The sequence below is a fragment of the Diceros bicornis genome, chromosome 10, assembly GCF_020826845.1.
Source record: "Diceros bicornis minor isolate mBicDic1 chromosome 10, mDicBic1.mat.cur, whole genome shotgun sequence".
NCBI lineage: Eukaryota > Metazoa > Chordata > Mammalia > Perissodactyla > Rhinocerotidae > Diceros > Diceros bicornis.
The window spans coordinates 65201491-65345669 of NC_080749.1; the positions used below are offsets into that span (position 1 = coordinate 65201491).

The following is a 144179-nucleotide window of genomic DNA, read 5'->3' on the forward strand; positions in this document are numbered from 1 at the left end:
TACAGTATAATCTCAATTAATAAGTTCTACATAAATAACAGGAATGAAAATGGAAAAAAATGAGATTAGAAAAAATTAAAATTAGGTAAACATCATAGTTATATATTTTTAGGCAACTACTGTCAGTGGATACTAACATTCATGGATGAATATGTGTTGAGAAACAGATAGTTAGTCTCACAGTATCTCCCACAAGATATGTGTTAATTACAACAGGAAAAATAGTGCCTTTACAGAAGAGAAACCTGAAAAACGTCACCTTCAGCCAGTGAACAAAGTTAAGAGCACAAGCAGTGAGACAAATTAACTTCATCTCCTGATAAGATATATTGAGGAAAATGCAATGCAGCATCTGTGGTATTCTAGTCCAATATGCTTAAACTTAATCTAATCACAATGAAATAATACACACAAAAAAATGAGGAAAATTCTACAAAATAACTGGCCTCAGCCTAAAATTATATCAAGAACACAAAAGACAAGAAAAGACTACGAAATTGTTCCATATTGAAGGAGTTTAAGTAGACATGACTTCTCTAACACATAATCCCAGATTGAGTCCTAGACTAGATGCCACGATGGATATCATTGGGCAGTTGGTAAAATTTGAATGGGATCTTTGGATTAGATGGTAATATTAGTGTTAAATTTCTGATTTTGATTAATGTCAAAAAACTTTAACACTTTATAAAAGAGGATATACAAATGGCCAATAGCATATGAAAAAATGTGCAACATCGTTAGTCATCAGAGAGATGAAAATTAGATATCACTGCATGTCTACCAGAGAGTTAAATAAAATAACAACAAGTGATTTTACCAATTTTTGGTGAGGATGTGGAGAACTAGAACTTTTCTATGCTGTTGGTGAGAGTGCAAGTTAGAAACCCACTTTGGAAAATAGTTTGCAGTATGTACTAAAGCTGAAAATATTCATGGTATCACTTATCAATTCTGTTCCAGAAATACATATATATGTGCATCATAGAGTATGTACAAGAATTTTTGTATCATCATTATTTGTAATATCTTCAAACTGGAAAGAACCCAAATGTCCATCAGTAATGAAATGGAAAGGCACAGTTTGCTATATCCATACAGTGAAATACCATTCAATGAACTACTTCTACATATAACAACAGGGGTGAATCTCACAGACATAATATTGAATAAAATAAGCCAAGCACAATTGATACATACTGTTAGATTTCATTTACGTAATATACAAAACATTCAAATTTCATCTATAGCGATAGATGTCAGAATATTTTGTTTGGAGATATCATTGATAGACAGACTTTTGGTGTGCCAATAATGTTGTAGATCTCGATCTAGGTGATAGTTACACAGGTGAGTTCATTTTGTAAAACTCATAGAGATATACGATTAATATTTATGCATTTTACTGGATGTAGAGTATGCTTCAATAGAAAAGGTTAAATAAACAACAAGAAATCAAGCCCCAACTGATGCAGTTTGATCAGCTTCATTGCAATTTCTGGCTCAGAGAAGATGGACAGCTCTAAGCCAGCAGAAATCTCCTATTTATTTTAATAAGTTAAAGAAGCTGTTATAATACTTTTGAAAACAAATATTAAAAATGTGAAATGCAAACTCATGGCAATGTGTGATGCTCAACATTTAACTAAGAAGACTTCTTTTAATTTTATGTCTCGTAATTTTAAGATTAGTGTATTCATACTCAAAGAGAGATTGCAACTTGGACTGACTTTTTATACTCAAGATACAAATCCAGGGAGAAAATTTGGAAAGGAACTACATATTAAAGTTCTGATCACTTACTGTTTGACTATTTATATTTCATCTTATTATAATATAAATACATATGGCATCGTTTGTTCTAGAAATAAGATAAAATGCTTATGTTATTAAATATAAAGAAAATATTATAACTGTGCTAGATTATCTCTTATGTACTCGTCTCTACCATAAATCTTGATAAAGATAAAAATTACTATTTCTGGAATCTTCTTCCCTGTGTGGCTCTAGGTTAGAATTTGCCAATGAAAGTAATTTGTGTGAGATAAGGAAGGCAGAAGTGAAGCAAAAGCCACTATTTTCAGAGATCGGTCATGGGGCCTTAATCAGAGCGACCTTGCAGATGACTTTACAAGCTCACACTGTCCCATTGGGGCAGACTTTGCAGAACTCTCCGTGAGCTCCCTCTCCATGTTCCCATCTTTGGCTGGACACATCCCATAACTGGACTTCCCTTTGAACACCAGCTTTTAATCTTGCTCCTATGCTTTAGGCTGAAGTTGTTGGTTATCATTTCACTGATTATCCAGCTGCAGCATTCTAGATGTTCATACTATTTCTTCCTGCTTTTGTGTAAGCTCTAATTCCTTCTATTAAACCTCTTACTCCTGTAAAATTTTAATGGCTCAGTTTTTCTGACCGAGAAGCCACTGTGACATGTCACATACTGATGTTTTCCAACTTTACTGCCACATTCACATATTTCTTTATTAAAAAAAGATAACATTGACAGAATATTTAAGTACTTCAAAATAATTTAAAAAGATATAATTTGTAATAATAAGCACAATATATGCATGTTAGCAGGGAAAGAATATTTTCTATATTCTATATGTCAACTTTAGATTTCACTAATGGATACACATTTAATAATGCAACAATCTTCTTACTTTTAAAGGTTAGTCTGCTTCCTTTATCACTCTAAAATAGTCTTGGCAAACTTCACCAGGTAGTTAACAAACTTGAATTACTTGTTACAAGAAAGATTTTTTTTAAATTCCTGCACTATACGAAGATTACAGGAATAGTTACTCTCAATAATTTTGGTTTTGAAATACATTTTATGAAGCATAATAGCTATAGATATTAAGATTTTGCAAAGTTAGCATTATGCAATGTTAGAACGATGTCAATTAGCAAAGGTCAAAAAGTATCCTTATTTCTGATTAGCTGCAAATAAATTAGGAATTTAAATGTACTATCTGAACATCTTTGGCCAACCAGATACTCATTGGTAAGAGTTTCATCCTTAGTAGTAAAATAGTCTCCAAATAAATGTGATGAAAATACTATCTTTCAAGTAATTTTTAATAAAATTTGATAAAACTCACAGAAAACTACATTAAGTAAAAAATTAATGAGGAAAGTGAAAGTTTCCCAAAAAGACTGAATATGCATTTGAATCATATAGCCCTGGCAGGCATTATATACCCAAGTTCTCACAATAGTTCTTGCTTCCATAGAGGAAAGAGGAAAAAACTATATAAAGAAGAAGAGAAGAAAATAATGTTTATTGTGGGCTCTCTATAAACCATTGCACAACTCCTCCCCATATACTATTTCATCTTTTTAATACTACAGTTATTTAAATTAGGTATTATTATTATTGCCATTTTATGAATTAAAAAGCTGAGGTCCATAGCTCAACCAGTTAAGAGTGGGCAGAGTAAAGGTGAATTTAAGATTATCTTGTACAAAAGTCAGTTGGGATTTTTTTATTAGTGTGACAAAGTAAATTATTTTTATGAACACACTAATATATAAGAACTCTGGAGTGAGGTAGGAATAAACTTCTAATTCTCTAAACTTGAACAAGTTATTAACCCTGAGATGACACAAAGTATTCCATTTTCAAATCAGACTTACATGATTCGAAGATATTATCCAGTATAAAGCTCTCCTAATAGTTTCAAGGATACAATCAGTTGAGAAGCACAGGCAAAGCAGGGAGAGGTCTCAGATCCCATGTGTATCCACCATGGCCTTTTCTTTTCAAATTATATACATTATGTAATATATTAAAATATAAATTATATTTATGTATATGAAATATATATCATTACTGTATGTTTATACATCATATCAATGTAATATACATTGATATATAGCACACATCTATATATGAATATAATATATATTATATATTACATACATATATCAGAGTGATGGATGAGGTAATTAAGTAAGATGTGCAGGTTACCACACAGATCAGGTAGCATTTGGGTATGGAAATCTCCATTTTATACCCAGAAAGTTACATACCTTATGTGACATTTTCCAAGGAGCCATGACAAATAAATCCATAGATGCTAGGTTTGTTTACCACAAGCAATTCTAAACCAAAGACATCCTGCTCAGAGCATTCTATACATAAGAACTCTTCTCCAGGCAAACACCATCAATTTATTCTTCAGGGGGCCAGTTATTAGCATGTTTCCCATAAAATTTTACGAAATCACCTGTCCTATTCTCTCCCAGGAGGACCCTCCTCTCCTACTATGGGAGAGAAATAGATTGCCGGTTATCCACTTTTGTAAGGATCCAACGAGCTAAACCATGTAAAGCACTTAGTACAATGCTGTTAAAATATTAACATGCCAATAGCAATTATTATTATCAGTATTGGCTACACTATTTATATTGGGAGATTACAAATGATTGGCAATAATGTAATAAGAGCTAAGATGTACTTAGTTTTGAAAAATGCAAAACTGTTGGTATCCTCTTACTTTCATTTTTGGTCTAATCACCTAGTGGAAAATATCTTCTTAGGAAGCATATTTTAACAAAAACATTACAAATCACAAATTACTATCCAAGTATTCAACAACAATGGAAACAATAGAAGGAAAAAATAAAGAAAGAGAACAGTGGAAGAGGGAGGAGAGAGGAAAGGAGAGAATGAAAGAATGAAAAAAATAATATAAAAGATTTAGATAATTCAATTTATGGTAACATTGCTGTGCTGAAGTAATACACAAAATTTTGCCAGTAATTTGACACTAACTTTTTTCTAAATGTTTAATTCAAAAGTACAACATTAATAGTTCGTTTTTATTTAACAAAATAAACGATATATAGATTTCCCTCGTTTTACACCACTTCGGTTTTACAAAAGATCTACATTAGTACTACTCGTTTTCGCTAACCACTAACCAAAAGAAATTCAAAAAGATGATTTTCGCTTTGACAAAAAAGGCAAAAAGCAAGAATAGCGTTCTGCATTTGTTTTGCAGCCAGCCATTATAGAGGCTAAGCAGTCATACATACTGTGGTTATTTCAAGCTGCCACATCAGCCACAGCAGACGAGGAATCTCAACCTTCAACATCTAGGCAGACAGACAACAGAAGAAGGTGTAGACCTTAGTGAACTGCCTGCCCTTATGGATTCAGATGATGATGAGATGTTCGTATATGACCCTGTTCCTCTCTCTCCTACACCCCAGTCTCTGTACCTCCCAGCACCCCCAGCTTCCATGACTCAGCCTAACACCCCATCTTCACTACCACCACCTCTCAGCCTTCCAGTGTGCTCACTTCTTCCCGATTCTGGTAAGGGAACCTACATTGCACATATATTATTTCTACTTTATATAGGCTGTGTATTTATCTTATCATTCTTGCTTTTACTATATGTTAGTGTTCTTTTAGCTTTTATGTGTTATGTGGTATGATTTGGTAGGTGATTTTGGGGATCTGGGAAGCTCAAAAATTTTTCCCATGTAAGTTAATGGTAATTGCTTCTTCACTTTCCGCCACTGGCTTAGGAAAGGTTTCATAGGAATGCTCTACTTTCGGATAATAGAGGAAACCTATTAAGCATATTTCCTTCACATTTCAATCACGTTGTTTAATATTACCAGTTTGGAGAAGTTAAAAAATAATTATTACTCTTTTTGTAATACCAATAATCATCATACAAAGATGTATTTACAAGTCTATATTCTCGTAGCAAAGCAAATACATTTTATTACAAAACTTAACTGTTTGTGAGATGAAATTAGGTTTAAAGAAAATTTTTAAATTGCACACTTTTGATAAAACATGGTGCAAGCATCTAAACATTAAAAGCTAATTTGGACCAATCACTTGCTTTATTCTTCCTACTACTAAAGAAAAAATTCTGGGAAAATAAGTTTAGTCAGCTATTCTCCAACACCCTAAATCTTCCATTATAAGGATTGTTTTTCAAGACGTAATTGTTTTTACATAATTAAGTACCTACAAAAATAATGGTTTCAGTGATTACCAAGGTTACCCAAGCCAAGCACGATAAATTCAAAATGAGAACACATCTAAACCGTGTTTCCAATATTCAGACCCATCAGAGACTAAGAAGATCAAATTTGAAATGAAGCACCTATGTAAATGAGGACACATAGAATGTTAAATCCTTAAATGACAAACTTTCTCTGACTTTTCTTTTTTTTCACTTAAAGAAAACATTTTAATTTTTGTATCTTCAAGATCTCAGCAAGAAATAATGGCTCTGATGGTCTCTTAAATTTGGCCAGAATTTTGAAAGACTTTTCAATATGCACTCCCTAGGTCAAAATAAAAATATTAAGAGCACATCCTTCTGAGACCGCAATTGAAAATAATTATTATTACTTTTTGTGTAAAGATATCAAGGAAATTTAGAAGCAATATTTACAAGGCAGTTAAGACCTTTAATAAAATTAAACAGAGAGAGAAAAAGTCACCTAAAGGGCCAGCCCCTTAGCGTAGCGTTAAGTGCGCATGCTCCGCTGCTGGCGGCCCAGGTTCGGATCCCAGGCATGCACAAGGCACTGCTTGTCAGGCCATGCTGTGGCAGCATCCCATATAAAGTGGAGGAAGATAGGCACAGATGTTAGCCCAGGGCCAGTCTTTCTCAGCTAAAAGAGGAGGATTGACATGGATGTTAGCTCAGGGCTGATCTTCCACACCAAAAAAAAAAAAAAATCACCTAAAGAATCTTAGTAAATATAGGATAAAACAATTTGAGTAGAACATACATATTTTATTTATGAGTTAATCTATTAAATGGATTAATCTAGTAAATGTTTATAAAGAAAGTTTCAAATTGTTCCACAAAACAAAACCCCACTGTTTTCTGTATGTAGGAGATATATCCAAAACAAAGTGATTCTGAAGGATTTAAAATAAAGGGATAAGATGGTATGACAAGCACACACAAACACTAACACAACAGGAGTGAGTTCTGATATCAGACAAAGCAGAATTCAGACAGAAAAGCCTCAAATAAGGGAGAGAAGAATTGAGAGGGTTTTTTTCCTGCAGAATGTCTGCTAAAGCCTTTACCTTACTAAAGATAAAACTTTTCTCAGACTGTTCACTAATTAGGTGAAAAAATTAACCAATGAAACAAAAAAACAAAAGCCCCATAACTGATAAGCTGCTTCCTGAAATAACCCTGTGATCTCCTGCAATGCTAATATAAACTTCCAGCTGGCAGAAGATGATAAGGATGTAGTAATATTTTTAATTGGTGCTTATTCAGAACACTTATGTTAGAATAGTTATAATATCAACTACATGAAAAGGTGATAATTACTCCATGTTAACAAAAAACAAATTTCTCTTAATTCAATATTAGAAGGATAAAAAAGTAAAGATATTATATAACTACAATTAGAGGCACTTTATTTAAGTAAATGTTTATTCTTTAAAGAAATTGAAAAGAATAACCACATTTCTATGGTAATTGCACTTACTGTAAACAAATGTGTTTATTGAAAAAAAAGTCTTAATTTGATGCCAGTTTCAGTGGAATGAGTAGAACAGATCCAAAGTTACATGCTTGGACAGCATAAAGCATTATATTCTCTTAAGCTCTATGATTTGATGGAAAATTGACAGAAGACTTGAGTTACAACCTAAATCCCCCACTAATCTAATTTTTAATTTTGAAAGATTTCATTTTACTGATCCCTTATATCCTTATTTGTAAAATAAAAGTGTTCATTTAAATGATGTCCAATAACATTTTCTGTTCGAATATTTTGAAGGGTGTTCCCTTTTTAGAATCTTTTATAGAAATATAAATGCTCATAATCCGTTATCTCGTGTCACTTTCAAACTTTCCTTCCTTAAACTCAAAATACTCACATTATATATTTTATATATTTACATAAGCAAAATATATAAATTATACATCCATAATTAAAACAAATTTGCATAAAGTAATACTCTTGCTAAATCGGAGAGACACTATATTCTATGCTTTTCTCTTTCGTTTTATCTTTAAAAATATTGTCTTGACCCACTGAGTTAATTTCACAAGTTACTAACAGTTTTGATCCTCCATTTAACAAAATAATTACATCTTTATGCAGATCAATAAGTCCTGTACTTTGTTTAATCTGCAGATATTGATAGGTTTTATAAGCATCAGTGTATGAAGGCTGAACAATCACGATTAAAATATTCTGATGCAGTCAAAGAAAGTATACATCAAAGTTACCAGTACTGATTTAATGATGTACCTATTCATTAAATAAATAAATGAATGAAAGAAAGAGAAGAATGACAAGCTATAACATAGTTTTTAACTCTTCCATAGCTCAAGTTCTTAACATTGTGTAGGGAAACAAAAATTTAGGAGTTAAAAATGTGGGATGCTACCTGAAAAAAGACAGTGTCAATTAGAACGATCACTACTCAGAGAGGAATGACAAAAAAAACCCCACAAAATAACAAAAAAACAGAGATATCCTACAGTAAACATTGGTAATGTCCATTTAAGCAGCAACCAGGAAAAAAAAGACAATTCATTCATTTACTGAAGTGATATTTATTGAATACCTACTATTGAGTCTTTTCTATTTAATAATAATTACTGGGCACTGTTCTAGTTATTGAAGAGTGCATTGAACCAGACAGACAAAAATCTTCCCTAAGGAATTTTCATTTTATTGTGATGAGACTGATTTGTACGTTCACATGGTGTTCCCTCTGTGCCTGTCTGTGTCCTAATCTCTTCTTCTCATAAGGATGCCAGTCAGATTAGATTAAGGCCCATCCTAATGACCTCGTTTTAACTTAATTACCTCTTTAAAGACTCTCTCTCATGATACGGTCACATTCAGAGGTACCAAGGGGTAGGATTTCAGCAAATGAGTTTTAGACAGACACAATTCAGCCCATTACAGAGTCCAACGTTTTTATGGTGGCTGATCATGTAAGCACCTACTGCCTAGCACATATCAAAATTCCAGACTCCCAAACAGAAAGCATGTGTCCAGCATAAATTACATTGTTTTCACAGTCTAAGCACAGTGAACCAGTGTTATCAGTTCATGAATGGTTCAACTGTCAACTTCCCAGATGCTAGTAAAATAGAACCTTGTAAGTAAGCTTTTCTAAAAGACAGCAGTCTCAGGCCTACTATCTTCACTATTTTGTACACAGGCTGGCAAGTTCAAGGTTATTTTTAACTAGTGACATGTTTTAGGCCTAATATGTACAATATTTATTATGATTACTAAACTTTGCTTTGATTTTTAAAGGATATAAAAATTATAATATTTTGAAGGTTAGTCCGTAATAAGCAACTTGGCCACTACTTTCCTTTTACTCATTCTTTAAGCTTATATAATTTTAAAAATCACAGAAACCTATCCAGTGATTTTTCTTGAAGTTAGCAGAATAAAGGTTTCAAAAATACAAAATACAAAAATACAGAGCATAAAAATTGGGGGGAAAGAATCTCTATTGTCTCTGAAACAAAGAAATAAAAAAATTAGGAAAACTATTTTTAGCCATTACTTGAAAACACAACGTATGAGAAAGATCTGTCCAGGACAGAAAGAAGACGTGGACAGGAGGCACATACCTTATCAAATCTCCGTTTGTGGGAGGATAAACTAGTGTAACTGCTTTGAAGGAAACGTGACAATATTCATAAGGAAAAAAAAATAAATAAACATCCACTTTAATCGAGAAATCTATGTAAAAGGAGGCTTATTATAGAATTTTTGTAACAGAAAAAAATCTAAAAATTCATAAATAGAAGACTAGTTAAATAAATTTTGGTAATTACAGCATTAAATACCATATTTGTGTAGTTAAAAACTAAATTAAATCAAAATGTGCTCATATGGAATGATCTTCAAGATACACTGCTCAGTGAAAAATGTAACCTGTGGAACTCTGAACACTAAATGCTTCAAAAGATTTGTTTGCATGTGTATACTGATACACAGACTACTGTTGTTTGCTTTGGGGTTGAGAGTCTTAGGATCTGGGAATAAGAGTGAATTATATTACTTTTTATTGTTTAGATTTTTATCCACACGTTATTACTTTACTAATATAAAATTCTGCCTCCTGTGCCTCTGAGGGACACCAAGATGATTAAATCAATTAATAGAAGGATGAAATTTGAGAAGGGCTATCATAGAAATCAATAGATCTTGGAATTTAAGATAACATAAGGGGTCAGAGTGATAACACAGACTCACAAGACTCAGAGATCTTACCTGGTATCAAGCTTTACTAATAATTTCAAAGATACATGTATTCGTGAGGCACAGGTGAAAGAGAGAGGCTCAGGACCTGTAGGGCAATTCCTCAAGTCCTGTCGGGCAGTTCCTCAAGTCCTGTTGTCCACATCAGATGCACTCGGGCCCAAGTGAACAGATGAGGTTTCTATGAGGTATGCAGTTACCTCATTTCATAGAAGAAGCCAGTTAGGTTATGAGATATTTATATTCTACATTGAGAGGGTTATATAGATTATGTAACATTTCTCAACTAGCCATTATCCAGAAACCCATATATTCCACTTTGTTTACCATAAGCAATTCTAGACAATTAGGCACATCCTGCTTAAGCATTCCATAGAAAGACTCTTTTGCTAGCACAAACCTTCGTTGTCCTTGTTGTTGTGCCAGTAGGGTTGGCCTTGGTATGTTTATAAGGGGATGAGTTCAGGTCACTTGCCTCTTTCTTTCCCTGGAGCACCCCTAGTAAAGGGAGAGACTGTATTGCAGACCTGCAACTTCACTTTTTACTTTCCAGATGACAAGGATGAGCTACCATGGACATATTGATCAAATATACTTACCTTAGAATGAGAGAGGGAGTTAGCTCTTAGGAGTCAAGAGAGAAATTAGTATTTAATTCATAATGTAGTGAATTTATATTTTTCTATATTAAGCACAGAAAATTACTAAAATGGATGAAAATAAAAATAGATTTTGATAAGTAGATGAATGGGATCATAACAAATTATTGAAGTATGTAAAGTAGTTTAGAGATTGTATCTTTAACCTTTGAGATAGAATCAAGGAGAGAAATCAGTACATCAATCCTTTTATAACCTCCCCTTCATGCCTCTTTCAGGCTCTGTGAGGGTCATAACGGTGCACAGTATAGATGATGAAGCTACATCCACGTGGTGGTTTTATTGTTGGTTTTCTATTATTCTCTCTAATTTTATACTAATGGTGTACAATATGAGAAGCACATATGTACACAGTTTTTCAAGATTTAAGAGGAGGGAGAATTGTAGGAAGGTGATCACAAGGTACAATATTACCATTATAAGATAAGTAAGTACTAGGGATGTAATGTATAGCATGATGACTATAGTTAACACTGCTATATGATATACATGAAAGTTAAGAGAGTAAATCCTAACAGTTCTCATCACAAGTAATTTTTTTCTTTTTTTGTATTTTCTTTTTGTTGTATCTATATGCGATTATGGATGCTAACTAAACTTATCATGGTAATCGTTTCACAATATATGTAAGTCAAACCATTACGCTGTACACCTTAAACTTGTACAGTAAAGTATGTCAATTGTATATCAATACAACTGGAAAAAACATTTAAGATGCAAGACACAATTTTATTTAAAAAATGATGAGGAGAAAGGATAATTGTTTGCTGGTTAAGAATCTCTTAGATCTGAGCCAATTTCAAAGCTTTATGACAGCGGGCAAATTAATTTCTCAAAGCTCAAATTTCCTCTTTGTGAAATGGAGATTGCAATAACTATCTCACAATGCTAATGAAAGGATTTCATGATATACACCTTGCTAGCTGCCTACCACAATGAATGGTACAGAGTAAGCATTAGTTATCTATTGCTATGTTGCAAATTGTTCCAAAATTTAACAGCTTAAAACAACAAACATTTAGTATCTCACAGTTCCTGAGCTTCAGGCTCTGGGTCCAGCTTAGCCTGTGCATCTGGCTCAAGGTCGCTCACAAGGCTGCAATTAAGCTGTTGGCCAGGGCTGACATTATAAAAACAAACCACAGCTCCTTGACTAATAGAGCAAAACTACTCATTTTGCTGGATAATATTTTCCGACTATTTTTCAAACGTTTTTCCCCAAACATACCAAATGTATACAACATACTCCCATTAATAACAGTGATTGTGACTGTGGGGGCAATGTAGTCAAACAATTAAAATGAAACGAAATAAATCTGTAATAACCAGAAAGTCCAGTCCCTCAATGTTTCAATGATTTTAAGCTAGAAGACATGGTATTGTGGCCAGTACTACACTGACCTGGGGCAGACTGCCTACTATTTAAATTAATCATGTCTCTATTAATGCCACTCAATCAAAGTAATGCTAATAATAAAACTATCATCGATTGGGCATCTCTATGGGCCATGCATTTTGCTAAGTGTTTTATCAATTTAACTCATTGAATAATCCTATGTGATAAGGATTATCATTATGCTAATTTTAGAGATGAGGAAACTAAAGCCAAGAGTGGAAATAAATACAATTTAAACCCTAACTCTGCACTATTAATACTGTACCATATATTCCTAATGCCTCTTGCTACCAAGGAATTTTCCCCACCTGTGATGTGTTGTGTGACTGGCTACCTTAAATTTTATGTTGTCCTCATTTGAAAGCTTAAACTGGAAATATGTTTGACATTACTTTTCATATAATATTTCACTATGATTTGTTTGCGCTATCACCTAAAATATATATTGAATATATATGAATAAAGTTCCCAAGCAATATTTAATTTGTTCCCCTTCTTTTTGCAAGGTCTGAACAACTTAACATCAGGAATCAGTATTCAGTATCAGCTTTTCATCACCATTAACATAAATATATTTTTTTAAAAACAATGCACGTATAATGCAAAGTGTCTAAAAAGGTGGGATATTGGCAAAGAGATATACCTCATATTATGAAAGGATACTGTATGGTTCTTCCAAGATTGTGTGTGTGTGTATGCGTGTGCTATTTAGCAGTGACTAAAGGGTCATCAAGAAATACTGAGCCGCCTGAGTGCTAGCACAGCCCTGGGCACCACTGACCCAGGAGCTTCAAGCAATGTAACTCTCATCAGAGGCACCAAGAATCTTACTGGGGACATAAGACTCACAGAGAGTCATCAAGCAATGAGAGATAAGGGTCAGGCAATAAAAATCAGGTGCTAATTTGTTCTGCTATAGATGCAGTGAAGTACTGGTGATAAGGATAAAATTTCTCTTACCAGATTTTTAATATAAATTTTCATTTATATAATAATGATAATTATTGATAATGATAATAATGATAATTATTTGAAAAAATCTAAAACATCAGCAAATAAGTTATTTTACAGAAATATGGAAAAAGTTACTTAACATATGATAAATTACATATCTTCAGAGGATGGTTTACTTCAAAATTTGAGTCAGTTTTGTCAGCAATACAAGGAGCAGTGCTTAATCAGAGGCAGTAACTAATCAGAAGCCAAGCTTTTGCCTGGCAGAAATAGACCACTTCAGGGAATATGGGTGGGTGATACTCATTTGTGCTTTTTGCCTACTATTACTGAATGAATTATAGCAGGTTAGATAATTTCATTCTATCCCTGTAGGTTCTGGGATTGTTTAGAAACTCACATACATCATGATGATTCTGATGTCTATATTTTTGTTATTACTAGACAAATTCTTATTTTGAGCCCTCTGTCTAATCAATTTCCTAACAAAGCCTTTTTGACACGTCAATATACCAATCTTACCCTATCAGCAAGCATGTTCCATAACTTTTTAGACTTGGTTGAATGGTGTCCCCCAAAAATGTATGTCCACTCAGAACCACAGACTGTGAAATTATTTAGAAATAGAGTATTTACAGATGTACTCTGGTTAAGATGAGGTCATATTGGATTAATAAGTGGACTTTAATCCAATGATTGGTATTCTTATAAGAAGAGGGAAATCTGGACACAGAGACACACACAGAGGGAAGGCAGCCATGTGAAGGTGGAAGCAAAGACTGGAGTGATAAATCTGTAAGAAAAAGGAAAGCCAAGGAAGCCAGCAAACACCACAGGCTGGGAAGAGGTAAGGAAGGATCCTCCCATAGAGCCTTTGGAGAGAGCATGGCCTTGCCAATACTTGATTTTGGACTTCTAGCCTCCAGAAAGGTGAGAGAGTAAATTTCAGTTATTTTAAGCCACCCAGTTTGTGGTTCTTTGTTACTACAGCCCTAAGAATCTAATACGCCCTTATAGTACTATGTTTTTATTTCTCTGAAGGGATTTATATTACTCTGCCCTTTATTCTATCTACGTATACCTATTTTATACCTTTTAACTGTAACTGAGTTAGTATTTCACCTTAATTACTATATATTTGAATATCTCTATTTCATTTCTTGTTTTATTTCTCAGGCATTTGTGTAGATTTCACATCGCAATTGTTACTATACATTTCTGGAAAGAAGCCTTAAAACTTTTCAAACCTGTTGCATTTTTAAAATGGTTATGTCAGTTCCAGGTTTCTTAGTTTCAGTCTATTCTGTTTCAAGTACAATCAGTCATGCACCACATAAGGACGTTTTGGTCAATGATGGACTGTATATAGGATGGTGGTCCCATAAGATTAGTACCATACAGCCTAGATGTGTGGTAGGCTATACCCTCTAGATTTGTGTAAGTACACTCTTTGATGTTCGCACAATGACAAAATTGCCTAAGGATGCATTTCTCAGAACATATCCCTGTTGTTAAGCGACATGTGACTGTGTTTCTATTAAATTATAATCTAATAGGCCCCTTTTCTAGTAATTTTAGGCAAACTCTATGTGATGACTGCTCTTGTAACTGTTAAATGAGTTACCATCACTGCAATACAATTTTGAGAACATTTTCCGATGAATTTATTAATATCGATGATTACATATTGTAAGGTTCAGTTACCAAATTTGGACAAAATAAATTTAAGAAGGCAAGGAAAATTAATTTTAATAAAATCTTACTTTTTATCTCTAGTAAGAAATGTTGTTTAGGAAGAAGAGATAAGGCTATTGCAAGAATGTTGGTCTACCAAATATTAATAAAAGGGGGTATTATTATAAAGGAAGAGTTATATGTATTAATATCCCCTATTATTATAGAAGATATGTCAAAGACTACATGAAGCACAAATAATTGAATGAACCCTTAAGCATTCAAGAAATTAAGGAGGTAAATATAATTAAATAAAAATTAAAGATAAATACAGTCAGGAAAATTTATAGCTAGATTGAATCCATATAAGACTGCATTAATTGAATACAGTGTTTAAAGAGAATAACTGAAATCAGAATGTTTTTCCCAAACTAAACTGATAAACCTCTATTTTCCAGGTTGAGAATTTAATTTAGCTTAATAAAATAAACAAAGAGTGAGGATCCGTGATGGTTAATTTTATGTGTCTAGTTGGGTGGACCACAGTGCCCAGACATTTGGTCAAACATTATTCTGGAAGTTTCTTTGAGGGTCTATTTTGGATGAGGTTAACATTTAAATAAAGAGACCTTTAAGTAAAGCTGATTGCTCTCCATAATGTGAGTGGGTCTCAGCGCATCAGTTGGAGGCTTTAATAGAACAAAACTGACCTTCACTGAGCAAGAAGGAACTTTGCCAGCAGATCTCTTTGGATTGAAACTGCCAGTCTTCCCTGAGTCTCCAGTGTACTGGCCTATTCCATGACATTTTGGACTTGCCAAGCCTCTACAATTCCATGAACCAACTCCTTAAATCAATCAGTCAATCAATCTCTCTCTCTCTCCACACACATAAACACACACATATAGCCTATTGAGTTGTTTCTCTGGAGAATCCTGACTAATACATGATCAGAAATATCTTAGGTTTCATTTCTTAACCAGACATAAGGAGGCAGTAAATCCCAAGCCTTCAAATCTTCTACTTATAGGTACATTGAGAAATGATAAATAAAAATGAAGAGGAATTGGGAGTACAGTGACTATTACATGAGCTAGGGATTTGAGTTGCAAATAGACAATATATAAGAAGGTTTGGTATTCAAGTTGAGGAAAACGGGACAGGAGCCAGAGAATTCTAGGCAAGCCAGGTGAGGAAATACAATATCAGGCCACAGATGCAGTTGGATTAAAATGTCACTTCTGGTACTGTGACTGGAAATTAGCCACTGCCCTGTCTTCGTGGTCCTTTACGGTCCAAGAATTTTTGTGTTGATTCCTTTTCAGGATACAAAGTCACACGCCTGTGACCTTGCTGCCAGGGCATGCAGGATGGAAATGTGTCCTATCTTTGGTTTCAATTAAAAGTGGGGTTGAATGCCTACCAAGATTCAGATATGTGGAATTTTCCTCAAATTAGAAGAGTGATTTCTAGCTGAATAATTAAACTTTGATTATCAAACTGAAGTTGAGTTCTACTTCCTGTCAAGAGAGAGTAACGGGGACCAGATTTACCCTCCTGAAACCCACCTGATACATCTAAAAAACAGACAAAATGTATGAAGCAACAGTTTCAAGCCACTCGATATTGGGCAATGCAGGACAATAATCTCTGAGAAACAATAAACAAAAGACATGAGGCATACTATTGCCTCTGCTTACCGATTTGAGAGAGTTTCTAGACCACAGCATCTCCCAAAACCCAGGGAGACCAATATGGCTACAGTGTGTGGGACAGAGAACTAGGGAGACGAGAGCTGCACAGGACAAGAACTCGCAAGATGTGCATAGGGTCATCTCTGAGTATTCCCTGCCCATTGATCAGCACGCATGTGTGCGAGAACTAGCAGATGCCATGGAAAGAACCACTCAGAAGGATGTGAGATAGTGCTGGGCACTCACAACAGAGCTGGAAATAATAGTGCCCATTCCCACCAGCCAGACCTAGAAAATCTCCTGCTTGATGGGCATTCCACAGAGTACACAGGAGGGTCTTGCCTCAGGATTGAGCAATAATTAGCCCTAGACTGAGACTATTCTTGTCCTTCCTGACAAATCTCAAAAGTGAGATCCAAAAGGAACAGTTTCCTAATAACTTTAGAAGGAGATGATTCCAGCTCTCAGCCTTCAGTCTTCGCCCTGAAGTTCCAAACATCATAGAGCAGAGACAAGCTGATTCCTGTGCCTCATCTGAATCCCTAAACAACAGAAATCACTAGAGATAATAAGTGATTATTGCTGTTTTAAGCCTAAAGTTTTGGGGAAATTTGTTACTCAGCGATAGATAACTAACACAACTTGGTTTTTAGGTTCATAGATCTCTCAATTAATAAAGGCAGTATCCAAGGAGCTGCTTCTAGACCTGACTATAGATCACAAAATACTGAACTTTAAGCCTGATAACATAAGTGAATGAGAATTTTGGTAGTCTTAGGAGGGGTAGTGTTTTAAATATGGGAGGAACAAAAATCATCATGAACTGTGATGATTTTTGTAGCAATGACTCCCAAGGATGCAAGCCTTACTGTATCCAAACCCTTGGGGAGTTCCCTCCCAAGCTGACTCTGAGTTTAGCTATGTAATTTGCTCTGGCCAATGGGATAATAGAAAATGTGGTGCTAGCAAAGATTTGAAAAGCACAGAAGCACATTAATGTTTATCCTCTCTTGATGCCGGGAACCCTGAGACTTGGATGTAAAAAAGGATGATTTAACCACCCGGAGGATAAAAAGAACATCTGTAGAGAGTGATCCAGCAATCTCAACCATGCCAGCCATCCCAGCTGACACCCCGGACACGTGAGTGAAGCCATCCTAGATAATCCAGCCCTAGCTGAGCTAGCCCAGACCAAAGAAATGCCAGTCAAGCCAGGGAGTTGTGAGAAATAATAAATCATTAAAGTCATTAAATTTAGTAAATGTTTTGTTATGAAGCAAAGGACAATAAATATAGTCTCTGAAAAGACCCCAAAGTTCATAAACCTTCAGAAACATAGTCCTCTAACATCTCCAAGAATGCAACAAATCCAACTTTACATGTAAATATCACAGACTTCCTGCCTCTCTGTTCTTGCTTTCCAATTGCTTTCCTGATAAAAAGAGCTCATCTGTTTGATGTGTTTTTCTAGAGAATTCATTTACTTTTCTGGCTTAACTGTTCCCTCTAGAATCCAAACTCGTCATCTACGCTTGTCAGCTTCACAACAGCAAGAAATCCCTCCAACTCTGTTGTCTTTACAGTAGGTGAGATGAGGAAGAACTCAAAGTGATGACAATGTTGCCTCAAATGTCTCTCAAATCCATTCTCTCCCCTCATTCCTATTGCCTTTGACTCATCATCTCAGGGCTTGATTGTTTCTTGCCTATGAGACAACATATCATGAAGTCTCCCAGGGCTTCATTGTCACCCCTACAAATCCACCCTCCATATTGTCACCAGAATGATCTCCTAAAATGAGAATTTGCTTAAAACTCTTCAATGGGTTCTCATTCAGGTCTGCATAGGTCAGGACAACAAAAATATACTTTGGGCTCACTAAATGTTTGCTAGGCATTATGCTAAGTACTGTGCATATACAGTTGAATAAGCCAATACCTGCTTTCAAGGAGTTTCCATTCTATTAAAGGGATACTGACAGGTAAAGAGATATTTCTGATGTAATGTGAAAGTGCTAAGATGCAGAGAAGCACAGAGGAAGAGAATTTGGCAAAAGCTTAGAACGTCAGAAAGACTTCCTAGAAGTGACAATACTTAAGCAGTCTTAAAGATTCATTGAAATTAGCCAAGCAATGAAGTGCAAAGGGCTGCCAGACAGAGGAAACAGCCTAGCAAAGACACAGAGTCTTGAATCAGCTGGCTCAGTGTAGGTAACTAACTGCAAACAGTTCTACACCATTTGAGGTTCAATTTTGAGAGGTGGTATAGAGGAGTTGTGTCTTAGAAAGGGATAAAAGGGCTGTGGTGGGCAGTATGATATACCCCACAGGTGTCTACATCTTAATTTCCAAGACCTGTGAATATATTATGTTTCATGGCAATGGGAAATTAAGATTGCTGATGGAATTAAGGTTGCTAATCAGCTGACCTTAAAAAAGAAGTTATCCTGGGTCATCTAGATGGGCTGAAGGTAATCAAAAGATTTTTATTTATAGAAGAGGGAGGCAGAGGTCTGAGTCAGAGAGAGATATGAAGATGCTACATGCTGGATTTGAAGTGAGAGGAAAAGGAAGCTTCTAGAAGCCAGAAAGAGCAAGGACATAGATTATGCCCTACAGCATCTAGAAGAATGAAGTCTTGCCAACACTTGATTTCAACACAGTGAGTTTCACTTCAGACTGCTGATCTCAATTATTGTAAGGTAAGACTTCTGTGTTGTTTCAAGCCACTAAAATTGTGGTAATTTGTTACAGCAGAAATAGGAAACTAATAGAAGGACCAAGTCACAGAGGTTGTCACACGCTTGGTGTTAAGTCTTCCTGAGAGCAATTGGAAATTTAATGCAGGGGAGAGAAATGGCATCCAAGGTCAACTTGCTAAAAGATGGACTGTTGGGATGAATGGTGGCAGGGAGATGTTATAAGGCTGTGGCAATGACACAGACAAAAAGTGGCTTAACTGGGGGACTAGTGTAGGGATAGATAGGAGAGGACCAATTAATGTCAGTGATAAAATCACTAGGACTAAGAAATCAACTGAATATGGGCAACAAGGGAAGTATTTAGAGAATTTCTCAGTTTCTGGCTTGGGCAAATACTGGTATTGTCCCTGAAATGGGAAATGCAGGAAGAATAGGGCCTTTGTTTTGTCCTGTTTGGGTGAAGGGGGTGGGCTGAAATTTGAGTTGATTAAATTTGAGATGACTGTGAGACATCCATGTGGAGAGGTGACAGTGACTAGATCCCAAGGTTAGATTTCAAATTTAGGAGTCCGAAGCATATGAGTGGCATTAAAACAAATAGAGCAGATATAAAAGTAGAATATATCGATTAAGAAACTGCCTCTAGGGCCACTGTTTAATAGTAATTATCATTCTTTTTTTTTTTTATTGTGGTAACACTGGTTTATAACATTGTATAAATTTCAGGTGTACATCATTGTACTTCTATTTCTGCATGAATTACATCATGTTCTCATGTTCACCACCCAAATACTAATTACAATCCATCACACATGTGCCTAATTATCCCCTTCGTCCTCCTCCCTCCTTCCTCCCCCTCTGATAACCACCAATCCAATCTCTGTCTAATAGTAATTATCATTCTTCTCTACTCTTTGGAAAAAAGGGGTAATTATTGAAAAGGTTGTTATAAAGATTAGATGTGATGAGTGTTTAGCACAGTATCTGGAGTTAGCAAAGTCTCAATAAATGGTAGGTATTATTAGTAAATGGTCCAGAAACAAGAGAGAACAACACTGGGCTAAGGAATCTAAGAGGCTAAGTCCAAATTCTTGATAAATCAGATACAGACTTGGTCCTCAAAGTACTCAGTCTAGTCAGCTCCTTGAAGAAGGGGCCATATTGTATTCACCGCTGTATCCTCAGTGCCCAGCTCAATGAGTGGCCCAAAGGAATCAGGCACTTTATAAATTTTGTCTGGATGGTTGAGAGAAGGAGAAAAGGGGATGTAGGAGAAAGCCAGGGAGGCAGAGAGGAGTGAGTGGGAGAGAGAGATGAAGAGAGCTAGAAAGGAGAGAGGAAGGCTAGAGGAGGAAGGAAGACAGGAGGAAGGCAATGAGCCCACGAGGAAGCCAAAGTACGTTATGTGGGACCTGGAGTGGGAAGAGGTTGTGGGAGACTGGGGATGGAGTGTGGTCACACTGTCTATAAGGGAGGACACGTGGAAAGCGAGGGCTCTGGCCCTACAAGGGGCCGTACAATCACTCCTCGGATTTTTTTGCCCAGAACCATAGCTCCTTGGAGGCCAAGAGAAATGAGCCAGCTACTGGCCAGCAAAGCCTTGGGCGTTTTGATTCGGGTTTGGTTTGACTGAGGGGTGTTGGTTGGAGACAGAGATGCTGTTTGGACTGTGGACCCCTTTAGGGCAGGCCCCCAGGACGGATTTCCCCACCTGTGAGCGCGGGGCCCCGCGTTCGGAGCCGGAACGCCGCGAGGGCGGGGCCTCGGCGGCGGGTACTGGCCATTCCCGGTCCGGTCGGGACCGAGGGACGACGACGGAGGGGGTGCGAGGGCAGGCGAGAGGCGCGGGCGGCGGGGGCCGGGGGGCCCGGGCCCGCCATGGAGCTGTACCTCAGCGCCTGCTCCAAGGCTGCCAACGTCGCCGCGTCCAAGACGGCCACCAGCAGCCTGGCCGCCGACAGCCAGCAGTGCGGCGACGTGAGTGGCCCGGCGTCGGGGTCGTCCTGCGCCGCCGGCGGCTGGGGAGGGGCGGGGAGGGCCCGGGGGTCGCGCGGGTCCCAACGGGCGGGCTCCTGGCGCCCTCGCGCGGCGCGCCCGGCGGCGGGAGAGAGCTGCTGACGCTGGAAGCGGGGGTCTTCAGGGCTGTGTGGCGGGGCGGGACCCGTCAACCCTAGTTGTCCGGCTGGGGTAGGAGTAGATGGGCCCAAACTAAAGGAGTAGTACCCCAAAGGAAGGACAAGACTCTCCGATTGCATCTGACAGGGCGCGCACAAAACCCACTTGCCCGGGGTCGGAGCGGCTCAGCTGCTGGATCTGCCTCTTGGGGTCAAGCTGCCTGTGATCCCAGGAAGCAATACTTTGTACTACACTACAAAGTTAAGTGAAAAGGTAAAGTAATTTTTCATTGTATTACGTTGGTTTTCTTTGCCCCTTTCCACTTGCTGGTAAATTCAGGCGCTACATCATACAGAGTGCGTTAAGGGAATTGGCGCTAACACTCACAGGAAAAAAATAATCAAACCCACATCTAACGTGAGGTATTGTCTAGGATGCATACCCAGCAACTTCATCTAGTATGGTTTGAACAGAATCATGGGCTAGAAAGTTTAGATTCTTAGTTCTGTCTTAATTTATAATTAATGGATCCATATTAACTTTTCTTTATAATACTTCATATATACCCATTTAGTGAGATTTTTATTTTCTTAGAAACATGCTTGGTTGAAAGGTGGGAGGTTATGGGTGCTGGCTGGCATTTAATTATGTTATGATTTTAACCAATAATAACTTGGACAAAACTCTTTTACAGAACACTTCTCTATGATTTTGTTTTGAGTTGAATTCTGTTTCACACACAAAGTAAGAACAAAGTGAAGTTGAAATGAATTACCATGTTTGGTATTTTAACCTCACTTTAATGGAAGAAGGCTCTGCTTCTCTGAGGAGACTCTGTGATTTGCCACAGCCTCCCCCTCTAGTCTTTTCTTGGATCCAGAGCCTCAGCTCCTTCCAGTTGGGGTCTTACATATCTGCTCACACATACCATGTTCATATTTCTGTGCCTTTGTTCATCTTGCCTCCCAAACCTGGCATACCCTTTCTTCTTCCCCTCAATCTATGAATTTGATTCATATTTCAAGATTCTTTCTGAACTATCACAGCCCCCAATTAGCTTATATTTCCTTAGAAATTTTCTTGCCATTGGTTTATATAATTTTACTCAAGACTGTAATTTTATAATTATAATTTTATAATTTAAACTATACTGGGTTATAGTGTGTACTTCCCTCAAACCCTTGCATGTTTTTAGTCCTCAATGCTACTCCCACCCTCAAACTCCCCAGACCTCGACTCGGTAACTAATGCTGAAGGAGGTTCACTACATTCTTTTGGAGTGGTTGCTTTGATCAAGATGGCAAAAAATTCTACAAGAATGAATTCTGAGTGACCCCCTTATCCTTCTACTGTCTGTGATGTCATCAGAAATGAGTAGGGCCTCTTGGTATTGGGTACTTGCCTAATAAACATGATTTCTTTTTTTTTTTATGTGTTTCTTTTTTTTATTTTTATTTATTTTTTTTATTTTTTTTTGAGGAAGATCAGCCCTGAGCTAACATCCATGCTAATCCTCCTCTTTTTGCTGAGGAAGACCAGCTCTGAGCTAACATCCATTGCCAATCCTCCTCCTTCCCCGCCCCCGCCGCCCAAAGCCCCAGTAGATAGTTGTATGTCATAGTTGCACATCCTTCTAGTTGCTGTATATGGGACGCGGCCTCAGCATGGCCGGAGAAGTGGTGCCTGGGTGCACGTCCAGATCCGAACCTGGGCCGCCAGCAGCGGAGCATGCGCACTCAACCGCTAAGCCACGGGGCCGGCCCTAAACATGATTTCTTAAAGTAAATTTTGTTTCTAGAAAATATGCAACTTCCCTTTTAAAAAAAAATCTGTTCTGCTAGAATAGTGCAAGCTAACTAAAAATACGTTTAACATCACACAATTTGACTGAGTCACATCCACACAAACTAGCTTTCCTAAGGCAGGCTGGAAACCTGTATCCCTCGTTTTTAGTGTGTAGACTTAGCCCTCTCTTTTGTCTGCTTCTTCAGATATATTGTTTGTTGTATTACCGTTTTATCTGTCAAATATTAATTCACTTGTCAACTACTTTTTAAAAAGATGTTCTCTCTATTCTTTATTACATTCATTCCCCCCAAAAACTGTCTTCATTGAATCGTAATTAGGCACCAGACTATTTCCCTAAAGACTGACTTTGTGAGATTTCTTTTTCTTTCAATACAATCTCCTCAATGAAGTAATGCTTTATATTTACACTTTTAGTTGTTTTTTTTTTAAAGGGAAACGAATTATTTTAATTGACAACAGAGGAGTTACCCTGGCTGTAATGAATGCATTTTTTAAAAAGGTGTTCTTTGTTTACAGATCAGTAGCCTTGGTTTGGTCTTGAGAAACATATGCCAACACAGCTAAAAGTCAACAGCTAAAAGAAGTTGACAGCTAAATGTCAGCATCTAAAAGAAATGATCAGTCCACTCCTTGACTCATGATTGTTGATTGTTTCCTTTTCAGGAAAGAGAAAGGCTTCATATCTGGTCTCACTGAATTCAAAACATTGCCCTATAAGATTCTTTTCTTTGCCTTCTCAGGGAAGCATGGGTAATCAGGAAATTCCGCTTTATGATTTAGCCCCCTTGGAAGTGATTGAAGTCTGGTGTTAAGCAAGAGGTCAGAAACTTACCAAGGAAGGCTTTAAATGGAAAAGGAAAGCCAGAATCCTATCAGGTTCCACCAAGTCTGCACCTTTGCCCACAGATGAAGCATCCCCCCACCTGCCTTGAGTTCCTTTTAGGGTCCCACCCAGCCAAGCTTCTTGGTATTCAGAATCTGACTGAGGTGGCTGCTGACGTACTGAACGCAGAGGTCACAAATTGGTACCTGCAGACAGGTCTGGACTGGTGCGCAATGGATGGGGTCTTATAAATTGAACTGGGTGCCTGCAACCCATCAGGTGCTCTCAGGTGTGCCACATCTCCCACACATTCCAGTTGTCTTTCACTTGAGCCAATTCCTGCTTCAGCATTACTTTACACCAAAAATTCTCTTGTTCTGGCCGAGAAAACTTAAAGGAAAGCAAAAAAAGAAGGTAAAGGCTACATTGGGACAACTTCCCCACCTATTTCGATCCTCCACTTTTTCCCTTTCAGAGGTTCTCCCATGACCCATTAGCATTATCCTGCTATTGAAAAGTGGACTAAGAACTCACACGAAAAAAAAACCTCTTTGGGTAATGTTTTAACTTAACAAATGAAATTAAATAATTCAGCTGTTTCTTCTAAAGTAACAGATGTAGAAACATGACTATTAGCTGGTATTTTCCTCCTTTTATATGTTAATGGCTATTGCGTAAGGTTGTATTTGGTCTTTACACATATGGAGAAACCTCAGTCCCTATCAATATCCTTTATAATTGGTTCTTCCATATGTTGACTTCATAGACCTTGAATTTTTTTTCCTGACTGTAGCACTCCGAGATCGTTGGGTTTCATCATCCTTAACATCTGAGTTTTACTTCTGCTATGTTTTGTTAAAGTTGTTTCTATGAATCTTGGTGAAAAAATTTTCTGTTTTTCTTCATTTTCAGATTATTGAGATACAATAATCATAATTAATATTGTCCCTTCATCTTTTGAACACAGTGCCTTGACCTGGAAAAGGGAGGAGGAAAAGGGAGAATCTTAGCATTAGCTTCATACATTAAAACAAATTTTATCCTATTCTTTCTTTTCCTTTGCGCCTTTCTTCTTTGGCTCAGGGCCAAGAACTGATGGCGATCGGGGAGGAATTAATTGAGTGAGGGTGGGTTTTTAGAATAATTCAGGTCAGTGGGAAAAGAGGTAGGGATAAGCAATTAATGTTGCCCAATCCACATCTTTCTGTTGCTAGTTTTTCCCCTCTTCACATTCTTCTTACATGCTTTATTTTCAATGAACAGTCTAGTCATTTCAATAGGGTGATATTTAAAAGTGCCATTCATTAATTTTATATTTATAATATTTTTAAATCTGCGTTTGCAGCTTTTTCGGCCTTCTTATGGCTTTAACCTGACTGATCCTTACTGTCGACTTTTGGAAAACCAGTATAGAAGTCTCCATGATCCACATTTAAGAGGGTACTATAAGCGCAAAGATATCCTGAGGAGATTAAAGAAAGGTGGCTACATCACCAGCAATAATAAAGTGAGTTGAAGATGATTTTTTAATCATTGAAAACCAAGACTGGATATAAGCTTCCTTCTGTACCTCACTAGAGGCGCCTTTAACTTGGCCATGAGAGATACTTAATGGGAAATTCCATAAATTGTTCAGTATTTAGGGCACGAGGAATCAGACGACAGTTGTTTCTATATGCAACAACTTCTTCTTTTAGCAAAATCAGCCTGATAGAATCCTGATAGACTACTGTTCTTTTTGGGGGTTGAACTTTATTATTACATTGGTATTTTATTTTAATAACTTCAATTGTGTGTACCAAATTCCTTATCATGGCATAATTCATATTAATAAAGTAATGTTATTGGGATAAAAATTTCCTGTTGATTAACAATTGTAGAGAGATACTTCTTACAAAATTGTTAACAATTTATTACTCTTGATGCCAAAATGTTACCAAATGGTATATTATTACTATTTTTCCTCTGGGAAGTGATTGCTATGATTTTTAAATATTTGTATTTATATATTTTTGTTGTTGTTATTTTTTTTTAGATTGTATGTACCTTGAAGGAACTGAATAAGTACAGGCAATATCTTACCAGCTTAAAATTAGACTTTGAAAGAAACTATATAAGAGAACAAGTAAGTTACATACTTAAATTTGGTTTCTTTAAATAGGGTTTGGAAGAAAGGTTTGTTTGTATGCAAAGTATTCTCTTATAATATTTTTACCTTTAATTTTGACAAACTAAATAATTTTTCCAAATGAAAATTTAGAGCAGGAATAAATAATATTTTGAGGTTGCTATATTGGGCCAAGAAAGGAAAAGGGACCAGGTCATCTATTAATATGCCAGTGGTAGCTGGTCTAATGTAGTAAATAAATTGCTATTCAGATGTGTCCCTTCTACCTGAGCTAGGGTCAACAGGAAGAGTCTAATTTGGCAGCAAGATTCTTAAGCTGGAACCCAAAACAGCTTGAGTAACAGGAGAGGAAAAGTATGAATAGTTATAATGTCCTGGAGGTGACTCAAAGAACAAGTACACTGTGTGTTTGTACCCACACGCATGCAGCTGTGTTTATCTAGTAAAAAATGTTGTTCTAAAAGGTGAAGTGGAGTGATTTAGTGTAGAGTGAGTGAATACAGATAGTGACTTCCTTTCAGTTTTTAACTCAAAGTTTGTGTGAGAGTGTGTGTGTGTGTGTGTGCGTGCATGCGCTTACATGTGTGTTAATGAATTCGAGTTTTAGGGTCGAGAATTGGATAAAAATGAGAAAGGTATGTGTATGTGTACTTTTACAAATTTATTTCTAAGGTTAAGAGAGTTGTAGAGAAATGAGAATGACTTCCCTATACTTGTTCTGTATTTTCCCCCAGATCCCCCTCTATGCCTCCACTTCTTCCATATTTTCATTTGATTTCTTCAGAATGGGTAGATAAATATTTATTTTTTTGAAATATGTATTTTATGAATATATTATATTCATGAAATATAAAATAAATATTTTATGAAATATTTATATTTTATTTTCAGAGAGAGAAATCTTTATTTTGGTTCATGTCTGTGATGGATTCAAAACAGATTTAAATGCATTTAAACAGAATTAGCTATTTACAAAGTATAGAAATTTTACCAAACACTAAATATAAAAAGGTATATCAAAGGACAGCTTTATTTCTGGGAAATTTAAAAAAACATTGTGTGTGTATATATATATATATATATATATATATATATATATATATATACACACACACATATACATATATATGATACATGCACACTTTTTTTTTAATAGAAAATGCTTGCAAAACAAGTAAATAAACTACAGGAAAATAGTCACATACCTCGACATTGTGATGTTGCACAGTTCCAAAATTGGTTGTTACAGGAGGGCACCCAATCTATTAAGGACCAGGAACGACTAATAAGACACAGGTAAGGTTGAAGGTAATGCATATTTTGTGTATATATTGTAGACTCAAAGAAGATGGAAAATACTGGAAAGAATTGAAGGTAGGATTTTTTAAAAAGTACTAGACACTATTTAACTCCACTATTGCCCTCAGTAAGGAGAGGAAGGGAGAACAAGAGGTACAGGAATTGGGAACTATGGTGCTATGAAGAGGAATTTCTACCAGGGAAGACAGGGTTGCTGGGAGTCCAAGAGGTAATCCAAACTGATGACCAAAGAACAAACCAGATCCAAAATCCTTCCTACAGCAAGAGACAAAGGGAAAGTATCTTTAGCATATCCCTCTCACAGTGGGTTTTTAAATTTATCTTGAAGGGCTGATAGCATTAAGTTTGAGGAAATTAGTGCAAAGTCAAAAAAGGAGGTTCGATATAACTTTATCTACTGCCAATACAAATATACATTATCTCTAAAAAAACTTCATAAGCCCTTCAGATATTACCTGCTTACATTCAATCATGACCATTCTGTGGTCAAGGCCATTACTTAAGAAGTGAAGGGATGTTATAGTCTTTTTCTTCCTCCTTCATTAAGGTGAGGGACTGGTAGTTCCATGATATATATTGACATGCCAGAGACCCAGACTATAGATGGAAGATTTGTTCAAGGCCTTGTAAGTTACAAGGGACTCAGTAGATATATTTTTCTTAGGAGATTCAGATGTGTTTTTTTCCAGATTTGAAGTCAATGTTTCAGTTATTTTAGCCTTTTTTATAATTTCATATTCCTAAACCTACTGAGTTATGAATACTTATTGTGCAAAATGTTTTAATCAGTCTGCTCCATGTTTTACCATTGTCTTGGCCATAAAAACAGATGCTTATATAGTAGGGAGACCTGTATGATGAAAAAAATATGGTGAGTTGGTGGGTCAGGCTGGCTTAAAGGTCCATGAACAGAACTGATAGAAAAACTGTCAAATTCCTGTAGTTCAGGAAATAAAAGGCAAGCAAGGAGGTGGTTTGGGAATGTCAAAGCAGATGATGCCATCAAAAGGGAAACACCCAATTCACCTTTACTTATATTTGCACTTTTACTTAGGTATTTGGATATGATAAGTAGGGAATTAGAACAACTTGAGCACACAGCAGAAGAGCAGCGCCTACTCCGGATGGATAGAGAAGAAAGACAACAGCGGGAACACACAAGAAGAAAACTGATTCTTCGTCGAAAAATTGAAGAGGTGAGAGATAACAAATTGAGAGAAAAATTGTGTACAGTTGATTCACTTGTAAATAATTTTAGCTGTCCATCATGCTTCTTGAAGTCATTTCAGGTCTAAATAATTACCCATATTAGTCCCTCTTCACAGCTGTAATATACAAGTTGCTACATAAAATAATGAAGCTGATACCACAAACTATATGTATGAGCCAATATCTGCTCTTAAAGAGATGATTGTGAAAGACACTACACACTATTTAATTCTCCTATAGTCCTCAGTGTGGGGAGGAAAAAATTTTAAATTTAGGTTTAGTAAAAAATAATCATGCTTGTATTCCTAATAGGAGTGCAGTACAGAAAGCCCATTCTAAAACCAATGTATGACTTGCGTTATGCTTGACCTGATTTCTGTTAGGCCTTAACTTGTTTTAATTTGTTTGTTGGTGGTGGACAAACTACAAAAGTTTATTGTGAACCCATACTGTACAGTAACATTGTGCTCTCTAGGAATGGAAGACAAAAGAGATGTTACTTCTGACAAGGATTGGAGAAGATGTTAGAAGGGAAGCTAGGATAGAGGAACAACGGCGTAGAAGCAGAGAAGAGAGTGACAGGAAGGTAGGGTGAGCTTTAACCTCTAACTTGGGCTGTTTGAGATGAAGCTTTTGCTACTTTTGATTTTTGAAAGTACGCTTTGTGAGGTGATGATGGACTAGTTACCCCAAATGATATGCATTACACAAGACTGAAAGTTATAAAATTTTTTACTGTATTTTGGCCATATTATTTTCTGACTATAATATAGAAAGTGCCTCCCTATTATCTGGTATAACTGCTTTTGACTTTATCTCACACCGTAAATATACTTGTAATTCCTAAACAAAAAATGACATAACTGATTAAATTTTTCTTAGAATCAGATTTATTGGAAAATTTCTCAATTTTCCCCACCAGTTAATTTTTTAGAATAATTGTTTTTAATTTTAAATAATACATATTTTATGATTTAGAGTGTAAATCAGTATAAAGAGAAAGGGAAATAATTTATAATCCCAACACCATCCTGTTAACTTATTGGTACACACGACTACATACACACACACAAACACACACATTTGCATAATATTTCTATGAATATTTATTATGCCAATAAATAAATAAATTCTTGTTTTTATACCTTACAGATTGTTTTGTAAATTGCTTTTTCATGTAATAAAATAACATTGACAACTTTTCATGTCAATAAATGTTGGTCTCATTCTAAATAATCATTTCAGGTGGTGTATTGTTGACAAACCTAGATGTCAGTGTAAGAGTTACATAATTTGGTTATATTGGTGTATACTGCTATATAGCAACTTCTTTTAAATATTGGAAATTTAAATATGCACGATAATCTTTTGTTCTACTTTTGTTACATGTACCTTGTAGTATCATCAGGGACTCACTGGTCATATGGCAAGCTCAGCTTATTCCAATTGACTGTAATTATTATTCTCTAATATTCAATTTGCACTACTCTTTTTCGGTGGGAGTTCTCTGCAAGTTGGCCTCTTTTGCTTTCAGACATCTCTGAAAGTATCTTTGTTTTTGGGGAGCAACACAATGCCCCAAGTTTCCTCTTACTTTTTGCCTGATAACAATTACTCTTCAAGGAGTCCCAGCCAATTTTAGTGGCAACTAGTGCAGTGGATCAAATTCTGGCACTAGGGGTGCCTGTTAGACATGACCACTGATGTAGACGTGTAGGTTGCTTGAGCCATGTTAATGACAGCTGTTCAAATTATTGATATTTCCAATGGAGTTTTTCTAAATTGTCTTTTTTGAATCACGTTCTAATATGAAAGGTTTTCAATTCTTTTGTGTGTTTCTTAATATTTTTATCTTTCTTTCAGATTTGACATTATGCATATTTTTACTCCAAAATATATGCTTAAATTACCGTTATAAAAATCTTTAAAAGATTTTGCCTTTGCATCTTTGTTAAAAATCAGTTGTATCAGTCCATTTTTGGACTCTTTTCTGCTCTTTGACCTATTTATCTATTATAATGTCTTGATTATTGTACTTTTAATAATTTTTTATTTTTTTATTGAGGTAAAATTTGTATATAACATTATAAAAGTTTCAGGTGTGCAACATTATAATTCGACATCTGTATACACTACAAGGTGATCACCACCAAAAGTGTAGCTACCATCCATCACCGTACAATTGACCTCCTTCACTCATTTTGTCCACCCCCCAACCTTGTTCCCCTCTGGTAACTACCAGTCTGTTCTGTTTCTGAGTTTGTTTTTGGTTTTATTTTGTTTGTTTATTGTTTTGTTTGTTTTAGATTCCACATATGAGTGAAATCATATGGTATTTGTCTTTCTCCATCTGACTTATTTCACTTAGCATAATACTCTTAAGGTGCATCCATGTTGTCACAAATGGCAAGATTTCATTCTTTTTTACGACTGAGTACTATTCCATTGTATATATATACCACATCATCTTTATCCGTTCATCCATCAGTGGACACTTAAGTTGTTTCCATATATTGGCTATTGTAAATAATGCTACAGTGAACATAGTGGTGCATATATCTTTTCAAATTAGTGTTTTTGTATTCTTCAGATATATACCCAGAAGTGGGACAGCTGGGTCATATGGTAGCTGTATTCTTAATTTTTTGAGGAATTTCCATACTGTTTCCTATAGTGGCTGCATGAATTTACATTTCCACCAACAGTGTATGAATGTTCCCTTTTGTCTATATCCTCAACAACACTTAATTATTTCTTGTCCTTTCAATAATAGCCATTCTAACAGGTATGAGGTGATACCTCGAGGTTTTGATTTGCATTTCCCTAATAATTCGTGATATTGAACATCTTTTCACATGCCCGCTGACCATCTGTCTGTCTTCTTTGGAAAAATGTCCCTTTAGATCCTATTCCCGTTTTTTAATTGGGTTGTTTGATTTTTTGTTATTGAGTTGTGTGAGTTCTTTATATATTTTGAATATTAACTCCTTGTCATATGTGTGATTTGCAAATAGCTTTTCCCATTCAGTAGGTTGCCTTTTTGTTTTGATGTTGGCTTCCTTCACTGTGCAGAAGCTTTTTAGTTTGTTGTAGGCCCATTTGTTTATTTTTGCTTTTGTTTCTCTTGCCTTTGTCAGATCCACAAAATTATCACTAAGATGGATATCAAGGAGCTTACTGTCTATGTTTTCTTCTAGGAATTTTGTGGTTTCAGGTCTTACATTCGAGTCTTTAATCCATTTTAAATTAATTTTTGTGTATGGTGTAAGACAATGGTCTAATTTCATTCTTTTGCGTGTGGCTGTCAGTTTTCCCAACACCATTTATTGAAGAGACTGTCCTTTGTCCATTGTATGTTCTTGGCTTTTTTGTCATAAATTAATTGTCCATATATGTGTGGGTTTAATTCTGGACTCTCGATTCTGTTCCATCTATCTGTGTGTCTGTTTTCATGCCAATATCATACTGTTTTGATTACTATAGATTTGTAGTATAGTTTGAAATCAGGGAGCTTTATACCTCCAGCTTTGTTCTTCTTTGTCAAGATTGCTTTGGCTATCTGGGCTCTTTTGTGGTTCCATACAAATTTTAGAATTATTTGTTCTAGTTCTGTGAAAAATTCCATTGGAATTTTGATGGAGATTGCATTGAATCTGTAGATTGCTTTTGGTAGTATGGACTTGTTTTTCTGTTTTTTTTTGGTGAGGAAGATTAGCCCAGAGCTAGTGTCCATTGCCAATCCTCCTCTTTTTGCTGAGGATTGGCCCTGAGCTAACATCTGTGCCCATCTTCCTCCATTTTATATGTGGGATGCCACTACAGCATGGCTTGATAAGCAATGCGTAAGTCCGCACCCAGGATCCGAACCTGTGAACCCCAGGCCACTGAAGTGGAGCATGTGAATTTAACTGCTACGCCACTGGGCTGGCCCAGTATGGACATTTTAACATTATTAATTCTTTGAGTCCATGAGCATGGAATATCTTTCCATTTATTTGTGTCTTCAATTTTTTTCATCAGTGTCCTATAGTTTTCAATGTACAGGTCTTTTGCCTCCTTGGTTAAATTTATTCCAAGGTAATTTATTCTTTTTGATGCAATTGTAAATTATTTTCTTAATTTCTCTTTCTGATAGTTTGTTATTAGTGTATAGAAATGCCACAGGTTTCTGTATATTGATTTGTATCCTGATAATTTACTGAATTCATTTATTCTAACAGTTTTTTGGTGAAGTTTTTGGGTTTTCTATGGATAGTTTTATATCATCTGCGAATAGTGCCAGTTTTAGTTCTTCTTTCCTGATTTGGATGACTTTTATTTCTTTTTCTTGCCTAATTGCTGTGGCTAGGACTTCCAATACTATTTTGAATAAAAGTGATGAGAGTGGGCATCTTTGTCTTGTTCTTGATCTTAGAGGAAAAGCTTTCCGCTTTTCACCATTGACTATGATGTTAGCTGTGGGTTTTTCATGTATAGCCTTTATTATGTTTATGTACATTCCTTCTGTATCCACTTTGTTTATGTACATTCCTTCTGTATCCACTGTGTTTTCATCATAAGTGGATGCTTGCATCTTCTCTGATCACAATAGTATGAAACTTTTTAATTATAAGAAGAAAACTGGAAAAGGCACAAAAATGTGGAGATTAAATAATATGCTACTGAACGACCAATGGGTCATTGAAGAAATCAAAAAATACCTAGAGACAAATGAAAACAGAAATATGATGTACCAAAATCTTTGGGATGCAGCAAAAGCAGGTCTAAGAGGGAAGTACTAAATGGAGCTTATTTGGTTTTTTTGAGATCCTCCCAATTGTGGGTCACCATGCCAGGGATGGGACTTTTGGCAAGAGCATGTCTCTGCCTCTCCTACCTGTCTCGATGTGGTCCTTTTATTCTTTGTTGTGGAGCAGGTGTTCAGTTAGTTCTCAGGTTCTTTTCAGAGGGATTTGTTACATTTGTAGCTATATATTTGTTATGTCCACGGGAGGAGGTGTGTTCAGGATCTTCCTACACTACCATCTTGAACCTATCCCAATAATTCCTTAAATCAGTAGTGCTTCCAACTTTCTTCTTCTATTTCAAAGTTGTTTTGGCTAACCTAAGCCCTTTACATTTTCATATGTATTTTAGAATCAGCTTGTTAATTTTTACCAAGAAATCTTACAGAGATTTTGATTGGAATTGTGTTGACTCTATAGGTCAGTTTGGGCACAGTTGATCTCTTGATAATATCGTCATACATTACTTAATGATGGGGATATGTTATGAGAGATGCATCATTAGGCAATTTCATCAGTGTGTGAACATCGTAGAGTGTACTTACACAAACCTGGATAGTATAGCCTACTACACATCTAGGCTATATGGGTTGTAGCATAGTCTAATCTTATAGGACCACTGTCGTATTTGCAGTCTGTCATTGACCGAAACATCCTTTTGTGGTACATGACTGTATTGAGTTTTCCAACTCATGAACCAAATATGTGTTTCTCTTTATTTAGGTTCCTTTAATTTTTCTTATCAATGTTATGTACTTTTGAAGTATACAGGTATTACACATCTTTTGATAGAATCACCCTTAGGTATTTCATAATTTTTATGCTATTATAATTTGCATTTTTTATTTCAAATTTCGATTATTTGATAGTATATAGAAAAGTAATTTTTTATATTCATCATGTACCTTGTATTGTTAAAATCACTTGTTAGTTCTAGTAGTGTTTTTCTAGATGCCAACTGATATTCTACATAAATGATCATATTGTCTGTGAATAAAGGTGGATACTTTTTTATTTCTTTTTCTTTTTCTTGCCTGATTGCACGTAGAATAGAAGCAATGATAGTGGACATTATTATCAAATATTTCTTTTATACCCCCTCTCTCACTACAGATATATTAGACTGCTGGATTTTGTCCCACATCTCGCTGATACTCTTTACATTTTGCAATGTTTTTTTCTCTCAGTGTTTCCTTTTTGATGGTTTCTGTTCCTGAGTAGACGTTAATTAATCTCTTCTTCTGCGATGTCTACTATGCTATTAATGCATCCATTGTATTACTCATCTCACATATTAAAAAAAACTGATTTTGGTCCTTTTCATATCTTTCATGTCTCTTCTTTATGTTGTAAATATATGGAATGCAGTTATGTTATCTTTTTTAATGTTCTTAACTTGAATTCTAACACGTGTCATTTATGGATAAATTTTTTTTTTTTTTTTTTTTTTTTTTTTTTTTTTTTTTTGTGAGGAGATCAGCCCTGAGCTAACATCCGCCAATCCTCCTCCTTTTTTGCTGAGGAAGACGGCCCTGGGCTAACATCCGTGCCCATCCTCCTCCACTTTATATGGGACGCCGCCACAGCATGGCTTACCAAGCAGTGCGTCGGTGCGCGCCCGGGATCCGAACCAGCGAACCCCGGGCCGCCGCAGCGGAGCGCGCGCACTTAACCGCTTGCGCCACCGGGCCGGCCCCTGGATAAATTTTGATTGATTGATTTATTCATTTTTGGGGCCATATTTCTCTGATTCTTTATATACTTGGTATCGTTTGATTGGATGCCAGATATTGTGAATTTTACTTTTTGGGTGCTGAATATTTTCATGTTCTTTACCTTTTCTTCTTGGATGTAGATACTTTATTTGGAAACAGTTTGATTGTTATAAGCCTTGCTTTTTAAGATTTGTTAGATAGGGCTAGAGCTATGTTTAATCTGGGAGTAGTTATTCCCCAATACTGAGGCAAGACTCATTTTTGTACTCTACCCAATGCCCTGTGACTGATGAAATTTTTCTAGAGTGGCTGGTAAGAATAGGCATGATAGGTGGGTGCCAAGCACTGTTCTTGCTAGTCCTTTAGGGTTGTCCTGTCTGTGTCCTTTGGTAGTTTCCTCACACACATCCTACTTATCCATTTTCTTGCTGAATACTGTAGGGAGCCCTCTGAGGATTTCAGGGGTTCTTTTTTGTGCAGTTATCTCGTTTCTAGTATTAGCCCAGAGATTCAAAAGGGAAGTCAATTTCATGTATTATGTTATGTTTCTCTATGGTAGGCTTGAGTGACTTGGTTAAATCACTCAGGAATCCTCCAATTGAAGATGATTTAGAAATTGCCTAAATTTACCAGGATAGCTATGGATTAAGAGACCATATCTGATCTAAAACTAGTTCCCTGAAGGTGTGCAGTGAGGTAAATTGCATCTGTGTTAAATGTATTCTTCATGTTTGACGACAGATGGAAATTTATCCCTTACTACTCTCCCAAATGTGCCCTCAGTGTAACGTTGCAAGTCACAAGACATGAATGACTATTCATTTTCAATACAGTCGTGAGTCGCTTAATGACGGGGATACATTCTGAGAAATATGTTGTTAGGCAATTTTGTTGATGTGTGAATAACATAGAGTGTACCTACACAAACCTAGATGGTATAGCCTACTACACACCTAGGCTATATGGTACTAATCTTAGGGACCACCACTGTATATGCCGTCTGTTGTTGACTGAAATGTTGTCATGCAGTGCATGACTATATGCTGTCACATTTTAAATATTTGTTGTGCTTTCTAAATAGCAAGTTGGTATTAACCAATATATTGTCTTTAATATTTTAGAAACAAGCCCTTCTAGAGAAAAAAATGGCTTATCATTTACAAAAATTGCAAGAAAATGGCTTTAAGAGAGATGATATGAGAAAAAATACATTTGATTACAGAGGACAAGATGGAACACATTTTGAACGTGAGAACATTAAAAGCTGATGTAGCTATGTAGAAAGTTCTTATCTATGTATTTATGTAAAAATATTTTTGTAAACCTCTGTTTGTTTACACTTGCTACCTGCTTTGTACCAGGCCTGGTTCTAAGCATTTCCCTATTACAGTTCAAATTGAAAAGTAGACATATATGTAAAAATTAAAACAAACTAAAATAATCTTATCAAGTGGTTCAGTAGACAAGCTTGCCTATATTGCAGTTCTAACCAACTTCTTTATACTTAAAATAATGTATTTTTTGCTACTGAAGCTTTAAAAACTTATGTGTAAGATAATTATTATTATATATCAACGTGGTGTTCTACTATGTTGCCAGCCACAAAGAATAGAGAGTGCCAGAAAAAAACAAAGGGAAGAAAGGAAGGAAAAAAAGAAGGAAAGGAAGAAAGTTTAAAGGAAGAACATCAAGTCGTGACTTGGCTATGCCCAATGTCTACCAGCTTCCTTTTATTTATGACATTATAAGACTACAGTGAGATTTAATAAATTAAATTAATTAATGACATTAATTAAAATGTCATGGCCAGAACGCAAAAATGTAGACATGTTTTAATTAGCTGTGGCTGTGCAGTATCAGGAAAGAACACGATGATCTTCCATGCAGTTATCATCATAGCATCCCATCAGTCCTATCTGTCTCAATCCCATTTCTAGATGAGAGCCTCCCTGTGTCATTCCAGAATATTACCAACTAGGCTCCATTGGCTCTTATTTTTACCTACCTCAAATCTGTATTTTACACTGCTACATAATTACACTTAAAACTCTGTTCTGATGATTTCTTCTCCTGGCCCCCAAACTTAAAGATCCCCTTAGCTCTTAAACGAAGCTCAGACTTCTTAGGCAACCATTCTTCACCATAGAGAGTCCAACCCAAACCTAACTTTTTGACTTTATTGCACACTACCTCCTTGAGGAAAGCAGCTATGATTGAGGGGTGATGTGTATAGGCTCTGGAGCAAAACTGCCAAAGTCCAAATCCTGCTTTACTCTTTTCTAGCCACATAAACCGCTTGGATACATTACTTAACCTCAGTTAAGCCACAGTTTCATCATTTGAGAACAAAGATAATACTCCTAAATAATTCTCATAAAGAGCCCAAAAGTTCTAGCTCATAGTAAGCACTCCGTTTATTTCATTGTCCAATCATATGAGACTACTGACCATTCCTAAAACACAAGTTACCTTTCGTACTTTTATCCCTCTCTTTATCCAATTTTCTCAGCCTAGAATTATGTGCTCACTGTCCATCTATCCAAAGCCTACCATTCCTTAAGCTCCACTGTAAATGACACTCTATAAAGTCTTTTTTAATAACTCTAACTTGAAGATCCCTCTCCCTTGAATCCCTATAGTACTTCGTATCATTCTTAATATACTTATTACATACTTCCTGCTATCTTAATCACCCATGATATTGTAACTCTCACCTTTTGTGTTCCACAGAGCACCTAGGACTATATGTATGCAGGTGTGTCTGTGTATACACACATACACTCTAAATATATGTTTCCTGAATAGACTAATTCAATCTCTGCAACGCATTAAGATAATGACAGCAATCTTATGCTTCAGAAAAGAAATCACTTTAGTAACTATATATATCCCTACGTTTTCAACTGTTAACTTTCTCACTGAATAGGAAATGACTTTCAAGTAGACAGTTTAAACATTTGTTATCTCAGATCCCCTCTTTTGAAGAAGTAGGATATAAAGGAATTTAATTTATATTATCAAAGTGACAGAAGAATATCCATTTCATAAATGAAATTGAATTATACCTCTACAGTATTGTTGTCATCTTCCACCAAGTAGACGTCCTCCGTAGGGACAGAGAGAATGAGAGATGAAGGGAATATTAGGTGAATCTGCTCCAGTGGAGAGGCAGATCACACTCACATTTTACATCTCTAATGAAAACCCGTTGAGCACACGTGCTGTGAGGATCCTTTGCCCTCCTAGATGGTTAGAAATAGGAACTCGATCACAAAGGAGGGATATATATATATACTTGCTCATGCCAGGCTGTGAGGCACATCCAAGAATTGCAGTTGCAGTAGTCACTGTGGGGAGTGGGTCTCCAGCCAGTAGCTATGTTGGTAGCATCCCCACAGAGAGGAAATGACGTGTTACAGTTGAGCTGGGTGTAGCTTTTCTCTCTGCCAGAAGAAAATTCTGTCCCTACAAGTAGATCTTTTCACTTGAAGGGGTAATATTTCAAGAGTAATTGTCTTTCCTCCCATTTCACCTCTCTCCATCTTCTCCAATACCTCCTCACAATCCCACAATAAATTAGCATGTGGTTCACTTCCTCTTGGGCATGAAAAGATAGTCTTTCTTGGGTAATTCTGTCATCACCATTATTAAAAATAAATGTTTTCTTATATTTCTTTTAGCTTCTTCTCCAAAGAAGAAAAAATTTTCTGAAGATATAAAGTTAATTTATTCTGTTGGTGACCAGAAAGCAAATAAAGGAGGATATGGTAATTGAATATTGTGATAAGGAATACTAAACAGTAATTTGGGGAAAGACTGAGTTTGGATGGCCTCTTTTGCTTAAATGCAGATAAATCCTCTGTTATCAAATGACTAATTTAGAGTGATGCTTACCAAAAATGATACAACCTCTATTGCTTTCAGAATTTGATCTCGTTACTGATTTAGTGTTTTGAGCTTAACATTATATCGTCATTTTAGAAAAATTAAATGAAGGGTCTATTGCTGTTAAATGAACATTACGTGAAACCTAACAAATTGCAAAATAACTTTTATAACGCTCAAAATGTTTTCTTACTGTTGAGTTTTGGGAGTTATTTATATATTCTGAATACAATTCTTTTTCAGATATGTGATTTGAAAATCTTTTATCTTGGTCTGTGACTTGCCTTTTCATTTTCTGTTCCATTGATTTATCTATATGTCTATCCCTTTGCCAATACTGCGCTGTCTTGATTATTGTAGCTTTTTATTGTCTTAAAATCAGGTAGTATAATTCTACCAACTTTATTTTTCTTCTTCAAAATTTTTATGACTATTTTAATTCATTTGCCTTTTCCGTATAAATTTTATAATCAGCTTGTCTACAAAAAATATGCTGGGATTTTTGAATGAAGTACGTTAAATCAATCTATAGATTAATTTAAGGAGAAAAAGAAATCTTGACTATACAGGGTCTTCCAATCCATAAACATGACATCTCTTTCTGTTTGGTTAGCTGGTCCTTGTTTTGTGGTTTTCAGTATAGAGATCTTGTATGTGTTGTGTTAAATTTAGACATAAGTTCTTCATTTTTTTATTACTATTGTACATGGTATTTTTAAAATTTGGTTTCCAATTGTCCATGGCTGTTGTTTTTACTTTGTCTCTTTGTACAGATTTTTTAGTGATTGTTCTAGATAAACAATATATTTACTTAGCTTTTTGCAATCAACTATGAATAAATATTTTACCACTTTAAGTGGAATGTGGAAACCTTATGACTATATATGTCTCCTTATCCCTCTCCCCTTCGCTATAGTTGCCTTATGTATTACATCTACATACATCAAACATCCACTTAGATAATGGAATAAGCATAGTCTATTATATTTACTCAGATAGTTATCATTTTGGTTGCCCTTTAATTCCTGATATCCCAGGTTTCCTTCTGGTATCATTTTCCTTCAGTTCTTCACCAAGGGATAGAACTTCCCTTAGTATCTCTTTTAGAATAGATTTTCTGGAAGTGAATTATTTTAATTTCCCTTATCTAAGAATGTCTTTATTTTACCTTCATTCCTGAATGATACTATTTTCACTTGATATAGACTTGTAAGTTGACAGATCTTTTTTTGCAGAACTTTAAAACTGTTGTTCCACTTTATTGTGTTCTCTATGGTTCTGATGAGATATCTGCAATATTTGAATTGTTGATCCTCTATAAATAATGTGACATTTTCCTCTGGTGGTTAAGATTTTGGGGGGGGATATTTTTCTGCAATTTGATTATGATATGTCTTAGTGTGGATTTCTTTGTTTTTGTGATTTTTTTTCTCCCTTTAGTGTTCACTGAGTTTCTTTAAACTGTCAAGTTTATATTTTTTGCCAAATTTCCCTTAAGCAGACCTCCTTCCCCCACAAAGGGAACTACTATCCAAACCTGTTTATTATCATAACCATTATTTTTATAATATATTTAGTAGATGAGTATCCTTAAACTACATATAGACATATATAGAGATACCATTATTAAGATATTTTAATGTAATTGATATGATATTGTATCCAGTCTTATGTGACTTGCTTTTTACACTCAGAATTATGTTTCAAAAGTTTCATCATGTGTTACCTGACATTTTACTTCATTTCGCTACTAATCCTATCCCATTGTGTGAATATACCACAATTGATACATCTGTTTTTCTGCTGATGGATGTATCTGTTATTTGAACAATATTGCACTGAACATTCTTGTACATATATATCTCCTGGTAATCATGGACAAGAGATTCTCTAGGGATTATATCCCTAGATATGGGATTTCTGGGTCATGTTTCCTCTTCTGAGAAATTATCTTTTCAAATCTCTTGTCCGTTTTCCTACTGGGTTGTTTTTCTTTTTCTTATGGATTTGAAAGATTTTTTAGTCATACTAGAAACTCATCTATTATGTACATATATATGGTATAGCAAATATCTTCTTCCAATTTGTGGTTTGTGTCTATCCTTTCTTTTTATCTTTTGATGTACAGAAGTTCTTAATTCAAGGTAATAAAATTCTACATTTTTTCTACATGGTTTGTTACTTTTTATTTGAAGTCCATTTGTATGAGTTCTCTTTGATATGGCAAAGACATTAATATTTTGTTTTATTTGTGGCAAATATTTCCACAGTTTTGTTAATGACTTTTTTTAGCTTTTCTTATGAAACATTTCAAACAAAAAAACCTGCAGAACCCTTATGTGCCTATCATTCAACTTCACCAACAACTCATGGACAATTTTGTTTTGTCTATACCCTCAACCTCTCCCTGCTGCCATACTGTTTTAAAGCATATCCCACACATAATATCATTTCATCTATCAATATGTCAATATGTATTTAAAAGATAAGGATTATTTTTAATGCATAACCATAATACCATTATCACATTGCACAAATTAATAATTCCTTAATGTATCCAAATATTTAATCACTATTCAACTTTCCAATACTCTCATAAATGTCACAAAAATATTTTGATGTTATTTTGAATCTACATTGACATACCTTGCAACAGTTTGTGTCTTTTGAGTCTTTTCTAATCTATAGGTTCTCTTTCTATATATCCCTCTCCCTCCTTCTCTCCTCTTTTTTTCAGTTATGGTTTATTTGTTAGAGAAACAGTTGCTTGTCACAGGCTGAGCTTTTGCTGATTGCATCTATATGGTGTAGTTATGTATGTAATTTTTTATGTATTTCATGTAAAGTATTAGTTAGATCTATACACTTTCAGGTTCAATTTCCTTAGCAAGGCTGATTCATAGATGGCAGTGTGTCTTTCCATCAGGAAGTATATAATATCTTGTTGTCTTTCTCTTTGAGATGTTAGGAGCCATTTATGTTCAAGGCCTAGATCCACGAATCAATTGGGTTGCAAAATTGGGATATTTTAATTCTATTATTCCTTCTTCATAGATTTGCTGGAATACTGCTATAAAAAGAAACGTCCCCTCGACTACTATTTAGTTACATTGTGGTACAGGATACTTGGGAAAAGCAAACTCATGTTTAATATTTTACCATCATTTATCAGTTTTCAAAGTAATGAATTGTTAAATAGCATCCTCCAAGGGTGAGCAATTAGTTTTTTTGTGTGTCATTATGAATTCACAGATTTAAATAAATTCGATGTGCTTCAATACATTGCTGTTACTGTGTTTATTAATGCTGAGATTGTGACAGCTCTGACCAGTGGGAGCCCCTTCAAGATAACTCTTGAGTCCTTTGTGACATAACCCTAGTAATTTTTTATAGTTTCCTTGCTATCTGGGAAGACAGGATTAACCAAGCTTATCTTGTACACATTTCACTTGCTTTAACACCATTGAGTTTCATTGGCATCTTTGAAAAGATTAAGTTGTCATATATATGGGGACCTATTTCTAGACATTCTCTTCTGTTTTATTGATCTACTTGTTTGTCTCTATATGAATACTGTATTCTCTTAATTACTGTAGCTTTATAATAAGTCTTAAAATTTTGAAGTTTGAGTTCTTCAACATTTGTTGTTTTTCTGGGTTGATTTGGTTATTCTAGGGCCTTTGCGTTTCCACAGAAATTTTAGAATTAGCTTTCCAATTTCTACAACATAGTATGCTGGGATTTTATTTGGGTTCACCTTTAATTTCTTTTTCTTGCTGGCTAGGACCTCCAGGACAGTGTTGAACAAAATGGTGACTGTGTACATCCTAATCTTGTTCCAAAACTTAAAGGAAAGTGATCAATATAAATTAGAATATTAACTCTAGAAATTTGAAGGTAGCTTTTATCGGAGGAAGGACATACCCTCATATTCCTGGTTCACTAAGAAGTTTTATCATGAATAGATGTTGAATGTTTAGTATATTTCCCCCTGCATCTTTGAGGTAATCATCTAAATTTTCTCCTTTTTTCTCTTACTGTGGTGAATTATTTTGACTTATTTTTGAATGTTCAACCAACCCTGCATCCTTGGGATAAATCTCAAATAATTATTATGCATTATCTTTATTATATATTGTTAGATTCAATTTATTTTATTTATAATTTTTGCATCTTTGTTCATGGGGGATATTAACTGAGGTTTTCTTTTCTTGTAACGTCTTGTAATGAGTTTGGTATCAGAGTGATACTGGTCTCAAAGTATGAGTTAAGAGAGGAGTTCACTCCTCTTCAATTTTCTGGAAGAGTTTGTATAGAATTAGTGTAATTTCTTCCTTAGATATTTGGTATAATTCAGAAGTGAAGTCATTTGAGACTAAAGTTTTCTTTGTGAAAATGTTTTCAACTACATATTCAATTTTTTAAATAGATATCAGATTCTTCATATTATCTGTTTATTCATGAATGAGGTTTGGTAGTTTGTGTTTTTCAAGGAGTTTGTCCCTTGCATATAAGTTTTTAAATTTATTCCAACAGATTTTTCATAATATTCCTTTATTATTATTTTTAGTATTATCTGTAGACTGTGTTGTGCTATTATCTCTAATTTTCCTGATGCTATAAATTTGTGTCTTCTCTTATTCCTGATCAATCTGGCTTATCACTTTTATTGAACTTCTCAAAGAGTCAGCTGTTAGTTTCATTATTTTCTCTCTTTTTTTTCCATCTATTTGATTTTCACTTTGATCTTTACTATTTACTTTCTTCTGCTTACTAAGTGGTGACAGGGATGTGGAAGAATTGAAACTCTGGTGCAGTGCTGAATGGTATGTAAAATGGTACAATCACTTTGGAAAACAGTTTGGCATTTCTTAAAAGTTAAACATATACCTACCCTATGACCTCGTCATTCCACTACTAGGTACTTACCCAATATAAAGGAAAAAATACGTCCACACAAAGACTTGTGCATGAAAGTTTATAAAGGTTTATTTGTAAGAGGCCAAAACTGGAAATGAACCAAACAACAGGTGTGTGGATAAAAACATTGTGACATATCCATACAATGGAATACTTCTCAGAAATAAAAAGGAACAAATTATTAAAATATGTGACAACATTATGTTGTGTGAAAGCAGCCAGGAAAAATAAAGAGTATGTACTACATGATTCCATTTATATAAAATTCTAGGAAATTCAAACTAATCTTGTGTGAGAGATACAGAGCAGTGTTGACAGGAGATGGATGTCAGGAGGAGAGAGATGGATGGATTGCAAAGGTAGATGAGAAAACTTTTAGGAGTATTGCGAATGTTATTTTGGTTGCAGTGATGGTTTCACAGTTGTAGATATATTTTAAAATTGATAAAACCATTCTACTTAAATAAGTATAGTTTATTTTACTTCAATTATACTTTAATAACTTGTCAAAAAAAATGTGTTTTTTCTCTTTCATTTACTTTTAGGACCTGCAGCAAATGCCACTCATCGATCTCTAAGTAGTTCAAAGAATGTTGTCAAAAAATCAGCAGCTGCAGTCGTTTATCAGCCAGACATACAAGATAGTGGTACTAAACAAAAGGTATAAAATTATGTCAAAGTTTTGTATGGTGATTATTAATTTATCTGGTTAACTTTCACTTCTATGAACTATCTCCTTCACTAGCATATTACTGATTGGTTAGGGATATCAGGATCTATTCAGGAGACTTGATTCTGTTCTCTGAAAGTGTTGAGGTATATTTGTGCTAAACTTAACTATGTAATTTAGCAGAAACTAATCCAAGCAAACATTTAGCAATTATAATGATAATAATAGCTAATATTTATTGAGCATCTACTGGTGGCCAAGCCTTGTGCTAAGCCAGAAGGAAGGGAAAATGAGGAAGTTCGGTCACATAGGATACAAAGATGAATGACATATAATCACTCCCTTTGAGGAGTCATTGTCGAGGCAAACAGACACAGAAAAATACCATTACAATAAAATGAGAGTCTGAAATGATAAATTTTGAGTCTAAGCAATGTGTTCATTAAACATTAGATTGGATTGGAATAGGTTGGATTATATTTTCCTGAAATTTGACATTGAATGACTTTAAACTTTTTAAAACCAACCATTGAATGGGTCACCATGTCTTTAAACAAAATATGGAATACTAGAAGAGGAGCAAGTTTGTCCATTGCTACATATTGAACTCAATTTTGAGTTAGTTAAATTTGAGACCTCTGTGGAAGGTATCTTAGGAGGTTGGTAATATGTATTCTCCCTGAGACAATTTTCATGAGAGAGTTAAGGGATAAAGGGGGAAAAAATCTGTATTAATTTGGTTGATTGATAGAAGGCAAAATCTCTTTCAGAAGTACAGTTACTAATGAGTGGTTTTCTCTTTAATGTTGTACCATAAAGAAAGATGAAGTGATAACTAAAAAATCAAGTCTTCTTGATGATAGAGGTAAGAGAACGAAAAATATTTATAATTCTTCTGTTATTTGTTAAGTACATAATTATGGTTTCATCATATAGTTTTTCAAGTTATTTGTTTTACCTGATTATAAAAATCATGGTTATTTTGGAAAATAAAGCATGGTATAAAATTGTTTGTGAATACAGATATTATAATTAGCCCCTGTATTTGAATGATTGCCTGATGAGTATGGCTTTTGAAATCTGCAAAGTGAGGAAAAGTTAGGGTCCCTGCTGTGGCTTTTTGTAATCGTAGGTAGAATATGTTACTGGCATACTGTGGTTCAGTAGGTTACAGTACAGAGGACTGTCTCCAGGAAGGTCCCCATACTCTACCGCCATCAGTTTCCCGCAGACAGTACATCCTACTTCCCATCTTACCTTGAGTGCAATATACATTAGCTAAGTTTTTCTGTGCCTTGGTAGATTTCTGAAAGTCACTAAAAATACTCCCATGCATATCCTACATATACACACAGAAAATACTAGACATCTCCATCCAGTGGCCAATGACCACCTCAAATTCAATACAAAATCAAATTCATCTCTTCCTGATCCTTCTGTTTTCACCCAGGGGTAAAACCTGACTCTTCCTCTTGTACTTTGCATCCCAAAGTTGCCACTTTCTGTCTAATCTACCCCTTAATTTCTCTTGCCCTCTCTTCTTTTCCATCCCCACAGCTCCTGCCCTTGTTTTTCTCCATCCTTGACTATTTCAGTAACCTTCCTCCAATCTCCTCTTCCTCTTTTTAACCCACCATACATTTTGTGTGAAAGCAATCTTCCTAAAACACAGCTTTGGTTATTCGCCTATTCAAGTCACAAGGGTTTTACATCGTGGACTGAATGAAATGCAAACAGTTAATTCTGGCAGTGGGCTTTGGTTAGTTATAGGGACTAATCTGGCATAATATTAAATAAATTGGGATCAGAGGTTAAGGGTTACAGACTTGTCCCTGAGGGCAGTAGTGAACCACTGGAAATTTGTAGGCAGTGAACATCAAAAAATGTCGTGTTATTCTTGGAGATACTTCCTTAACTCAAAAAAATCCCTGATTGTGGTAATCCAGTGATTGTGGCAGCTCAGCAGAGGAACATTGGATCAATTCTATTCGTTAACAATTCTATTGCCTTGTTCCGGCAATATTATCTTCTCACAGTTAAAAGTATCTCTTCCTTCTTTAGGAGCTATGTACATCTCAGCTCGAGATTCAATTATTTCAGCTCAAACTTCACCCACAAGAAATTTTCCTAGACCTTCGCAGTCTTATTTGGATCCTCCCAAAGATGAGGTATATAATATTTTTTTTGCCCCAAATGCAAACAGAATAAAGTACAATCTTATGATCACAATTGATATAAAAAAATCTCATTCATAAAGTTACCATACAGAATAACTTTACTCACTGAAATTAATCATACTGTAATTAAATTTTAATAGCCCTAGGATAGTTTTCCTAAATATAGGCTACAATATGGTAGTTCATAGTACATACCTGCAGCCTTCAGAGGGAGTCTCAACTTGGGCTTCTTTGACTGGGCTTTGACTAGTACTGATGAATTGTTCAGAGACAGCCATACTATCTTGCCCCATTCTCTTTTGACCAGTGATCAGTTACCTACTGTTGGAAAGTTACCAGCAAAGGTTCAGGGTATGGCTTCTGGAGATAACATAGATTTTTTTCTCTGTGGGTTGCCAGCTTGTTATCACAGAAGTCATAACTACATTTTTCATGCCATTAGTAGCACAATGTTAACTGGTTCAGCTGTGCTAAAGAGTTAACATAGTTTGAAAGAGATTTCAGTAAACTGGAAACTTACTAAATTCTTTCCAAATGAATTCTACTTGATTAGCGTATAAAGTGGCATCATTTTTCATGTTCTCTAATGCATAATAATTGACAGACTACATTATGCATAACTCCTAAAATGTAATATGTTTACCATAATATGTTTCTCTGTAGTACAGTTATTATAAACATGTTACAGTTCAGTGTTCTATTTTGTCAATATCCACATTAAGTATGCTAACAGTCAGAAAAAGAAATTTCTTAAGAACTCTGACATTTAAAGTCCTCATATTGCCCAGCAGATTTCAAAGACTTTTGTATTTTACTAAAAAACAAAAACCCCTTTAAAAACAGTGTCTAAATTTTATTATTGACCTTTTTTGAGTAATGTATGTGTTATTAAACTTGCCATCCATATTGATCTCAAGTGAGTATCAAATGTCCACAGATATCTAATTTATCATAAGAAATAGCCTGAGCATTTTATTCTGATAAGTATTATATCCTGTTTCCAACATGTTGTACACAGCCTGCCACTGTCAGAAAATGTATTTCTGATGGCCTGTTCCAGCTCTCTGACCTGGGAAAAAAAGAAGTCTGTTGCACTGGATTTGCCTGCCTGAGCAGGTTGAGTTCTTGGACAGGCCTAGAGAGCAGTTTCTTGTGTATTCAGAGAACCTGTTCTCTACATTCAGCTCTACTTAAACTTTTCTCCTATTGTTAGCTTTGTTAAAAAAATACGCCTATTCTTCTGTCCCAATGAGTTGATTAACTTCCTTACTAATTAGTGCACTCCACAGATAGTTAATTTTAGGACACTAGTGAATACTGTTGTGCAGAAAAGAGTTAACATAACAGGCTTGAGACTGCTGTCTTTAGAAGGGCCTGCTTGCAAAGTTGGCCTTTGGCTAGTGTTTGAGAACTTGGCCTTTCTAACATTCCCTAACTGATACGAAAATTTTCCTAACTGAATGGGTGGTGCACTGTACCTAGACTTTGCAAACAATGTGATTTTTGCCGAACATCTGATTTCCTTTTGGGAGGCTAGAATTTTGGTATGCAGTAAGGCAGAGGGTGTCTTCATGACCAGCCTTCAATAGAAACCTTGAGTGCTGAGTTTCTAATGGATTTCCCTGGGCAGAAACATTGCACACATGTTACTGCATTTCTTTTTTGCTGGAGAAAAGGGCATGCTCAAGTGTGTCCTCTCACACGACGGAGAGAGCATAAGGAAGACTGTGCATGGATTTTTCCAGATTCAGCCTGTATCTTTTCCCCTTACTTATCCTATAGTGTATGTATCCTTTTACTGTAGTAAATCTTGAATGTGAATACAACTATATTCTGAGTCCCATGAGTCTTAGCAAATTACCAAATGTGTGGGTGATCTTGTGGAGCTCCTCTGATACAAATATGAATTTTGAATTCTGTAAATAATAGATGTAATATAAACATCACAAAATGTGCACATTTCTTAAAATTGACATCTAAGAGAAGTTCTCAAAATCTCAAATTTCTGTATTTTAAATATATAAATAATACTCGGTGTTCAAATCCTGGGGAAAAAAGTCCTTTCAGAATGTTTGTTTTATTGTTTGGATTATATAGAAGGAGATAAATGCTGATTGGAATGAAAGAGCAAACAGGAGACCAAGCTACCTCTGTGAATCAGGTAAACATCAGCAACAGCTATTGAGTAAATCATGCTATCTATTAATTCATTCTTTCAACTAACATTTATTGCAATTATGAATTTTGTTTTATGAAATGAAATTATGAATTTTAGGTAAAGCCTTTTCTAGCACCTATTGATACAATCATATGATTTTTTTTCTCCTTTAATTTATAAGGATTATGTTGATAGATTCTATCATATACTATCTTCCCATTTAAGAAATAAATCGTGCTTGTCATAGTATACTTTTGTATAATTTTTAAAATTGAAGTAAAACATACAATCAGAAAGACCACAAAATAATATACAGCTAAATGAGTTATTACAAAGCAAAACACCTATGAAACCACTACATCGATCAAGAAATAGAACATTGGAAATCTCACAGAAGCCCTCATTATACCCACTCCCAAGCAATATTCTCTCTCTCCTCCCCAAATACTATCATTATCTTGAAATTTGATATTATAGTTTGGTTTGTATATCCATTTGCATACATTTGTGCAGTTCCTCTTCGTCTTATTTTTAAGCCAGTACTACAGTACTTTTAAGTCAGTACTACTATATAAATTTTAAAATGAGCTTGTTTTGTTCCAAAAAAAATTCTTACTGGGATTTTTTATTGGAATGGCACTAATCTAGAGATCAATTTCAAGAGAATTGACATCTTTAATGTCACCGGCACCGGTCAGATCGGTGCGGTGAGGTCCACAGACACAAAGGAATTTGAGAGCAGAAACACAGCAGAAGTTTTAACAGAGGAGGATTTATTAGCAAAGTGAAAGTGCCCCCCCCAGGGGATGGGCGGGCAGACTTGAGGGGAACAACTGCTCCCAAGTTGTGGTGGTCCATGGCTTTGGAAAATGGGATCCCCTGGGGCAGATGAGGGTCTTGGAAGGTGGACCAATGGGGGCATTGTCTCCACCCCCATGTCAGGAGGGGGAGATTTTTTCCTTATATAGGCATCTCCGGAACTGTCATGGAAGTCATCCTCCACAGCGGAGGTCAAAACCACAATGCAAATGAGGGTATAACGAGGCTTGGGCCTACTCTTGGTCAGGGGCGGGGCAGAGTGTGGTGCTGCACGTTCAAAGAGCCGCTGCATGGTAATTAGGATGCTGCACCTGGTGGAGTGCCCTCGCTCCCAGCTTGTGTCTAGCTTCCTGCCTATCTCATTCAAAGTATTATGTTTTCCAATCCAAGGACATGATATTTAAATTTCCTTTAATTTCTCTCGATATTTATAGTTTTCTGTGTCTTGAATATTTTTCATTAGGTTTATTCCTAGGAACTTGATTTTTTATGATATTTTAAGAATATCTATTAAAATTTCATTTTATATTTATTGATGCTCTAATGAAATACAACTAATTCTTCAGCTGTATGATTTCTGTTTGGTAATTTTTAATATTTTCTCTCTCTATGTTGAAATTCTCACTTCATGCATTGCTCTCCTGACCTTGGTAAGCATCTTTGTGACTGTTATTTTGAACTCTCTATTGGTAAATCACATATCTCTGTTTCATCCTCCAGCGAGATATTGGCAACTTAGTTTTATTGTTTGAATGAGCTGGAGGGAGAAGCCAGGGGAAGTGCCCACTGGCTGCCCCGGGGACTCTGGAGAGGATCTCAACCAGCATCTAGATGGGTGCTATTTACTTATTTATTTTTTTCATCTTTTAATTAATTAATTTATTTTTTTATTGCTGTAATGTTGGTTTGTAACATTGTATAAATAAGATGGGTGCTATTTAGAAGATGGACCCTCAGGCAACAGCTTGTAAAGTATGCTGTCAAATCCCTTCCAGGGAAAGACTGAAAGATGGGTGCTTTTGTCTGCTCCCTCTGCACTGAACCCTGGGGGGATAGCCATGGCAAGTGCTCATGTGCCTGTTGAAAACTACTTCGTTTGCTGTAACCCAGTGGGACTCTTGAATGCAAGCCCTCTTGGCTTTCAGAGCTAGTGTTTTGGGGCCTGTCCCTTAGATGAGATGCTTTATGTGTGATCCAAACCCTTCACTCTTCAGGGACAAGCAGGGAGATGGAGACTTCCTCCCAACTGTATGGCGCTGTGCTGGAGGTGTGGTTTATGTGAAGAATGTGTCTCAGCCTTTCCTAACCATTTTGATGTGGCTATTAGTTTCCTGATGTGATGGTGTCACTCAGCTAGTTTCTGGATTTCTCGTAGAGGAAATTGCTCCATGTATAGCTGTCCATTTAGAGCATCCATGGGAGGAGGAAAATTCAGGAGCCTCCTATGTCACTGTTTCGGTCTGGAGTCTGGCCAATATTTCTTAATATTATCTTCTAGAAGCTTTATCGTCTTGCCTTTCATCCATCTGGAATTGATTTTTATGCATAGACTGTTATAGGACTATTCACATTTTTTATTTCTTTTGTCAGATTTTGTAAGTTATGTTTTTTCTTGGAACTTCATCACAATAAAAAATTTCAAAATTATTTGTATAAACTTTTTCTTAATATTATCTATTTTTTGAAAGATTGGTAGATCTGTAATGATGTCCTCTTTTTCATTCCTGGCATTCCTTATCTGTGCCTTCTCTCTCTCTTTTCCTTGATCACTCTCACAGGGGCTTATCAAGTTCAGTGGTCAAAAAAAACAAAAACGGCTTTTGAATTTGTTGATTCTCTGTTGTGTTTTTATATCGTTTCAATAATTTCCACTTCATCTTTATTCACTTTTTCCTTCTACTTCCTTTTGGTTTATTTTTTGTTTTGTTTTGATTTTAATTCTTTTGTTTTTTCTAGTTTTATGACATGGATGCTAAGCTCTTTGATTTTTAGACATTCTTCTTTCCTAATACATTCACTTAAGGCAGTATTTCTAATTGTGGTTTTAGCTATATACCAGAAGTTTTGATTTTTATATTTTAATTTATAGAAAAATATTAACTAATTTATATTGTGATTTCTGATATGTCTGTGAGTTATTTAGAAATATATTTCTAAGTTTCTAAATATATAGACATTTTCTCCAATTTTTTGGACGTCTGACAATTTCACTCTTGTCAGGAAAATAATCTGTATTTAAAATCATTGAGGCTTGCTCTACTGGCCAGCATATCTGGTCAATTGTTATAAATATTCTGTGTGTCCTTGTAATGAATGTACATTTGGCTGATTTTGGATGCCAGGGTCTGTATATGTCAATTAGTTCCAGTTTGTTAATCATGGTGTTCATGTCATCTACATCCTCGTTACTGACAAGTGTGTTTTCAGCACTCCACTGTGTGATTGTGGATTTGCCTATTGCTCCATCTACTTCTTTCAAGTTTTGCTATATTTTTATTAGGTGGATGCAAATTTACAATTGCTTTGTTTTCTGGACCAAAACCTTTTTGAATATGAAGTGATGGATCTCTAAAAATGCTGTTTTGCCTTGAAATATACTTTGTCAGATATTAATATACCAAACTGATTACTGATTAGTGTTTATATGGTATACCATTTCTCATACTTTTTCAGTCAATTCTATATTTAGATATTTCTTTTAAGTTGCACACAGATTGGTTTTGTTTTTACTTAGTCTGTCTTTAAATGAAGCACTTAATTAAGTATTGAATTTTTTACTTTTGAATAAATGTTTATAAAATGTATAATTTACATATAGAAAAATGCATGATAAATTATCACAAAATGAACACACTGTCTACAATCCAGATCAAGAAATACAACATTGACAGCATGCCAGAAATTCCTGTCCACCTCCCACCTCCCAATCACTAGCCTCTCTATTTTACACAAAGGTAACTACTATCCTGTCTTCTAATTTCATAGATGAGTTTTAGCTATTTTAAATCTCCATATAAATCGTATTTTATAGGTATGCATTTTTTTATTTGTTTCTGACTTCTTTTACTTTTAAATATGTTTTGGAGGTTTAGCCAAGTTGTTGCCTATAGTAATAGTTCATTCACGTCATTCCTGTGTAGTATTCCATTGTATGAATCAGTTATAGTTGATCCTCTGCTGTTGACGCACATTTGATTATTTCCAGTCTTTGGCTGTATATATATATATATATATATATATATATATATATATACACCACATGTTCTTTATCCATTCATCAGTTGATGGGCACTTGAGTTGCTTCCACATCTTGGCTATTGTGAATAATGCTGCAATGAACCTGGGGTGCATAAGTCTCTTTGAATTGTTGATTTCAAGTTCTTTGGATAAATACCCCATAGTGGGATAGCTGGGTCATATGGTACTTCCATTTTTAATTTTTTGAGAAGTCTCCATACTGTTTTCCATAGTGGCTGCACCAGTTTGTATTCCCACCAGCAGTGCATGAAGGTTCCCTTTTAACCACATCCTCTCCAACATTTGTTATTTTTTGTCTAGGTAATTATAGTCATTCTAACAGGTGTAAAGTGATATCTGATTGTACTTTTGATTTGCACTTCCCTAAAGATTAGTGATGTTGAACATCTTTTCATGTTCCTGTTGGCCATCTGTATATCTTCTTTGGAAAAATGTCTGTTCATATCTTCTGCCCATTTTTTGATGGGTTTGGTTTTTTGTTGTTGACTTGTAAGAGTTCTTTATATATTTTGGAGATAAATCCCTTGTCAGATATATGATTTGCAAATATTTTCTTCCATTTGGTGGGTTGTTTTTTTGTTTTATTCCTGATTTCTTTTGCCGTGCATAAGCTCTTTAGTCTGATGTAGTCCCATTTGTTTACTTTTTCTTTTGATTCCCATGCCTGAGTAGACGTGGTATTCAAAAAGATGCTGCTAAGACCATTGTCAAAGGGTGTACTGCCAATATTTTCTTCTAGGATTTTTATAGTTTCAGGTCTTACATTCAAGTCTTTCATCCCTTTTGAGTTAATTTTTGTGTATGGCATAAGATGATGGTCTTCTTTTGTTCTTTTGCATTTGGCTGTCCAGTTTTCCCAACAACATTTGTTGAAGAGACTTTCCTTTCTCTATTGTATGTTCTTGGCTTTTTTGTCAACGATTAGCTGTCCATAGAAGTGTGGGTTTATTTCTGGGCTTTCAGTTCTGTTCCATTGATCTGTGTGTCTGCTTTCGTGCCAGTACCGTGCTGTTTTGATTACTATAGCTTTGTAGTATATTTTGAAGTCTGGGATTGTGATGCCTCCAGCTGTGTTCTTTTTTCTCAGGATTCCTTTGGCTATTCGGGGTCTTTTGTTGTTCCATATAAATTTTAGGATTGTTTGTTCTATTTCTGTGAAGAATGTCATTGGAATTCTAATTGGGATTGCATTGAATCTGTGGAGTGCTTTAGGTAACATAGACATTTTAACTATGTTATTTGTCCAATCCATGAGCATGAAATATCTTTCCATTTCTTTATGTCTTTTTCGATTTCTTTCAATAATGTCTTATAGTTTTCAGTGTATAAGTCTTTCACTTCCTTGGTTAAATTTATTCTTAGATGTTTTATTCTTTTTGTTGTAATTGTAAATGGAATTGTATTCTTGACTTCTCTTTCTGCTAGTTTGTTATTAGCGTATAGAAACGCAACTGATTTTTGTAAGTTGCTTTTGTACCCTGCAACTTTGCTGTAGTTGTTGATTATTTCTAATAGTTTTCTGGTGGATTATTTAGGGTTTTCTGTATATAAAATCCTGTAGTCTGCAAACAGTGAGAGTTTTACCTCTTACTTTCCAACTTGGATACCTTTTATTTCTTTTTCTTGCCTAATTGCTCTGGCCAAAACCTCCAGTATACGTTGAATAATAGTGGTGAGAGTGGGCACCCTTGTCTTGCTCCTGTTCTCAGAGAGATGGCTTTTAGTTTTTCACCATTAGTTACGACGTTGGCTGTGGGTTTGTCATATGTGGCCTTATATTACATTGAAGTTCTTTCCTTCTATACCCATTTTATTGAGAGTTTTTATCATAAATGGATGTTGGATCTTGTCAAATGCTTTCTCTGCACCAATTGAGATGATCATATGATTTTTATTCCTCATTTTATTAATGTGGTGTGTCACATTAATTGATTTGCAGATGTTAAACCATCCCTGCATGCCTCGTATAAATCCCACTTGATCATGATGTATGATTCTTTTTCGTGTGTGTGTGAAGAAGATTAGCCCTGAGCTAACATCCATTGCCAATCCTCTTCTTTTTGCTGAGGAAGATTGGCCCTGGGTTAACATCCATGCCCATTGTCCTCTACTTTATATGAGATGCTGCCACAGCATGGTTTGACAAGTGGTCCATCTGTCCACACCCGGTATCTGAACCTGCAAACCTGGGGCCACCAAAGCAGAGTGTGAAAACTTAACTGCTATGCCACCAGGCCGGCCCCTGGTGTACGATCCTTATAAAGTATTGCTGTATTTGATTTACTAATATTCTGTGAGGATTTTTGCATCTATGTTCATCAGCAGTATGGGCCTGTAATTTTCCTTCTTTGTGTTGTCCTCATCTGGTTTTGGTATCAGAATAATGTTGACCTCATAGAATGAGTTAGGAAGCATTCCATCTTCTTCAGTTTTTTGGAATTTAGTTTGAGAAGCATAGGTATTAAATCTTCTTTAAAAGGTAGAATTCTCCAGAGAACCCATCTGGCCCTGGACTCCTGTTTTTGGGGAGATTTTTGATTACTGTTTCAATCTCTTTACTTGTGATTGGTCTATTTAGATTCTCTATTTCTTCTTGATTCAGTTTTGGGAGGTTGTATGAGTCTAAGAATTTTTCCATTTCTTCTAGGTTATCCAATTTATTGGCATATAGTTTTTCATAGTATTCTCTTATAATCCTTTGTATTCCTCTGGTATCCATTGTAATTTCTCCTCTTTCATTTCTAATTTTATTTACTTGAGCCTTCTCTCTTTTTTTCTTAGTGAATATGGTTAAGGGTTTGTCAATTTTGTTTATCTTCGCAAAGAACTAGCTCTTAGTTTCATTGATCCTTTCTACTGTTTTTTTAGTCTCTATTTCATTTATTTCTGCTCTAATTTTTATTATTTCCCTCCTTCTGCTGACTTTGGGCTTTGTTTCTTCTTTTTTCTAGTTCTGTTAGGTGTAGTTTAAGATTACTTATTTGAGATTTTTCTTATTTGTTAAGGTAGGCCTGACCTGCTACAAATTTCCCTCATAGTACTGCTTTTGCTGCATCACATAAGAGTTGATAAGTCATTTTTTTCATTTTCATTTGTCTCTAGGTATTTTTTTATTTATGCTTTGATTTTTTCATTGATCCAGTTCAATAGTATTTTGTTTAGTCTCCACATATTTGTGGCTTTCCTGGCTTTTTTCTTGTAGTTGATTTCTAGTTACATAGCACTGTGGTGAGAAAAGATGCTTGATATGATTACAGTCTTCTTAAATTTATTAGGCTTGCCTTGCTTCCCAACATATGGTCTATCTTTGAGAATGTTGCATGTGCACTTGAGAAGAATGTGTCTTCTGCTGTTTTTTGATGGAATGTTCTATATATATCTATTAAGTCCATCTGGTCTAGTGTTTCATTTAAGGTCACTATTTCCTTGTTGACTGTCTGTCTGGATGATCTACCCATTGATGTAAGTGGGGTGTTGATGTCCCCTACTTATATTGTGTTGCTGTCAATTTCTCCCTTTAGGTCTATTAATAGTTGGTTTGTATACTTTGGTGCTCCTCTCTTAGGTGAGTATATATTCATAAATGTTATGTCCTCTTGGTGGAATGTCCCTTTTATCATTATATACTGCCCCTCTTTGTCTCTCATTGCCTTTTTTATCTTGAAATCTGCTTTGTCTGATATAAGTATGGCAACACCTGCTTTCTTTTGCTTGCCATTTTCTTGGGGTATCATCTTCCATCCCTTCACTCCTAGCCTGTGTTTGTCTTTAGAGCTGAGATGTGTTTCCTTGAGGCAGCATATTGTTCAGTCTTGTTTTTAAATCCATCCAGCCACTCAGTGTCTTTTGATTGGAGAATTCAATCCATTTACATTTAGAGTGATTATTGATATATGAGGGCTAAATACTGCCATTTCATCTCTTGTTTTCCGGTTATTCTATATTTCCCTTGTTTCTCATCCCATGTATTTCTGACTGCCATTTCAGTTTGGTGATTTTCTATAATGGTTTTCTCTTTATTTATCATTTGTATCTCTGTTCTGATTTTTTGTTTAGTGGTTACTGTGCAGTTTGTATAAAAGATCTCATAGATGAGATAGTCCATTTTCTGATAACCTTTTATCTCCTTAGCCTAAGCATGTACCATCCCTTTCCTCTTCCCCATCTAAGTTATTGTTATCACAATTTATTCTGTTTTATGTGATGAGTTTGTGATTAAAATGAAGTGTTCATAGTTATTTTTGATGCTTTCCTTCCCTTTATCTTTAATGTTATAATTAAGTGTTTGCTATCCTGTTCTGATAGAGAGCTACAATTTTCTGATTTTGTCTATTTATCTCCTTGCTCAAGGCTTTGTAAACCTTTTCTTTTTTGTTTCAGATATGAGGGCCTTCTTGATCAAATATTGTAGGGAGGGTCTTGTAGTGATGAACTCCCTCAGCTTTTGTTCACCTGGGAAAGTTTTTATTTCTCCATCGTATCTGAAGGATAGTTTTTCTGGATAGAGTATTCTTAGCTGAAAGTTTTTATCATTCAGTATTTTGAATATATCATTACACTCTCTCCTAGCCTGTAAGGTTTCTGCTGAGAAATCCACTGAAAGCCTGATACAGGTTCCTTTATAGGTTATTTGCGTCTGTCTTGCTGCCCTTAATATTTTTCTTTGTCATTGACTTCTGCCAGTTTTACTAATATATGCCTTAGAGAAGGTATTTTTACACTGATGTAATTAGGAGTTCTATTGCCTCCATTTACTTGTAGTCTAGATCCTTCCTCAGGTTTGGGAAGTTCTCAATGATTATTTCTTTGAACAAGCTCTCTGCTTCTTTCTCCCTCCCTTCTCCCTCTGGAATACCTTTAATCCTTATGTTGCATTTCCTAATTGAATCAGATATTTCTCAGAGAATTTCTTCATTTCTTTGTAATCTTAGTTCTCTCTCCTCTTCCCATGAAGCATTTCTATATTTCTGCCCTCTAAATTGCTAATTCTGTCCTCTACAATATCAGCTCCATTTTTTAAGGATTCCAGATTGTTTTTTATCTCATTCATTGTATTCTTCATCTCCAGCATTTCTGTTTGGTATTTTTTTTAGAGTTTCAAGTGTTTTGCGAAGAATTTCTTCTGCTCATTAATTTTATTCTTGAGGTCATTGAACTGTCTTTTTGAGTTTTCTTGTAGCTCGTTGAGTTTCTTTATGGTAACTGTTGTCAGTTCTCTGTCATTTAGATTGTAAATTTCTGTGACTTCAGGATTGGTTTCCTGAGATTTTCATTTTCCTTCTGCTCAAGAGTCTTAATGTATTTCTTCATGGTGTTTGATGGAGTGGACCTTTGCCAGTGCATAGTGGTAGTATCTGATCACAGATTCCACCTGCCTCCAATGAGGGGGGAGGGTGGCAGGAGCTGTATTTTCTGAGCCCACCATGTCTGCTGGCAGTTGCGCCTATCTGTTGGAAGTTGTGCCTATAAGGCTTTCTCCATTTGCCCACTGGCTGCTGCTGCTTCACACATACAGGGCCAGGCACTCTGATGTGCATCCGCTGCTCTGGCTGACTGGCTGAGCTGGTGCATCAGCTAAAAGGGGTGCTTTCTTTCCCATTTGCACTCCCACTCTGCACTCATTGGTCACCTGCCTGGGGGCTTGGCTTGGTGGGGGCATCCACACAGTGTCTGAGCCACCTCTGTGTGGATCGTTCCTGCAGGCTGGGAAGCAACTCTGAGAGTGAAAGCATTCCCACGGAGAGCCCCCTGTTTCCCAGTCTCCTCTCAGAGTTGTGCACTGGCTGCTGCTTGAGGTGCCATGCCCTAGAATGCTGCTGCTGGGGAGGAGGAGGAGATCCGCTTACCTCTTTCCACTGCTTCCTGGGGATCCAGTGCCCCCACCTTCAGACATGGCTGCATGGATCACTCAGACGTCCTCTTGTGTTGTGTGGATGTCCTCTGTTGGTTAATTAATGTCCTTTTCATTGTATCTTAGTGAGGAAAGACTAAGGAGACAGCTCACTCTGCCATGATGCTGACATCATCTCTTGATATTTTAAAATGTTCCACAGAGGGGCTGGCCTAGTGTAGTGGTTAAGTTCGCATACTCTGCTTCAGTGACCCAGGGTTCATGGGTTCGGATCCTGGGTGTGGACCTATGCACTACTCATCAAGCCATGCTGTGGTGACATCCCACATACAAAAAAATAGAGGAGGATGGGCATGGATGTTAGCTCCGGGCCAATCTTCCTCAGCAGAAAGAGGAAGATTGGCAACAGACATTAGCTCAGAGCCAATCTTCCTCACCAAAAAAAAATCATAACAATAAATAAATAAATAAAATATTCCGCAAATGTACCAAAAATGTCTATTCTCTATTTGAGAGATGTAAGGTTCTAATTTGTGTTGGCCTGCCATAACAAAGTATTGCAACTACTCAACTCTGCCTTTGTACCTGGAAATCAGCCATAGACAATATGCCATGAATGGCCATAGCTGTGCATCTTCCATCAGTTTTGCTTCTGAGAATGTCAAGTGTAGTCCTCAGCCCTGTGATTCCTGGGTTCCTCTTAAGTGAGTTTTTAATTTTCCCTACTTCGTCGTGCTTTCTGTATAACCTGAGCTGTTAGGTCTACATATTAGCAGAAGTAGAAGAAACCACAGTTATTTTTGCACAAAGGGGACAGGTGACTCAACTAGTAAATATCAAGCCCTCTGCCAAGAAAAAGTGAACCTCTGCTCCTAACCTCCCCATGGTATAATTTGCAGCCCTCTCTTATCATCAAGATCTAGAGTAACACAGTCTACCAGTGGAGCTCCCCTTCAGGTTCTCTCAGTGTAAAATTGTTTCTCAGTCCCCTGCTGTCCTTGCCCTCCTCCCTATGTGAATAACTGTTTGCCCCGGAATAATTCCTTGAACAGTCTGTCCTCACCTACCAATCTGGAATACTAGCTCATTAATATATTTAGATATATATGTGCAGATCTATTTCTTTCTTTATTCTGTTCCAAAAGACCAGCTTGTCTGTCTTTGCACTAGTACCACACTATTGATGATTCATAATGTCTTGACATAAACAAGGGAAAAACACCTCACCCCACTACCCCCACCTGCCACCCCTCCTACCACTTTCTTGTTCTTTTCTGGGAGTGCTTTGGCTAATTCTTATCCTACCTTCCTCCATATAAATTGGAAATAGACCTGCCCATCTCTCTCTCTCTCTCTCACACACACAAACACACACATAATGTTGAGGTGTTGATTGAGATTTCATTAAAACTGTATATCAATAAGGAGAGAATAGATATCTTTACAGTACTGATTATTCTTGTCAATATAAATAGTCTATCACTCCACTATGTGATAATTTCATTTTTTTACTTAAAGTTTACTAATTTTATTCAGGAATATCTTTTGTTAGATTTATTCATAGGTAGTTAATATTCTATTGTTATTAAAAATGGTATATTCTCTAAGTGCTTGTTACTAATATATAGAAATTTGATTGATTTTTGTATGATTATGTGCCCAGCAACCATTGCAGATCCTCTAATTAATTCTTCTTTCTAATCTGTTGATTCTTGTTTTTTAATATAATCATAGTATCTGCAGATAATAAAAGCTTAGTTACATCCCTTGCAGTCTTATATTTTTAAATTATTTCTTGCACTCTTCCCATTCCTAGGGCCTTCAGAGAAATAGTGAATAAAGTGATGAAAGTGGCCTTCTTGTCTTCTTTCTGATTTTAAAGAAAATATTTTTAAGTAATTCACCATTAATTATGATGTCCACTGTAATATTTTGGTAGATAACAATGCCGGGTTAAGAAAATACCCTTCTAATTTGCTAAGTTTTTTAATCAGTGAATGTTGACTTTTTTAAAAATATATTTTATGCATTTGTTGAGACTATCATTTTTTGTTTTATTCTTTGACTAAAGCAATTTTATTCATCATGTATTATCTTCCTTATGTATTTCTATATTATGTTTTCTAGTAATTTTTTAGGATATTAGCATTTAGGTTCTTGAGAGAAGTTGGGCTATAATTTTCCTTTCTCAGAGTTTCTTGGTCTGGTTTTCATATCAAGATTACACTAGCTTCATGAGTTATGTTACCTCTTTTTTATTGTTTTCTGAAAGTTTATAAAGCTGGAATTATATATTCCTTGAATATTTGGTAGAAATCACTGGCAAAATATTTAACCTGGTCCTGGATCTCTTAGTGAGAAACATTTTAAACTATGAGTTCAATTACTTTAGTGATTCAGAACTGTTCATATTTTCTATTTCTTTTCAAGTTCTTTTGGCAACTTATACTTTCTTGGAAATTTATTCAATTCATCTAAATTTTCAAATTTATTGACATAAAGTTATCATATATCCTATCTATACAGATCAGATTTTTGAAAGGAAGTATAGCTTAATGATACATATAGAGAACATATGCTCCGAACCCAGACTACCTAAGTTGAACTCCAACACTTAAAATTTATGTTCGGCCTAGTTATTTATCTTCTGTGTTCTTTAGTTTTCCAACTATAAAATAAGAGAAATAATCATATGTACTTCGTATGATTGCTATGGCAATTCAGTAAGTTAAAGTGCTTACAAAGGTAAAGTGTTTAGAACACTGTGTGGTACTTAGCTGGTGACATGTAAATTAGTGCTTTTGAAATGTGCTGCAAAATTTGATGTGCAATATTTTCATTCTTTTCTAAATCACATCTAAGTTCAAATTTTGTGTATTATTTTGTATTCATGAGTTAGTATTTAAATTCCAAGTATATTCTATTTTTAGTTTTCTTTTTGTTATTGATTTCTAATTTAATTGCTTTGTGGACTGACAGCATGACCTTTATGGTACCAGCCTTTTGAAATATGTGAAGAATTGATTTATTGGCTTAGCAGACATGATTAATTTTTAAATGTTCCATTTGGTTGAAAAGAATGAATATTGTCAGTTTGGGGGTGCAGTGGTCTAAATATTTCCATTCAGTCAAGATGTTTAATTGTGTAATTCAAATATTCTATATATTTTTTTCCTCTTTGTTCTTAAAAGTATTGGAATTAAGATAATTTGTTAGCTTCTTCATGTAGTTCTATTTTTGCTTTTTATTTCTTTATCTAGGTTATTAGGCATACCCAGGGTTATCCTGGTGAATTGAGTCTTTTATTGTTATGCAGTGACCTTTATCATAGGTAATAAGTCTCTTTGTCTTAAGTTCAATATGTTTGATATTAACATAGCTATATCAGCTTTCAATGTAAGTGTCTTTGTATGTTTAGATCTGTTTCTTGCAAACACTCTACCCCTACCCCTGGATTTTGCTTTATTTTCATTCAGTCTTAGAATTTCTGACTTTTAAACTGAATTTGAACCATTTACATTTATGTTTATTACAAATCTTTGGAATATTTTTATTTCCTTATTTGTGCTTTCAATTCATTCTGCTTTTTAGTAATTTTTTAAATTTCTCCTTTCTTGCTTTCTTTTAGAGTATTAAATTTTTTTAATCCAGTTTTACCTCTGTTTGAAATTGTGTGTTATATGTATATTCCTTTTGACAATTACTCTTAAATTTTAACATGTATACTTAAAGTAAAAGTCAAAGTTATAATAATTTTCTTCTAATCACTCTCTTATCATATTTAACCAACAATTTAGTTTTGAATTTTTTACCAGCTAAATTACTTTCCTATTTTTTATACAGTCAGATTTTGTTTATATTTACTCACATATTTACCAGTTTATTTTTTGTTCACCATTCCTTTTTGCATTTCATACTTTATAGAAGCACCCTCAGTCTTTCTAAAGTACATCTATTCCTTAGAAATGTCATTAGTGAATGTATTTTGGGAGTAAACTCTCAGATTTTATTTCATAAAACTGTCTTTGTGTTACCCATGTTCTGGAATATAATTATGGCTGGATATACAAGTTCTTGGGGACAGTTATTTATTCTTAGCACTTTAAAGATATTGTTCTACTTAAATGTTTTACTTTTTGTTTTACTTAATTCCTATGTAAGTGAACCCTCCTCCTCTCTCACCCCCTACACATACCTCAGGCTGCTTTTAAGATCTTTTCTTTGTTTTTCCTTAACATCACTATGATGAACAGTTCTGGACAAGTTTCAGCTATTTTTCTCTCCTATATTGCCTCTCCTCATTTTCTTTATTCTTTTCTTCTGAAACTCCAGTTATATATATCTTAGACTTCCTTTTTTTCTTCTACATCCTTTAAGAACTATCACATTTTCCATTTCTCTCTGCTGCACTCTGGTTAATTTGTCCTCCAATTCAGTAATTCTCTCTTCAGTTGCCTCTAATTTACTATTTTATCAATTCAATGCATTTTTAAATTTCTTGATTATATTAACACTATATATATAAAATAAATTTCTGAATAGTTATTTTTCAAATATGACTGGAATTTTTTGTTAGGTTCTTATTCCATTCCTGTGTTTTCCAGTCCCTTCTTTATATATTTCAACATATAAAATGTACTCATTTTATATTCTATATCTGGTAATTCAAATACCTGAAATCTTTGAAATGTGGCTCTAATGTATGGGTTTTTTTTTCCTGCTAACAGTCATGGTGGTTTGTTTCTTCATATTTGTCTGTGTGTGTAGTATGTGTGTATGTGGAGGGGGTGTTGCTATATATGAGCTACTTTTTGACAGAAATGTATCATTGAGAGTTCTATATTTGCATAGAATGTATTACTCTATAGAAACTCATCAAATTGAACATATTAAATATGTGCAGTTCTTTGAATAGCAATTATACCTCAATAAAGCTTTTAAAAATTTTTCATATGCTTTTTCTGGGCATCTGGGAGAGCTATAAATACAGGTTCATTTTAAATTAATTTCTCACTTTGAGTTTTATGGATAATACAGTGGATTTGACCTTTGAAGTCATATAAGAGATAATATATGATTATGAATTGTTAAGAGATATTTTTATTTTCTCCTCTTCTTTCTCTATCCACAGTTGAAACCAAGACATAATTTATTTGTGCTACTACCTCTGTGGCATGATTTTTGTTTTAAACAACTCTTTCACCAAGGGTGTAGATCTTTGAGATCTACATATTTTTAGGGGCTTTTAGTTTTAATTCCTCATCTTGTTTGAGACTGATGTCTTGTTTTAAATCCTCTGGCCAGCCATTATGTATTTGGATATTGCCAATGCCCATAGGGCAAGCATCAGCTTCAACACTTGCTTACCATTCCAGATTTGTGTTCTCCCCAATTTTTTACTCTATAGGGTTTCTCTTACTTCCTTGAAAGCTCAGCTGTTTTTAAGATGATGGTTTTAATGTTTTATACAGAAATTTAGGCAGAATTTTTTCAGAATATCTACTCCAGAATATTACTGGAAACCACAGTAGAGTTTTTTGTTTGTTTTTTGTTTTGCTTTTAAAAAGTATTGTCTTCACACTGAATTTCTCAGGTCTGTGCACTCTTAATTCCAGTTACTTCTTCTCCAAAACTGAACACACTCAAAAACATAGCTACACAAACTCAAAAAGTTTCATAGGATTTGAGTAAGACATTTTATACATATCATTGGTACCTAATGGTTACTCACTTATTGGAAGAAACAAGAGTTACCATTTAAACTTGCTTTGAACTGGCTCTAATTATTAATACTACTTTCTATAACCAGGGCATTCTTTTTGTCTAAAACTTTTATTCATTTGTTCATTTGCATAATTGACATACACCAATCCAGATGCCTGTAGAGGTGTTCTGCTTACATGTTCCTATGTCATCTGTATCCAGATTCAGTGTTTACTAAAATCCGGTAATGGGATCTTGCTATATTACATACTAAGCAAGCTAGAAATATTTGAGTGAGAAGAGATTAATGGCAGACAAATCAATGAATAAATATTGAGGAAACATATTAATTAAATAATGTATTCAACAAATAAATGTTATTGAATACTTCCTATGCATTAATTAAGTGCTGAGGATATAGTGGTAAATTTATGCCATAGTCAAGGATACAGAAGAGTAAACATTTAATTACAATATAGCATAATGAGTTTTATAATAGAAATGTGTAGAATGCTTTAGAAGCACTAGAGAAGGATATTTATTTACTTAGGCAAGTTTCAAGGAAGGCTTTCTAGAGGAGTTAACACACGCTGAATGAGACCTAAAAGATGAGAAGTTAAAAGAAGGCATGGGGTGCTCCAGACAAAGGAAATGGCAAAAACAAGGGTCCAGAGGCATGGAAAACATGGTACATTTAAGAAATTATAAGTTATTCTATGTCTCTGGACCATAGGATATGGACCAAAATCCATATGGAAGACTAGCCAGAGAAGACACTGGAGAGGTAGGTAAGAACATAAGATCATCTGGTATGTTTTATGCCTTGCTAAGGAATTTGGACTTTATTGTGGAGAGTCTCTGGAGGGTTTTAAACAAGACAGTGACAACAGAAAACAAAGACCTACTAGAGGTTATTAATTACCATTTTACAAGTTGCTGGGGAAGGATACAAACTAATTTTCATTTTCATTTTCTGATAAATAGGAACTCAGGCTCGTGCCAGAGGCCAGAGTATTTTCACTTCTCGTGTTTTCTCAAATACGTAAGTATCTAAGAAAATTAATGGGTAATTATAAATTAATATTTTAATAATTCCATGAGTGCTGTTCAAAAGCATATGATTACATGGAATCCTCCATTCTTGTAGTTCTACTTGGATTCAGTGAAAATTCTGTCTTTTGCAAATTCTCAGCACTAAGCTTAAATTGTAAAAAGACAAAGTGAGTGTTCTTCCTATTCCTTCTGCATTTCCTTATCCCCACTGTGATTCTACTCTTCACTTATATTCAGAGTCTTCATGCCACTTTCAAGGATATCCTACCACGATCTCCTCTTCAGGTAGCTTTCCAGGATCTGGACTTGTCCCTTTGCCTTTCTCCCCTTTGAATATTTACCATTCTTTAGGCCTTTTGAGATTATTGGCTTCCTAAGGATGGTTAGTTTACTGTAAGTATTAATAACTTAATCAGTTATTCTTCTCCTAAAGGATATTTACAATATAATCCAAAAATAATAATCTCTAAAGATGGAAAGTACAGGTCTTTGAAGAAGATATTTTTGGGGCCTGAGGGATTTTCATTCCTCAAACCTTGGGGGCCCCCTATTCTGTTTCTTGATTTTACAGGAGAAAGCCTATTATTTTAGACCCAACATCATCATCTATTTACAAAATCCATAAGCCAAATTAGGTCCAGGATTTTACAAATCCTAAATTCATATGAAAATGGTTGGGTAAAGTTAAGTGGTGTATGGTGGCAGGTGGTGTTGACATATTCAGATCAAGCTTCCTTGGAGGAAGGATCTTGACTTTAGGGCTGATGGATGTCAGTTTGACTGACTTATTGAGAGTTCATAGGATACATATTTAACAGATGCAGAAGGAAGGAAACTGACTAGTCCAGTTTAAAGCAATAGAACAAAGTGGAAGAATTATGATCACACATACGAAATGACCATTTTTATTTTATTTATTGAATAAATGTATTTTATTTATTAAAAATGTAAATACTTGCCTCTTTATAAAAAAGGTTAGAGGAGTCTCATAATAGTCTTAATTCGTGCCTCTTCATTTTCCCCCACCTAAGATTACAGAACTACAAAGTCACTTGAATCTTTTATAGCAAATACTTTGGATACCCTTTCATTAAAAATCTTAGCTCAGCTAAGATGAATAACTTGATGGATGAACTGGAGCTTATTCACCATTCCCAACCAAACTGACAGGAAAATACTTATGGCTGCATCCACCCAGCCTAATATCAGGTCAGAGTACAAACAAAACACAGCTAACAATGCTTTCTAGTCTGATTCTGCCCATGATAACACAGGTCACATTCTTGTTCTGATTTAACTCCAGATTTCATGACTTTTCTATAGAATCATCACATCTGTTCTACCATCCACCTCATCTCTCCTCCCTCTCCTCTATTCCTTAGTTCTGTTTTTTAACACAAAACATATACAGAAAGGTTTATGAAATAGACATGGAAATTCAGGACCAAGAGAATGAAGACAAAGCAAATATGATAGCAGTGAGGGTAAACAGAGTTGCAATAATTAAGAATTGCACTTGGATAATGAATAAATCTGTTTTATTGGGATGGAAGGTGTAAGGAGTAACAGAATGATAAGGCAATATGTCTGCTGCACTGCAGAATGTGATCAGAAATTTTTACTTTATTTATTGGATGACACTCTGATGGTTTGGGGGGGGGGGATGTTATGATCAAATTAGGATACATAATGGATAACTGTGGCAGAAATTTATAAGAAAACTTGAAGCCAAGAAATTAGGAACCAGTTCCAGAAGTCCATTAGTGGACTGCACAAAGGCTTTATTTTGGATTAGAGACTAGGCCCAGGTCCAGAAGACTTAAATGGGAATTTATTTTTCAAACATTTACTGAGAACCTACTACATTCAAAGCATAATGTCATATGTTAGGCTAACATCTGCTCAATGTTAGGCAGATACCACAGTGAACAAAACTGCCTTTGTGATTGTGAGGTGTTGTTTTTCAAGGATACCATGGAGCTGGAGAAAGGGGATGGAAATAGGGCAAGTTAAAACATCACAAAGCTCAATGTTCTTACCTAGATCAGCCATTTTTCTTGAATAAACACTCTCTGTAATACCATTTCATTGATGTCACCCTTTATCTGGTTATTACAATAGTTTTTTAGTGGTCTTTATTGAAGCTGTCTCAGTTATTTGGTTAATTTAATCTTAGATCTTTGCTCTTTGTTTGGATCTGTATACATACCTTTGGGGTAGAAAGCCGGTGGGAGCAGATATCAGTCAACACACTGGACTCCTTGTGTTCTATTTGGTGCCTACAGTATAATGTAAAGAGAACGGAAAAATGAATCTGAGAGAGTTAGGTTGCAGAATATCTAAAAGAAGAAAACTATGCTTAGGTTGACCTAAGAAACCTGATCCTGAAAAAATAAACGAGACCAAAAGATAGAGAACATGTCGCTGATATCAGCTTTCATGCTCCAGGTTCCATATTGCAAAAAGGTACTAGTCTAAGTGTGGACTATTGCTACCAAACCCAATTTCTGAGTGGAAACCAGTGAAGTTTTCTTTTTCTGCCAAGATTTAGTATATAATTCTCAGTATTGTTGTTTCTTATAATTGAACTTTAGACTTTGAGAAAAATTAAATTTTATAAGGTAAAGTACAGACCTAGAAAAAATGAAAAAGGAATGTCAATTTTCTTTCAAGAAAGTAGGAAGAAGTTAAGCAAAGGGCCTATGTTGAAATATATGAGAATAAACATCATATGTCTGAAATATATGAAAATAAATCCAAAGTACAGTCTTAGATTTTATTTTATTAACTATTTGTTTTGTTATTCTATAATTTTTATTATTGAGTTGTTCTTTTATTTGTTACAATTCATAAAACTATGTTTTTGACTTCATTAGTGTGTGATGATAATTGTAATTAGAACACATGATAGAATATTGGTATACACAGAAAAGGGCTACATCTAAATTGGTATTGAATATGGCTAGATACTTATGATTTTAACCCATAGTTATTGAATAATCATCCACATATTCCCTTCCTACTCTTTGATGAGAGTTTGGGTGGGACTATGGGATTTGAAAGGGTAAGTAAGTGAAAGATTATCACAAAGCTCTGCTCAGACGCCTTGCCACCTCATGGTGCCTTTTAGCTCACAGAAGGCACTAGCTCACCCCTCCCCCTCCAATTCCATGCCCTTCCTCAGAGAACCACAAAGCAGGGATGGCTAAAGTGGGTGAGAAGTAGAATTTTCAGATTTATGTATTTTTCATGCTGCAGCTACAATTGTACTCTTCTGAGTAATAAAGCATATGGGCCAATATTGAAGGAGGAGGAGAAATGGTCAGGTGGGTGAGAGGGCGGTGGACAAAAAATAAAGTTTATTCTTCCTTTTGAATTTCTGTAGAAAAACTTTCAGATATAAAGAGAAGAAACTGATTTAATGATTAGAAATTTTGGAAAAAGTTACATAAATTCTTGACACTAGGTAATAACTAAATGATCAACCTCTCTTAATTTTACAGACAACAGAACCTCCTGCAAAATTGTTTTCAAGAAAAAGTATGTATCGTAAAAATCCATTGATACAGTGGCATATTAATGATACTTTCTAATGTATCATAATAGAAAAAAATCTGTGCATCAATAATGAGTAATCATCTGTTGATATTAGTCAGTCTCCCTCTTCGCCCTTTTTTTCTTCTTAAAGTTTACTTTCAGTTAATTCTTAGATTTTGCAATGGTCTTATCAAGAAATAATGTTGGCTTTTCAAGAAGGGGTCTCATGGGGATAGAAGGGGGCAGGGATTAAGGGAACTAGCTATCAAAAGAACAGCATCAAATATCGCAAACCCATTCTACCATGGGAAGCCATTAAGTCACATGGCTTTGCAGACTTGGCTGGTGAGGTAGGATCCCTGGGTCTGTCTCTAGCCATTTTTGTGGGAGGGGACCTGGTCACCTAAGAAGTCATGTAAAAAGGTATGATCTGAGTCTTGGAACAGGCAGACAAGAGAGTATATTCATAAGGCCCAGCTCTGGATCTAGTCAGACCAGTCAGAAAAGAGAAAGGGGTTAGAGAACAACACATACTCAGACTTACTTTTTCATATGGATACCTGCTCAATTCATAGGATATGTAGCAAATACAAAAGCTTTGATTCAAGAGAATATTTCTCAGTTTAATATTATAATGGAAAGCAACTGAAAACTCAGTTCTATTTACCATATTTCACTACATAGAAAACTTTAGGAATACCTATCTTTCATATATCAAGGTTAGAAACTCTCACACCTACCCTAAGAGTCATAATGTAGGTCCATTGTTTATTATTTCTGGTAGTAAGAAAAATAATACATAATGAATGTTTTAGTTTATATGGTTGTAGTTGTAGTGGATTAGAACAATTACTTTCTCTGTTAAAATTTAGGTTTTAGTCTTAAAATACTTGATTTAGGATGTGATTATATAAGGCAAATATTATACAACATACGCTGTCATCAAAATATTTTTTTCAAACTACTGGCCATTGTCTCTACAATAAGTGAAAAAATATATTAGATTTGGAGATTAGAGCAGAATGAAATGGTTTTCCCTGGGGTGCCCCCAAACACTCTCAGATGAGTCAGGAGAGCACACTCCATAGAGGTGTTCATAGAATACAACATAGGTGTTAACTTTTCTTTGAATGTTGGCCTGAAACGTGAATAATTTCATGCTAACTTAAAGCAATATTTTGGGTGTAAACACCCCCATTTGAGGAATCCTATTGTTTACCCTGGTGCCCACATACCAGCATTCCAGGCTTTGATGCCAATTACTTGTGTTTACAGCCTTTATGTCTTAAGAGTAATAACAACTTAAAAACAGGCTACTAGTTGACCATAGGCAGGAGGATTTTTGCAAGCCCAAAATATATTTCCAGTAAGTAGGTAGAGGTGTATAGAATTCTGCAGATGCATTCTGTAGAAATACTTTTGGTCCAGTTTAATCTATGACAACACCATTGACCGCTAAGGAAATGGTCATCCAAATCTGGTCCCTGGATTTTTATTTCCAGCTCAAAATGAGGAATTCTCCAACTTCCCTATCCTTGCTCAGCCCTCCTGCCTCTGTGAGACCCAGTTCTAGCTTGGCCCTTAGTGTCTATCTAAACTGATCTATTCCTTCACTGCATCATCTTTTCTCAGCTTTCCTATCCATGACGGTTTGCACTGATACTCTTTTTTTGGATACAAAGCCATTCAATCTCCATAAAGCATTAACTTTTTTTGTTCCCTATCCAATAATTCTTAACAATTAGCAGTTGTCATTGCCATATATACAGATAGCAGGCTCACCCCTGCAGTAGGAAATGGGCAGAGAGATGGCTTATTTTTTATCCTTACGTCTTAGCGAGATGGATACCTCTGAAGGCACTCAAATGTTTTGACCGCATCTGTTTTAAGAAATACTTTGTTAGAAATAATCTGGCATATTTTAAATAAAATGTAGGATCATAGACACTATGTTTCTTCCTGACAAAATACTTGCATGTTATGTGCTTAGACAGCAATTTGGTGATTTTTTTTCTTTTTTTTACCAGAAAGTAATTTATCCCAGTAATAAATGTTGGGGGGGAAAAAACTTCTCAGGGAATGTGAATCAAATGGAAACATGTAAAAAAAAAATAGTTTACTGTAGTACAGAATAAACAAGCTTGAAATTAATCTGAAATTCTAAATAGAAGCTTTACTATGTTCTCTTTATAACCATGATGATATCCAGCTATGCATTGTTTGATATAAAAAATTAAATGTTACCCTCTGTCCCAGAATAGAGTAAGTTGATACATGATTTTCTTTTCATTCCTGCTTGCCTCTTTTCCAGGTAACTTCTGAAGAACTGAATAGTATAATTCAGAATATAATGACCTGGGTTGTGGCTACAGTGACCAGTATATTATACCCAGCCATCACAAAGTATGAAGAAAGGTTGCGAAATAATGCATACCCAGTATCTGATGACTCCATCCTCTCTTCAGATAGTTCGAGTTTCTGTAGCACATGCAGTGAAGAATTTACATATGGAAGCTACACATCTGCAACAACTAAAACATTTCAGGGAGAGCCCTGTGCATTTTCAGTTGACATATCAGTAAGGCAACCAACGACACCTTTAAAACCACCTGCTGCCCATGTGGAAAAAACAGTTGTGGGAAAAACATATCACGTGGAAGGACAGTCTAGAACATCTAAACTCGAATATAATAAAACCAGCATGACATATGCATACCCTAAGCTCAGAAGCTGTAAATCTGATAGTTACCTTTTAGCATCGTTTGAAACAGGCACAAAACAATCTAAGGATGCTACCACCGAAACAGACGGCTTAGAGAGTCCACAGTTTTCTGATCAAAAAGCAAAAGCGATGAATGAAATGAAGAATTTAAAGAATGTTTTTGTTAACTTTAAGTGCCACTTAAAAGGGGAAACTGAATTGATTTTAGAAAGCATTTTTCAAGAAATAATGTCTGATTTAACACAGGCCATTCCCTCTATTTCTTCGGTTACTGCTGAAGTTTTTGTTGGCCAAAGTGAGCCTGAAAAAGGTGACTTGCTCTCCAATGTTGATATCTGCTCAGTAGCTTCAGAGATTGTGGAAAATATGCTTGAGAAGCTACAGTCTGCTGTTGAGAAAAAATGTGTAGAGATATTTTCACAAGAAGATTTGTCAGTCAATGTTAAACCAAGCTTAACCCCCAGTGGAGGATATCTCACTCCGTCAAATGGAAAACCTTTAAAAGCTTCACTGCCTTTGGACCCCATGTGTGATATTGCAGAGGATATGGTCTGTGCCATTTTGGAAAAGCTTGTGACTCTTGCATCTTGTAAGCAAAATGAACTTCCCCATCTTGAAGATGCAACTAAACCTTCCTATCAGCAACATATGATAGACCCAAAAGCTGACAAAAAGTGTAGTCCTGAACCTGGTACAACTAATTTAATTGTTAAAGAAGAGATACAAAATTTAATATCAAATATTTTTTCCCAGTCCTCTTTGGTTGGCCAAATAGAGGAAGCAATCAGCACTATACTAGGATATGTACAAACTGAACTTGAAAATGAGAGACTTATTGCATCTGAAGAAACAGTAGTACTCCTCCAGCTACTTGATGACATCTTCACTCAGCTACATCAGGAGCCAGTAATAGCAGATGTTCAAAAATGTAAACACTCTAGACTGAGAAATCCTTCTGACACTGAAGAAAAGTACAGACTCACTGGCACTAGATTATCTAATGGTCCTAGGTCTGGAAGACCATTTCCACCTATTAATGTTCCTGGCATGGTCCTTTATTCTGAAGATGACAATGAAGAAATAGACAAAATTGTGGAAAATGTGCTTGATTCATCTTTCAAAGATGAAAAAGTAAAATCACAAGAACAGATTCCTGAGCATTGGTTTACAAAAGGAAACACTTGTTTTCAACACAAAAGAAATAGCAAACCGCCTACAAAGCCTGCTTCTGGAAGAAGCAAAGTTGCATTTCACAATGGGGAATTAAAGACTGAGCTACCACCTTTTGATAATAAAGAAATTTTAAAGGAAAAACCCTGTTTGAATAAAGATATTTTGATTTTCAGCCAAGATCAAAAGCATCAAATACAAAAGGCTTCAGAAAACATAGTTAAAAGTATTTTAACAGAAATGCTCAAGGACATATCTTCTGTTTCTCCTGGTCACTTAGACAGTAAAACTGGCAAGGAAGCTTCAGTTCTTGTTTCAGAAAAACCTCAAGGACTGTCACATCAAGAATGGATGGACCAGATGTTCTCTGTGTCAGAAATTAGTACAGTGGCTCAAGAAATAACAGATGCTGTGTTAAATATACTTCATAAGGCATCAAGCTGCATTTCCCAAACCACCAGAAGTTCCATTTCATCATCAGTTCATCAAACTTCTCTAGATGATAGTTCTGACACTCCCCACCTGGTCAAAGAAGCACCAAATAAAAAGCCATTAAAGTTATGGTTTGACAGTGAAAATAAAATGAAATACTTATCTTCATTCAATGGAGATCCTGCAAAGCCTTCCCTGTTAAAATCAGAAGAAAGTGCACCAAAAGCTATAGATGACATTACCGATAAGATCATTAATACAGTTTTTAAAAGGCTGAAGTTATTCGTTTGTTCAAAATTGCAAATGTGCTTCAAACATTCACCTGCAGAGCAATCGTCATTACAATCTCAACTTAGTACTTATACAACTAAAGTGGTAAACATTGTTTTGCATGCTATTCAAAATGAACTGGAACTCAATAAGAAAAAAATAAATCTTAGAGAAATAGACCACACCAAACCCATTAAACGTAAAGGATTTTTTGCTGACACTGATAACTTAGAATCTCTTGTCCCAAATCTCAATGATGACATTATGGCATCTCCATTATTAACTTGTATTTGTGAAATTTTATCAAGTGGACATTCAGATCAAAGCAATATTTCACTCTCTTCAGATAAGTCAAGGCCCACAATTTCATATGGATCTGACAATGTTGATAAACAAAACATTTTGCCAAGGAGGCAGGATAAAAAATCTTTTTTCCAATATTTAGCTACTCCATGTGCTCTCCATAGTGTCTTTAATGAAAAAGATCTCAAAGAGAATGCCAGACTGCAAGTGTTAGATAGTATTGGGGAAACAGTGTATGAAATGTTATGCAAGCTCATAGGAGCCCACTCTCACTGTCAGCCATCTTTTAGTGAGCTAAACAGAGAGAAGATGAATGACAATCAGCAAACAGCTACTAAATTGCAGTCTAATATTCAGCTCACTTCCAAAACAATTTTGGAATATATCCTGGCAAAATTATGTAGTGTTGACACGGATACCAGTTTTTCAAGTTCTGGATTTAAAGCTGTCTCAGAGTCTCTTGATATTGACAGCCTATCGTTTGCCTCAGTTATTGAGGAAATAGCCAAATGCACTGATATAATCTCCAGCATAGTTTCCAGGATGGTTCAGGAGGATAGTAAAGAGGTGACTAAAAGCAAGGCAAAAACTGTTGCTCGTGTGCCTTCCAAAACAGGGAGCTCAAAAGAAATGCATCCAAATAAACTGAAGGCTGTGGCTTCAGATATTCTCAATATGGTTTTTGCTAAACTGGAAGGGTTTGCCAATGGAAATTTAGAAACTCTGGGTTCTATTAATGATGGAAATAGAAAAAGCAATAAGATGAATTTGGAATGTGAAAGTCCTAGTGTTTTCATAGACACACATGAAGAACTGTTGCAGTCTGCTTTATACATGAATGCAAAGAAGGTATCAAGTTCTATTTTGAAAGCTATTCAAACAGAATTAAATATGAACTCATTAGACTTGAGGACAAATGTAAAACCCCCACCACCTGAGAAACAAATGCTTAAGAATATAGTCAATTTAATTTTAGATGCAGTTTCCTCAGATATATTTAATGAAACTGAATCTGAAGAGAGAGGCATTGAAACTTATCGATACAGGCCGACCTATGGAAATTTTCTTCCTGGAGGAGCTGAGTCAGATTCGTTTCTAGAAGATGCTGCACATACAGAGAAAGAATTCATTGGAGAGAGAACATCACTAAGAGAAGAGACTAAATCAGATTCTCTTAAACAATGGTTTCTAGAAAGAACCTTAAACAAGATTGAAGTGAAACTCAAAGAAACACAGAAATCTCCAATTGTTCCTATTATAAGAAATATTTTGAATGAAATTTTTCAAAGTGCTTTGGTCAATCAATTAAATGTGCTTCCTCTCTCCCACTCTCATTTAAGTGGCATCCCTCACAATGTGGATGAGCCAGTTGCTCAAACATCTGTTCAATTTATAGATAAAATGATGGGTCCTTTAGTGTCTGAAGCAGATGTAACCATAGTGGCAGATGATGTTGTTAGAACTATATTTCATAAACTTTATTCAGCTGCCATAATAGAGAGAAATGCAAGTGGAAATCAATATAAAACTGTCACCTTTTCAGCAAATGTTTCTTTTCATGAACACACCTATGGAGGAAAGTCCTCTGTTACTGTGCTGGGTAAGAATCCATGTACTCTTCAGCCCAGATTCAATGTTGACAAACAGGCCAAAGTAAATGTAGTTGAAGATATTGTGCAGGCAATCTTAACAAATTTAGAAACTTTTGCTACTTCCAAAGTAAAATCTCTCCTTTGTCCCCAAATCGACTTCACCATTCCAATGGCATTACCTGTTCAGCAGGATAAGGGTGCATTAAGCAAAGCATTATCAGCCAAAGATTCATATTCTGTTGATCAATTTTCCTGTTGCTCAGTGGGTCATATTACATCAGAAAAGACCAATTCATTGTGTCAACTCCCTTTGAATAAATTAAATACATATGCAACAGAAGTGGCCAGAAAAATTTTACAAGGAATCAAACATGAGTTAGATAAAGAAAGGGAAAGTCCTTTCTTAACTCATAACGTTGTGGTTTCTGAAAGTATTGCAAGTCAGATTGTTAACACAGTGTTAGATATTGTATCATCTAAAGGCATATGTGACAAAAACAATTCTGACAAAGAGATTGATTCAGATAAGCATGAAGGTATTATTGAAAAGCTGTTTAATAAGACTGAATATCGAAAAGTACTTCAGTTTAAAATACAAGATACCATTGAAGATATCTTATGTGATATTTATGAAAAAACATTGTGTCAGAATAATCTCTCATTTGCCACACCCACTCTGAAATGTAGCATAGCTGGTAAACATTCCCAAGCAAATTCTGAAGTGTTCATTGAGGGTACAAATAAGATTGTTTCAAAACTTTCAGTTCCTAAATCAGATATCAATTTGGTATCCAATGATATAGTGGATATTGTTCTCCGTAATCTCAGTTCTGCTGTCATGCTTGGCATAAACACAAAGGATCCTACTTCTGCAAAATTGCCCCTGATGTTTTGTGATATATTTCCAAAAGCAGAGTGTCAACAGCCTCCTCTTATGGAGTCAAAAAGTGAAGAGAAAACAGAGTGTTTTCCATCTTCAACAAATCTGAAGTTAGTCTATGCTGATGATAGTAAGATAACTGTAGTAGAGAAAGAAGACACCAAGAAATTTGCTCCTGACCCGTGTGAGGAAAATGCTAACTTCATCACTAAAACTATTTGTAATCGGTTAGAATCTTTTGCCAAAGAAAGAATAGATTCGTTAATTACTCTTGCTTTCCAGCCTAAAGAAAAGTCATTTGCTAGCCCGGAACTGGAAAATTGTAAACAAGATGACAGCTTTTTTCATGAATCAAGCCAATTGGAATCAAATGTGGATGTCCTGAAAATATCAACTGAAACTATTCTCAGCCAAGAGCTCACAGATTCCACTTTTGCCAGTTACAGAGAAAAACTTGGATCCACAATTCATCTATCACAAGCTAGTCTTAAGGAATATGCTGACATCATTGCCAGTGCCATTTTGAAGCTTGTTAAAAATGACTTAGACCTAGAAATCCAAAAGACATATCCATATCCAAACAATATTTCATTCCAAGAAAGCATCATTGTGAGTGAAATTGTCAACAGTATCTTAAAGATTTTATATGATAAAAGATCTGTAAAGGAAATTAGTTTTTACTCAAAAGACAATCCTAATTTATTTTCACAACTAGCTGTATCAAATGAAATATTACTGGGACAAAGAGAGCAGGAAAAAAGCACCAAACTATCTCTGTTTCCAAAGTATCCGTTAGAACAAAACCAAACGACATTGGAAAAGGAAAGCCAGAGAATTGTTTTGGAAGAGATATTTATGAGAAATGGAGACTCAAAACAAAAAGAAAAAACTGCATTGCTCAGTGCAGTGGAAGAAGTTTTAAATAAAGTATATCAAAGAATAATGGAAATCATAGGCCATTTGCCTCCATTTAATGAAATCCCTCACTTTAATTCTAAAATTAAAACATCAGACATAACACGATCACATATTAACAGTGCAGCAAAGGATATAGTTGAAAGTGTTTTAGGGAAAATGTACTCTGTAGTTGTGACATCATTATACAAAAGTAATAAAAATGTAGAAGCATCTGACAACAATGATAACTTACCCAAGAAACCATCATGCATCAGAGAAGCTAAACAAGCAGGAAAAGTAAGTAATCCCACTAGCAATGTAATACCACAGGTTTATCCTTATGCAGGCAGTCGAAATGTCTCTCCATTGGAAAACACTTTTTTGCAGTATTCACCATTGCAAGTGGGAAAGGATTTAGTCCAAATGGTTCTCAATAAGATCACAAATTTTGCCTCACTTCATCTAGAAGAGAATTTGTTTCCTGAAGGTTGTTCTAATGAGTTACAACCTCTAAGGCTACACAGTTCTAAAGTGAGCCCTAAAGGCAGCCCTAAGGCAGGTTTTAAAACAAGTTTAAAAGCAAGATCAAAAGTTACTCCTTTGCCTAAATTGAGAACAAAACCACAACTAGGATCTAGTAGTGCTAAGGCCAAAAGCAAGACCAAGTTAGGTCCTGGAGACAAGGCTCCAAAAGACAGCCGATCCAAGACTGCCATGGGGCTACCACATATCCTATCAACAGGAGATGCCAAAAACCTACCGGAAACAAAACTGCCCACTTCAGAACTACAAATATATGCCAAGGATATAGTAATTAATATCCTGGAAACAATTGTGAAAAAATTTGAAAAGGTGAAGCAAACTAGAGCAATGGTAAATGTTAAAGCTTTACCATCTGATCAAATCATTGCAGCAAGTAAAATAGTAAATACAGTTTTACAAGAATTATATGCTATAAATAACCAGAATTTGGCTTATCTGATCAAATCTTCACATCTGGATGATCTCAAACTTTCACAGGGAAATATAGGTGGAGGGTCTATTGCCAGTCCACAGGCATGTTTTTACTTGGAAAATGTTTCTTCACAGCTGGAACAGATTTTTCCAAAAGAAGGTATTTTTAAAAAAATGTTTGACAAATGGCAAGCAGAATCAAGTGACATGGAAAATGAAAAATGTAAGCTGTTGAAGACAGCTGAAAATGTTTTGACTGAAATTTCAATAAAAACGAAGGAATTAGAATATTCTCTTTCACTTTTAAATTTGCCATATCTTGAGGATTGTGAAAGCATGCTCCATAATCGTTTTAAAGGAGCTTCTCCTAGAGCTGAAGATACCAAAGTACAAATTAATATGTTTGGAAGGGAAATTGTTGAAATGCTATTTGAAAAATTACAGCTGTGCTTTTTGTCCCAGATATCCACCCCAGATAGTAAAGAAACTCTAGTAAGTAGGAAGGAACACATTACTACCAAAAGTAAATATGGTTTTCCAGCCAAGGACATCCTCGGCAGTGTACCAATCTATAACACGAAGACAAAAGACCAAATTTCTTTGGGTTCTAGCAACCAAATTGTTCAAAAAATTGTTGAAAGGGTTTTAAACATGTTAGAGTCATTTGTAGACTTGCAGTTTAAACATATCTCTAACTATGAGTTTTCTGAAATAGTGCAAATGCGTATAGAAAACTTTTTTCCTGTCCAACAGAGACTATTAAGCAAAAAAATGTTGCCAAAATTACAACCCCTTAAAAAGTTTTCTGATGAATCCAAGTCAAGTACTATCATTTCCAAGGAAAGTGTACAGAATACCCTTCTACAGTTTCGTTCATTCCAAGCAGAGTTACTTACATACGCTGTTAACATCGTCTGTGACATGCTTGGTATAATTAAGAACAAGCTAGACAAGGAAATAAGCCAAGTGGAACCATCTTCAATTAGCATATTGAAAGAGAACATTGTAGCAAGTGAGATCATTGGCACACTGATGGACCAGTGTACTCATTTCAATGAATCCCTGATCAAAAACCTTCCAAAGAAAAGTTTGTTCCAAGGAGTGGAAAATACCTACGTTGTTAATCAGGCTGAATTAGCAACTAGTATGAAAATGCCCATGTCAAAGTTAAAGGAAGTTAGTTTTGGGAATAATCCTCCACAAATCAGTGTACCCAGTTTGGTGGTTTATTCAGAAGAAGATATGAAACAAAAGTATAGGGCTTCATCAAATTTACCCTCATATGCCAGAGCCTCTGTAGAAGACACAATTAAAAGCTCAGAGCCAATGGACAGGCCTGATTTAGAAAATACACCATCGCACTCTAGCAACAAAGTACAAGAAGACTTCAGCCCAAGGGAATCTAACTTTGGCCATTTTGATCAAGCCATGAAAGGAAATAGCTCTCTCCCTGAAGGCAGTGTCCTACAAAAACTGTTGAAGAAAGCAAATGAATCCACAGAAGCAGCCTTAAATCAAGCCATGTCATTCATAGAACTGGGAAAAGGTGAAAATCCAAGAGTGTTTCATTATGAGACCCTAAAACCAGTTGTTGAGCCAAACCAAATTCAGACAACCGTTTCTCCACTCAAAATATGTTTAGCTGCAGAAAATATCGTCAATACTGTGCTGTCAAGCTATGGCTTTCCAAGTCAACCACACAATAATGAAAGCATGGAAACAATGAAACCATTTTTCATATCAAAGCAAAACCCTTTGACTGTAACTTCTGGAGGACAAAAGAATGAGGAGAAAACTTCGCTTAGAATGTGGAATAAAAGAATCAGCTGTGTATCTGAAGAAGAAAACAAAAAACCTGAAGCCAACAGGGGAGATTTTTCTTTATTGCAAAAATGGGAAAATAAGAGGTACCCCGAGATAAGGACCCTGAAGGAAGTTGAAGTCATTGCTTTTGCTGATCATGAACTGGGTCCAAATGAAATTCATTTGATAGCAAGACATGTCACGACATCTGTGGTCACATATTTCAAGAACTTTGAAACTAGAGGTAAGCAAGAGATAGCCTATTTTAAAAGTTGGCATAATTTAGAAAAAGAAGTCAGATATGTTCAAAAGATCTGCTATCCAACAAGCTGCATTTACTATTTTTTCTAAAAATAGCCTTAGAGGTGGGGTATTTAATTACTTCTTAATAAATCAGGATACTAAAAAAAGAAAAAAAAGTAATACATTCACATGTTTTGAATCTGAAAGGGTCTGCTGTTCAGTTTTCAGTATTTGCAGATCAGAGAAAATAGGATTACTTTAAAGCAGGAGATTTTGGTTGAGCATGAGGTATGAGGTCCGAAGAGTTTTTAAAGTTCTTATGCATGACTTCTTTATAATCATACAAATGTACACTTATTGATTAAAGGTTAGTGATTCATTTTTTCAAGGTGTACAGCTTAAGTCTTTGCCATTATTAGTCACAGTTTATGAGAACAGTCATATTAAACATCTTGTTTTGTTTGCATTCCGGTGTTCTTAAATTCCTTTTAGGTATAATACTCTAAACATATCGGTACAGAGATATTTTTACTCCCTTTCTAAGAATGCTTATCTGTATATATTAGGTTGAACCATATGTAATAGCCACTTTTCTATGTTAAAATCTGTTGATTATTGGCAATTTCATAAAATTCAATCTAATAATACTATAATAGCCCTGAACTGGATCAGTAATTCCAGTTACCAGTAATTAGTTGCCACATTACTAGTCCAGATACATCACTTGCCCATCATTCAAATGAGAGAACACATACTACCAGTCCTACCCACTTGCACTAGGAGGTCATTTCCCATCCTTAAAACTGGTATTCTTTAAAGGTGGACAGTTTGTACCTGCAATTGCAAGCTCATAAATAGACTCTCTTCAAGCATTGCCTAATTTAACTTAGAGAATTAATAAATAAAAACAAAACAAACAAGAGAGGATCCATGATTCCATCCTATTGGTATTTAGCTTTTTCTATCAAATCTATTTTCTATTCTCAGACATGTCCAGGGCCTTCCAGAGATTTCATTCACACTTCTTCCACTTCAAATACTCTTTCCTCCCTCCCTTCATCTCAACATGGCCAAATCCTATCTAACAGTCAAAGCTCAACATAAAGCCTCCCCATCTCCACAGAGTCTTGCCTGATTCCACAGGCAGAGGTCTAATAGACGATCAAGTTCTGAGGAAGTTTTGAGAAAAATAATTGTGTTGCTCTGGCTGCCACTCTAAGAAGTTGGCCATCCCAAGTAGGCATATGATTTGCAATAAATATTCTGTTAAATGTAGAAAGAATAGAGTCCTGTGCCTAGCTGGGCCGGCCCTCCATCTTTGTGGCAAACTGTCATCTAGGGATTGAAATACTACTGACATTGCAGTCTACGCGTAACCTTTTTGGAGTTGCACACTTCTATTTCAGTCAAGTTGTCATTGTAACACAACTGCTTAGCTTCCTAAAAGTAATACATAGCATGAAATTAAATGTTTTGACTAAAAATAGTTTTTAATCATATAAGGTCTTGAGATCACTGCAAACATGCTATGATGTAACAATAAACTTCGAAATCATTTTCTGCCCCAGAATTTCCAGCTTCTTAGAGCCCATAACCATTTAGTGAGATAGATATCAGCACTTGACTTAGAGATTTGAATTCTTTAAGGTTATTTTCTCAACTTTCTGGCTAAAATTAACATTCCACAAGGTGGAAAATAAATATCTGAAGAAAATCCAATTTGTTTCTTAGCTAGGTTTTTCTTTTTCGTTAGTGAGGTGCTCCAAAGGTGAAATTCATATGTAAACAATTACCAATATATTGAATTTTCAATATTTCCCTTAGTGTATGCTAACAATGGTAATGTTTTCTTTTTTTAAGTTTCCAATGAGGAGAAGATATCTATTATTTCTACATTTCCAAGGAAAAAAGATGAATCAAAACAACTTCTAAGAAGCATATACAAGGATTCTTCACTTTATCAATTTTGTGAACATCTCACTGAGTCTGTCATTTGCCATTTAATTTCAAGCATTTCTGATAGCACCAGAGATGGTAGAGAAAAAGAGAAAGCATGGGAAAGCCAAAATGCAGCATTTAACACGATCATTTCAATTGATACTCAAGTGTTTGAGAACAGGTCAATTTCTCTTGGAGAACTTGCTTCAAATATTTCTGAAATCATTATTGAAATCCTTTTTAATAGTAACATTATAGAGGCTGACATTGCACAGCAAACGTTGTCTTTAAAAACAAAGTACATGTACTGCCCAGGAGTAGCTGCTGCTGACTTTGATGATCTCTTTCAGGATCTCTTAATAGGAGTGATTCATGTACTATCCAAAGAAATAGGAGTAAGTCATCACCTTGAAAGCACTGGAAGAAATAAGTCATTTTCCATGCTTAGAAACAATGGTGTGCCCATTTGCGACAAAACAAGTACAATGGAAAGACAAAAAGGCTCCAGAGATTGGGAATCATCTACTCACCACATTGATCATCTCATTCAGAAAAATAAATTAAATTATCTGGCATATAAGTTAGACAGTCTGGTTGGTAGCCTAAAAACTCGTGAATCCAAAGAAGTAGTCAATAAAGTTTTTAATATTGTTTTAGATTTATTTTTACCAGATGAACACCCACATGAGGCTATGGATTCTGATAAAAAAGCAAGAACATTTTTTTCATCCTCAAATGATCAGAAAAGTAATAGCATACTTGGAAATAACTTAGAGATCACTCCAAAATCATTTTTTCTTCTCAATGTTGTGTGTGAAAAACTTATTAGAACACTTTTGGAAAAATGCACAAACCCTGTCTTTGTTGATAATTTAACTCTTTCTGATGAAATATCAGCAGAAGAATGTCAGCTTTTAAAAATACTTCAAAGTGTAGAAGGTGAAGAATTTGATTATTGTAAGGGAGCAGTGGACTGTGAACAATTTCAAGGAGATTATGTGTCACACCTATTGGAAAACCCGGCAGAAATGGATCAGAATTTATTGTCATCAGACTCTATGCTTACTATTATTTCCCACAGCTTGGTTAAATCATTGATGGACAAACTATGTCACAGTATACAACTCCCCAAAAGTCCACCTTGTACAAACAAGCATTTAATGTATAGAACAAGAGAAATACCGTCTAGTTTCATAAAAGCAAAAGTGGCAGAATTAACAGAATTGGGACAAGGTAAAGGCTCTTTAGGATTCATGAGTTATAACAGTAATGCTTTGACAGGATCCTTGAATAATCCCAGTGTGATTAGCTCCAAAATACAAGCACCATTTGGCAAGAAATGTTCAGTAAATTCCTCTTCTGTGTCACTTCTTCTTAAAAGACAGGGAACAAAGGATATGGATACAATAGCCATCCATAATAAGCTGTATCCAGGAGATATGAATACAGGTATTTATTCAGCCACATTTTTGGAGGAAATAATTTCAGAACTGTTTTTTAATCTCTCTACTTCATTGTGGGGCAAAAATGAAAACATCACTGAGGCCCGGCTCAATGAGATGAACACATTATTTGTCTCCAACGTAGTGAATGAGTTTAATAACGCACAAGTCACTGTTTTACGGAATGCTGAAGAAAGGCTGTGTTTTCCACCAATCCATAGAGAAGCTGTTAGTAGGATTGTTGGTTCAGTTTATTGTGATGTTTTACAGCAATATAAATTGATAGTGACCTGTGGTAATAATCTGGCACATGACAATAACTCAATAGCTGAACAAATAACTAATGGCATATTGTTAGAGATTTTAGACTACCAACTCCCATCCTCCTTCAGGGGAAAGCTCATACCTAATTCATATTACCCTCTTGAAGCTGAAATTATACTACAGAAACTTCAAAATAACCTGAGAGAATTTACTTCCCAACACAGATCTTCAAAAGGCTATAGCACCATGTTGTCACACTCACTTTTAGAAGATATTATCAGAAGACTTTTATCTCAACTCATTCCTCTACCCAGTAAGGCTTCTTCTTTGGGAAACAAATATTTCATGAGTTCAGATTTTAATGACATGTCTACCTGTATAATAAATAAGGTTATATCAGCCATTTCAAAACATAGAATTTGGTTCACTATATATAATAATCAATATCTATGCACAGGAAAAAACCTCCAAAAGATGGTGGATTCTGTTTATGGCAATCTTGTACAAATGTCTGACTCTCTTGATTCAATACAGAAAAGTATAATCAGCCAAAGTCCAATTATGCTTGACCGAATAGCCAGTTTTATTATCCAAGAGATTATTGAAAATCATCTTCAACCGTTTTTGTGTGGAGAAGATTTACCTCGTCCAAACACTCCATTGGATGCAATATCAAATATGGTTAAACAGGTTCTCAGTGAAGTCACAGAGTCACACAGACCCCAGACACCCTCACCCTTAGGTATTTACCCTCACACATTTGTAGGGGAAATTGTTGCCAGACTTTTATCAAAGATTTTCAGTCTAAAGCATAACACTGCAATTGAACTAGAAAACATGACCCAAAAAATAGTAAACTCAATAAGTAACCATTTTGCCAAAGCTAAAATTCACATTCTATATGATGACAAAGAACAGTCTTACTCCTCTGTAGATACAGATATTATAGATGAACTTGTCACTTCAGTTTATAGAAACGTTTTAAAACAGCATGGGATAGACCCTGAGGTTGATAAAGAGTCTCAAGACAGTGATATTTTTGTGGAAAATATTACCAATTTAATTGTAGCAGCTATTACAGATTACCTTGTTCATCCACTGTTTTCTGGGGATTTGTCATCTTCCTATTCTATTTCAACAGCTGAGAATATTTTTCAGGACATTCTTAGTAACAGCAGTAAATCTACCAAGCCAAGTCAGTGTTTATCTCCATATAACACCTTGCTGCCATATACATTTTTAGAAGACATGATCAGAGTACTATTATCTAGGATCTTTCCTTCTGCATCTAGCATTGTTCCAAACAGAGAAACTCCAAAAGATAGATCAAGAGTGAATTTCAATGAAATTGCTTCAGAGATAATCAGTGATATTAGGATGAAAATTTCCCAACATGAAATTCGATTTTCAAAAGATGAAGAAGACACCAACTTTGTGTATTCAGAAGATGATGTTCAGCATCTCGTTGACTCAGTATTAAAAAATATTTCACAAAACTCTGAGTCTCAAGAATCAGTTGAGCAAAATATCACAAGCAGTAATGATGTTCTGATTGATAGAATAGCAGGTTTTATCATTAAACATATCTGTCAACAACATCTTCAGCCATTTGTGGATGGGAAGTCATTACCTTCTTCATCATACACATATTTTGATGATGAGAGAAGGCAGTGGTTTTATGCCAGTGTTTATTCCTCAACTTTTTTGGAAGATGTGGTCTCTGGGGTTTTAAGCAAAATATTCCACAGGGTGTTAGGCGTTGTACAAACAAAATCAGTAAGAGACTCAGAAGATGAACTGTTTGATAAAGTTGAAAAACTCATACATTTGATAGCAGAGGAATTTTCAAAAGCCCAAGTTAGCATTCTAGAGAATGCTGAGGAACAATGGTGTTTGCCTCCGGTGGAGAGGGATGTAGTCAAAAACATTATTGACATGGTGTACAGCAAAGTTTTGCAAGAATATGATATGGAAATAATGCCTGATAAACATTTTCTGAATGACACAAAGACACTGGCTGCAAAGATCACTAAAATCATCCTGGCTGAAACTTTTGATTTCCAAATTCCTCCAAATATTATAGGAAAGCTTCCTTATAAGTTGCACTCCAAACTCAGTACTAATGTTTTGATAAAGAGAGTTCAGTGTGACATTACTAAATCAAGGTTCAAAAGACAGGCTTCAACAATGTATACTACTATGTTATCACAGACCCATTTGGAAAAAATCATCACTCAGCTTATATCTCAGATGAGTCCATTGGCCTCCAGTGCAGAACACCCAGATACTTGTCAATTAGGTTTAAGTAATACAGTCATAAAACTGATAAATGAAATCATGTCAATAATTTCAAAACATGCAATATGTATTATTAAACATGGGAATGAAAAACAAAGTATGATTTCAGAAAAAGATATCCAGTCTATGGTTGATTCCATTTATGCTGACCTTTCATGTTCAGATGTATACCAGTCTCTTAAAAAAAATAAAAAATGTATAAGTAACATACCTGTTCCAAAAATAGCAAGTTTTATAATAAAAGAAATCTTTAACCATCATCTTCAGTCATTTTTATCTGGAGATAAAACTCTTCTTTCAGCTGCAGTTGATCATACTTATAAACAAAAAGCAATAGATCATAAACAAAGAGAATTGTCTGTCATTGTGAACTCGGCTGTCTTTTTGGAGGAAGTAATTTCTGAGCTTTTGTGTCAACTCCTTTATGGATTCTCATATAATGTCTTGGCTGCTGAAAACCCAGATACAGTAAAAGCCAAAATTACTGGCATTGTTACAACATTAGTAAAATCAATTGTTCTGGAGTTCACCACATCAGAGATTTTAGTTGCAGATAACTCTGATGACGATATGTGTTTTTCAGAGGGATATAAAGAAATGGTTCAAAAAACAGTCAACCTAATTTATGAAAAAATATTAGATGAATATAAATCTCTGATTCAAGTATTTAGGGCTATACAAAGTGACAGTATTTGTTTTGGAAGGAAAATATATCATTTGCTGTTGGAAGAAATTTATGATTATCAGGTGCAGTCATTGGTTTCAGGAGAATTAGTATCTTCTTCCTATTCTTCCCTTCAAGCTGATAATATCATCAGAAATGTGCTCAATGTCATCATGAAGGATAGCCACTCCTTGCCATCATGTATTACTGTGCTGCCTCGTTCTCTTTTAAAAGATATGATTTACAAGCTTCTAGTGCATATCTTCCCTTCGACTGACACTAAAAGTGAACTAAAAGAGAAAGAGGTTTTACCAGATTATGAGTTTGTGGATGCAGCTTCAAAACTGACTGATGAAATTATTAAAGAAATTTCTGAACACGAGATCCGTCTTGCCACAGCAGAGGAGAATGCAGAAAGTATGCAATTAGAAGTGATTGAGAATTTGGTTGACTCTATATGTAATAATATTTTGAAAAAATCTGAATTTCAAGCTGAAGTACAGAAAGATGCAGACAAAAGAGGAGGCTCATTCCTCGGTAAAATAGCTGGTTTCATTATGAAGGAAATCATGGATCATCATCTGCAGCCATTTTTACATGGTGAAGAATCATCTTCCAGTGACTTATCTGGTTATGACCATGTCTCTGTAGTTACTAAATCTGGTAAAGAAAAGACACAGCCTTCTCTATATTCAGCCACATTTTTGGAAGATGTAATCGTTGACCTTGTTCACAAATTTTATTCTTTTCCAAGTATTACTGAAGATTCTAAGAAAAATGAAATGCCAGAGCCAGACATTGTGGGCTTGGCTATAAAATTTGCAAACTCTCTGATAGGAGAATTTAGGAAAAGTGAAATTAAAGTTCTACCAAATGCTGAAGAAATGTTCTCTTTTCCACCAATTGATAAAGAGACAGTTGATAAAATATCCAATTTTGTATATGATCAGTTCATAGGAAATTATGGATCTAAAAATATTCAGAAGGATGATAAAAGTAACATTGTTATAGAAATGATTGCTGCTTTAGCCCAGAAGGCAATCTCTGCTTTCAAGATTCAACCACTTTTTTCAGGAGACTGGTCTTCCACCTTTTTTTCATTTCTAAATCCAGATAACATCACCCAAAGGGTTCAACACCTACCACAGAAAACCTCTACACAGATAAACAGATGCTTAAAAGGGAACCAACTTACTTTACTCGAACAATTGTATAAATACACTTCTGCAACCTCAGACCAGAAAAATCTGTTGGACACTTCGGAAACAGATAGAGGTGCAATGAGTAGAAAGAAGAGTTTCAAAACTGAGGAGACTTCAACGAAAAAAGGTGACATCCAAGATCCAATGGTTACCTCTATATCTACAATTATGAAAAACAACATGTTTAACCTGTTGTCAGGGTCACCTGCAGGTGTAGCAAATAAAAACAAAGAGAATAAAAATAAAATGGGAATTTCAATTCAAAAACTTAATGAGAATGTATCAAAAGTTACTTCTCCAACTACTAGTGTGAAAAGTAAAGATACTCAGGAGCCAGATTTAAGGATACCACTTAAAAACAAAGAAATAGAGAAGAAAAGCATATCAGCTTCAAAAGATGAGAAGGGGCAAGGTAATGAGGTACATACACAATTTCCAATAGCTACTGATGTTGCAGAATGTGAGAAGGAAATACTTGGACAAGATTTTGAAATAGACAATGAAAAGAAGATTGACAAAACAAGAGAAAATTCATTAAAAAAAGAAGACAAGTTCTTTCAGTTATCTTCTTTGACATCCAAAACAAGAAATACAAGGACTTCAACAGAGAAAACTTTGAAAACAGTTGCTCAAAGGCCAAACAATGAGGGGAGAAAAGACTCTCCAGTTCAAATAGATATAAATGAGGAACAACACTCAGATTATGAGTGTGTTCAAAACGTAATTGAAAATATTTATGATGACGTCTTAGAAATATATTATTCTCCAGAATCAACAGATTATTTAAAACTCCAGAGTCCCCCAAGTGATACAGAATTGGATGTAATTCAAGAGGTCGGCAAAGATTTTGCACAATCTATTTCAGCAAAGGATTTATCCCTCTCAATTAACAAAAATCTCCCTGCCAAAGAGAAAGAAAATGAGACAGAAAGAGAGAAAGAGACAGAAAGAGAGAAAGAGACACAAAGAGAGAAAGAGAGAGAGAGAGAAAGAGAGAGAGAGGGGGGAAAAGAAGAGAAAGAGAGAGAAGAGAAAGTTAAGGAGAATAAAAATGAACCTAGTAAACTGGACAGTCCTCAGTACCCACCAAAAAGTAAACCTGGAATTTTTCCTGCTACATTTTTAGAAGATGTTGTCACTGAAATGGTTAACAAATTGATCTTTTCTTCCTCACCAGAAACACAAACATGTGATAGATGTCAAAATGTAAGCGATGATGAAAATCAAGCTGAACTGTATGACACAGCTATGAAACTTATTGATTCACTATTAAAGGAGTTTTCAAATGCTCAAATTAAGGTATTTAGGCCAGATAAGGAAAATCAGGTTTTTTCACCTGTAGATAAAGTGTCATCAGTTCCTAAAGTACCTCCCAGGTGTAAAGAATCAACTACAGATGAAGCAGCATCTAGCATTAAGAAAATAACTGTGTATAATATGCCACATATACATAAAATGACTAAAAAATCCTCTTTGAATAAGATACCTTTTCTAGATAAAATACCAGCAATTGATAAAACATTAGTCAACAAAGTTGTTCACTCCTCTGTATGCAATATTTTGAAGGAATATAGATCTCAAGACTCCATTTGTAAGAATATAAAGAGTAATGGGGAAAATTTAGCAAGAAGACTAACTAGCACAATAATAAAGGAAATTTTTCAACATCAGCTTAATTTGATATTTTATGATGAGGTTCCAGCTTCAGCATGTTTCCCTCTGGAATCTAAGGATGTTGTTAAAAAGGTCCAAAAGGTGGCTCAAACAGCTAGCAAAGAATGTCAAACATCATCACCATATACCGTCACACTGCCTCATGAATTTTTAGAGAATGTGATTTCTGCTCTTCTGTCTAAAATTTTCTCAACAGTATCCAACACCAAAGCAGAAACATGTGATGGCAGTTGGTTCACAGAACTGGATTTCCTTCAAATGAAATTATTAAGTACAGTTACAACAGAGATCTCCAAGGATGAAGATATGCTTATACAGTATGTGGAATCCTTACATCCCAATGATGATGAAATTATTCAATTAGTGGTTGATTCTATTCATAATAATCTCTTGTCACAGTTTGGATCACAAGAGATTATACAAAATTGTGTAGCCAGTGGATGCAGAATCCTTTCAGAAACCGTAGTTGACCTAGTTCTACGAGAAGTAGCTGGCAATCAGTTACAGAACTATTTTTCTGCAGACCTAACTCCACATCAGTGTGCAGAAGTTGACCATGTTGTTGAAAATATTCTTAAAGATGTTATCCAAACTGCTGATGCTCCCCAGCCTCAACCATCACATGCTCATATACTACCTTATAACATAGTAGAAGAAATTGCTGTAAACTTTTTATCAAAGCTTTTATCTATGTTTCCAAAAGTGGATAAGGAAAGAAACAAATCTCTAGAAGCTGAAATGCAAAAAATAATCTCAAAAATATTAAATTCAATACAAGAATTTATCTCCAAAAGTAAGATTAAACTTGTACCACCAGCCAAGGAATTGCCTATTGTTCCTTTAGCTAACAATGAAACTATTGAAAAAGTAGTTAATTCTGTTTACACCAGTGTTTTAAAGCACTCTGGCTCCCATACTTCTGTATTTAAAGATTTGGTGGGTAACAGCAATATCCTCTCTGATATAATAGGTTTTTTAATGGTGAAGGAAATTTCCAATTCTGAATTTCAGCCTCAAGTAGAGGAAGAAGTATCAAGTTCAGAGTTAGTTCTAGAAGCTGTCAAAATTATGGAAAAAGTGGTCAAAATTGTTGATGAATTTAAGTTCCAGGAAAAGTCTTCATCCAAAAAAGGTTCTCTGTTAGATGCCGTGTTTTTGGAGGAAGCATTGGCCTTGTTCTTGGCTAAAATATTAAGGTTGCCAAGTGCCTCAAGCAAAGATGCCAAAAACTTATCAAAGCCTGAGTTAAATAAAATTGCATCTCAACTGACAAAATCTGTGACAGCTGAAATTTCCAAAAGTAATATTAGTCTTGTTGCTGCTGATCCTGAGGAACACTTTTTAAATCCAGAAAGTATAGAAATTATTTCTCAGGTTATTGATTCTGTTTATAGTAATGTACTGCAACAATCTGGAACCCAGAAAGAACTTTATTTTGATATAAAAGATACAAACAGAGTTTTCCCTAAAAAAGTGGCTAGTTTAATTATTAATGAAGTTTCAAATTTTCCATTAGATATAGTTAACTCAAAGAATTCAAATCCAAATCTCTTTGGAGATCTGGACATTAATAGAATTATTCAAAAGGCACAAAAGTATGCTGTTAAAATGATCCCTGACTTAGAGGAAGAAGAGTCAGCTCAAGATTCAGTTGGAGAGGAATTTCCAATTAAAATAGTTCCACATGTTGGGAATAAACCAATCAAAATAGATCCTCGCATTATCGCAGAACACCTGGCAGTAATTTCTGTAAAAACTCAACCTCTTGAGAAACTTAAAATGGAGTGTTTAAGAAAAACTGGACATAGCATAGAAGAACTGAGAAGAGTGTCAATAAGTGGGAAAGGTTACTCATCAGACACGTCTGATGTAGGAAAGATGAGGAGAGAAAGACGTATCTCATTGGATAAGACCGGACGACTGGATGTAAAACCCTTAGAGGTAAGTGTAAAAGTAATAGCAAAAAAAAAGAATAGTAATACATGGTTGTTCTGTTATTCCCTTCCTCAAATATGTACATGGTAATGCCTTTTTTGTTGTTATTGCCCAGCCCAATAGGAGAATTGGTCACATCAGTTCATCCATATAGTCGTATGATTTACTGGGACTTGCCATATCAGCTCCGTGGCTCACTCTAAAGGTCTCAGGCTAGTTTTCCTAAGACAATCAATTTAAACTGGCATTTTCTTTTTATAGAGTGGGAATACAGGGACATACCTTTAACAGTAAAATAAGGCTGACTGAAATTATAATCTTCATTTGAAGATTCAAAATATAGACTATCTCATGTAGTTCCTGTAGTTCTTCATTGTGGGTATCTAAAGGTGTTTAAAAGGACCAGTTAATAGATTATCAGGATCTATGCAGTTTCTAAAACTATCTAAAATAGTTTTAATTTCTCAAACTTAAGGCTCTATAGCATTAGTACTTTTTAATTTTAGCAACATTCATCAACAAACATTAGACTACAAATTCTTAGATTATACTTATTATTTCACTGTAATTATATTAGCCTTACTCAAGTTCTTCTACACTCTAAAGAAGTACTCAGTTTCTTTCCTCTTCTATCCTTGTTCTAGACCTAGCTGCCCTAATGCTGCCATTTTTATGAATCCATTTTCTCTTACTATAGACCTAGTTCTGCCCTGCAGCTCCATGGTCAAGCCCCAAATATATTAAACTAATTGGGACTTTAAAATGCCAAAATGATGTCCATGTTAAAAGGAGACTATACCACTGAGGACAAAGGGATTGTCTGGCCAATAGAGTTATACTGATCCACTACACATTTTGATTTTTATGAAAGCCCCTCATACTGAGGGTGTTCACTCATAAGAGGACTTAGTGTGCTTAGGGATATAATCTATGGCCTGGAAAATGAGCAAAGTTTCATAGAACCATTCTCTCTGCCCTCCACTAACACAGAAAATCAAATTTGACAGTATTTTAATTTCTTAAGGAGGCTATTTCTATATTTTGTTTTTAAAGAAGATATTCTTTTAGGGTTCCATTATCTGAAAAACGAGCTTATAGTGTTACCAAAGGGATGTTGAGGTGTATCATTGTTAACTCAAATCAATTTAGAGGTTTTGTGGCATCATCAAACACTACAGAATTGGGGAAATTCTATTATTTAATTATAATTGTCTTTCCTTTGATCTGTCTTTAGACATTGAAAATGGAAAGCAAGATTTGACTAGAGAGATGAGATTAAAAAAATGAGGATTTATGTTTTGAAGATTCTTTTGGAAAATGTGTCAAAAGTATCAGAAGTAGGAGGATAGGAATTAGAGACAAAGACCTTCGCAATTTTTGTTATTCATCATTTTTACAAGTCAAGATCAAACAATACCTTGCTTTTTTGTTGAAAATATGTGCATTTAGGTTTATCTATGATTCTCTATATAGAGTTTTAGAAAAAATAGATGATCATATCTACTTGTGCCACAAAACTTTCAAAGTAAATGAAGAAAACAAAAAGTAACTTGTGATTCAGCAAAATATAAAGCTTAAGCAAAAAAAAAAAAAAAAAGAAACCTATGTTAGACCTTCCTCTACACTTTGTAGTAAGTTATAGTAGATTAATATGAGATCTGAATGTAAAAGAAATGATAGACACCAACAGATATTTCTTATAATTTGCATTGGTTTCTTCTTTTTAAAATATTGCTAATATACAAGTGGCATTTGAAGGTAATACTACTTAAATTGAAACCAGAAATCATATTAAAATATCTATATTACAATTGAACCACAGGAAAAGTGATTGAGGCATTTGTTTTTAATATTCATTGTACTTTCAATTCCAGGCTGTTTGCAGAAATTCATTTCGGAATATAAGAAAGCCTGATATCACCACGGTGGAGCTTTTAAAAGATGTTCAGAGCAAAAAAGATCTTATCATTCGGTTAGTAGCTCATGATATTAATCAAGAAGATTCAGAAAGTAACACAGAAGAGGGACTAATGTCTGATGAAGATGAAGTTGTTTTAAGAGAGATTGTACAAGAAGAATGCTTAGGAGAACAATTTGAAGATCAAGTGAAAGAAATCATAAAGCCAGTAGAGAGCAAAGCTGTGTCCCCCAAGACAACACGAAGCACAAGCAGCCTGAAAAAATTTTTGTCATTAAGCAAATGTTGTCAACCCACATCCAGTGCAAATATTGAAAGTATTGAAGCAACCTCAAATCATATAATAGAACCTAAGGAGAGACAAGTTAAAAGAACTGTTGCCGAGCTTGACATGGCCGCTTACTCAACATCCATGACTGAAACATACTCCTCTTGGGAGAAAAAAACACAGCGTAAGGTGAGTGAGAAACATGATTGTCAGTGACCAGATATCTGTGGAAAGAGTAGAGATCTTCAAAAATTCTATCTAGGAATATACCTTAATTAGGCAGAGAAGAATACTAAACTGGTTCCAGACAGTCTCCTCCTAAGCCTGGTAATATTTACAGTAAGAGAGAAATAATTAACAAATGAAGCCATGAAACTCATTTGAGGGAAAGTGGATAATGGAAAGAGATCTAGATTAGTTAGAAACCCAAGGAGAACAGAAAATGAAACCCGTTTAAGAGAAATGCAGGATAATTATTTAAATCCATTATTCAATAGATTCCAGCCCTTTGTATTCTGGCTGGTAAATTCCCACTGAACATTTTGTGTAAAAAAGCCTTACTCAGGTAGGACAGGACCGGAAGGTGGGCCGAGGTAAGAGGAAGTAAAAAAAGATCCACACAAATTCAGATTTGAATCCTGACTCTCACTTAATAGCTATGTGTCCTTTGGGCAACTTACATAGCCAACTTTTTTTAAAGTTACTCGACAACTTGCCCAAAGTTAACAATCAAAATATTTTAAATATCACTCTTGCAATCGGCGCATAAACTCCACTATCATCATGGGGTACAGCTCTTGTCCCTAGTACTATACCCCTCAAATGCTGATCTGGACTTCAATGACCCTTTGGGTTGGCCCTGTCCAAAAATCTGTGCCAAAACATGTTTTTGGAAAATGCATGTGATTTAAGATTTCCTGGTGAGACAATTCTATTGATTATTCACTTGACATGATTCCCAGGTTAACACAAAAGCTGAGATGAACCAGAGAAGAAGAATAGAGATACAACTCCGTTCCATTCAGAAGCTTAACAGGTGAATCACCTTAACACATACTCGTACCTATTTGTTGGGAAGCTACGTGTGATATCATGACCAAATACAGTCTGCAGAATGTTTTCTTGAGCCTCATAGGCTCAAGTCAGAAATTCTGGCTTAATAGATATATAGTATAACATTAGCAAAAGTCAAAATAGATTATATGAACAAGAATAGTGGCCTATTTTTTTTTTAAATTCTAACACATATCACAATAAAGGCATTCTCAGAAAAGCTATGGCCATGAAGTCATACATGACTTCCCAACAAATAGATCAGAGTACAGGTTAAGATGATTGACCCGACAAGCTTCTGAATTAACAGTTATATCTCTGTTCTTTTTCTTTTTAAACTCAGTAAGGTATGATTAAAAATATTTGTAAAGGGGCCGGCCCCGTGGCAGAGTGGTTAAGTGTGCACGCTCCCCTACTGGCGGCCCAGGTTCGGATCCCGGGTGCGCACCAACACACCGCTTGTCTGGCCATGCTGAGACGGCGTCCTACATACAGCAACTAGAAGGATGTGCAACTATGACATACAACTATCTACTGGGGGGCTTGGGGGAGAATAAGGGGGAGAAAAAGGAAGAGGATTGGCAATAGATATTAGCTCAGGGCCAGTCTTCCTCAGCAAAAAGAGGCTGATCTTCCTCACAAAAAATATAGATATATATTTGTAAAGTACAGGAATGGAAAACTATATTCTTCAAACATTGTGCTAGGTTTATCTTTAAAATTTATTCAAACTCCAATATTATAAGTCATCTCTCTGAGCCATTTCCAAAGAATTATATTGGAAAGAGACATTTTAATTAGAATTATAGGGTTCATCCATCTTTTAAGCAATCTCTAAAACTTTTTTTCATTATAGTGTAAATTAGAGTGCAGAATATGCCAATAAGGTGAGAAAGTACATATCAAACTCTACTTTATGTAATACTTGGTTTTCACTCTTTCAGAAAGAAGAAAAGAATCTTATTACTGAACCAACACATTACTTCATACACAGAATTATGAGTTTATCTTCATACAACCAAGAAGACCTCATTTCATATGCCAGGTATGTGAAATTAAAGCAATGTAAAAATAGAAATCTGAGATGAAAGTAATGCTAATGGGAAGAATGGGATCCCTGGTGAAACTATGATTGGGCAAGTATTCAGCCATAGACTTTCCCTCACTCCTTCTCTCCTTTAGCTCCCCACTGTGGACACTGAGGCTTCCCCTTTCTACCTGATCCACCATTTCTAGTTACCTGGCCTTTATATCCATTCTAGTGTAGCAGTGTCTTGGATCAAAAATTTGCCAGTGTGTTTTGTTTCTGTATTTTTGTTTTTAACCTGGGAGATAGGTAATGGGTCACAACAGTATCTGCACTATCAGCCCAAAGGGTTCCTGCTCAACTCTAAGTAGCTAAATGTTCCAGTGTGTGTAACTGCCTGGAAGAAGAATCCAAACAAAGAAGGGGTCAGTGTAAGTTGGAGCATTCAGAGATGAATTCTAGAAAGCAATGGAGTTTTATGTGGACCTGTAAGGATGGACAGCATTTACAGTTCAAGTTTGGATGACTGTAGGAGCAAAGTCTGGACCATGTGGCATTTATAGAGGAAAGAAAGAACAAAGTACACTGCAGACTTGAAATCTAATTAATAACTCTATCTAGAATAGTTAAAACTTGTCTAAAATTGTTCTTAAGTTTATAGAAATATTCATAACTTGGAAGAGGTAACATTTTCTATTGTGGGAGAAGCAATGGGTATAAGGAGAAAAATCTACCTGGTTACATTTATTTTTTCCACACGGCATAATGGAATTGTTTGTTTTTGACAATGACATTGACACTATTTTGGGACATCTCCTCCTGGCGCATCATTGCCTTTTTTCCTGCATAATGGTTATTTTAACGTACATGCTTTGTAATACAGGCACTTCTTTATTGTTTATATCAATGATGAAGGCAGAGAGTACAGATAATACTAAATAGAAGTCAATTTAGAGTAAGATTGCAGACCAGGAAATTGCATGCCTTGTTTCCTCAGGGAAACAGAAAATAAAGAACTGTAGACTGATAAAAACAACTTTATAGGAGCTCTGCCAACCAGTCAGATATCTGCAGCAGCCAAGTAAATGCCCAATCAAGGAAAAACCACATTCAAAATGGTAGGAAATTCCAGATTTTTACTTGCCCTTGCCAAGCCCTCTCTGCAACATGACATGGCACAGTTGGGAAGAAATGGCCCAATTCCCAGTTCCCTCCTTTCAGATGGAAAGAGCAGATTGGAACTTGTTTGCAGTGTTCTCACCTATCTGCTGGCTGCCTGAGGGAATGTTTTCTGTCTCATCTGAATAGCTGCTCAGATTGAGAATTGTGGCATAGTTTGGATCTAAGCTTGGAAACCCACAGAAGGCAGTTGATGGCTGCCACAGTGCATGAAAATCACAGGGGACTGCAGATGCACAAACACATGAGGGCAAGAGATTATAGGCAGAGGAATACAATAGAACATCTAAGGCCCTGAGAAGAAGCATGATGAGATTCTTGGGAAATAAAACATTTAAAAGCAGATCAGGAAAATTGAAGAAGAAAAAAAAAGCACATACATAGGCCCAGAAGAATGTATGCCCAGAAAAGACTTAAGACGTTAAGGCTCTTAAGACCTGAGACCTTAGGCTGTTCCCAAAGCTCAAAGTCCCACTAATTTAGTGAAGGGCTTCCACACCAATCTCCAAAAGCTGGGAGAGGTAGCTGTTTCTTCAAATGTCCAAATTTCAACATAAGATCACAGTACATGCAAAGAAACATGGAAATAGGGCCCATTTAAAGAAAACAAATCTCCAGAAAACGCCCAGGAAGAAGTACACCAATTGGATATACATGGCAAAGACTTTAAAACAAGTCTTAAATATGTTCAAAAGTGGAAAACACAGACAAAAACTAAAGGAAATCAGGGGAAAGTATATGAACAAAATGAGAATAAAAACAAAGAGATATAAATTACAAAAAAGAACCAGACAGTAATTCTGGAGCTGAAAAATATAGCAACTGAATTGAAAAATTCACTAGATGGGTTCACGAGCAGACTCAATAGGGCAGAAGAAAGAATCAATGAACTTGAACGCTAGTCATTTGAAATTATTGAGTCTGAGAAGTAAAAAGAAAAATGACTGAAAATAAAGTGAACAGAGCCTGAGGGACTTATAGGATGCCATCAAGCAAACCAATATATGCATCATAGGAATTCCAGGAGAAAAAAGCAGAGAGATTATTTGAGGAAATAATTGCTAAAACCTCCCCAAATTTGAAAAAATGGCACGAGTATGAAAATATAATAAGCTTAATGAATTCCAAGTAGCATAAACACACAGAGACCACACTGAGACATATTATAATCAAACTGCCAAAAGCCAACGACAAAAAGAGAATCTTGAAAGCAGCAAGAGAGAAATGACTTGTCATGTAAAACAGATCTCTGTAAAACTGTAAGTGAAATTTTCAGAAGAAGCCTACAGGCTGGAAGATAGTGGATGATATATTTAAAGGGCTGAAAGCAAGAAAACTGTTAAGTGAGAACTCTATAATCAGCAAAAATACCTTTCAAAAATAAGAGAGAAATCAAGACATTCTAAGACACAAAAAAACAAAAGATTGAGGAAATTTATTACCACTACACATGGCCTACAAGAAATGCTAAAAGAAGTTCTTTGAGTTGAAACTAAACAATGCAAAACAGTAATTCAAAGTCAAATGAAAATATAAAGTTCTCTAGAAAAGGTAGATAGATACATGGACAAATATAAAAACCTGTATTATCATAATTTTGGTTCAAAACTCTGCTTTTTATTTTCTACAGGATTTAAAAGGCAAATGCATAAAAAATAACTATAAATCTCTGCTGATGGGTACAGAATATATAAAGATGTAATTTGGGACATCAATAACAAAGAGGGGATGGGGGTTGATCTATAAAGGGTAGCGTTTTTGTATGCAATTGAAGTTAAATTATCTGTTTAAGGTAGAATGTCATAACTTTAGGATGTTATATGTGATCCATGTGGTAACAGCAAAGAAAATATCTATAGAATACATGTAAAAGGAAATGAAAAGAGAATCAAAATGTGTCTCTGTAAAACATCAACTAATACAAAGAAAGGCAGTACTGGAGGAAATGAGGGATTAAAAAAGCTATAAGACACACAGAAAACAAATAAAATGGCAAAAGTAGGTGCTTCCCTATCAGTAATTAAGTATAAATGGATTAAACACTTCACTTAAAAGACAAAGATTGTAGAAAGGATTTAAAAAACAGAATGGATTTTAAAAATGGATTTATATAGGATCCAAGTATATATTGTGTATTAGAGACTCACTTTAGATATAAGGACACACACACAGGTTGAAAGTGAAAGGATGGGAAAAGACATCCCATGCAAACAGAAAACAAAAGGGAGCAGAGGTAGCTATACTAATATAAAACAAAATAGACTAAGTGAAAAACTGTTACAAGAGATGAAGAACATTGTATAATGATAAAAGAGTCAATTCACCAAGAAGATATGACAGTTATAAATGTATATGCATCAAACATGAAAGCTCTGGAATATATGAAGCAAACACTGACAAAATTGAAGAGAGAAATAGACATCTCCCGCATAATAGTAGGGGACTTTGGTAGATTACTTTCAATAGTGGATAGAACAACCATACAGAATATCTGGAGGACTTAAACAACACTATAGATCAGTTGGACCTAACAAACATATACAGAACATTCCACACCATAACAGCAGAATACATATTTTTGTTAAGTGCACATGGAACACTGTTCAGGATAAACCATATGTAAACCACAAAACAAATCTTAATAAATTTTAAAAGATTGACATTATACAAAGTATCTTTTCCAATCACAATGGAATGAAATTAGAATTCAACAGCAGAAGGAAAACTGGAAAATTCGCAAATATGTGGAAATTAACAACACATTCTTAAACAACCAGTGAGTCAAAGAATACATCACAAGGGAAATTAGAAAATATTCAAGACAAATAAAAATGAAAACACAATATACTAAAACTTATGGGATGCAGCTAAGTAGTGCTAAGAGGGAAATTTATAGCTGTAAATTTTTCATTTAAAAAGCTCTTATAAAAACAACCTAACTTTACACCTTAAATAACCAGAAAAAGAAAAACAAACTAGCAGAAGGAAGGAAGTAATAAAGATTAGAGCAGAGATAAACAAAATAGAGAACAGAAAACAATGGAAAAAATCAGTGAAACCAACAGTTTGTTCTTCAAAAAGATCAACAAAATTGACAAATTTTTAGCTAGATTACCTAAGGAAAAAAGAGAGAAGACTCAAATAACTAAAATCATGAATGAATGAAAGAACACTGCATCTGATTTTACAGAAATAAAAAGTATTGTAAGAGAGTGTATGAAGAATTGTATGCCAACAGTTGCATAACCTTGATGAAATAAATAAACACACGACCCACCAAGACTGAATCATGAAGAAATAAAAAATCTGAACAGACCTATAACTAGTAAGGAGATTGAATCAGTGATCAAAAACCTCCTAACAAAGAAAAATGACGGCTGCACAACAATGTGAATGTTCTCAAGCATATAACTATATACTTAAAATGGTTAAGATGGTAAATTTTATGTTATGTATATTTAACCAAAATTTTTAAAGTGGGGAAAAAGTCAATTTAGAAATCATTTTCATTCTATCTGGAAACTCAGCGATATACTATTCCAGGTTTACTTCCATATGAAGAATGGTTGACAGATTGTTCTTTTGCTTAACCAGTAATTTCTTCATTCATTAAATACACAGAAAATGAAATGTTCTTTTCTTTCGTTTTAGTGAGACTGAAGATCGTACCCCAGATACAAGTGTGAAAATATTAGAAGGTTGGATTTATTATTTTTCTTAATTTAAGTTAGAAAGTATTCAAAAGGAGACTTTGTTTACTGCTTATCATGATGAATTTTTTAGTTATCAAACCTGAATTTGATACTATTTTTTTTTTCCTGGGAGTTTATCTACTTTTGGAAAACGATCCAGGTGTTAAAATGAGCCAACTAGTTTGCCTTGTCTGAATTGTTATTAAGATTTTATTAACGATTTTGGTCAAAAATATGGTGTGATGTTATGAATTTATATTTACCGTGTTCCTGTACGAAATAACCACAAAATAAGGGTGTATGATAGTTTCCGAGCCAGAAACCATGATACTAGGATTTAACAATTTATCTGAAAGGTTATCTTTCCTTTATGCTTAGCCCTACCAAAATGTACAAAAAAAAGACTTTTAGAGCTATGTTCACATTAAAATCTGGACCTCTCTTTCTTTTTTCTTATCTCTATTAGTACTGACTCCCTAGAACATTTGTGAAGTCTTTTTGGTTCTCTGTTTGTTGAAGCCTCAGAGGATCAATGTCGTTCTCACAATGATAGCGTGTGAAAGAGGTAGAGCGTCGTGTTTACTGTCAAGTAGCCTTGAAACTCAAACCACAGGTTTACCCTGATTATTCCAAACATACAGCCCACTCAAGGAGTAACACACTCGAGAAATACCTTCTCTCAACTTTGAAGTAGAAATCATTTTCATTAAGATGATTCAAAGAATAGGAGTAAGTATGCCAGAGTTTTATGAATATACCATAACCAGAAGGTGTCACGATGATCACTGATATGATACCTATATTATGGAATCATGAGCTGTTAGAGTCAGACAGAAACCACTTAATACAACCTCCCTCATTGTTTACATGAGGAAACTCAAGCTCAGGGTGAGTAAGTGACTTGTCCAAGGTTCTGCTGAATCAGAGGCAGAGCCCATCTTGCAGTGATCGTGCTTAATTCTTATACTCTTCTGCAAAATTGCAGCTATCCAATTCAATCATTTATTCATTCATTCAGAGATTCACTGAGCACCTCCTTTGTGTTCTAAGATCCCATGTGTGAACAAGACTGACAAAGTCCTTTATCTCATAGAATTTACATTGTAACTTGGGGCGGGGCATCAAAGGGTCAGGACATAAATGAAATAATTCCAGATACTGGTAAGTTCTTCCATTTCACCTGGGACAAAAACCAAAGAAATTGGAATAGCTTGCAAAACCCAACATCATCTGGACATCACTCCGGTTCCCTATTACCTCTCTAACCTCCTCCTCTGTTCTCTTTCTGGCTCACTCTGCTCCAGCCTCACTGCCCTCCTTGATGTTCCTTAAACATTCCAGGCATTCAGGGCCTTTGCACTGGCTGACCCTTGTGTAGTGCTTACATCTGTATTGCTTATATCTGCATTGCTCATTCCTCACTGTCAGATCTTTGCTCAAATGTCACCTTCTCAGTGAAGTCTTCTTTGGCCACACTTTGAAATTGTAACTTCATTCCCACCATGGCACTCCCTGTTCCACTGCTTTGCTTGTTCTTCTCCCTGGCACTTATTACTGTCTATTGTTTTTTCACCATCTCCCTCTAGAATGTAAGTTCCCTGAAGATGACAGCCGTATCCCCAAGAACCTAAGACAGGCATATAGCAGGAGGAGGCATTTAGTCAAATAGGAGAGACTATGGGAGTAACTGAGAGGGAGGGAGAGCACAAGAATTCTGTTTTATGGTTATGTTTATTGGCTGTGTTGAGACTGAGGCACCACTAGATATTCAAGTTGAAGTGTCATATAAGCAACAGGATATTTAAGTCTGGAGTTCAATGGAGAGGTCAGAGTTGGACATACACTTTCTTAGTTTCATATAGAATATACAATAAATTCTCAAATAACTTAAATCTGAATATCCAGCATCCTCAACTATCAGGAATTTTTCTGTGACTCTTCATCAAAACAAATTTCTAGTGTATCCTGAAAAGTTGATAGCCATTTAGCCTAGAAACTTAAAAACGATGTTTGGAATGATAACCCTGGGAGTGAATCCAAATGTTCTCGGTCATTTAAAAGCAAAAGTCCATTCAATTATGTGCAATACAGAGTTAGACATCTTAGAAAGACTATCAACCAACCATGAAATCTTATCAGTTTTGTCAGATTATTCAAATAATCAGTCCCTCTCATATTTGTATTAATTGATGTTTTACTAGTACTTTTTTTTTCTGGAACCTACATTGGCCTAAGGGTAATTCAGAAAGTGACCATTTGTGCTGGGTCTTGATGATTACATGCCTATAAAATGCAGAGTTTTTACATATAACATATCTCATTTTGTCCTGTTGTGAGACAGGCAGAAGATAATCTCATTCGCATTCTACATATAAGAGAACTGAGAATCACAGAAGTTAGATTCAATTTGCCAGGGTTTACACAGCTCTTAGTAGTGAAGCTAAGACTCAAAACTCAGGTTTCAGACTCCCTAGCAGGTTAGCTGCCTCTGTAGTGGTGGGTTTTTGTGAAACTTCTCTCACAGTATAATTTCTACCTCCTTGGGCTGATTTTCTTTTATTGGAAATAAATATTGACCTCCCCTGGAACTTAGGTAACTTTTAGTTCTGTAGCAACTCCCCAGATTTCCTCTTGGTATTGCCTCAAAATTCTCCTGATTCTCACCCAAAGTATTTCATAAGACCAGCACCTTCCTTTTTGTTCCAATTATCTATCTAAAATCAAAGAATGTTTGAGCTGGAAAGGCCTTTAGAAATCATCTATAGGGTAACCCCTCATTTTACAGGTAAACAAATAGACCCGTAGAGGTTGAATGGTTGTGCACAGATGTATAGCTGCTAAGTTACAGAGTCTGCTTCTCCTGAATGATGGGCTAAGACATGCCCCAGAATTCTAGGGATCTCACTTATTTCAGTTTTGTTCCCATTGTCTGTACACTAAAATTAATAGTAATAATTTCTTCTGTCTAAATTCTATAACTTTTAGTGAAAGATAATAAGATCAAGTTTGTATCAATACTATTCATGCCTCAGAAAAAATACTATTTTTCCTTCCTCCCACCCAACAGAAAGTTCTCAGGAACAAAAGCCAGAGAGTTCAAGCAGTATTAAGGTAAGCATTTTTCAATAGCCTCTAATTAGTATACATGGGGTCCAGTTGAATATAGCCCAGATTTCAAGGTCAGATCAGGACTCGGTGTTGTGATTTGAGGGACAACAGGAAGTATTCCCTATTCACAATTCCTTCATGCTCAGATCTCTCCCCCTGGCTGTACCTGGTACCTGAGAAATCCCTTAATCAAAATTCTCACCTTAGAGCTATCATTCCTTGCTTAAGTGTACAACATAAGCCACTGTTCCTTCCTAGCACCTAAATACAATTCCATTCCTTAGCTCTATTGCTGCAGTCTCTGGAGAAAACTCTGAAGGGAGTGAGTCACTTGGCCCTGCCCAAGACAGGTGGACCCAAGTGAAGGACTTGGTAGAGGCAGGGAGAAAATAGAAGCTTCAAAAATGGAGGAGAGTGGGGGCTGGCCCCGGTGGCATAGCAGTTAAGTTTGCACATTCCGCCTCAGCAGCCCAGGTTCACCAGTGTGGATCCTGGGCACAGACCTACTCACAGCTCATCAAGCCATGCTGAGGCGGTGTCGAACATAGAAGAACTAGAAGGACCTAAAACTAGGATATACAACTGTGTACTGAGGCTTTGTGGAGAAAAAGAAAAAAAAGAAAGAAAGTAAAAAAGAAATGGAGGAGAGTGGCTTGTAGGAAGTGAGTACTGTTTCCATCTATTTCTCTGTATTCCTAAGGACTGACTTTCAAAGGCAGCTTTCTAAAAGGCCCACCTACCCTCCAGTGTAAACTCAGGAAATTTCCTCTTCCCTGATCCTTTTCAGAAAGTTTCCAACTAGGGCTGAAGCTACAGATTCTCCTCTCTGTTTTTTCACTTTGTTTCTTGGCTCAATTTAATCCCATCTTTAAGCAAGTCTTCTCAATTCCATGCACACACAATCCATCATTTACCCAGTCACTTCTCATTATCAGAGTAATTTTCAGAACCAAGTCTTACAACTCATACTTAAGATAACTTTTGCCAAACCTCCAAACATGCTGGGTTAGTTCCTCACTCAACCTAATCCTCATTTATGAATATACATCTATTTGACCAACCTCAGGCTTCACTTAGGCAGTACTTTCCAAGTACAGTCATATGGCAATAAAGGGAAGATACTGAATCTTTAGTCTGAGGACCTGATGACAGGCCATTCCTTGTGCCAAGCTGAATTCCTGGCTAATCTGGACCCTTGTAGCTCTTTGTCTTTTCCCTCACTTGATGCTTTTTCCATGGTGAAACTATGGCTAAAGTTGTTATCCAATCCAGTTTCAAGTAAGGTGGAGTAAGCACATTCCACTCTGTATCTCTCACTGATTAAAACTAAAAACTGGACAACTACCAAGGATTCTGAAAAATAAATGATAGGAGTTTGAGGAGGGAAATCAAAATTCAAAGAACAACCAATATCATTATGAGTTTTCTCCTCCCATATCTCCTAGCTTAGACTCAGGACAGTTCAAATCCTGGAGTTACAGTCACGTGCCACATGATGTCTCCAGCAATGATGGACCACAAATATGACGGTAGTCCCATAAGATTAGAACCATATAGCCTAGGTGTGTAGTAGGCTATACCATCTAGGTTTGTATAAGTACACTCTATGATGTTCACACAATGACAAAGTTGCCTAATGATGCATTTCTCAGAACATATCCCTGTCATTAAGCAATTGACTGTACATAGAGGAAATGGACAGAATAAAGCTCCAAGAGAAACCATTACTCTCTTACCAGAATGAGAAAGGAGTTCCTGTGGAATGGAAAGTGGAGAAGCCGGCGTTTTTCCCCCGCCTGGTCTTCCGTTGAGGAAAGTTTCAGCCATAAAGCTGCATGGCAATGGCAGCAGAGGCTGCCAAAACACTTAAAAATCTGAGAGAAAATCCCTCTCTCTGACCAGAGGAATTAGGAAAAGGTCTCCAGTAACCTGAAGAATATTAGGGGAAAAGCTGCTACTTTTTTCTGTGCTTTCTCTTGTCACTTTACCCTGGACACGGATGTAGTCGTGGGATGTGTAAGACAGCACACACAGGGAGGCTAGAGCCACAGCACTGTAGCCATAGAACCAGAAAAGGGGACTGCTGAGAGTTGGAGACACTGAAAGAAATTGCAGAGAATAGGGACCTCATAAAAGGACCCCCTACAAATCTGTTTGCAAAGTCTTTCCTGAGTTGTGCACACATGGAACTGACCTGAAGTTATATACACAAAAGACTTTGAGAACTTGAACTATATATAGACTTAATACTGGTGCACACACAGGGATACTAAAAAAATATTGCCAAGATTTTGAAAACTGGATTTACACTGGAACTCCAGCCACAGAAGGTAGGATAGGATGTATGGTGTGAACCTAAGTGGGTTAATTATCCACTTAAGGAAACAAACAAACAAAAATCAATCTTCTCCAGAGGATTTTAACAGTTCTTAGAATCTAATAAATTGTTTTAAATGCCCAGGATACAATCCAAAATTACTCAACATACAGAGAACTAAGATAATATCTATAGCTTTTAAGAGAAAGGACATGAAATGCCAACTCCAACATAGCCAAGATTTTGAAATTTTCAGACAAAAACTTTAAAGCAGTGATTATAACAATTTTCCATGAAGTAATGGCAAATATTCTTGAATCTAATGGAAAGATAGATGTTCTCAGTAGAACTGAAGTATATTTGCTCATCTCAGACACATAGCAGCATCTGCTCTCTTTTAGGTTAGGGGTTCTCAAGTCTAATTTGCACTCATTAGACTCAAGTGGGCATCTGTTTTGAAAAATGTCAATATCTGCCCCAACCTCAGGGATTTCAATTCAATTGGTGTGGGACCCAGTAATTCAAATTTTTTAAAAAATTTCCACAGATACTCTATTGTGCAGCCAATGATGAGAATCAGTTGCTTTAGATAGTTTCTGCTGCATTTTATTCCTCAGGTGTCCTGTCCAAAATATCTTAATACATAAGCTGCCTCAAGTCCTCTTAGACGGACTATGGTGAAACTTTTATAATAATAGCTGGTGGTGTTTACATAATCTATACACAATGCACTTTATGTAGAACTTACTTCATTGATTTTTCACTTCCTTTTTTAATTGCTAGCATTATAGAACAGCGACAATAAAGCCCAGCTACCTGTCCCAGACAATTTTATGCCTTTCTGGGAAAATCGCTCCCTCTGCATTCACAGAGGTGATAATGGCCTACAGACTAAAGCCAGTATTTGAGCCATGTTCCCTAACCTACCAGGTCCACAGCGTTTATTGCTCCAGACTCCAAAATGGCTAAGATTTCCATAAAAGGAAGTTGGAGTTATGTGGTGAACATCCATTTTCCTTCTCTCCTTGTCATTATATCTATTATCAGAAAAGAATTTGTAACTTATTACATATTCCAAGTCAGCCAAAGGAGGGAGGGAGCAGACAGAGCTGATTATTTTTGTCTTAAGAGTCCTGAGGCTTTGATCATAATTTAATGATAGCCTAGGTCCGTATCTATGACAAGGGTCAATCCTTGGTGTCAAAATTGGCAAAAGTTATGAGCCTAAGTCTCAGAATAATTCTTTGAGACTGCAAAGGCCATATATTACTTATGGAAGAAGCTACAACGGTTGTATTACATCACTTGAGGATTTCTAGGTATCCATAGTGTGTAGTGTCCAACAAAAGACTAAGTTAGTACTCTTTGTTTTGTCTTGGCAGTTTATCACCATCTTTGAAGGAAACAAGAATATCCTTGGCAGTGTGCATCCCTCAAAAGAAGTCATTTCAGGTACAAAATGTACTATCCTTTTAACAACTAGTATAATAAATCTCTCAATTACATCATTTTGAACTTAGAATTTTTGACCACTTACCCTCCTGGAACGAGCAGTTACTCCCTTGCAGTATTGACACCTATTATCAATATGAGATTGAAATAATATTCTTACTATTTATATATATAGCAATTTGCAGTTTATTATGCAGTTCTCTTACGTTAACCTCAAACCAAAGAGATAATAGATAATGGAACTAATATTTATTAGGTAGCAGCTATCCTCATTTTATTAAAGAGGAAAGTGAGTCATTGAGGAGGATAGTGAGAGTATGTTACGCAAGGTCATGCCACAGCTAGTAAGCTGCAGAGCTGGGATTTAAACACAGTTCTGCCTGACTTCAAAGTCTAAGCTCATTCAACATGACCATAGTCCACACACTCAAATGTTCACAGAAGACAGGTAGGTAATATAAACAAGAGCAGTAGGTTGAGCAGGGGTCTGTGGTCCACTGGAGAAGGCATGTCTCATCTAAAGGAGCAAGATGCTACTAAGGGCCAATCATTAGTGTACTGGATTGTTGCCAGGTCTTCCAATTCAGGTCTTAACAAAAGCAGCTGGAAATGGAAGTTTTATGTAAAAATTCCTGACTTTTAAATTGTATCAAATAATTCAGAGCTTTTGTGAAACACTTTGTAGACAGAACAAAACTTGTCCACATCCCGTACACCATACTATTCTCCCTCTGCAAATCTTAAAGCCCTAGTTTACAAAAGAGAAAATGGAGAGAAATAACTGCCTGAGGTTACACAGTCAACAAATGGAGAGTTTTTAGGGCTCAAAAACAGGTCTTCTGACTTTGATCTCACATTCTTTCTTCCCTCCACACTGTGGTTCCATATAGTTGCCATTGCATCCCAGAATGAGGTCTACATTGGGTAATGACTAAAGATAGCCTATGGTTTTGCTGTGAAAAGAACTATTAACTGATGAACACACGAGTTCACTATTCCCCCTGGGGATGAGCTTCATGTGTGCCGTTAACCTAGGCCACTAGCCACCCACCAATCTTGAACAAGATGCAGCAATCCAATAGTGAATACAGCTTTGGGACAGTGTTCTCAGTGTGTTTCCAGAGACTGCTTTGCATTAGAATCACCCAGGATGTTTTTTAACAATGCAGACTCTTGGGCCCTCTCCAGACTGGCTAAGTTAGCATCTCTGAGTAATGGTGCTCAGAAATCTGCATTTTTAACAAAGCCAACAAGTTTTAAGAACAGAAACTGTTTTTATCCCTCCACTGAGAATTCTAGAAGTCTTGCAACAATGCCTCAATCATGTTAGTAAAATTTTTATCTTGCTTTTTCAGAATGTACATCTTTCTCTTTCATCCATCCTTTTGTCTCGTCTGCTGCAGATTTTGGCTTTTACCTTTTTAATTCATAGGTCATTTAAAAAATAATAGCACAATAAAAAACTTAAGCATAATTTTTGGTTCTTTATTTATATTTAAATTTTCTTCAGCTATCTTAGCTTTACCCATAGATAATCTTGCTAGAAAAGACAAATCTAAGTAACTGCAAGGGGTATAGTCATGAACTTTGGTGTGTGCTGGAATTAAGAAAATATGGGCTTTTACTGTCGTGTGTTTTCATGTCCTATCACCTCCCATCATAAAGTTTCAGAAAAGTACATAAATGCTTACTTCTATCCTTACATGTAAAATAATCATTTTGTTAAATTAAAGTACGATATTCTCTAAGAGCCCCTCAAGTGGTGCAGAAAAATGAATCCAAATGGAAACTCGTATCTGTACAATCTTATCCCATATGACAAACAAAATACTTGAAATTAGTCAACTGAAAATTTACCCAAAATAGGTGAGAAATTATAGCAGTTTTAATGCACTTTCACATTCACTTGGGCACTCTGAAATAGACACCCTCATGGTATAGAGCTGCAAGTTACTTTCCCATGTAAGTTTAGCTCATCAGGCTTTTTCAGAGAGTTCTCTGCTGGAAAAAGAAAGGCATTCTTGTACACCTAACTAGAGAAGTATCAGAAGTATCAAAATGCAGTATAATTATGCCATGAAAGTCAGAAAACCTGGACCCTATCCCCAGCCACTTTCTATTCGTGTGACTTTAGACAAGGTATTTGACCTCGCCAAGATTCAGTGCCCAAAAATGGAGATATCGGGGCCGGCCCGGTGGCGCAAGCGGTTGGGTGCGCGCGCTCCGCTGCGGCGGCCCGGGGTTCGCTGGTTCGGATCCCGGGCGCGCACCGAAGTACTGCTTGGTAAGCCATGCTGTGGCGGCGTCCCATATAAAGTGGAGGAAGATAGGCACCGATGTTAGCCCAGGGCCGTCTTCCTCAGCAAAAAAAGAGGAGGATTGGCGGATGTTAGCTCAGGGCTGATCTCCTCACAAAAAAAAAAAAAAAAAAAAAATGGAGATATCATTCTTCCTGTTTCCTTCACATGAGTGTTGAAAGCATCAAATAAAAGAATCTTTGTGACTGTTCTTTAAATCCCATAAAGTATATTATAAATGTCAATTTATGACTTCTAAATCATCAGTGCTGTAGTATGATAGCCTCAATTAAAGTGTCTAATAAATATCCATATTACTTTTTTGCTTTGTCTACAGAAACTTCCAAGCCCAGTATTTCCAAACAAGGATCTAAAATGCTGGAGAAGGTATCTTCAGCTCTGGCAAAGGTGTTTTCTAGAACTAACACCAGTATTTCCAAATCTCCCTCACCACCTCACCAGGACGAGCACTGAAGCTTCTATACCTGATATAACTATGCTTACTTCCCTTAGAAAATAAAGTGGCTTTTAAAGCATGACATAGTGTCCTATAACATGATTCTTACAATACTAAGCAAAAAATTAAGATCAAAGGAAAGCATAATAGAGACCTGGGTAAGAGAAGGGTTTGATAAATACTTTTGATAAGAATTTTAGCATGAGAAGATGCTGAGTACTAATATTACCTGTGTGCCATGAGGATAAAGAGAAAAAGTGAACCTGGGAAAACCACTCAGCCCTCGGTACCCACCAGAAAATGAACTTGGATTTTTCCTGCTAACATTTTAGAGGATATTATCACCAAAATCATTAGCAAATGAGGATGAAACTTAAGCTGAATTCTATGACACAGCTATGAAACTGATTGGTTCACTGTTAAAGGTGTATTCAGATGTTCAAATAAAAAGTATTGATACCAGGCACAAGATATCAGTTTTCCCCACCTGCAAGTAAAGTATCATCAGTTTATAAAATACCTTCCAAGCAAAAAGATCCAACTATGGATAAAGCACCATCTGGAAGTAAATAATTACTGTGCATAAAATATTATATGTGCATAAAATGACCCATGTGACTAAAAAAAAATCCTTTCCAGATAAGGATAAAATACCATCTATAAATAAATCATTGGTCAGTAAAGTTATTAAATCCTTTATATAAATATTTTTACATGAATATAGATAAAGACTCTACTCGTAAGAACATAACAAGTAATGAGGAAAATTTAACTAGATGGATAGCTAGTACAGTGATAAAAGACATTTTTCAAAATTAGTTAACTTGCACTTGTGATATGGATCCAGCTTCAGCATGTTTGCCTCTGGAATCTAAGGGTCTTGTTTAAAAGATCCAAAAAGTAGACCAAACAGCAAAGAATATCAATCATCGTCATGTCTACTCTAATGCTGACTCAAATTTTTAGAGAATGTGATATCTTCTCTTTTATGTAAAATTTTCTTGACAGTAGCCAGTGCTAAAGCAGAAACATCTGAGAAAATTTTGTTTTATAAAATTGGATTTCCTTTAATGAAGTTAGTCAGTGAGGTTATGACAGAGAGCTCCAGAGAAAAAGATGTAATTATATAGTAGAATTTTTACTTTCCAGTGATATGAAGTTATTCAATTAGTAATTTAATCTATTTATAATAATTTCATAAATTATTTGATCTCAAAGATCATGCATAATTATGTAACTTGTAGGTTCAGACCTTTTCAAAAATGATAATTGATGAGAAATGACTAGCAATCCACTTCAAAACTATGTTCAGGAGAATTCTATCAATGTGCGTAAGTTGACAGTTGGTGTTGAAAGTATTCTTACAGATGTCGTCCAAATCACTGATGTTCCCCAGCCTTAGATATCACATGCTTTAAAGGTGCCTTTTAAAATAACAATATTTTATTGTAAAAATTTTTATCCATGTTTTCAAAAGTTGTTAAAGAAATAAGCAAATTTCTAGCAGCCGAAATACACTGATTTTTAAGGCACTCTGGTTCACATACTTCTGTAGTTAAAGATTTAATATATAAGAGTAAGGTACTCTCTCATATGAGGTTTTTAATGGTAAAGGAGATTTCCAATTTTTTCCAACTCAAGTACAAGAAGAAGCATCAAGTTCAGAATTAGTTCTTGAAGCTCTCAAAATTGTGGGAAAAGTGGTTAAAATTATTGATAAATTTAAGTTCCAGGAAAAACCTTAATTCAGAAAAGGTTCTGTGTTAGGCATCATGTGTTAAATGAAACTTTGTGCATATTTGGCTAACCTGGTGAAAAAAATTCTAAAAGTATCAGAGATTTTTATTGAAAAAAATACATATTACCTGATAAAATTGGTAGTAGTTGAGATTTCTAGAAATAACAGTCTTTGAGCTGCTGATCCTGAAGAATGCCTTTTAAATCTATAAGGCATTGGAATGATTTCTCAGGTTGTTGATTCTCTTCATGTTGTACTAAAATAGATGTTGGCAAACTTTTTATGTGAAAGGCTAGGTAGTAAACATCATAGATTTGCAGGGCATATGGTGTCTATCAAAACTACTTGATTGTGCCTTTGTAGCACAAAAGCAGCCATAGACAAAATATCAACAAATAAATGTGGCTATGACTCAATAAAAAATTATTTATGAACAATTAAATTTGAATATAATTTAATTTTCACATCACAAACTATTATTCTTTTGACTTTTTTCAGTGATTAAAAATTGTAAAACCATTCTTTGTTTGTAGGCTGGTCAAAAATAAATGGCAGGCCAGATTTATCCCATGGGTGGTAGTTTGCTGACCCCTGTACTACGAAAATTTGGGATCCATAAATTAGTTGAGTATGATATGAAGGGCACAAAAGAATATTTCTAAAAACAGTTAATTGTACCAGTGAAATTTCAAATTTTGTTATGAAAAGTTAGTACGCAAGGTTCAAATAGGAAGAAGGACCTGGCCACCCACTTCCAAAATAATTGGCCATCAAAACCCTTTGAATAGCAGTGGAGCATTGTCTGATATAGCACCAAAAAGTGAGAGGACGGAACAAAAGGACTGAGCAGGGTTCCACTTTGCTATACACAGGGTCACTAGAAGTCAGAATCAACTTGATGGCACTATCAACAGAAGGTTCAAATGTTCATATCTTTAGTTATTTGGTTATTGAATACATTCCTGAGATGGCACATGAGCATTCTGCTAAAGTATAACTCGTGTTAGAAAAAGGTAAGTTAAATCAAGATTTAATTTAAACCTGAATTTCTAGTCAAAATTGTTTCTTACCTTGGGAATAGCCAATCAAAATGGATCCAGACATAATTTCAGAACACTTGGTAGTCACATTTGTAAAAAACTCAACAATAGTCTTCACTGCAGTAAATGGAGCTCCAAGTTCTCATGCCCCCTCAGAAACACTGACAAACAAGCAAAAACTGTCAAAAGCAACTTTGTCGGAACTCTGAAAAATAGTCAAAGGTTTATAGCAACTAATAAAACACTGAATCAAGAAAAAGGTAACTTCAAAATGGTAGCAAAGATTTGTGGTGTTTTTACTTGCCCTTGCCCCACCACTTCCCCAGCACAGTAGCAGTCTTGAAGAAAGAAACCTACATTCCTAGTGTAAGTCCTTGATCCCTGGTTCTGGAGAGGGCAGAGCAGACCTTACTGGAAAATTATTGTGTATATCTGTCCATTCCAAACTGTCTGGGAGCTTCACGAATGAGTGATGCAAGGCACTTGTCTCTGTTTTACCTAACTGGGAGTTCAGACCAGAATAGCAGTGAGCATTGCTCAAAAAAAGTACAAGCCAAACTAACAACTCACAGATGCCTAGAGAAGAGAATATGATGGAAACATGAAACAGATGCCAAAGGCCCTGGAATAAAAGTTAGGGAGTTTCATTAAGAAATTGGGACATTTAAAAGCACCCATGTGAGGGAATTTAGAAAACCATGTACTTGCCTAGAGCAAAACTTATGCTCAGAAAAAATATGAAAGTCTCTAAGCTTTCACCTCAGGCTGATCCTTAGGCTCAGTGCAAGCCTAGCTTAGTAATGAAGTAGTGCCCTAGCACAGACCCAATCTGCACATACACTGGGGGATGCATTATTTCATTTTCTTGTTTGCTTGTTTGTTTTGTTTTTGTGTGTGGCGGGGAGGGGGTGGGTGGGTGGGTGTGTTTTAGCTCCTGGTATTTAAAGGACTATCTGTCAAAAGTCTAGCTTAACACAAGGAACAAAGACTTCAGTGATCACGTAAGGCAAGGAACATAGCCTTTGAAACCATAGTTTGGGAAAGTCACTAAACAAATGGACTACTATAGCCTTCAACAATCAAAAAAAAAAAACCTTGGAAAAGAGGGAGATCTTATTAGCAGAGTTGATACGTTATAATAATCAAATGTCCAGTTTTCAACAACAAAAACAAAAAACAAGGAATTATACACTTAAAATGGTAAATTTTCTGTTGTGTATTTTTACCCTAATAATAATAAAAAAGAATATGTTTTTTAAAAAAGAGAACCACACAAATTCTGGAGCTGAAAAGTACAATAACTGAAATGAAAAATTTGCTAGAGGGGTTTAACAGCAGATTTAAGCAGGGAAAAGAAATAATCAGTGAACTTGAAGATAGGAAAATTGATGATATTTAGTCTAAGGGTTAGGAGGGGAAAAAAAAGAAGATAAACTCAGAGATTCATACCAAGACACATTATAATCAAACTGTAAAAAGCCAAAGGCAAAGAATCATGAAAGCAATGAGAGAAGTGACACTTCACATTCATGTACAAGGATGCTTAATAAGATTAACAGGTAATTTCTCATCAGAAACTATGTGGGGCAGAAAACAGTAGGATGACATATTTGAAATTCTGAAAGACAAAAATTCTCAACTAAGAATACTATATCCAACAAAACTGTCCTTAAAAAAGAGAGAGAAATTAAGACATTCCCAGGTAAAAGCTAAGGGAGTTTGTTACCACTAAACCTGCCCTACTAGAATTTATAAAGAGCATCCTTCAGGTTGAAATGAAAAGACACTAGATAGCAACTCAATGCTGTATGCAGAAATGAAATTCTCCAGTAAAGGTAAATATATAGGCAAATATAAGAAATACTATTATATTTTTGTTTTGTAACTTCATCTTTTCCTACAGGATTTGAAAGACAAATGCATAAAAATAATTATAAATTTATAGTAATGGCCACAATGTGTAAATAAGTAATTTTTTGACAACAGGCAGTGAGGAAGGGGAGAGAAAGCTGTACAGGAACAGAGATTTTCCATGCCATTAAAGTTAAGTTGATATCAATTCAAATTACATGTTATACATTTAGAATTTTAAATGCAATCTCCATGGTATCCACAAATAAAGCATCTAAAAAATATATACAAAAGAAAATGAAAAGGGAATCAAATGGTTCACTACAAAAAATCAACTAAAAACAAAAGAAATCAGTGATGGAAAAGATGGGCAAAAAAAAAAAGCTGTAAAACACAGAAAACAAATAAATGCAAAATCCTTATCAGAAAATATCTTAAATTTAAATCAATTAAACTCTTCAATCAAAGGGCAGAGGTTTTCAGAATGAAAAAATAAATAAATAAACATAAAATAATGTTTATTTATATTTTATTATTTGTTTTAATAAAAATATTATTTATGTTACTATTTATGTTTATTATTTATGATCCAACTATATGCTGCCTACAAGAGACTCATTTTAGATCCACAGAAACAAACAGATTGAAAGGATGGAAAATATATTCCATGCAAATAGTAACCAAAGGAGACCTAGGGTGGGTATATTAATATCAGAGAATATAGACTTTAGTTCAAAAACTGTTAGAAGAGAGAAAGAATGACATTATATATTGATAAAAGGGTCAATTCATTAATAAAATTAAAAAATTATAAAACAATATATATATGCACCAAACAACAGAGCCCCCAAAATATTTGAAGCTAATGTTGGCAGAATTCAAAGGAGAAATAGTTCTGAAATAAGTTGGAAGTCTTCAATACACCACTTCCAATAATGAATAGAACTTCTGTACAGAAGATCAACAAATAGAAGACTTGAACAAAATGATAACTTGATTAGACCTGACATATAAAACACTCCACTCAACAACAGCAAAATAAACAGGTACACATAGAATATTCTTCCTATGTTAGGCCACAAAACAAATCACAATAAATTTTTAAAAACTGAATCATATAAAGTATCTTTTCTGACCATAATGGAATGATGCTAGATATCAATGAGGAAAACTGGAAAATTCACAAATATGTGGAAATTAAACAACATACTTTTAAACAACCAATGGGTCAAAGAAGAAATCTCAAGATGAATTAGAAAATACTTATAAGTGAATGAAAATAATGACACAACATAATAAAACTTATGAAATGCAGCAAAGGCAGTGTTCAGGGGGAAATTTATAGCTACAAATACCTACATTAAAAAAAAATAAAGATCTCAAATCAATAACCTTAACTTTATATCTTGAGGAACTAGAAAAAGGAACAAACTAGACCCAAAGCTAGCAGACACAATGAAATAATCAAGATTAAAGTGAAGAAAATAAAATAGAGACTAGAAAAACAATAGAATCTATGATGCCATAAGTTGCGTTTTTGAAAAGATAAAGAAAATTTACAAACCTTTAGCTACATCGACAAAAAAGTAGGAAAAGTTTCAGTTTTTCACTACAGAGTATAATGTTAACTATGGGTTTTTCATAAATCCCCTTTATCATGTTGAAGTAGTTCCCTTCTATTCCTGGTTTTCTGAGTGTTTTTATCATGAAAGAGTGGTGGATATTGTCAAATGCCTTTTCTCTGTCAATTAAGATGATCATGTAAGATGTAAGATGATCATTTCCTCTTTATTCTATTAGTGTGGTCTGTGTTAGTTTCCTAGGGCTGCTGTAACCAAGTACCACAAACTAAGTGGCTTAAATGTCCCACAGTTCTGAGACTAGAATTCTGAGATCAAAGTGTTGGCAGGGCCATGCTTCCTCTGAAGGTGCTAGAAGAGGATCTATTCTAAGCCTTTCTCCTAGCTTCTGGTAGTTGCTTGGCTTGCAGCAGTATAACTCCAGTCTTCACATTGTGCTTTCCCTGTGTGTGTGTCTTTTTACATGACATTCCTTTTAGAAGGACACCAGTCATATTGAATTAGGGGCCCACCCTACTCCAGTACAACCTCATGTTAACAAATAATTACATCTTCAATGACCCTATTTCCAAATAAGGTGACAATATGGGGTATAGGAATTAAAGCATCAGCATATGAATTTGGAAATGATGCAATTCAACCCATAACGTGGTGTATTACATTGATTGGTTTTCTTATGTTGAACCTCACTTGCATTGCTGGGATTATTCCCACTAATTCATGATAGATAGTCCTTTTAATATACTGTTAAATTCAGTGTGCTAGCATTTTATTGAGGATTTTTGCATCTATATTCATAAAGGATATTGGTGTTGAATTTTCTTTTCTTGTGATGTCTTTACATGGCTTGGGTGTCAGGGTAATGCTTGCCTTATAGAATGAGTTAGGAAATATTCCCTCCTCTTCCATTTTTAGAAGAGTTTGAGAAATACTGGTGTTAATTCTTATTTAAATGTTTGGTAGAATTCACTAGTAAAGCCACCTGGGCCTGCACTTTTCTTTGTTGGGAAGTTTTTTATGCCTTGTTTCATCACTACTATTCAACATTGTAATAGAATTTCTGGCCAGGGCCATTAGACAATAAAAAGAAATAAAGGCATCCAAGTCAGAGAGGAAGTAAAACTCTCTCTGCATATGAGACTAGAGATCCTCTATACATGCAAATTCACAAGAAGGCTACTAGAACTAATAAATGAATTCAGCAAGGTTGCAGGATAGAAGATGAACTCAAAATGTCAATTGTATTTCCATACGCCAGAAATAAATAATCCAAAAAAGAAATTAAGAAAGCAATTTCCTTTACAATAGCGTCTAAAGTAATAAAATGATAGGAATAAATTTAACTAAGGAGGTGAAAGACTTATACAATGAAAAGTACACAATGTTGCTGAAAGAAATTTTAAAAGAACTAAATAAATGGAAAAGGTCTTTATGCCCTTAGATTACAGCAATGGATTATTAGACATGATACCAAAAGCATGAGCAACAAAATTGGACTTTATAAAAATTAAAAACTTTTGTGCATAAAAGGAAATGATCAAGAAAGTGAAAAGACTACGTACAGAATGGGTGAAAATATTTTCAAATCATATATGTGATAAAGGTTTGACCTCTAGAATATGTAAAGAACTCATACAACTCAAAATAAAAAACAATTAAAATATGGGCAAAGGACTTGAATAGACGTTTCTCCAAATAAGATATAAAAATGGCCAATAAGATTATGTAAAGATATTCAACATCATTAGTCATCAGGAGGTTCAAATCAAAACCACATGAGTTACCATTTCATACATAATAAGATGACTTTTTTTTTTCTTTTTTGGTGAGGAAGATTGGCCCTGAGTTAACATCCATTGCCAATCTCCCTCTTTTTGCTGAGGAAGATTAGCCCTGAGCTAACATCTGTGCCCATCTTCCTCTATTTTGTATATAGGGTGCCACTACAGCATGGCTTGATGAAGCAAACTACAGCAGCTGCAATCCCCACCAGCTGTGGAAAACAGTTTGGTAGTTCCTCAAAAAGCCAAACATAGACTTACCATATGATCCAGCAATTCCACTCCTGGGTATATACCAAAAAGAATTGAAAACAAGAATTCAATCAGATACTTATACACTAATATTCATTGCAGCATTATTCGCCAAAAGTTGGAATCTATCAACAGATGAAAGGACAAAAAAAAATGTGATATATATATATGCAATGAAATATCATTCAGCCATCCAAAGGAATGAAGCCCTGATACATGCTACAACATGAATGAACCTTGAAAGCATTATGCTAAATAAACGAACTAACCCAGACAAAAAGGACAAACATCATTCCACTTAAATTATATATTATATATAATAGGCAAACTCATAGAGATAGAAAGTAGATTAGAGGTTACCAGGAGCAGAGGTTGGAGCTAGGAATGGGGAGTCACTCCTTAATTGGTGCAGTTTCTGTTCGAAGTAATGAAAAATTTTTGGAAATAGTGGTGATGGTTGCTCAACACTGTGAATGTAATGCCATTGAATTTTACACTTAAAAGTGTTTAAAATGACAAATGTTGTACGTTCAACCACAATTTAAAAATTTTTAAACCCTCAACTTCTAGGGAAACTGAAGATGTTATATTTAACTAGAACTGGTCATAGAATAACTCAACTGAGAAAAGCATCAATAAGTGGAAAGAATTACTTATTAGGTGCATCTGATGCAGAAAACAGAAAGAAAGACCTATACCATTGGATAAACCTAGAAAACTGGATGTAAAGTTCTCAGAGATAAGAGAAAAAGGCAATGATAGGAAGAAACGAGTGGGCAATGAGGCCAATGAGAAAGGAAACCAGTTACTAAACCAACACATTAAGAATTGGAGTTCACCCTCATATACCCAAGAGGATCTGATTTCATTTGCTGGTTACATTCATTTAAATCAATTAAAAAATATAAATCTGAGATGTAAGTTATGCATACAGCAAGATGGGGACCTTGATAAAACGTGGAGGAAATCAGTGCTCAGCCCTGTCTTTGCTGACTGCTTGATCATTCCTCTATTCACTGACTCCTTCCTATGGTCAGTTCCCAGACCTCTCTTTTCCATCTGTTTCCCCATTCCTGTGTCCCTGATTTCTACTTCCTTTTCTTGAGATCTGCTTTGTCATGCAGTGATGCAATGGATCAAATTTTTGCTGATGTGTTAGATTCTTTCATTGGGAGATAGGCACTGAGTCAACAATAGTACAGTGCCTGCACTATAAGCTCCAAAGCTCCCTGATTCACAGCTTACATTTTAGTATTTAGTGATTATTCAGTTTATAAATGTAAGTCTCCTTAAACTTATAAACACAATTTACAATCTGTCACTTACAATAGCCACTTGTAAATATAGTAATTTGTGTTAAAATTAAAAGCACTTCCTTTTACTCGTGTTCTTTGTTTAATACTCAATTAGTTTATCATGTTGACAGTGAAGGATTACCTTCAACATTTACCACAGTTTATAAATTTCATTATGTAAGTTTCTTAAGGTATTTCAATTTACAGAAAAAAATTGGTATATTTTTCTCAAGTACTCAAAATATCTGCATCTCAATCTAGACAACAAATGCGTCCTCCCACTTATAAAACTCTTTTAAATCTAATAAATCAGACTTTTAAATTTAAAGAAATCAGGCTGGTCCCGTGGCCTAGTGGGTAAGTTCAGTGCACTCTGCTTCAGCAGCCTGTGCTTGGTTCCTGGCTGCAGATCTACACCACTAGTCGGCAGTCGTGCTGTGGTGGGGACCCACACACAAAATGGAGGAATATTGGCACAGATGTTAGCTCAGGGCAAATCTTCCTCTGGAAAAAAAATAATTTAAAAATCACACACTGTTAAAGTATTTCAAACAAAGCATAAAGAACAGCATACTGATTACAAAATATGTCCTTCTTCTTCTTAAACATAGCAAATAGGTTAGCAATGCTATGGAGTTTTATAAACAGGCACCCATTCAGATACACTCGCACACATATATACAGATAAACATTATTATGATTGCAAAATGGCTTTAAGCTTTGTGACCAAAAACAAAGTTTTGGTGATGGATTCATTGGTGTGTGTCATTAAAGTGCCTGAAATGACTGTAGGTTACCAGAAACACGTCAGTGGTCACAATTCTAAGGACCAGACCAGTCTAAGAGCAATGATCATGGAGGTAACCCAACTGACAATATTTACTCAGATGAAGCAAAGTCATCCCCAAAAGACTATTTGTTCTCTGATAGGTTGTTTAAATTGTTTACAAGCCACCTTTCTTTCACTATATCAAACACATTTGGGTAGGAAAATTTTGAAACATGAATTTCATTGTAATTTTCTAGCTTCCACAGAAGTACTTCGTTTCTCAGTTGCATAACCCCTCACTATAGTAGATTATACAATCACATGATGTGGAAAAAATCATTAGGTTTCTTTACATATTTCCAGATATACAGCAAGGATTTTTTCAATTTGTTTTTTTCCAGTACAATAAACATTAGGAAGAGAAAACAAAATAATTTTTAATTCTCCTCAAATATCCATTGAGTAGTCTAGATATGCTTCCTCAAATAGTGACATTTCAAACACATTTATGAATTGCTAAATGTTATGATTTATGTTATGTTTTGAATAAGATGGGAGTCCATGTTTAATTATTAATAAAACATATTAGGTAATAAGTGCATTGTTCTGGTGCTTATTATAGCACAATAATCAATATTCTTAGCTCATTTACATAAAACGAATTAAATTTTCATTGCATTTCACTGAAAGTAAGATGATTAATATTTAAACAAACTGAAATTTTTACATAAACACGAAAAGACTGTCAATTTATTTATCCACAATTTCAACTATTTTACAGGTGAACATCATGTTTTAAAACCTTTTTCTAATGAATTCTTAATAAATAAGCAAATGCTACACATTCCCAAAACCCTGTAATCAAATGTGAGATGTGTGAGCAAGATATTCTCATTCAATTCAGTCAACAAATATTATATGATGTAAGCACCATGTGATTGGAGAGTAAGACCTGTTATGCAATAATTGTTTCTTTATCTGATGACTTTATAAAAATTTATTAATTCATTCATAAGACATTACTACACACCTATTCTGAATCCTTTCCTTAATCTTAGTATAATTACTGTTAAAATTTCAAGTGATTTTATCAAGCCAAACAACTGATCCATATAAATGACAATATTATCCCATATGACTGCAACTAGAAAAAATAATAGTGAAATATATAGAAAAATATCTATATGTCAAAAATACAAGTGGAAGTGGAACCTTTTACCAAGAATATTTATAAAGACTTTTTATAATACTAAACATTTAACAGGAGGAAAAGATGTTAAGGAAGATTTCAAAATTTTTTTCTGAATAATTTTATCAATGAGAGAATACCCCAAATCTGGAAAAGATGGCAGCATGTAACCAAGGGCCGACTACCTTCCCTCCACCCTTACTTGCTGAAACTTGACAAAATAGCTAAAGAAAAATCTACTTACAGAAAACTTAACATACGCTGAAACTGAGCAATGGTGATAACCTCACAAGGTAACCTTAAATGAATACAAAGCTATGAATTGAATAATGGCCAACTAGCAATTTTCATTTCTAAAATATCGTTGTAACATTGCTTGAATTAAGGCTGGGAAATCTCATTGACTTTCTAACTTGCCTAGAGATGAAAAGGACTGTGAATGAGAAAGAACCACCTTCTACCACCCACCACACAGTTTTGTAAACACATAGAACAAAGATGAAAGAAAAGGAATCCAAACACAGGGTCAAATGAGTTTTGGGAGTATATCTTCTTGTATTTGGGGATCAGCCACTGTATTATTACTCAGGAGTTAAGGAAAGAAAAGAACATGAAAAAATGGTCACTTCTTTATTTGGAACTACATTTGCCACCACCATGGTTCCACAGTAGTTAGATATTGGATGAAGCCAGCAGACATGTTAGGTCAATAGAGAAAAAAAGATGAATTGATATCACAAAATTTATACCTAAATTTATTCTCTCTGGATATCCATATGGCAAAAAAAGGAGAATGAACATCAACTCTTACCTCATATAATATACAAAAATATACTCTAAATGGATCATAGATCTAAACGTAAAAGCTAAAACTATAAAATTTCTGGAAGAAAATATTAGAGAAATTCTTTGCCATCTAGTGTAAGAAAAGATTTCTTTAGAAGTAGGCAAAATATTTTAACAGACACTTTGTAAAAAAAAAATTCACGGATGGCCAATAAGTACATGATAAGATGCTCAGCAGGTAAATGGATTAAAAGTGATGGGATACCTATACAATGGGATACGACTCTACAATAAAAAGAAAATGAACTACTGCTGATACATGCAACTACATGGATGAATCTAAAAATCACTTTCCTGTCTGAAACATAATAGACACAAAGTGCGTAGTACATGAGTCTACTTGTATAAAATTCTAGAAAATGAAAACATATAGTGACAAGGGGCAGATCAGTGTTTGTCTGCAGCCAGGGGCAGATGAAGAGATGGGTTGCAAAGGTGCATAAGGAATCTTTTTTGGCATGATAGATGTGGTCTTCATCTTAATTGTGGTAGTGATTTCACAGGTATTTTATGGCTCAGACTTCATAGAATTTTATACTTCCAATGGATTATTATACATAAATTACGGCTCAATTCAATAAAACAAATATATAAAGGGATTTTTGTGAAAGGATGTGCATTGTGCTACAATTTTAAATGGAAAAAAATAAAACATGATTAATTTTCAATATACGAGTTTAAATAAATTACAATCCAATTGCCTAAATCAATTCCACTACAAATAGAACTTATTCTTAATGGGCAATGGAACATCGTCATAAATAAAGTTTATTGGACTGTCAAAATATCTTGGCCCAGGAGATCAGAGTGAGTCTTTCTTTTTTTAGAATTTGGTTTTGTAAATATTTAGAATAATTACATTGGTCTTCCTTTTTTTTTTTTTTTACATTAATCATCTACTACTGTATAGTCCTTCTATTATGAGGTACATGTTCAAACACATGGTTTTTGGTTAATCTATATCTAAGCATTATAATGTGGTGAATAATAACAGAGTTGGGAAACATACCCAGGTGCATATTCCGTGTCATTTACTAGCAATTTTACCTTGGACAGGTTACTTACTCTCACTGTAAAAGGGAATACTAAGAATTCTTATTTCATGGAGATGTTGTGAAGAATTATTGACATGTAGATGATGCTCAATAACTGTTATTACTTTCAATTATTATCAGTTCCTGACCTTGTTTAGCAATTTCATTTTACAGATGAGAAAACTGAGATCCAGAAAAGTTAATAGACTTATCCGAGGTCATAGATGGTAAAATTTAAAGCTAGGTTTACAACTATTTATTCCAAATAACAATTACTTTGCTGTACAACATGTTGATGGACTTTAGCTGAATTTACCACTCCTTCAATATTTTCTAAAATTAATGAACCAAGATTTGTATAATTCATGGATAGTAGTTGTTCAGATAAAATAGCCTCAACTCCCTAACTGGAACAATGCCATAATGTTCCTTCTCAGGCCAGAAATATTCACTCCACCACTGAGTCTTGGGCAGATGCTCCACACTCTATAAAGACATGAGGAGAAGGTGAAAGTCTCACCCCCACCCTACACCCAGAGACCCTTCTTGCACTGCAGTAAGAAACCTGCTTCTAGGTAACAATTTGGGAAAATTCACAGGATTCCCCTTTTCTTTTTTCAAAGGATCACAGACATACACTACATTTTGTCCAGTGTCTGAAAACAATTATTTCATATATTTTTGTCTCCTTTTAGATTTTGTTTTTGCATAAGGAGAGAGAGTAAATCAAGTCCACTACTCTGTCATGGATGGAGAGGGAAGTTATTGTTTTATTTTTACTCTTCTTCTTTTTAAATTATTTTATTGGCAAACCATTAGGTAATTCTGGTTGGAAACTTTCTACCAGGTTCTATTCAGCTGGTTTATTCAAATATTTTATACACCAGGGTTTTGTCAGTTCAAGTATTTTATACACTAGGGTTTTATCAGTGCAGTTCTTGATCAAGAGGGTTTTATATACACTTTCTGTTGTGCATATGAATTTCCTCTGAGCTTGAACCACCAAGTCTAAATATACCTGACCTTACAAAACAACCAAGACTGTCTGAGTTTAGTTTTTTCTTGACTTGAGAAGTACGGTTTAGGTAAATCATTTTTTGTTGTTTTAAACTGGTTAATCATAGCATTCGGGAACAATTATATTTTGTGTTTTCAAGTTTCTCATTGTTAATATGTGCGAAGCTCTGATATACCTAAATATATTTATAAAAAAATTACATCCGATCATCTTTTGTAGATGATTACACAAAGGATTCCAAATTCACAAGCTTCAGTTTTCTTTAAAAGCCTGAAATATGGGTATTTTGTTTGTCTTAACTAAGAAATAAAAGTTTCAAAATAATACTACAACAGAATTAGAATCATTGATCATTATCAACATGCTTTGGCTTAAGTTATATATTCATTTTCTGGAAATTATATATTTCTAACTTGCTGACAGCTGATTTTAAACACTGAATAAACTATTTTACTCTCTATTTTTTCCTTACGGTTTATTTTTTATTATAATATAAGGAAAGAGAAAGCAGCTGCATTCTCCAGCTGTGACAAAGTGTTTCAATAAATGAGGCAAGCAACATCAGTAATAAATAAAGCAATTTCGTTCTTTACAAAAATGACTATCTCTATTTAATATCAAAGCTGTAGCTAGTGGTAGAGCCTAGCAGCTGGTATGGCTAAAGTTAATATTCACTGGGAAATTCGGTTGCCGCTATATCAGCGATATGATACTGACAAGGGTATGTTAAGATTCCTGGGGAAAACATTTAAGAGCTTTCCTTTTGAATTCACTACCAAGAAACTATCTCATTCCACTTAGGTCACTGATGTCAGTTGAGCGACAGAATGCAAGCCATTGCTGCTACCACAAAGCAATTAGCTTCCACTTCCCATTGTAGGCAGAGAGTCCAGAGCGCTCTTTTTTTTATTTCTCTCTTTTTTTTTTATTGTGGTAACTGGTTTAGAACATTGTATAAATTTCAGGTGTACATCATTATACTTTTATTTCTGCATAGATTACCTCATGTTCACCACTCAAAGACTAATTACAATCCATCACCACACACATGTGCCTAATTATCCCTTTCGACCTGCTCCCTTCCCCCTTCCCCCCTGGTAACCACCAATCCAATCTCTGTCTCTATGTGATTGCTTGTTGTTGTTTTTATCTTCTACTTATGAGTGAGATCATACAGTATTTGACCTTCTCCCTCTGACTTATTTTGCCTAGCATAATACCCTCAATGTCCATCCATTTTGTCACAAATGGCTGGATTTTATCGTTTCTTATGGCTGAGGAGTATTCCACTGGGTATATATACCACATCTTCTTTATCCATTGGTCCCTTCGTGGGCACTTATGTAGCTTCCAAGTCTTGACTATTGTGAATGATGCTGCAATGAACACAAGGGTGCATGTATTTTTACACGTTGGTGTTTTCAAGTTCTTTGGATAAATACCCAGCAGTGGAATAGCTGGATCATATGGTAGTTCTAGCCTTAATTTTTTGAGGAATCTCCATACTGTTTTCCATAGTGGCTGCACCCCTTTTCACTCCCACCAGCAATGTATGAGAGTTCCCTTCTCTCCACATCCTCTCCAACACTTCTTGTTTCCTGTCTTGTTAATTATAGCCATTCTGACAGGTGTGAGGTGATATCTCACTGTAATTTTGATTTACATTTCCCTGATAGTTAATGATGTTGAACATCTCTTCATGTGCCTGTTGGCCATCTGTATATCTTCTTTGGAGAAATGTCTGTTCAGGTCTTTTGCCCATTTTTTAATTGAGTTGTTAGTTTTTTTGTTGTTGAGATGTATGAGTTCCTTATATATTTTGGAGATTAACCCCTTAGATGTATGGTTTGCAAATATCTTCTCCCAGTTGTTAGGTTGTCTTTTCGTTTTGTTGATGGTTTCCTTTGCTGTGCAGAAGCTTTTTAGTTTGATGTAGTCCCATTTGTTTATTTTTTCTATTGTTTCTCTTGCCCCGGCAGACATGGTACTTCAAAATATGTTGCTAAGACCAATGTCGAAGACCGTAGTTACTATGTTTTCTTCTAGAAGTTTTGTGGTTTCAGGTCTTACATTCAAGTCTTTAATCTATTTTGAGCTAATTTTTGTGTATGGTGTAAAATAATGATCTACTTTCATTTTTTTGCATGTGGCTGTCCAGTTTTCCCAACACCATTTGTTGAAGAGACTTTCCTTTCTCCATTGTATCTTCTTGGCTACTTTGTGGAAGATTAGCTGTCCATAGATGTGTGGATTTGTTTCTGGGCTCTCGATTCTATTCCATTTATCTGTGTGTCTGTTTTTGTGCCAGTACCATGCTATTTTGGTTACTATAGCTTTGTAGTATATGTTGAAATAGGGGATTGTGATACCTCCAGCTTTGTTCTTTTTTTCTCAAGATTCCTTTGGCTATTCAGGGTCTTTTACTGAACAACAGAGTGCTCTTTAATGATAAATAGGGAGAAATGTACTAATCCATAAGTTTGACGCAAAAAATATTATATTGCATCTCCAGAGGTTGCTATGTTTCTAGAACAGCTAAGGGTTGTGGAAATAGATAGAGCATGTTCCAATATGAAGCTCTTAGGTAATTCATCATTTTACACACACACACACACACTTCCCCTGGTTATCAACTACCACAAGTTAGACTACTAAAACAAAATTAAAACTTCCCAAAGTGTCTTCAGAACTAATTGTATTTTCTAGCAGCCACTAAGTCTGTAAGTATCCATGGTTAAACGGAGTTCTCAGTCATTGTTCACTGGAGAAATCACACAACTACCCAACAGCTATGTATCAAGTCTCAACCTGTAATCATATTCTCATACTAATATCTAGGTATTAGAGATGAAGGATTAGAGATCTATTCGTGGATCCAGGTATGTGTCTTGAATTTACATATATCAACAACTAAGGACTAGCATTGTGTTCACATTTGATTGAAATATTTATAGCTTATATATGTATATCACCTTACAGTTTATATTTTTGTATATATTAATATATTTACTAACTATGTAAGATGTATACGAGAGGAATTATAACCCCACTTGAGATGAGACCACTAATTTCAGAAAGGTAAGTAATAGCCTAATGCTACATATCTAATCATTTGCAATCTTTCTGTTTTCTAGACTGTGAAAAGGGAAAATTCCACAGAATAACTGTCAAAATAAAGTCATTATTATTACATTTATTCATCAAAGTTGGGAAATAAGTTAATGATAGGATAAAAAAAGAAAAGAGAAAAAAAGAAAAATCTTATAGTAGAGAATTAATGGAGAAAGGAGATGATTACAAAGGAATTTCTGATGAACTTTGATGTTCTCATCAATATTTCATCCTATATCTTTTTATAATATGACCTAACATGCATTTCTGCACATAAAAACCCAATTATTATGCATATTATTTGTGGAGAAAGTCTGTATTCTGAGTGTCCTAACATTCTTGTCGACTTGAGCTGATAAATGCTCAGTAGCTACATACTGATTAGAACTTTTGTTATCCCCAAAGGTCTGACACTGAGGACAAATTAGAGAATTTTTCCATAGCTGTCAAATGGTACAATAAATGATTATAGCAAAATAACAGGTAACATAAAAGGCTGCTTCTTGATTGTCTATATCCCATAAAATGGTCAGTGAGGTCAAAACTATTTTCTTAATAATAAGAAGAAGAAGAAAAAGACAAGTTTGCCTCTTTCAAGCTCACTCTTTTATGAACATTCCAGCCCCCATTTTGTGTGATATTACAACAGATTGAATAAGCTCTCTTCTATTAAACCAAACTTGAAAGAGAGTTTCAAAATGATAAAACAATGCCATTCTTCTTGTTATTTTTTGTTTTACATAATAAAGTTATTTTTACAGTTCTATAAATATATAGAATATTTTATAAATATTTCATAAAATACATTTGTATTATTTATGTTTTGTTATATATTATATATAATAGCTATTTTAAATGAATAAGTAAATATTCTAAAAATTCTCCATTTAAATTTCTAATGTGGTAAGTATAGCTAGAACTTAACCACTTTAAGGTTCTCAATAATTTTTAAGAATTTAAAAAGTTCCTGAGAGAAAATTTTGAGAGCCACTGACCTAAATTAAGTGGTAGAGTATGTTATACCAGGCACATAACTAATATATTCATCTTTTCAAATGGGAACAGAGTTCTGCTTATGCTACATATCTTTTAATGAGTTCCTTTTTTCTGGCCTACTAATTAAAAGTTTTAGGATAAATATTTTCTGCTGAATATTTTGGAAATATTGATAAATTATCATTAAGCATAGGTAAATGAAATAAAAATTCATATTAATGAGGTGGGTAAAAAATTTGTTATTTAATTTGATAGGTTATCATTACATGTAAAGAAGTTTCCTTTCCATATTCATGAAAATTAATTAATTAATTATCATATTGGTAAGTGTTTGTAAAACTTATCTATACCAGGAGTAGTATATTTTGAAGTAGAGGGAAAACATGTAAACACTCTTCTGGCAATGGTCAAAATGGATTATGGTAAACGACTCCAATAACCATAGCCTCTCCTTTGGTGTTCTCAATAAATAAATCTAAAAGCTTCCTGACGCAAATTTTGAGAACCATTCAAAAACACATGGATATTAAGGAATTTTGTTTTTCGAATGAATGTAATTGTCTGCCCTTACAACACAAAATATTTAAAATAATCGGAATTTAGAAACAACCCACAGAATGAGAATGAGAAGGTTAAAACTGAAGTAATTTGAACATTTACTGTGGGAGGTAGATTGGCAAATCTTATCCTACCTGAATTATCCCATAGTCCTATCTTTTACAATTTCTAAAAGAGTATGAATATCTGAGGTTACATTTTTACTTAGAAAACATTTATTTAACACATACTATGTGTCAGAAATTATGAGTAAAACTGGAACACAAAGTTAAAATGGTTAAGTCTCAGGCCTAGACTTCACAAAATTCCAAGTCTCTTGATAGGAAAAATATATTTTTTTACTAACTTTCGTTGGATTATATATATATATATAAAGGTCATATAAAGGTGTATATGTATATATATATAAAGGTATATATGCACAGGTTATATAAAGGTATATATATATAAATGTATACATATGTCATATATATATATAAAAGTTACGAAGACAAAATCTTAATTTATATAGAAGCTGGGAAGACCTGAACTAGACTGAGGGGTTCTATCTATCTACTGTGGCTCCTGAATCTCTGATATATGGTTGGTCATTTTGCATGACCTTCGGGAGGTCCATTTCATTACAAAATTAATTGAATATTTGATTTGTTTTGTACTTTTCCCAAGGAAATCTAAAAGGACTAGCTTGATCTGAGTTATGTTAGTTCTGCCTGCCTTCACCTAAAAGTTAACCTCATATTCTATCTTGGTACCAATTTTCGGTCCGTATTTAACTGTTTCTATCTTACTGGAAAAAAATTATATATTATATAATTTGTTATTCATGGATCAGAATAGTAGAACTAAATATGTCACCATTGCCTAAATTAAGTTTTTTGGCTATACTACATTATTAACCTAACCACCTTCTTGTGCTTCAACAGTTGAATAGACATCCTAATTTATTGAAACTAATTGTATACTGCAATTCTGCTAGTTGGGAATTACTACCAGAGCTCATACACTGAGAATCTAGAAATCTAGTTAAACTAGCTAATCTTAGCTATCTTCCATTAGGAAATAGCTTAAGCAAACCATGCCAATAATAAAAGATATTTCTCTAACATTAAACAGCACTTTTCTACTATTCAGTTGTAAGGATAGATAGGTCTCCACAGCAAAGAAATAAAATCATACAATGAAACATTTTCTTTACTATGTAAAGCAGTCTATTAAAATATCAACACTGTGATTCCCTTGTATGTATGAAGAAGCAACCTTAGTGGGACTTCCCACCTCCTATAAACAACTATAAAACTGAAAAACTTATGAAACATTTGCATCTAGATATTGCAAAATAGGCAGCACAGAAATATAACCCTTGAGAGAAAAGGAACAGAAGGGCAAAAATTATTTACAAAATATTTGCATAGAAAATCCACCAGTATATTAAAAGCCTAATATAGGACACTTCTGTTTCCAAAAAGATGAGCTACACAGATATTTCTCTATCCCAATATTATGTATAAAATGAATGTAAGACTCTGAAAGGCAAAAAAAAAGAAGGCAGACCAGCTAAGGAATTCGAGACCTGAGGAAAGACATGGCGTTGAGTCTCCAGGGTTTTCTTTTTGCATCACATATCCCAGAGTGGATACCTGAGATGCCGGCAACTTGGAAATGCCAACAAGTACATACAAAGAAACCTGAAAACAAACAAACAAAAAAATTCATGCTCAAGTCTGGCCCGGTGGTGCAAGCAATTAAGTGCACGTGCTCTGCTGCAGCGGCTCAGGGTTCACAGGTTCGGATCCCGGGCGTGCACCGACACACTGCTTGACAAGCCATGCTGTGGCAGTGTCCCACATAAAGTGGAAGAAGATGGGCATTGATGTTAGCCCAGGGCCAGTCTTCCTCAGCAAAAAAAAGAGGAGGATTGGTGGATGTTAGCACAGGGCTGATCTCCTCACAAAAAAAAAAAAAAAACTCATGCTTTTTTAGCCAAAGGACCAAGAAAGGGGAAGTCTAGACAGAAAACTTTTATACAATAACCACTTTACTCCAGCCAAACACCACAGAAAACATTATTGCTCCAGCAAAAGCAGGGTAGAAACCCTAGATTTCCACCATTGCTGGTCTGTAACATGGTGTGCCAAATCCCCCTACTAGATCTTTCATCACTGCTGGGCAGTAACAAGTTCTATTTTTCCAGTGTCAGTAGAGACCATGTTGGAAGCCTAGACTTCCACCACTACTTGGTGAGAATGAAGCACCCTCTACCTTCTCAGTGGGATTGTGTTAGAGGAGACCTAGTGAAGAGTCAAGATTTTCACAACCACTCAGTGGTAACAAGTATATCCCTCTCCCCTTTATGATAGTGGTGGCTACATGGAAATCAGGAACAAGGTACTCCTGTCCCTTCCAACCAGGGTTATATAGTTTACATTAGAAAAAAGGAAAAGTCAAATAATCTGAGTCATTTTTATGGTTAATTTTATGTACCAACTTGACTGGGCCATAAGGTGCCCAGATATTTGGTTAAACATATTTCTGGGTATGTCTGTGAGAGTGTTTCTGGATAAGATTAACATTTGAATTGGTAAAGTGAGTAAAGCAGATTGCCCTCCCCAATGTGAATGAGCCTCATCCAATCCATTGAAGGCATGAATAGACTAAAAGACTGAATAAGAAAAAATTAATTTGTTCTGCCTGTCTTCAAGTTGGGACATCAGTCTTCTGCCTTCAAATTCAGTCTGGACCTTACACCATTGGCTCTCCTGGGTCTCCAGCTGCTGCCTAGAGACCTTAGACTTCTCAGCCTCCGTAATCATCACGTGAACCAATTCCTTATGGTAAACCTCTCTCTCTTTCTCATATATAAGGGGGGGAAGAGAGTGTCCTGTTTCTCAAGAGAACCCAGATTAACATAGCCTCCACCTCAAAAAAACTAGAAAAAGAAGAACAAAGTAAACCCAAAGCAAGCAGAAAGAATGAAATAATAAAAATAATACCAAAAATCAATTATATTGAAAAAAGGAAAATTGGAGAAAATTTTGGCCAAGCGGCCAAGAGGAACTGAAGGAGGATGTGCTAGGAGTGAAAAAGTGCTGAGTCAGAGCGGAGAAAAGTTTCTTAGTAAGGAGGTTTCAGTTGACACACCTGAAATGTGTCTCAGCTGTGGTCTCTGAATGAAGGCAACTGGGCTAGGAATGTGGATATACACATAAGCATAGCTGGCCCAGGGGCAGGGGCTGTGTCCTTGACTCCCTCTATACTTAAGCTCTCAAAAATGGATGTTCATGAATACAATGTATAAGTAAGTGAAAGTCTACCTTTTTAATATAATATTAGGAACACGTAATCTAGAAGGAATTAAAATAAATTTAAATTGCCAGTGTACTAATAAAGGAAGTGTGGAAATAAATGAAGACTACCCAAATGAGAATGAGCAAAGGCTACCTACTTAGAGCTTGGTATAGCAAGGGAGTCAGCCATCAACTCTTTTGTTTGGCAGAGACTCGAAGGCAGGCAGATGAATGGGAAAGCTTTATATGGGAAAGAAGGGAAGGCTTCAAGTATCCTTTTGGAGGATGCTCCAGGGAGAAGCTGTAAGTGGTCTAACTGAAAGCAGGGCATCCTATATGATTGGTTATGGGAGCATATTTGGCTTTCTCTGGTTGGTCCTAAGTTGGAAGCAGGAGCAAAAATTAGGGAAGCTATTAAGTTCTGGTAGTTTGGGGCCAATGGCTACTGAGGCTTTTGTTCAGCTTCCTGGACTGGTTGCTGCAGGTTGAGGATCAGAATTCTATTTTTCCATATGGTCTGGCTATCGTCCATTTGTCTATTCAGCCTCTCAGTGAGAAAGCAGTAAAACATTTGCACAGAATTTTATGACCAAATTATACTGCAGTTTCTGAAAAAAAGCCCACGTAATATATATTCTTTTGCTTTTTTTTCTGAAAACTAGAGTTTATATGTGGAACTGAAAGTAACACTAACATGTCATATATAATTAGAATTAAAGTTACATTGTGAAGTAGGAAAAGTGTTCACAAAGCACAAAATTACGTGCAATAAGCATGAATGTACCGTAAAACACTGAGGAGGAAAAGTCAAAGCCTGGCATTCCTCAGAGGACAGTGAATGCAATGCAAATCACAATAAGGCACGGCCCAAGATCAGCTGATTAGAGATCCTAAAAGCAAGCTATCATTTTTAGCTCTCCACATTTTTTTCCAGGTAAAAAAAAACAACTTGGAATAGCCCGTTAGAGAAGGCACATATGCCCAGGCATTGATGAAATGAATGATTGGAGAACAAACAAAACTTGGAGCTATCTCTAAATGTCAATAGCATTTGATCTCTTTATTTAAAAGAATGAAGAGTACCAAAACCTCAACGAAGAGAAAGTAATGCTGTACTTTAAATACTAAAAGACGTTTCTCATAGTCTGGTCATTTGATATGATGATTAACAATGACTAACAGTCTCTGAGATCAAACTGCCTAAGGTCAAATCCTCTCTCTGCCACTTATAAGCTGGTCATTTCTCTCTGTAACAGGAGAGTCTTGTCATGATTATGTATCGTATATTTAAAACACTTAACATAATACCTAGCACCTGGGTTAATATCGCTTCAAAGTTAGCTATAAGTATTTTATTCACATAAGAAATAAGTTTTGAGTGCCTCACCCTTTCCAGTCACTGTTTGAATCGCTGGGGATACAGTAATAAACAAAATAGACACAGTCCTGGTTTCAGAGTTGCATTCTGGAGCAATATCAGTGCTGTAAAGAAGACTAGGGCAAAGTAACAGCTAGAGAAGGATAGTGCAGAGAGCAGTGTTCTATAGAATAGTCCTGGAGGAACTCTTGGACAAAGTGACCTTTGAGCAGAGACCTGAAAGAAAAGAGAGGAAAAGCCACATGGAAAAGTAGAAAACTATACTTGATAGAAGGAATTTGGAGTGTCAAGTACATTTCAATGCATTCTTAATATGTTCCAAGAAAAACAAGGCCATATTGGTGAAATGGAAACCATGGGGTATTTTGATGACTTGATTTTATTTGCAAAGGATTATACCGGCTGCTCTTAGTAGTATGGTCTATAGGAAGACATATAGAAGATAGAAGAAAGATCATTATCTTTGTCAATGTCTCCCCTTCTCCCATCTCTCTCTATTTATATCATCTATCTATCTATCTATCTATCTATCTATCTATCTATCTATCTATCATCTGTCTATCTAACTTTGTTGTTGTTAGTGCCCTCGAGTCAATTCTGATTCCTAGCAACCTTGTGTGCAGCAGAGCTGAAACCTGCCTGGTCTTTTTGCACCATCCTATCACCTTTTGGTGCTAAATCAAACAATGCTCCACTGCTATTCCTAGGGCTTTCATGGCCAATTTATTTTTTTTTCAGTGAGTAAGATTGGCCCTGAGCTAACACCTGTTGCCAATCTTCCTCTTTTTACTGAGGAAGATTAGCCATGGCTAACATCTGTGCCCATCTTCCTCTATATTTTGTATGTGGGATGCCGCCACAGCATGGCTTGATGAATTGTGCATAGGTCCGTGCCTGGGATCCGAACCCGCGAACCCTGGGCCACCAAAGAGGAGTGCGCAAACTTAACCACTATGCCACCGGGCCAGCCCCTCATGGCCAATATTTTTGGAAGTGGGTGGCCAGCTCCTTCTTCCTAGTCTGTCTTAGTCTGGAAGCTCCACTGAAACTTGTCCACCATGGGTAACCCTGCTGGTATTTGAAATTCCAGTGGCATAGCTTTCAGCATCACAGCAACACGCAGCCACCACAGTGTGACAACTGACAGAGGGATGGTGTGGTTCCCTGACCAGAAAATGAACCCAGGCCATGGCAATGAGAGTGCCAAATCTTAACCACTAGACCACTAGGGCTGGCCATCTGTCTATCTAGAGTATATTATATTATATATATTATATATATATATAATGTACACATGTTGTGTTTATAAAAGAAGAAAGACAATTATATATGCCTTGTTTATCTGAGGTGACATAATGAGGACTCTCTTGGAGAGAATTTTTAAAACAAAAGAAAATGGAAGATACTGTTTTGCTTTGGTTTTTGTTTTTTTGTTTGTCCTGCTATAATTTTAATAAAAGTTCAGGACTTAGTAAAGCGAAATTCAGTGAAGGCAAGTTTGTAAGCATCTAAGATATGTATGCCTGAGTTTGAATCTTGGTTCTATAACCTGCTGCAAATTACTTAACCTCTCTGTGATTCGATTTCTTCATCTTTCAATTGCAATGATACTAGTACCTATAGCAGAGGTTTTTATGATGAGAATTAAGTAAATATATGTAAATGCTCAGGGAAATGTCTACAATATAATAAGCATTTAACAAATAGTGGTCCTTATATTATTATTATTATTGAAGGAAAGAAAAAAAATGATTTGATTGGCCAAACATCAATGTGGCATTTAAAGAGTATTTTAAACTGTAACTTGAACTAGTAGACTTGTGTCAGTGTAGGCGATGGCACTCAGCAGCACAGCAGGGAGTCTCTGAGTTGGAGAGCTCTGAAGGACAGCAGTAGCTCGGGGTCTTTATAGACCACGGTTTATCATATGTATGGCTAGCAGGTGTGGAGTGCAGTTTTGTGGGATATGCAAAGCAAACAGTGTCAAATGGCCTAATCTAAAATATCTGAATTTGGTGCTGGTAGGCTTTTGAGCTAATGGGTCCCAGCCTGCTATGAAGAAATAAACAACATAGGGCCAGTACACAGAGGCCATCTTTGTCTCATTTATATAGCAGAGCCACCCATATTTACCACGTGATGTGGACATGGTTGGTTGAGAGCCAATTGAGGGGTCATGGACTCTGAAGTAGCAAGGTCCCAGATGGCAGCAGGTGCGAGGGGGGAGATCTGATGGAGAAGGAAAGAGGGGCTCTTCCACTCAGGATCGAAGGAAGACCGAGAGCGACCAGGACTATTAGTGGGCCCTGATCAAGACACAGAGCAGGGGTATTTGTTACTCTGGCGTGGACTTTGGCTGCAAAGGTTATCTGGGCAAAGAGTCACCAGAGGACCCTAAAGACAGAAACCTCCTGCCCCTTCACTTGAAAAAGAGGTCCCATGAGCCATACTTCCAAACACTTCTCCAGCATTTGTAGATGAAGTCTGAGGAGCCTGAGAGACTAAGCATTTTTACCTAGAGACTGAATATTCCCATCAGAGAGTCTTGAAGTCATTTACTTTCTACACTAAGTCTAGCTTTTCTGTTGCTTTTCCTTTACCTGCTATCCAGGGGAGGGCCTGCGAGGAAAAAGAAATCATTTCTAGACAAAAAAATCACCTTTCATCTGCACATGTGTGTGGTTATTTGAAGATTTTCACAGGCCCTCTATATATTCATAATTCGAGATTTCGGTATGGGGGGAGGGTGGCTTCTGTGTTTGGTAAAGAACTTTCACGGTTGTTTGTATTTTCATTAGTGCTTGATTTATTCAATTTACAAATTTAAAAATCTACTTTCCTTTAAAGTCTTAAATACAGTTTATAATCTAGTATCTTCAATTATAAATATAGTAATGTAGGGTATCATTAAATACTTTTATTTAGGATATTTGTTTTTTTTAACAGCTTTATTGAAGTATAATTGATATACAAAGCACTAGACATATTTGATATATACCATTTGATGAGTTTGGACACAAGCAAACACCCTTGATACCATCACTACAATCAGGGTAATAGACATATCCAACACCACCCAAAGTTTCCTTGCGTTCCTTTGTTGTTGTTGTTGTTTTTTAATTTTTTAGTAAGAACACTTAACATGAGATCAACCTTCTCAACAAATTTTGAAGGGCACCATACCTTAGTATTAACCATAGCCACTATGTTATATAGCAGATCTCTAGAATTTATTCATCTAGCATAAATGAAACCTTATATCCATTGAACAGAAACTCCCCATTTCTCCCACCACCCAGCCCCGGGCAACCAATATTCTATTCTCTGCTTTTATGAATTTAATTATTTTAGATACCTCATATAAGTGGAATCATGTTTAATGCTTAATTAATTTTCATTTTGATGAGTATATTTCCCTAAACATCTAGCAATGTTTACAAACTTGATTTTATTAATTCCTTAAGACATTTCAAACTATATCTGAAAATCTACTCTATTTCCTTCAACCATTTGAAATATCTACTTCTAAGTGTAGCCAGCTTCCTAATGTTTGAAAAACACTTTTACATCTAAGATATCAGAACAAATTCTTGAAAAAATACACTTCAGTATTTCAAACAAACATATGGACAAGCACAATGATTATAAAACTTGTCGCTACACCTGTTAAATACAATTTAAATTAAAGTATCCATGTTATAGATTTTGATTAAAAACATGTACACTCACATGCACACACATGCATAAATGTGAATAATCATTGGCATAGTGGACAGCACCAAAAATAAATATATCAAGTGCTTGAACACTGATCCACTCATAGACACCTCCCACTTTCTCTCATTCCCACATCCACTCACTCTTACATCACATTCAAACCATCCATATGTGCCCTGGATAAAGACCTGTGCAGCCAAAAGCACACACAGACTCACATTTACATACACATATATAAATATAGCTGGAGTGCACTTATAAATATTATTGGAATAAAATCGATCCTAAAATAATCTTGCCATATTAATATATTCTGATGTTTTAAATACATATGTGATATAATAAATAATATCAAAATATAACAATCGAATTGCTTCATTCTGTATTGCAAAATAGAATATTCACATAAAGAATTCTTTTGAGATTGGCAGCTTTATAGCATATCTGTTCCTTTTTGCTTAAAATGCATCATTTCTTGGGTGAAGATTTGCTCCAGATCTTTAAGGAGTCACTTTTAGTTCTCAAAGAGAACATGATGAAGAATGGAACATTTTTGTATAATGTATTTCTTTAGATGTTGTCACCTATTTCAGCCATTTTTATGATTATTTTAGGCTTCGCATCCTTTAATCTGGCCATGAGAGTTTTTGCTGCAACTTTTGAACAAACTTACTACTAAGTCATGGAGTTGGAAATGACTAGCTAAGAATGGCCGTTATAAAATAGCACCTGAGTTTTATACTCAGCAACAATGGGATTTGCAAAATGAAGCAAAAAAAAAAAAAAATCTAACTCATTCGGTTAAGAAGATTAGATTTTAAAATACAAAAGATAATTTTATGTAGTAAATGTTTGAATCATTTCTCAAAATGAAAACCTCCTGCTAGTTACCTTCTAAATAAAAAATATTTTTGTGCTTCTGCATATATACAAACATGAAGTTTTAATGCTTTAAAATATATGTAGATTCAGATATTCATCTGAGGATAGAGTGTATTTAAATATACTTTAATATTAATGTGGAAAAATGTTATAATTCACCAACAAGTTTATTTTTGGTTTCAGTATGAATTCATAATTAGACCAACCATGGTTTGAACATAGTTTATGCTGGCAACCAAGAAAGTGAATATTTTGTGTAATGGAATCATAAATTGTATCCATTATACCTGGACTTTATGTCCATATCCTTTAGCAGAGCTCTAGAATCCTTAATTGCATCCTGTATTATTTTTTTAAAATAGCTTTGTTTTTTAGATTTATTGCTCAATTATTTCAGAACAATGTGAGGACATAGAGATATCACATTTGTTTTATAAGCATGTTTTCTTTCCATTGTGTTTTATGGTTTTATAGGAAACTGTAGTTCTGTATTCTGTATTTTATTTGAATATTGGATACTACATTAATTTAATTGAAGTTTTTAAAAACTTATAGTAGTCCATAGTGAAGAAACGTTATTTCAACCTTCTTGGTAGATAAGGAGACGTCACTAGATCTCCCATTAGGAAGGCTTATTGCCTAATGGTGGAGAGAAAAGTGAGCAGACAGCCCCCAGCTCGTAACTCCCTCAGAGCCTGCCTCAGCAGCAGGGAGTTGGCCTCACCCTACTTCATGCCCTTCCCAGGGCAACCTGCACCCAGGGACTGAGAGAGATGAGAGGACCAGGGCCTGATCTAGGGTATTATCCGATGGGCAACACTCTCCTAAGAGCTCCCTGCCAGGTTGGCCAAGGCTTTTCTTGAGTTTGAGTATTACGTTACAGTTTGAGTATTTTTCTACACAAAGCCCAAACCAGCAGCAGCTGCAACTGGGATCTTTTTAAAAATGCAAATTCTCAGCTGATCTCAGAACTACCGAATCAGATATTCTGGGAGTGGATATCAACAATTTCTGATAGATGCTGAAGTTTGAAAGGCATTGCTCTGCTCTATCCTTCTTCCTCTCCTTTCTCATTACAGACATTATTCTCTAATGAATATTTTGCAGCCCAGTTCTTTCTCAGTACCTGCTAATTGGAAACCCAACCTGTGACAACTTTGTTGTACTGGTACCGACATGAACCAAGGCTTTTAATATCAACCTGAAAATAAATATGTATGGCATTTTTAAGAGCTCACAGAACTTTATACATGGTCAGGTCTTTAGTAGCCTAAAAGCATGACAACATTCTGTTCGGGAGCACTTACTTATCTTTAGTCTCTTAGTTTCAAGTTCACTCCTCTAAACTCTGCTCAGTGATGCTGGGGTTAGAAATCTGCCAACTGTATTTAGCCAACTCCCTTACCAGCTGCGAGTTGATCTCTCCTAGTGGTAGTCACTGGTGGAAGATTAGAAAGCCGAAAGTGAGGAGAAGAGTTTCCAGCTCCCTAATCTGGTTAACCTCTCTCTGGTTAGGATGGCTAGGTCCAGAATCCAGCTTCTGTTGACACACCCAGCGTCCATGTGTCACTCCCTTTGGAATATGAATAACAGCCCAGAAACATGGACTCAGGAGTTAGAGTTTCAGAAGCACCAAGTTGCATCCACCTCTCCTCTTCTGTCTGAACGCCATCAAACCCCAGCCCCTCATCAGAGGTCTGAGCACCAGCTGCAGGCTGTCCCATCCACCGGGTTCAGGTAATATCACCTCTTTCCTTTAGTTTCTCTGCTCAAAGGGTGGTGGGGGCTTTATGCAGTTTTGATTCTCTGGGCTCCCTTAGCATCTCTCTTATCCTCTTTTAGACTTCACCTATGAAAACAGCTGCCTGTATTTCTCTGGGTTTTTTTTTACTGGATGCTTACTGATATAGCATGTTTTCTCTGAACTGGAGTGGTGTGGTCTAAATTCTTATGCATCAAGAACTTTAGTGTATAAACATAAACATTGTGAAGACAGAATGTGAAAAGATGGGGCAGACTGAGAGCACATGCCAAGTGTTATGGAAATTCCTATATTGGAAAAATCAATAAAAAACACATTTAAGTAGTTGTCTTCTTTTTCACAGTGCATACGTATATAAAACAAGAGCTAGGAAGCATGAAAAAAGGTAACTTCACCTACATCTAATTAGAATCTTCTAAATGATATCTTCAAAGATACATTGAGGAAATATTCCATCTGTTCAGGGGTTGTGGTTTCCCCTTTAAGACATGAAGTATATCTTTTGGAAAAACATGGAGACTGAGGGCAATATTTAACTTAAGATTATGGACAATTCCAAATCATCACTGGTATGTATTTATACAAAACTATTGTAGTATTCGGCCTTGAAGGTACTCCTCTCCCCATCCCCCCACTGCCCCAATCCCAGAGATCCCTGCCTGCTGGTATTTAGGCACTTGTGTGATACCCTATACTTGAATGTGGGCTGGACATATTGACTCATTTCTAGTGAACAGAATACAGCAAAAGTGAAGAAATGTCACATCTGATCTTAGGTCATAAAAAGACTGTAGCCTTTGTCTTTGGCACTCTCTCTTGCTCTGTCTTGGATTGTCCACTCGGAGGGAAACCAGCTGGCAAGTCATAGGGCAGCCCAGTGGAGAGGTCCATATCACTACTATGTCTACAAGCAGACCTTCTGAGGCATGCCTAGAATTAGGAGAGTGAGCTCCGAAGTGAATCCCACCCTCGTTGAAATATGAGACCCCTACAGTCCCAGCTGACACCTTGATTGCAGTCTCTTGCGAGACCGTTAGGCAGAAATACCCAGCAAATCTGTCCCTGCCTTCCTGACCGACAGAAACTGCGAAAAAATGAATGTTTGCTGTTTTCAACCACTAAGTTTTGGAGCAATTTATTAGACAGCAACAGATTTCTAATCTATTTTGGTGCCTGAATGTGGAGATTGCCATTACAAAAACCTAAAATGCGGGAAAGGCTTTGAAATTGAGCAACAGACTTGGAGGAGAGTGTTAATGGAAACTTAAAAGTGCCTTGAACAAGTTGTTTGTGGAATTTTGGACTTTGAGTATGCTGTGGGTAAGGGCTTACAGGAAAGTGAGGAAAACCACTTTGAAAACTGGAAGAAGGGGAACCCTTGTTATTTAGTGGCAGAAAGATTAGCAATACTAAACTTGATCATGTAGAATGTAGAAATTGTGCCTAATAAACTGGGTGATCTCCCTAAAGAGATGTCTAAGAAAAGTTTGAAGGTGCCACCCGGTGTCTTCATGCTGCTAACAGTGAAATGCAAGAGAAGAGAGATAAATTGAACGAAAGACTTTAAGAAGAGCCGAGTTGGTTTGATGGTTTGAAGAATCTTCAGCCTTTCTAGACAGCACATGATGCTAAAATTTACAAAGTACCACATAAGAAGAGGCCTTTAACCTCCAGAATTCTACTTGCAGGAAGTAGGCTACTACAACTGCTTAGGTGCAAAAAAGTGCTACTTTTCATGCAAAAGAAAAATGACTCGTAGGGTGAAACCAAGAGCCCAGAGAGCAGACATGAATGCCAAAGAGAATTATCCCTGGGCCTTGAGACATAATTAAGGAGCTTCCAATATTTTGATAAGTTTTAGAATTCTTATGGACAAGTGACTACTTTTTGCCTCTTATTTCCCTGCTTTTTAAACTGGAGTGTCTATAGCAGTTATCCTATGCCCTTTTCACCATTTATCTTAGGTATATTGAGAGCTGATAACATATCTTTTTGGTTTCCTGGTTCCACAGATTGAGAGGAACTATAATTGAGGAGCTGTGTTTAGGAACACTCCTAAAGAGCTTCATCCATTTATAGACCTGATTTAGATGATGAGATTCTGGAATGTGAGCTGATTCAGTAATGGGATAAAGAGCTCTCTCTAAGGAGAGCGATATGATATATATCACAGAATAAAATTGTTTTGAAATTGGAAAGAGTTTGCAAAAATTATCCAAACTTCATTAATTTTTTAAAAAGCATAGGGAGAAGAAAAGTAAATTTCTTGTAATCCTTTGAAAGAAAAAACGGTTAATTTTTAATCCAAAGTCAAATAAAAATGAAGTGCTAAATAAATGAATGTCCACTGGTATTATTAAACATAATTTCTTGTAAAGTTTGAAAAATAAATCATTTCTATTTTATACCTCAAAATTATATCAGTTCCGAATTTCTCAAATGTTAGAGGTGGCAATTTGATTCAGAGTAGAAATAATGGAAAATAATATAAATAAAGATTATACGGAGCAATTTTAAAGAGGAATTACTTAGAGATTATAAATGTACGTTATAAAAATTCTAGTGTTTTATTTAGAAATAAAATGAAAATGAAAGATATTTAGCAAAATAAAAAAGGCATTTCTCCTTAAAAGTATACATGTATATGTGTTAATATATTTTTAAGAATGATGGGACAATAAAAACTTCCTATTCAAGCCAATTTCCTTAACTGAGTTATGCACGTTTCTTTAAAATAAACTTATATGGGCCGGCCCCGTGGCTTAGCGGTTAAGTGCACACACTCCACTGCTGGCAGCCCGGGTTCGGATCCCGGGCACGCACCAACGCACGCTTTTCCGGCCATGCTGAGGCCACGTCCCACATACAGCAACTAGAAGGATGTGCAGCTATGACATACAACTGTCTACTGGGCTTTGGGGGAAAAAATAAATAAATAAATAAAAATTTTAAAAAAATTAAAATAAACTTATAAATAGAGTCTAGTAGACATAGAGGCACCATCACAATGCACTCTATGTATAAAACTGTCAGGCCAATATCCCTGATGAACATAGATGCAAAAATCCTTAACAAAATATTAGTTAACCATACTCAACAATACATGAAAAGGATTATACATCATGATTGAGTGGGGTATATTCCAGGGATACAAGGATGGTTCAACATCTGCACATCAATCAGTGTGGTACACCACATTAACAAAATGAAAGATAAAAATCTTATGATCATCATATGACACCAAAAGCAGAGGCAACAAAAGCAAAAATAAACAGGTGAGATTACATCAAACTAAAAAGTTTCTGTACAGCAAAAGAAACCATCAACAAAATGAAAAAGTCACCTACAAAATGAGAGAAAATATTTGAAAATCATGTATCTGGT

The 144179-nt window shown here is 35.4% G+C and overlaps 1 protein-coding gene across 1 annotated transcript; it reads left to right on the plus strand.

Moving 5' to 3' along the window:
• Positions 1–21207: 21207 nt before the first annotated feature.
• Positions 21208–110761, plus strand: FSIP2 (fibrous sheath interacting protein 2). Its single transcript, XM_058549382.1, has 25 exons — positions 21208–21306; positions 21592–21717; positions 25422–25583; positions 26112–26201; positions 27361–27500; positions 28579–28720; positions 29209–29319; positions 36354–36480; positions 38913–38999; positions 44583–44698; positions 45527–45572; positions 46769–46875; positions 48982–49045; positions 65658–65715; positions 69230–69266; positions 71575–78005; positions 78054–80530; positions 82390–89289; positions 89377–91952; positions 93821–94321; positions 96130–96230; positions 101043–101089; positions 104151–104194; positions 107891–107960; positions 110595–110761. The coding sequence occupies exons 1-25, from the start codon at positions 21208–21210 to the stop codon at positions 110729–110731; spliced, it is 20796 nt and encodes a 6931-aa protein (XP_058405365.1). The 3' UTR covers positions 110732–110761.
• The last annotated feature ends 33418 nt before the right edge of the window (positions 110762–144179 follow it).

What these genes read in the sequence shown, in the direction of transcription:
- FSIP2 (XM_058549382.1), top strand. Translation starts at nt 21,208, where the DNA reads ATGGAGCTGTACCTCAGCGCCTGCTCCAAGGCTGCCAACGTCGCCGCG. An exon ending in AGAGAAAGAGACAGAAAGAG is followed by an intron (nt 89,290 to 89,376) that starts AGAAAGAGACAC and finishes AAGAGAAAGTTA; the next exon opens with AGGAGAATAAAAATGAACCT. An exon ending in GACCTCATTTCATATGCCAG is followed by an intron (nt 96,231 to 101,042) that starts GTATGTGAAATT and finishes CTTTCGTTTTAG; the next exon opens with TGAGACTGAAGATCGTACCC.